Below are 130,623 nucleotides of genomic sequence, written 5' to 3'. Positions count from 1 at the left end.
TCTACACACCTACTAATTTAAAGGGGGCTGATATAAAACCATACAAATGAAAATAGAATTTACCCAACCAAAAAAAAAAAAAAAAAAAAAAAAAAAAAAAAAAAAAAAAGGAATATGCATCCAATATATATCTTAAAGATCATATGATGTAGTTGAATACAAAATTTTTTGAAAACATGAGGTACCACAAAGAGGGCCGATTCAAGCACACCATCCTTGACTTTACGGACATGGGACACCTTCCCAATCTTAGCCTTCCTTGTAAACATCTCAATCAGTCTAACAAGTTCACATAAATACATCAATGATTTCAACCTAGATACTTGACAATAGGCATTTACCTTGCACAAACTGTTCTTTATTACACCGGAGCTTTTCCCTTAACCTCACAAGCTTCTCATTTCGAAGCACTCTCCAATTTATTTGATCATCGGCCTTTCCCTGACGTATATGTAAAGCATCAGTACAAATAAACTAGTATAATGCCTCAATTTGGAAATCAATTGTACAAATAAAGTAGGATAAATTACACTTTCATACCTCAGGTTTTGGGTCTATTTCAATTCCTTACAACATCTTCAAAACATTTCACTTTCATACCTTAAGTACTATTTTTTTTCAAAATAATACCTCCGTTACATTTTCCATCCATTGATCTGTTAAATGCTGACGTGGCTACCACATATATACCACGTGGTTGGCAAATGTCTGCCACGTGGCAAATAAAATAATTTTTTAATTTCTTTTAAAAAACCTAAATTTTCTCAAAAAAAGAAAAAAAATGAAACCCATTATCCCTCCCCCCCCCCCCAGTGACCCATATCCCTATCCCTAACCCAAAACCCAAAAAACCTGCTGCAGCAGCAAGAAAAAGAAGAAGAGAAAAAAAAATATAAATAAAAACTTGCAGTAGCAGCAGGAAGAGGAAGAAGAAGAGGGACGAAGAAGAAGAAGGGAAAAAAAAACCCCAAACCCAGTTCGTCACCCCCCTGGGACCCACTTCCCTCCCCCTCCCCCCCCCCCCCGACGCTACGCGACCTCCCCCGCCCTCCTCAGGTCAGGATCTCGTGATTTTCAGTATGTGTGGGTTTTGAAAATACTTTGAGTTTGAGATGATTTTTGGACTGGCTTTGTGGTAGATCCACCTAATCTTGGGTGGAATTTTTGTGGGTGATGGGGGATTTTTGGGAGGGGTGATGGGGGATGGGAGAAAGGGGGGACGAACTAGGGCTTTTTTTTTTTTTTTTTTTTTTTTTCTCTCCCTCTTCTTCTTCTTCTTCTTCTTCTTTTTCTTCTTCTTGTTGTTGCAAGTTTTTGGGTTCTAGGTTAGGGTCGTTTTTTTTTGGGGGAAGGGGGGGCGGGGTAAGGCACTGGTTTCAATTTTGTTTTTTTTTTTTTTCAATTTTTTTTTCTTTTTTTGAGAAAATTCAGGTTTTTAAAAAATTAAAAATATATTTTATTTGCCACATGGCAGACATTTGGCAGCCACATGGCATAAAATAGTACTTAAGGTATAAAAGTGAAATGTTTTAAAGATGTTGTAAGGAATTGAAATAGACCCCAAACCTGATGTATGAAAGTGTAATTTAGCCAATAAAGAAGTATAATGGATCAATACAAACTGTCTTTATTAAAAACTGGAGCTTTTCCCTTAACATCTCAATTAGAACAAGATAAGACATATTCATGCACATACCTAAGAAGCAAAGTGGATCATCCCACTGATTTTTTTTATCATAATGTCTATTTCAAATATATGGGTGTACACATTGAAATTTCGGTAAAATAAATATTGACCAATAATAAAATTTCAACGTTCACATATCACATAAATTTTACACGTATCATGTAACTCAACAAAAAATCGAACAAAATCAGAAAAGTCATCAAATAAGGCATGTGTCAACACCTGGCAAAAATAATTTATTTCATCTGAATATTATATTCAAAATTAGGCCTTGAAAATTTCTATAAATAAAACCCAATTTCATTCATTTCACTACACCAATTCACATCTCACCAAAACCTTGAAGCTTTGAAACCCTAAAGCTCTCAAGCAAATCCCAAATGATCAAGAAAGCCCTCTTCGTTCTTCGTCAGATCCTCCTTCAAGATCAAGTCCCGACGGCCCTTGAAGAACTTCCACCAATTCAAGATCAAGCTCCGACGGCCCTTGAAGAAAGTGTTCATCGTTCATCATCCGTTCATCCTAAGATCAAGGCCCAACGACCCCTTGGATCAACAACATCAACAAATCCACACATCAGTTCTTCAAGATCAAGCCCAAAACCCCTTTGAAGATCCGTTCATCACTGTTCTTCAAGATCAAGCCTAAAAGCCCTTGAAGATCTGTTCATCCTCAACCCTCAAGATCAAGCCCCGAAGGCCCTTGAAGAAACTTCCCTCGACCTTCAAGATCAAGCCTTGAAGGCTCTTGAAAAAACTTCCAACCGTTCAGCCAAGATCAAGCTTTGACGGCCCTTGGATTAACAAAACATCCACAAATCTACATCTTACGGAGATCGAATCAGAGGATCAAACTATAAAGAGATTGTAACCCTAAAATCATTAATACAAATATTATTTTGTACATGTGTTCTTGTCTCGTTTCATTACAGGAAAATTCGTGTTTATAAATTTGGCACGCCTAGTGGGACTATCTCTACCTCTCATCTCTATCTTCAAATTCTCAAAAAGCACAAATGGCATCAAGAAAGGATCAAGCTGTTCCCGCAACCAAAGCAAAGAACAAGAACATCCTCGCCCTAAGTGGTTACACTTCGGGCATCACAACTAGAAGCAAGGCAAGAGCTCTCTCTGCCGCGGTTTCCGCCCCTGCATTAACTCTGCTGAAGGAACAAGAACACCTGAGGTGCAAGCTTGTGATCACCCTGGCTTCGCTAAGGGTGCCAAAAGAGGAAAGCCCAAGGAAATACTCATAGTCCTTACTTTCTGATGTCGACCCGAGCAGCAACTCAGCCGTGCAAGTCATGACCACAGGAATGACTTCAATCGAGGAGTAGCTGGCTCAAATGAATGAAATGATCACAAAACTCACACAGATTATGGAGGAGAAAGACTTGGAAATCGCCGCACTCGCCAACCAACTAAGGGCACATCACGACGAGAAAGTTGACTTAAAGGTTAATCCACTAAAGAAAAAAGCCGACGGAGAAGAGGAGCCTCTGGTGGAGAACGTCGAAGAGAAGTGGGAGCCAGACTAAGCAGCGGCGCTGATGGGATCTCTATCTATCCAGCAGTTGCAGGAGATGATCGTAAGCACAATCAAGACGCATTACGAAGGACACATGACTCCGTACTGTACTCAAAGCCCTACTCCAAGAAGATTGATTCTTTGAAGATGCCAAGGGGTTATCAGTCGCCAAAATTCATGCAGTTTGATGGAAAGGGAAACCCAAAGTAACATGTGGTCCATTTCAATGAAACTTGCAACACTAACCTGGAGCCCGAGTCTATCGATAATTGGGATCAACTAGAGAGAGAATTTCTTAACTGCTTCTACAGCACTCGCCGCACTGTAAGCATGCTGGAGCTGACCAATATAAAACAATGGAAGGATGAACCTGTCGTTAACTACATCAATAGATGGCGTTCATTAAGTCTGGATTTCAAAGATCGACTTTCTGAAACCTCCGCCATTGAGATGTGCATTCAAGGCATGCAGTGGGGGTTACATTACATCCTCCAAGGCATAAAACCGAGAACATTTGAGGAGTTGGCAACTCATTCCCTCGACATGAAGCTGAGTATTGCCAATCACAGTAAGAAGGAGTCGATCACCGACTTCAAGAAGGATAAGGTGTTCGCCCCAAATGTAGACAAGACTAGGAAGAAGCCCGCCAAGGAAGCTTTTATCGCCAACACTACGCCCATTAAGACCTCCTTCGCGCCCATCAAGATCTTCTCTAAGAACAAAGCAAAGGAAATAAAGAAAGGTAAGCCTTCTCGTACCCAAGACAGGTACAAAAACACCTTGAAGGAACTGGAGCAGAAGACGTACCATTTTCTTGACTCTGACATGGCTGCAATGTTAGACGACTTGCTGGAAAAGAAGGTGATCAAGCTACCTGAATGCAAGCGTCCTAAAGAGATGAATCGCGTAAACAATCCTAAATACTGCAAGTACCATCATATTGTGAGCTATCCTGTTGGCAAGTGCTTCATCCTCAAAGAACTCATCATGAAGCTATCATAACAAGGGCCAATCGAGCTCGACCTTGAAGACACGGCCCAGCGCATACTATTACGATTGTGTTTGGATCGTTCGATCCTGTGTCTTTCCAAGTGACACCTGACCATTCCCGTCAACGCTCAAGCTGCATGGCACCTTCAGCCCAACCATCACTGGGGGTAAGCGACCAAGATGCATATACTGATGATGAAGAAGGATGGACATGGGTGACCTACAAAAAGACCAGGACGCCAAAACCACGAGTCATACAGCCAAAAGTGTAACAAAGAGGTAATCACCACCGCCATAACAATAGGAAGCCTAAAAGAAACATAAGGACTGATAAGCCAACATATGCTGGGGAACCTATGGAGAAAGTGCCATGCATTCCCGTCTCCTTGCACTAGTATTTCCCGAAAGACTTTTTCCAACAGTGCACTACCGTCGTCTGTCATATGGTTGAAGTAGAGATGGAAGAGCCCTTAAAAAGCAAAGCTATCGCCACTAAGAGAGAAAAACCCATTACGCCCGAATAAGGTCCGCCAACACACTTTAGCATCGAGGAAGCGCTATGATTGCCAAAGAAGATACGAAGAGCACTAGCAGCGGTCTTGGCAAGTCCTGACGACCACGAAGTACAAGAAAGCAACGACGAAGGCTTGAAGCTTTGGCCACATGAATGTGCCATATGTTGTGTCGCCCATGAGGCAATCAGCTTTACTGACGAAGACTTACTGTCGGGATCAAAGCCTCACAATCATCATCTCTTCGTCTCGAGGTACGTAAGGGAGCACAAAGTCAACCGCATGCTTATAGATGATGGGTCGACCATAAAGATCATGCCAAAGTCAACAATGACCACAATCGGCATCAAGATGGATGAACTGTCCCTAAGCCATCTGCTAATCCAAGGTTTTAACCAAAGAGGACAAAAGGCAATGGGCATGATTCGAGTGGAAATGACCATTGATAAACTCAAATTAAGCACGATATTCCACGTGATTGATGCAAGAAATTCCTACAGCTTGCTCCTAGAAAGGCCTTGGAACCACGGGAATGGAGTAGTGTCATCCACCCTCCACCAATGCTTAAAATTTTACCGGGAACGAGTAAAGGTGATCCAAGGTGATACCAAGCCATTCACCGAAGCCGAATCACACTTTGCAGACCCTAAGTTCTACATAGACGAAGACATGGTGCCCAAAGCTCTTCCAGAAGAGATCAAATCCACGGGCAAAGCAGTACCTAAAAAGCAGGAGTGGCAAGCCATGCCCAAGAAGCAAGAAGGGCAAGCCGTACTTTCTTCAAGCAAAAACAATGACGATCCTGCTAAACCTGCAACAACCAAAGAGAGTAGGACGCCTTCAAAAGGACCGAACACACCCATATTCCGATACATCCCAATGTTAAGAAGAAAGAATGGTCAATCGCCGTTCGAAAATGGAGCAAGAAAAATCGATACACAGTGGCACAAGGATAATGTGAAGTTGCTTAAGACGAATGCAGTTTTGCCTCTAACACCGCTAGACGACGCTAAAGTTGCAAAACTACCACAAGGCTTCATAAAAGCTCTACCAAAGGTGGTGGAATCAAGCTTTCTTCCAACCAAGAGGACCGAGGAAGGTTTTGATCCAAACGCCTACAAACTCATGTCGAAGGCTGGGTACGACTTTGCTTCCTCTTCGAATCCTGGAAAGAAGGTTTTAAACATCGTCAACGACAAAGAACGTAACCTCACCAAGACTCAAAAGAAGTTGAAGGAGAATGGTTACGGAGTTGACAACAACAAAGCTGGACTTGGCTTCATACCAAATGCACTCGTGATGATTTCAAACAAAGCGAAAAACGCTAGCGCTCAATATGCTAGTGTAAGCATTGAACAAGATCAATAAGAGCCTAAACCCGCCCCTCAAACGTCAGCCTTCGATAGGATGAGTCGTTCAAGAACCAGAATTTTAGTGCTTAATTGCATTAGTGGTCTAGACCGAACCTCCGTATTCAAGAGGCTTAATGCGCCAACATCTCAAAGCTCTGTTTTTTAAAGATTGTCAAAACCTAAGAAACAAAGCAACACGGCTAGCTCTCTTCCACGATGGTCAGCTTCGGAAAGACTTGAAGATAATAAGAAGCCTTCTAGAAAGAAGGAGACAATGCCAAAAGAAGAAAAGCTCGACAGGCTAGCAAAAAAAACGACGTTCGAAGCTTGATTCCTTCAAGGATGAAGCACTAGGCAATCTTGGAGGTTGACACAAATAGACCACTGAAAGTAAGAAGGCGTACCATCATCCATATCGGACAAATTTCATGCCAACAAGCTCGAGAAGACAACACTGAAAATGAGGTCTAAGATGTTTTCCACATCATGATCCAAGAAGGCAAAGAAGACGAAATCCCCGAGAAAGATGTCACTGCTGCACCACCACAGCTCGAAGATGGGGGGCAAGCCATGGTTGATAATCTCAAGGAACCCAACTTAGGCACAAACGAGGAACCAAAGCCTATATTCGTAAGTGCATTATTAAGTGCGAACGAGATAGAGGAGTATTATCAGCTGCTATTAGACTACAAATACGTCTTTGCTTGGACCCTACAAAGAAATGCCCGGCCTTGACCCTATCATCATTGTGCATCATCTTACAGTCAAGCCTGGAACGCGACCGATAAAGCAACTCAAAGACGCCATCGATTTGAGCTCATCCCACAAATCAAGGTCGAGATTAACAAGCTAATCGAAGCAGGCTTTATTTGAGAGGTGCAATACCCTAAGTGGATCTCCAACATCATCATTGTCTTTAAGAAATCTGGACCTCAACAACGCTTACCCGAAGGACGACTTCCTTTTGCCAATCATTGAAATCATGATGGACGCAACCACTAGCCATGAGGCATTGTCATTCATAGACAACTCTTCTAGATATAATCAAATTCGCATGGCCCTCGAAGACGAGGAACTAACAGCCTTTCGCACTCTAAAAGGTATCTACTGTTACAAGGTGATGTTTTTTGGTATGAAGAATGCTGGAGCTACATATCAATGCACAATGCAGAAAATCTTCAATGACATGCTACATAAAAACGTAGAATGTTACATAGATGATGTGGTGGTCAAGACAGAGACAAGATAAGATCACTTGAAGGATTTACGAATAGTGTTCGAAAGGCTATGAACATACAACCTCAAGATGAACCCGTTAAAGTGTGCATTTGGCGTCACCTCTGGAAAGTTCCTCAGCTTCATTGTCAAGCACCGTGGTATTAAAGTGGACCAATCAAAGATCAAGGCCATTCAAAGCATGCTTGAGCCAAGAAACCTGCATGAGCTGAAAAGTCTACAATGATGGCTAGTTGTAACATTCCACCCCCATTTTTATTTAAAAGTGGGTTTTTAATTCTTAGTTGGTGTGCTCAAGGGGGCCTACCTTCTGTTTTTGTGTCCCCTATTCCCGTCACTCTTCCATCTCTCTCCCTGTCCTTCTTCCCTATCCCGTATACCTCACCTTTTCTCTTTCTTTCAACTCTCTACACTTTCTCCCGTATCTCTCGAAATCCTCTCACCCTGCGACCCATAACCGTGTTCATCCATCACCACACCACCCTCCCTAGTGTCAACAGTGTCGTCATCATCATCATCATCATCCTGCCGTCTCTCTCTCTCTGGTCGCATGCGAAGAACGGCGAAACCCAGGAGCATTCCGGCGATATTTTTTTATTGTTCCGGTTAGGTAAGCCTTGGTTTTCTCTCTAATCCTTTTAGAAGAGGTGTGGATGAGTTTTAATGAGTTTTATTTCGTCATTTCCAAGGTTTTTTTTAGCAAGATCAAATTGGGAGAAAACTCACCCAACTCTGTGCGAGCCCGTGAGTGTCGAGGAGCTTTCCGTCTATCTTAGGTCATTCCACGGCGAACCAAAGGTATGAAAACACTCCTCTTGTCTAGTACTTCATTTTGGTACCTAGATCGGAGCCTAAGGTGTACGTTTGCAGTCGGCCGAAGCTGTAGAAGCTCCGGTGTTCTTCTCTGTTTGTTTCCATCAGCATGCAGGCCCTTCAGGCCGTTCAGGACACCCACGGGCTTTGGGCCCGTAAACCAAACCCAACCCATTCTTTTTCTTTTAATTAATTTTTGTTATTTATTTTAATGACCCAAAGGGCCTTGGGCTGTTTTTATTTAGAAATGGCTTAAAGCCCAGCCCTGTGTGTGAGGCCTTTGGGCTGTGCAGTGCGTGAGTGTGTATGTGGACTGTGTGCATGCATGCTTGTGCCGTGCATGCGTGTGTGTGTCGTGCATATGTGTAGCGTGTGTATGTGTGTGTCTGTGTGAATGTGTGAATGTGTGTGTGTGTTGGTTTGGGCTTAAGCTCAAACCACCCATTTTCACCCTAACCCTTTTTAACCAAAAACCCAAAATCTCTCCTAGGCCAATTTTGATGTTCCGAATCCGTTTTTGGCGTCCATTTCCTAGAATTCTACCGTTTGGGCATAGTTTGATAAATTGTACATTTTTATGCTTAGGTGAACTTGCTAGTGGGGATTTCCTTAATCCTTTTCCACACAACTTTGCTGCTACGGAGTATCTGTGAGTGGACCCCTTCTAAAATTACATGATTTCATAGTTTAATTGCATAAATGAAAAGCATGCCTTACGAGTTTATGGATTGATTTTATGTTAAGCATGTTTATTGAAATGTTGATTATCGTCTCGTTATTTTGTGAGGAATTAATTGTTGGCCTATATTGAGCTATAGTTTGATATATTGTATTTTCTATGAAAACCATGAACTAGTAGACTATCTGATGGATGACGATAGGATGCTAGAACATGTTTTAGAAACCCCTCTTTATAGTATAGATGATGGATGACTTTATACTATGAAGTGGTTATTTATGATAGGCGTAACTATTTGTGCATACTTAGTGGACACTATGCCGCCTAGGGCAAGGATTTGGTGTTGGTACTTAGGCCGGGAGAAATAATCCCTAGCTACGGGTTGAGGGACACGGACCAGGCATTGGGCCGGGAGTTGGTAATCTCTGGCTACGGGCGCAGAGACCACGGTGCTGGCATAGGGCCGGGAGTTATATTTATTCAGTGATCTTACTAGCAGCACACCGCGCTTACGAGACGATCTATGAGACGATTGACATTTTGATTTCTGCGATGTTTTTCCGCGATATGTCTTTTGAGATGTTTTTCCACGATGATTTTCAGTAAACCTATCACTTATTATGCTAGTAGTTTTCTTTATATAAACTATGGGGGTTAGTATCTTGATAACTGTTTTATTATTATTATTATATATATGAACCTGGTCCACTCACCTTTGTTTTGCGCCTCCATTCAGGTCTTAGAATCGAGACACACAATCCCGATGTCAATGCACTTCAACATCGGCATCTTCGAGCCGTCTCGGTGTAGGACCCATTCCTTTATTCATTCAATTTTATATTATTTCTTTTAGTGTTCTAATTAGCTGTCGAACACGTTCCTAAGTTGTTAATTCATTGTATTTCAATTCATAACTCTTATTTATTTCTCATTCTTAGCTTTTGTATCAATTAATGGCTTTCGTCACCTTTGGGTGTCAGCTAGCATGTGTCTATCCTGGTATTCGAGCAATATCAGAGTTGGGGCGTGTCACTAGCCTTCATCAGATGCTTCATCTCCAACCTCGCAGGGCGTTGTCAACCGTTTAATCGACTTATGAAGAAAGATGTTCAGTTCGTATGGGACGAAGCATGCCACAATGCTTTTGAAAGCATAAAAAAGTATTTATCAAGTCCACCTGTCCTGGGGGCGCATGTGCCCAGGAAATCGCTCATGTTGTACATCGCCACTGATGAAGGTTCTGTTGGAGCACTCTTGGCACAAGAAAATGAATCTCATAAAGAAGTAGCGTTTTACTACCTCAGTCGAACTTTCATCGGCGCTGAGTTGAACTACTCCCCAATAGAAAAAATGTGCCTTGCCTTGGTGTTCGCCATTCAGAAACTTAGACATTACATGCATGCTTATACTATCCACTTGGTTACTAAAGCTGACCTAGTCAAATACGCCATGTCCAAACCAGTTTTGACAGGGTGACTCGCTAAATGGGCATTGCTTCTTAATCAGTATGAGATCATTTACGTCCTAGCTAAAGCTGTTAAAGGACAAACGCTAGTAGACTTCCTTGCCGATCACCTAATCCCAACTGATTGGAAAATCTCAGACGGCTTGCTTGACGAGAAGGTGTTCTACATCGACATCTTCTCGACATGGACGATGTTCTTCGACGGATCCGCACGAGCAGACTGAGCGGGGGCAGGAGTAGTATTCATGTTGCCACAAAGGCAAATACAACCTTACTCCTTCCAACTAAGTGAGATATGCTCCAACAACGTCGTTGAGTACCAAGCATTGATCATCGGGCTCCAAATAGCGATCAACATGGAAATCACAGCTCTTGAGGTATATCACGACTCCAAGCTCATAATCAATTAACTCTTGACGGAATATGAGGTGAAGAAAGAAGATCTCATCCTATACTTCTGGCTGGCAACTCAACAGCTACAAAAGTTCGAGGCCGTGACACTAGAACATGTGCCAAGAAAGGAAAATCAAATGGTAGATGTTCTCGCCAATCTAGCCTCGAGTATGACACTAAGAAAAGATGAAGCTACAGACGGGCCAGTTTTCCAAAGATGGGTGATCCCGCTTGTTACTGAAATGCTACTAGATGATAAAAATTTCATCTTAGTACTTCCAGTCGACGCTGAAGAGTAGAGACATCCGCTGATCGACTACTTGGAGTATGGAAAGCTTCCAGATGATCCTAGACACTGCTCTGAAATACATCGACGAGCACCTGGCTTCCTTTACTACAAAGGAACACTCTATTGACGCTCTTTTGAAGGAGTGCTCCTGAGATGCCTAGGTGAGGAAGAAGCACACTTAGGTGTGTACGGGGCACATCAGTTTGGGTCAAAGCTACATTTCCAGCTCAAAAGAATGGGTTACTACTAGCCAAGCATGGTGAAAGATTGCCTGGAACACGCCAAAAGGTGCCAATTCCACGCTAACTTCATACATCAACCGCCTGAACCATTACACCCTACAGCTACTTCATGGCCGTTCGACGCCTGGGGATTGGACGTCATAGGATCAATTATGCCAAAGTCATCTGCAGGAAAAGCTTACATCCTAGCTACAACAGATTACTTCTCTAAGTGGGTTGAAGTCGTCCCTAAGGGAAGTCAAGAAGGAAACTGTCTTTTGTTTCATCAAGGAGCATATCATCCACCAATATGGTATGCCTTACTACATTATCACTGACAACGAAAAACAGTTCTCCAACCGACTAGTGGATGAGCTCTGTGAGAAATACAAGTTCAAGCAGCACAAGTCTTCCATGTATCATGCTCCCGCCAACGGTCTCACGAAAACATTCAACAAGACACTGTGCAACCTCCTGAAGAAGGTAATCAGCCGAACAAAGAAAGGATGGCATGAAAGAATAAGTGAAGCACTTTGGGCATATAGGACTACACATAGGACTCCCACCCAAGCTACGGCTTATTCTCTTGTATATGGCATAGAAGCTGTTCTGCCGCTCGAAAGTCAAATCCCCTCACTAAGGATGGATATACAAGAAGGCTTGACTGAAGAGGAAAATGCAAAGCTAAAACTTCAAAAGTTGGAAGCATTTCGACGAAAGAAGGCTCGAACCTCAACAACACTTGGAATGCTACAAAGCACGGCTATCCAAGGCATTCAATAAGAAGGTTTGCCTAAGGTCTTTCTAAACTGGAGATCTTGTCCTTGCATTGCGTAGGCCTATCATCACAACTCACAAGACAAAAAGCAAGTTCACATCAAAGTGGGATGACTTTACGTAATACAAGAAGTCTACACCAACGACGCCTACTTAATTACGGTGGAAGACGGATTGAAGATTGATCCCATCAATGGCAGATTCTTGAAGCGCTACTACCCCTAAAACAAACGCACCATGCTCCTCGCCCGCAAGAGCATAAACTGCGTACGACACCAAAAAAAAAAACACTTTGATGAACAAAGAGCAAATTCAAGAATGCGAATACTTTATTTCATTAAAGGAAAAAGTCGGCCCCGAAGCCTGATTACAAAAAAAAAAAAAAAAAAAAGGCAGAAGACGCTACTTGAAAACTATGTCCTTAAAACTACGGAGGCAATCTTCAAGCAAGCCTTCCAAAGTCTTGAAAGTCTCTACCTCGATGGGAGACAAGATGGGCAACTCCATAGCCTTGCCTTTCTCTTGTTCTAGGAGTGAAATCTCCTCTTGGCACTAAGAAAATGTAGTTCCCTGCTCCGCAAGAACACTTTCAAGTTGTGATACTTCGATTCCTAACTGTTCTCGTTCTCGTACCAGCGCATCTAGAAGCACCTGGATAGAAGCTAAAGAAGTCTCCGTGACTGGATAATCTCCTGAAGCAGCTTACTGAGAAGACCGGACTCGGGCCAGTGACAAGTCTATTGTTGCGAGTTGATGAGCTCTAACATCTAGACTCAACTTCTTCGAGGAAATAACACACAAGGAAGAATACTCAGTCGAGGCGGCCATAAGTTCGACAATCTTGATCTTCAAGGACGAAGAATTAATGTTAAAGTTGTCAATTACAGAAACAAGCTTCGACAAATCCTCCTTAAGCAACACAAGGTCTTCCAACTGGCACTTTGAAATCCTCCCCTCAATATGGCTCTTGATATCCATTGCCGCACGAAGGTTGATGCGATGGATAAGCAGCTCAGTACCATTAAGGTCTGGCCTTCTTAGAAAGATCTCAGAGCTAGCTGGCAAAGGTGTTGAACGCATGATGGGCTCTTGCATACCTCCACCTACACATGGCAAACTTGGGAAATTTGGCGGATTTAAAACAAGCTCTGCATCAGGCGAATCCCTGGTCTCCTTGTCTTTAGATAGGTTACCTCCAAACAGACAGCATCTCCGTATAGGAATAAATGCCCGTGGTTGCCAAATCAAAAGAACAAGAAGGCCCAACCTAAAGAAGACAAAGAAAGATGTTAGAAACAAAGGTTAAAACAATAAAAGCATAAGAAATCAGGAGAGAGAAGGAAATACATACTGATGCGCTACGAATGTGACACACAAATTAAACCCTATTTGTGACAATTGTAGTAATGATGTAAGTAGGAATCGTTCTAATCGGGGATTAACTAGGGGTGCTAAACACTTTAAACTGACTCAAATAAATAAAAATAACCTTTAAAACACTTAACTCACTTAAAAAAAACTCAAAACAAGTTCACAAGACTCAAAATAAGCTAAAAACACTCAAAACTGCCTAAAAACACAATCTGGGCAGTTTTGAGCCTAAACACAAACTTGGACAAAAATTGGTTCTAACTTGACTCAAAACTCTTAAAAACACAATCTAAAACATAATTAAACCAATTAGACACTCTAAGACAATTGGGGATTTGGTTTTGGACGAAAATCAAACAAACAAAGCAATAATGTAAACTAGGCAGATTTGGACGAATTTGAAGGTGTTTGTGACTCTAAATACTTAAAAACACAAAATAAGACAGATTATAATGACTAAGACTTAACAAAATATGGGGGGATTGTGTTTGGACAAAATTAAATTAAATGGGCAGATTTTAAATAAAACAGATTGTAAGACAAATTTGTGATGAATCAATAGATGATGGAATAGCTAAGGGGTTCTTCTCCACATATGAAATATATGCAACGTAAATCAATTTCCAGTTATCAATTCAATAAGTTATGAACCTCGACACTCCAAGTTAATTAGGTCCGCTTCAATTAACCTTCAGATTTCCCTAGAATCATTGAATTGGATGAATATGCATCGCAAACAAATTATTCCTAACAAGTTCTCTATATGAACAACATGATAAAGACACAAGTTAGAATCATTACGTTCTTTGGAAATCATAAGCATCGACAAGGCATTTGTAACTATGAAAAGCATGATACTCTTGCCAGGAATCTACTTAACATGATCGTGACTAGCGACCTTCACTACTTGTGAATATAAATTCATAACGATTAGGTGAAACAAACTCATATCCTAGCACCAAATTCAAGCATGCAAATTAAGCGTGCACTCTCAATCAACATACAAGAATAAGTTCTAAATCAAACGGTTAAGCAAATTGTATTCACGACTTATGCAACGATAACTGGAAGTAATCAACTTATTTCACATATATAATCATGGTTTCGAATACACCCTTAGCCAAAACGAATTTAGCCAATCATACTCAAAGCAAAACAAAGATTACATGAATTAGACATTGAAATATAAGATAGAATACACCTAAAATTGTTCAACAACTCAGAATGAAGAGCCAAACAATTGCGTGAAACTGTCTCATTTCCCTTGCTTGCAGCAGATTGGATGGGATGATTTCTGGGCTATTTTGATGATGTAGAATGGATTTTAGGGGGTGTAGAGGCACGGCAAGGGGTGTAGGTTGAGTGTGGATGAGTGTTTGATGGTTGGAAGGTGGTGGAGAACTCGGCAAAGGTGGTGGAAGAAGGTGGAGCGGCTGGTTGTATTTCTGGGCTGCAGAATGGTGTTTTGGGATGAATGGATGTGTGTGGGAGTGAATGGACAAATTTCTGTGGTGAATGATACCCTAGGGTTCGGCCAAAGGCTGATTATATGTGTTTTGGGAAGTTAATAACACACCTAATTAAGTTATGATTCAGATTTCCTAGTCTAAATAGAAAAGGTAAGTGAATAAAGTCCAAATAAAATCAGAAAAGGGGGATGCACAAATTTAAACAAGTAAGGAATGTCCTTGCCTTGCAAGGAATCAAAAATTAAACCCCTTGCACAGCAAGGAAAGGGAATTTAAGGTAAGGTACGAAATTGGTGCAAAAGAAGGAAGGAAAAGTCAATTCCTTGCAAGAAATCAGAAATTAGGACTTTAGGGAAAGTTTTAGAACTAGGAAGTGAATTAAACTAGGAAATAAGAAATTGAAATCTGGAAACACAAAGGGAGGTGCGGCATAAAGTTTAGGGAAAGGTAAGGCACAAAAAAAGAGGTATTAGAATAAGGGAAAGGTCCTAACACATATGGAAAATAGGGAAGTTTACACAAAGAAAGGGAAACAACCTTCTTTGCACGGCAAGGAAGGGAAAGTTTGCAAAGAACCTTTGTTTGTTGTCCAAGGGTGCTCGGGAGCCATCTTAAGTGCTAAAACTTAGAGCGTTCTTGATTTAGGAAAGGTCAACCAAAATAGGAAACTTTGGCTTAACTTTCCTACTTCAAGTAGGAATCCTCGTCCAACTAGGAATCCTTATGTGAGTGGGAAACCTCCTTCAATTTGGAAACCTTCTCGTAATTGGAATCCTCGTCGTAGTAGGAATCCTTGTCGTAGTAGGAATCCTTGCGACATCAACTCTTCAATTTCGTCCATTCCTTTTGCTCCAAGCATAAGCTATCCAATTTGTGCCCAAAAGTGCTCCAAAAGGCTCCAAAATGCATCCTTTCGCCAAATACGTCTTATGAACCTAAAAACACACAAAAGAAGCTTAAAGAACTAAAATAACTAAGAACTAATAACATCAATGCACGAAAAAAAGCAAACTAAGTCGCATAAATATGCTCCTATCACATACATCTTTCTCAAATGACACATGGCCATCGAATTGAGGAGGCCTAAATACTTCTTTCTTCGTATGATGAAAATTGACATCATTGTTGACCTGAGCACCTTCAAATGGTCGCTTGTTTAAAACCTATTGACGCTGTTAAAAAACAAGTCCATCTTCGTGCAAATCAACTTCATCTCCCGCCTCTTCAAAAGCATCCGGATGATGAGAAGACAAGTACGGGCATTGAGAGGCTAAAACCACAGGTCTATCTTGCAAAAGAGTTGCACTCACGCAATCAAAAGGTACCAATTACGTAGGAACCACAGAACAACCCTCTCTCGATGCATCATTGTGTGAGTGAGAAGAATTGGTACCATTTGCCTTCCCCAGGTTCTCATAATGTACCCTTGACCACCAAATTACATAAGCACGGGTCACTGGATTACTCTTGAACTCGTCCTTGGCCGGCAAGGTCATAGAAGCATTTGTACATGCACAGGTACAAGACTCTCAATGTATATACATAGCTTGCAAGGATTTCGACTGGGCTTTTTCCTTAAGCTTGTCTGGCACATTTTGGACAAAACCAAATTGTCTGCTAAAACTGTGGGGACTATACTGCTAAACGATGCATCGGTCTTCTTACCGCAAAGAAACACACCCCAAGCAAAAACTTATAACATATGACAAGACTGAGAAGCGAAGATGCGAATCATCCATGATGCCTTGCCGCACCTAGCCAACTCTCGCCAGGCGGTCCATCCTCAAGCCTTCACAACTTCTAAACAGCGTTTGCACCTGTTAATCGTCGAGGCTCTTAGCATAAAACACGCCAAAATACTTCGTCATCAAAGGCCCTAACTTGACTAAAGTTGGGGAAGAAGGCCCTGACTTGTCTGAAGTTGAAGAAGAAAAATGAGTGCCAAAGTACTCACCCAACCAACCATACACATAGTGGTAGGGAAGTACCGCAGCATAATCTTCAGTGCTTGTCGAGTTTGAAACAACACTCAAGCCGTTATAAATGTTGGCTAAGGCCAGAATAGCAAGCCTAAAAAATTCGCCTGCATCCATCTTGCTAGCAACTTTGAAGACTCCGGGACGGACGAAGTTGACGTTGTCTTTAGGGAAAACAAACTTACAAATCCAACAAGCTAAGAAAATAGCTAGGTAAGATTCTTCCAAGTACTCTGACGCCAAACCAAGATCCTCAAATGCCTTCAACTCGGCAGGGGTACGGCGCCCAACTGGACCAATGACACCTGACGGATCTGAGTCTCCCTTAGGCCTGGTTGTCTTATTACGACCACTTTTCTTTAAAGGTCTCTTATACTTTATGGCATACCAATATCAAAACCGAATCCATGAAGAAATCTTCATGCCTGATTTACCTGAGGCCTTTTGGGAAAGCTTATTGTATGCTCAAAACAAATACCAGCAACTCACAGGCATTCCTTAACTGTTGCGATAAGAAAACTCCTCCACACTAGAGACGACATTTTCATAAAATTTTCCTTGGATCAAGCCTCTTATCTTATAGAGATCCCTAAGTGAAATCGACATCTCCCCTTGAACCGTGTGAAGTGTGTTGGTCGCTGAACACCAATTCTCAAAGAATGCATGAAGGAGGAAAGGATGTCGATCATAACTAAACAAAGATATGTATACAACATAATAAAGGCCCATGTTGGTAAACACATCTTTGGAGCGACTCAAGACATCTTCAAGCCATTCCCAATAAAACTCAACGAAAACAGCTCCTCCAATAGTCGACAGGGTGCTACTCCAAGCCACAACTCCACTATGGATACGATCACCAAGAAACTCAAACGAAGCCGGATGATTGTCATGAACATGGTGGGAAGGGTTTAAGATAAGAATCCTCGATATGCGCACCTTCTTCTTTGTATTTGGTCGAACAAAGTCTACCACCTCTCAAGATACTTCAGAAGACCATGACTTAATATGCATGGAGTTGTCTTTTGTGGGAAGTGCAGGTGCCTTAGGACCAGTCAGTGGCGCGTAAAGCTTCAATGTCGTTCCCCTATCTTGCGAATTGCCTTCCTTCGCAAGAATGGTGATGACGTTACTCTTAAAACACTTGAAAAATACCATGACCGTAACAAAACAAAATCAGCCACAAAATTTGAGCAGCACGGCAAATAGGGCAGCTACAGAATGGTCATTCAAGGCACGCTACAGTGGCAAAGAAAACCAAAATGCCACTCAATCACACTACACAACCCCGTAGCGATTACGCAAGCAGTTTCTTGCACCGCACGGCGACATCACCACCAAAGAAAAACTGTGACAAAAAGGCATTACACAGCGAAGTCCCACTGCAGTATTTTGCACATCACTACACGGCAGTGCACCACCGAAGGAAAACTGTGATCAAAAGGCACTACATAACGAAACCCCGTTGCAGTCTCTTACACAAGCACTAGGCAGCAAAAAGCACAGATACACCCACGTCCTGCTACCACGTCTCTGAAAGCTTCATGAGGACCCCGACATCATGCTCTCCCTTCTCAAAATTAAAGATTTCTAACATTACAACAAAGAAATCCATCAATGGGGAACAAATATTATATATAAATAGCCACATTATATTATATTATATTATATATATATATGGACACGGTGATGGGACAATCACGTTACAAACAGATATATATATATGGCCCAAAAGATCAAAGTTGTCCCCTGCTTGCAAAGAATAAGCCTTATAGAATAAAGGACGCATGAAAGAATTTGCTAGGCGACTGCCTTCTCTTCTTCCTGTTCGCAGCAATGGCTTTCTCTCATCTGCAAGCAACTCACTCGTGACGACTCGTGCCTCGTCTTCACTACAATCAAACTCCCACAAATAGCATGGAGAACTGTAGAGGTTGAAGAGATGGATAGCAACTCACCCTTGCGGTTCAAACCTGCACTTGTAGCCACTCTTTTTGTCCAGCACTGAGTTCAGCAAGCGGCAGACGCGGAGAACACAGTGCAGTGAGGGAGCAGTACAATGCAATTGGGATGCGAGACAACAAGTAGGTGAAGTGACTATGCGGTGCCCTATACATGTGTGTACATGTATGAATATATAATGGTCTCAACAGTTGCAAATGCAACTAGTCTGCATGTAGTGCGGTGACTGTGCAATCCTGCATATGCATAATGATCTCCCAAGTGTCACTGACCCGCATAAGCAAAAGAAGGACGGTGACTATGCAAACAATGATCTGCATGCAGAGAAAAATGTAGTGCATCGACTGTGCAAGTAAAAAATAGTCTACATGCGGTGCAGCGAGAAAGCCCATCGAGGAACCCAGTAGTGTCAATCTACCATACTCATCATCGAAACATACATACACACACACACACACACAAAAATAAGATGCACGCTACTACCACCAAGTCAAAAGAAAGGGTCGTGGCGACAAAATCATTGAAAGTTAGAAACAAAAATAGGGATGATGGTGCATCAGACACCATCTTAAAATATAAATAAAATAAAAAAAGAGAGAGAAAGGTTATGGGATAGTGCACGGCATCATTTTAAAAATATAATAATAATAAGGAAAGTAACACATCTTAGTAAGATATATGCTTTATTTTTATTTAGCACAATACACTGAATGAAATAAAGCTCATCCATAGAAATTACAAATATGTAAAAAAAAATAAAAATTAAAAAAAATTAAAAAAATAAAAAGGAAAGGAAGGGAAGCCTTCACAAAGGTTGCTCACGTGCCGCCATAGTACTTGGCAAAACTCCAGGAAAAAGAAGCACCAGAGGTTGATTATTCGGAGCCTCAATACTTGATCAAGCTATAGATGACGAAGGCAAAAAGTGCCTCAACAGTACAACCACAAACTTCTGATGGTCACTTTGAATCCGACCTTCGAAGTCCTGCAGCTGATCAAGCTTCCTCTTCATCCTCATTGAATAATTATTTGCAAGTATGTGCCAATCTTTATTCTCGCGCTTGAGCTGTCTAATCTCTTGTTTAAGATTTGCCACATCGGCCGTCAATGATTCAACTTGGCGAGTTCGAGCAAGTAAACGTTGGCCCATATTAGACACAGAGCCCGCGCACTGAACACTGAAAACCAAGGAGCCTTGGACAACAAACTCATCAGACTGTCTTGAAAGCAGCCTATTATCTCTAGGAGTAAGGAGGTTCCTAGCTACTACCGTAGCCGTTGTTGCATCCTTCATCATGGAGTCTTCAACTGTAAGAGGGTTATTCGAAGATAAGAAGGATGGGCGCCATATATTACCCTGATGCAGCGTGCCTGTATCGTTCCCGAGACTCAAATCTAAGCAGATGTTAGACCGGTACGCCATTTTCAAAAAAAATAAAAAAAATGGTAAAAGAAAAGGGTTGGATGAAGTAAAATCTCATAAATACACCAGAGACAATTTTCACGAGTGGGCAATCTTCAAAGTGTGCATGTTGGATGTGATCAATACCTCTATAAAAGGAGAGGCAACACAGCCACCAATTCAAAAATCGAAGAGACACCATTCTTCGAATTTCAAAAGCCAGATTTTCCTGCATAAAATCAGTCAACACTTTTCAGACGCAACCTCAGCTTGTCAGATAACACGTGCAACTTTGTTAAAGAACTCTGACAAAGTTGAAAACGCGTGAAGTTCACTATTCCAACTACCACACTTTTGTCAACAAGCGTGGGTGACAAGGCCGCACCCGCACCACTACCTACTATTGGAAAATCCCTATATATTTCGACCTTCATCCTCTATGGCAAGACACACTTCCAAAACGCCTGACTCTTCTTCCTTGCCAAGAATGCATCTGCAACCAAACCTCTCAACATGCTCAGTTTCTTCCCCCCTGAAAACACCTCTACAACCAGGTCACACCAGAGCAAAATTATCTCATATCATCAGGGTTGAAAGCAAGAGTATCTCATAGCATGTCTTTTCCCTGTCCTTTTCTTTGTTCTTGTTCTTCCCTACAGGACAAGGAGAAAGAGAGCAATCAGTCGGCACTTGGAATCAAGCTTCCTGTTAGGAACCGAATGCCTGGAACCCCTTCCCTGATTGTTTACCTAGCATCGCTCTCAAGTACTCATCTTCAACTACTGATGTACTTCCAAAAAAGATACCAGATGCTTGGAGAACAAATAAGGCAAGCAAAAAATGATACATCGAAGCATGTGGAGACAAGCGCAACAAATACATGTACTGATTCATCCGCTACTTCTTCAAAAGCAAAAGTATCTCATATTATCAGGGTCGAAAACGTAGGTATCTCATATCATGCTTTTTCCCTGTCTTTCCCTTTGCCCTTGCTCTTGCCTGTAAGATAAGGAGAAAGAAAGCGATCAGTTGGAACCTGAAATCAAACTTCTAATCTGGAACTGATTGCTCGGAACCTTTGCATGGTTGCTTACCTAGCATTGCTCTCGAGTGCTCGTCTTCAGCTGTTGGTGGGTCTCTAATTTCCTCAGCGAATACTCCAAGGACAGTTGATATGAAGTTGGCACTTTACACTAAAGCTGCCAAGCATGGATGAGTCGCTAAGAAATGATGCTCTGAATGACCATTTAAATGCAAAAGGTTACGCACCGCTTCTGCTATACAAAAGAAACAAGCAGAGAAGAATGCAGCATAATGAGCTGTAACAAATCATTATAGCACGATGTCCTTCTCTGCAGAACCGCATAATCCAAACGGATGAGTCTAAGTCAAATCCAGGCTCGACATCATTGCTTTAATTGAAGAGCTCGAGAAGCCTAGATGGCCCTTGAAGAAATCACAAGTCCGATTCAAAATCAAGTGTCCACCACCCTTGAATCAAATTCAGCTCCACATAAAAGGAGTAAATTCAGACATTTGGTACAAGTCTAGCAGAAGAAACCCTCAGCCCATTTCAAGAATAAGCCTGTGCAAAGTCAACAATTGGAGGAAACCAGAAAATCCTCTAATCCAGTTCAAGATCAAAGTTGTGGAAAGTCAACAAGCGCAACAAAATACGTGCCAATTCATCCATTACCAAAGCCAAAGATCATCTACCACGTGAAGCTCCTTGTGGTCCAATTCTATTCAAGATCAGGCCTCGATGGCCCTTGAAGAAATTTTAAACAAAATTCAAGAACAAGCCTCAACGGCACTTGAAGAAAACTTTCAGCCCAATTCAAGATCAAGCCTCAGCGGCCCTTGAAGAAATTTCCAGTCTATTTCAGGATCAAGCCTTAAAGGCCCTTGGATCGACATCTACATTAAGGAACTTCCAAACGCATCTCCTACACGTGACAAGCACATGCATACGACGCGCCTTGAAGTGGGGGCATTTGTAAACATCGAAATTTCGGTGAAATAAATGTTGACCAATAATTAAAATTTCAACGTTCACGTATCACATAAATTTTACACGTATCATGTAACTTAACAAAAAATTGAACAAAATCAGAAAAGTCATCAAATAGGACATATGTCAACACTTGACATAAATGATTTATTTCATTTGAATATTATATTCAAAATTAGGCCTTGAAAATTTCTATAAACAGAAGTCAATTTCATTCATTTCACTACACCAATTCACATCACACCAAAATCTTGAAGCTTTGAAACTCTAGAGCTCTCAAGCAAATGTCGAAGGATCAAGAAAGCCCTCTTCGTTCTTCGTCAAGTCCTCCTACAAGATCCAACCCTGATGGCCTTTGAAGAAAGTGTTCATCGTTCATCATCCGTTCATCCTAAAATCAAGCCCTAACGGCCCTTTGGATCAACAACATCAACAAATCCACACATCCATTCTTCAAGATCAAGCCCAAAAGCCCTTGAAGATCTATTCATCCTCAACCCTCAAGGTCAAGCCCTGAAGGCCTTTGAAGAAACTTCCATCAACTTTCAAGATCAAGCCCCGAAGGCCCTTGAAGAAACTTCCCTCAACCTTCAAGATCAAGCCCCGAAGGCTCTTGAAGAAACTTCCAACCGTTCATCCAAGATCAAGCCTTGACGGCCCTTGGGTCAACAAAACATCCACAAATCTACATCTTACGGAGATCGAATCAGAGGATCAAACTATAAAGAGATTGTAACCCCAAATCATTAATACAAAATATTATTTTGTACACGTGTTCTTGTCTCGTTTCATCGTAGGAAAATTCGTGTTTACAATGGGTTACCAAGATTTATTCAAGCTTAAGTTATTTAATGAAATTGAGGGAACATCTTTAATTTACTAACCATATGATGGCCCTGCACTACTTAAGTAGAGAAAATGGAAGCTGCGATCAAACCAACAAAACAACTACAATAGTATTAGAACAAATACAATAAAAAATTAAAATACAAGAGGAAAGTTCCAAAATTTGAGTGAGAATATAGAGATTCAAATTCAAAACCCTAACCCTAAAATCAATCCAAATATATGCATTATGCATACCAATTTCTAAGCCATAAAGTGAGAAAGGCTAGCAAATGCAAACCACCCTGCAACCCAATCGTCATCCACCATCATTCATAAGAGAGAACAAGCATAGCGGTAGTTTTTGAACAAGAAAAATATTACGGCGACAAATTGTTATCAAGGGCTCATTAATAAAGGAATATCCAAAAAAACAGATACAAATGAAATCAAACGTACCCGATCAAAAAACAAAAGGAATATTCATCCAAATGTAAACTCTTCCTATTGGCTAGCGAAGCGATGAGATTCGACGGAGTGATGGACAGGCGGATCAACAAAATGAGCGGCAAATGTGAGAAAGAGAGTGAAACCAAGGCCGAATTTATAAGGTTTTCAACGAAATTGGGGAAAATTGCTACAAAAACAAAGCTTTTGATGGCAGTTTTGAAGAGGTTCTGGTGCGCAGAGTCCCATCTCCACTGAGTTGGCTCGGAGGAGGATAAAGGGTTCTTTTGGCATCTGCAGAGGGATGAATCGGGAAACGTGAAGCAGGTTTGACAGGAAGTATGAACAGGGGTGGTAGTGGGGACTTGAGATTGGAGTAGATTGGAAACCACCGTGAGAGAGAGAGAAAAAGAGAGATGACAGAAATTAACAAACTGAAAACGGGGAAGGGAAGATAAAGTGGAAGAGATGGGCACGGAGAAGGCAGACAGCACGCAAAGTGGATTTGTCAAATTTCAAAGATTGTTTAAAATTTTGCAAAATTTGGTGTCCTGCCTTCTCTAATTTTTTAATTTTTTTTAATTATGAATGATTGTACCACATGTTATGCATGTGGTAGATAATAAAAAGGCGTTGTGGATATTAACCATATTAACCATGAGCATCACGTGTGGTGGCTTAGTATATTTACAACATGCAACTTTCGGATGATCATTAATTACTATTTTACCATGGACTAAAATTTGTCTTTGATAAAAAATTGTTATTCACCACATGCTCATTATACCCATGATAAATTTGTATTTTTTACAACGGACTCTTAATGGCCGTGATAAAATTGTCGTCGTAGATGAGTTACTCTATATTGATTTAATTTTTTCCCAGAGTTATATTGCGCAATATATATGTTATTTTGGTTAACTTTTGTTTGAACGTAGAGAGATTGGATGGCGGCACTAGAGGAATAGTGAGTATGCTTTGTAACCATTCTTTTCATTGTCCCTGCATTTCAATATGGACTTTTTTATCAAGTGAGTTAGTTTTCCTGTCTGGGAAATTTCGGTGAATCCCAGGGTTCACGTAACATGTGAAGTGGAAGGTGAACATGTTTTGTTTTTTTTTTTTCTTAGGAGGTTATTTTTGCATCCAGTGCAAGAAAGCAATATTCCCATGTATTATTTACTTGATGAGCTATGGCGATGTCTTAATTAAGTTTCATCCAGCACAAACAGAATATTATAGAGAATTTTTTCTCCAAAAAAAGATATATAGACAGAAGGCCATGCTGTTAGGCATTGGAAAACATTGCTATATGCTTCATTTGGACAGGCAGGCAGCAGATGTGGGATTATGTTGGTGATGCTTATGCTCACCGCCTAAACCAAGCGAAGGTTGATGGCGAAGTAATAACTGGTATGGATACTCGTCGTATTTGACTGGAAGGGGGTTGCGATGCATGTAAATGAAGTGACGATTCTTGGAATTGGCGGAGCCCGCAAAGTTGAAATTGTGTACTTTAGCTAGCTCTATGCATCTTTTTCGTTTTATTCGCATGACTGATCTTTAGATGTTGTGCTGCTACATATTGTTAACGAGTATAACCGACTTCTTGCAAGTCAGCTTGAGACTCAAAGACAAGTTGGCCGTCAACGAACCCCACCCTTCTGCCTTCTGTGTGCTCTTACTTTTCCTTTTACCCTAATGTATGGTCATTCAGTAGACTACAAAATTTGTTTTGATGTATGTATACTATGTTAGTACTATGAACCTCAACTTATGGAGGCCAAAAGTACGATGGAAAGTTCAGTTTCCAAAGCAGTAGAGAAAGCTCTAAATTCCAAGATGCGGGTTTTTTCAAGAGAAACTGGAGAAATGTCTGGTGGAAAATATGGTGTTGCAGATGTGAGTTTCTGTCGTAATGTACTCCTCTTCACGTTATATTTACTTTGGATTTTGGCATAGGAATGTTGTATTCATGCGATTTTATTTTATTTTATTTTTTGTGTGTGTTTCTTTCTTAGATCAACCGTAATCTCATCAAAGACGAAACCTGGCACCGAAAGTTGAAGCAAATTGAGGAGAGGTACGTACGTACTTCCTCTTCATAGTTGAATGATCAATTCTTCCCGTTTGAATGTTAACAGTTTTCGCTAGGACCATGAAGGTAATAATAAGGGGTTCAGAATCTGAAATGTGAAATATAGAGAGGCACTAGAATTTGTACCTGCACGTTGCTGCGAGATTGAAAACTATATGAAAGATTATGCAATTTCAATCTTCATAAACAATGTTTGAGTCAAAAACTGAGTTACCAATGCCAATGCAAATTATACACAACCTCATCATGAATGAAACAAATTTATATATCAAAAGAGAAACCTATTTCGTCTATTAAAAATCTTATGAAGTTCTTTGGATATGAAAAAACACAAATTGCTTCCTATCCAAAAACATTAATGGGAAATGTTGTTTACTGCAACACTAAAAGTTGTCCTTTGCTATGTTGGTCATTAAGGAAGCATCCCAGGCAAGGGAAAAAAAATTGAAATAAATTTATAGATAGTAGAATTATATCATGAACAAAATAAGGATAAAGTGGGTTTACCTAGTGTTTCTGCATGCAGAAAGAAGTCTGATTTTGTAAGAAAATGGAGATGACCTTCTCTGGCAATTCTATAGGATGCGATCAAACTTTTGTGCGTTTTCAACTTGCCTTGCAACCAAGTTTCTACAAAAAACAGATCGAATTCAAGAAAATAATTAGACCAAGGCATAAGAGATTATAAGAAAAAGTATAGAAAATATAAACTACATATACCACTTATTATACTACTTTGTATTCCGAAAACACCTAAAAATATATCAACTTCTAGTGAATAGTTTGTTTCCAATTAATTCCACTTTAGTTTCTTTCAAACCCTTCAACTTATCCTTGACTTTTTTTCCTTAATAGCATCATAATTAAGAGTTAGCTTCCATCAAATCCTTCAACCAATCCCACCCATACCTGTCTAACCCTTCATAATCCCAATTTTACTCTCTTAAGCCCTCTAACCTAACCTTGACTTTGTTTTTACAGCTCTTTCATTAAAAAGATTATTTTCTCTACAAAATCATAATAGTTTATGTCTTACATCACATTTTAAACTCTTGATAACATTAATTTCCATCTCAAATCAGAATGAACCTCCAACGTTAGAAATATGATGAGTAAAAAAATGTTTAGTAAAAGAATTTGCCAATTCTAATTAAGAACTGTTAATCAAACTATAAAAGCAACATATGAGTTTTTCCAACTTCAAACATAGAACCAACATCGATAATCCAATTGGAAATGGAATAGACCAAACAGACCATGAAGATTACACAATCACAAGATGATATATTTGAAGGAGAAGGGTTCATTACATAGTGCGATGACAGCCGATCAGCAGCAGAAACTGAGAAGAGTGAAGAACTTGGCTTCAAATTTTCTCCACAATAATTGAAAAAATAAATAAACTTAACATGCAGGAATGATGCTGTTATTTTCTCCAGACAAAAAAAAATCATCCCTTAAAATATTAAAAATAATGTATGTGCATTTCATTCATATTTCTATTCACATCGTAAACGTAAACCTCAATACACAACTCATGGAACAACTTTTCTTACTAAACCCTAGAACACATTTTAAAATTTTTAAAATAGTTCTCATTTTTTGTTTTCTTTGCTAAATTCATTCATGCGTTTCTTAAATTTAAATTCAGTTTATAAATTTTCACATCAATATTTAGAAAGTAATTTTTTATGTAATCATTTAAAATATGTTGTATAAAACATACTTATTGCTTCCACTTAAGAATACTGATAACACAAAATGAATTAAACTGGGAGGTTAAAGTAAGGTCTCTTACCAAATAACTGAAGCCAATTGACACAGAAGCATATCAACGTTGAATCGTCACAGGTACACCATTAGCAACGTTTCTTTACTGATTCAAACATAAACATGAAATCAATTAAAAGCATTAAAAATGAAATAACATTTCAATTCTTTGCTGATTCATTCATGCGTTTCTTAAATTTAATTCAGTTTATAAATTTTCACATCAATCTTTAGAAAGTAATTTTTTATGTATTATTTAAAATATGCCGTATAAAACATACTTATTGCTTCCACTTAAGAAAACTGATTACACAAAATGAATTAAACCTCGAAGTAGTTCTCCTAATGAATTTTCAAAATAACGATACAGTACAGAAGAGAAGATTGACAAAAGGAAAGTACAAAACTGTATGTATGCTGAACTGGTTCCTAAATTAATGCTTAGTTTTATGTTGCATGTAGACTTCTCCTATTGTTCTTCGTACATTGGGATATACATATGTACATAATAATTATACACACACACAAACACACACACACACACACATATGTATATATTTATAGCAGGGAAGATGATGGAAGAGGATTCTTTTATCGATCATTGACATTCTACTGATTCCGTAGAATTAAAACGTCGGAAATGAATCCGAGTAAGGAAATATAGGAGTGGCGAATCCAAGATCAGCGGCCTTGGAGAGTTAGTTCGAGCGCATATTCGGATATCCAAAAATGGGACCTGCAGGGGGTGTTTGTGAAAAAACACAGGGAAGAAGAAATCAAAACTAAAACCAGAAAATCCAGAACAATCAAAACAAAAACCCTCAAGAAAAACCCACACAAAAATGAAGAAAGTCAGAGAACCCAGAGCAAGATTAGAATTTGGAAGAAACCTCATTTGAGAAAAGCCCACAAAGATGAAGAAAAGTAGCATCAAGATTGAAAGTAGAGCAATAAGAACAAAACCCATATGAGAAATAGCCACAAAGATGAAGAAAAAAATAATCTTGGGGTTTGGGATATACCTAATGAAGCAGTCATGGAAGAAAAGGTGCATCAATTGGGCAGAGACATTCTTTTGGTGGGAGTAAATATACGCCATCATCGACCCTCACAATGGTCTCAGTTTCTAGGCAAGTCTCACGGTAGAAATCGTATTCAAGATCCAATTGACCTCCATCATTCATCTCCTCCATGATGAAATCTTGGTCGCCATCGGAAGAAGCCAGAGAAACCAGATTGACCAGCGGTTCTTAGGCGAAGGAGGAGGCAGAGAGAAGCAAGGAAACACGAAGGATTGACGCAGGGAGAAAAGCACAGAAACAGAGAGGAAGAGAAAGGGAAAAGTGACAGAAGAAAATGGAAGAGCCTTCGAGCACGTTCCCACAAAACTGTTACTCATTTGACAACAAAGCAATAGGGCAAAGTTCAGATGACAAAAAAGAAGCAGGGGTGAAAATGGAAGAACACTATTAATGAACAGTGTTTTTTGTGTGAGTTTTAGTATATATAAATATTTAGGCTGAACCCTGAAATGTGACATATAGAGTAGCATTTAGTATGTGCCAAAACCACAACTCTATTCTTTCTTCTCACTTCCCCCCCTCCCGTTGCACTCAACCAAAATCAAATACGACATCAGGTGCCAGTGCTAGATCAATTTAAGATAATGGCACAAAGGACTTATGTACTTATTAGTCGCACTGTATTCTTTCCTATCTGAATATTTCATCATTTAAACAGCTTGATTAATATAGTTGTAGGTGACAAAGCTGACAAAGTAGCCATTGTCTATGGAACTTGAGGCTATGAAGTTTGAGCGCGTAACACATTCGAGCGGTAGATTAACTCAGTGAATTTTGAGCCTATTCAAGGCTTTGTAATGTTTGAGCAAACTTTGCTAATACCCCTTCCACGTAATTGCATACTTAACTGAACTCGGATGGATTTCACAAAAACATGTAAAATGAATGAAATATGAGTTTTAAGAGATTAAGGAACCACTTTTCAATTACAAGAAATAAAGCAAAACTTAAATTTTGTTTCAGGACAAAAACTTCTCACCCACCACACAACAAAAGAAAAAAGAAAAAAAAGTAGGATGGATTATTTCGAACCATTCAACATTCATATCGTATAGGAAAATGGTTCTGACACATTCGTTTTTTTTCTTTCTATATACTTATGTTTATTTATTCTTTTTAGTTTATTTTTCAATCGAAATTGAAATGCTAGAAATAAAGAAGCGAAGAAATCATTTCGACCTAACATGGCTATACACCAAAAAGCAAAACCCCACCACTCCACCTACTACACTTTGACCGAAGACAACATTGTGGAGATGAGAAAAGCAGACAAGTCAATAATGGAAGACAAACACATCATATTCAACAAGAGCATCCCCACTGGTTGCATTAAACGTGACAGTCTTCGCCTGAACATACCCGCGAGCCAGCCGGAAAACCCCACTTCCGCCGATTACCGGCATCTCTCTCACAGCTTCAAGCACGGAGTTTCGACCCAGCACACTGAGACTGCTCCCATTATAATTCCCTTCATAAAATACGAAGTTCATGGCCATCAACAAAGCATCTTCACTCTGTGAGGCTGACCCGTATAACCCCTGTGCTCTACCCACAAGTTTGGAGCTCCTTGTGGGGCCTACGGTTAGCGGGTCATCGAACATGGCTATAGAGCCGAATAGGGTTGGGGATTTTTTGGAGATGGGTGTTTGGGCAACCCAGACGGCAGCAGGGTTTGGACCGCTGACTATGTCATGGAAGTAGAAATGGAGGTGGCTTAGCTTCTCTTGGTTTTTGAGCCCTAGGGTTGTAGAGAAAAGAACAGTGAAGGAAAATATGAGTAGGGTAGATGTAAGAACTGGGAGGGTTTGGGAAGTTTTGGCCATGGCTAGAAATGAATTTGGAATTGCAGGTTTCGAATATGTTGTGTTTCTGACTTTATGGTTTATATACCATTACAATCGAGCATAATTTGTTTAGTGTGAGATTTGAATACAGGGTAGTGCAAGGAAACTAAATTTGGAAAATAAATTTACAAACTAAATGATATGTCACTAATAAAAATAAGCACGTTTATCAACATTTAAATAATAAATTAATCATCAATTTTTATGTTTTTTAATTTTCAATATTGAATTTACGAATTTATTCTCTGGCATTACTCTCGAATATATTGTCGAAGGAAGAGGACGTGTAAATTGAACGAAAGCAGGTGTGGTGGCATTGTCATGATGACATTGTGCGTGCGACAGCCGAAGAATTATTATGAATGGAATCTTATGGTATTATTTGGAATAATGAAATAAATTAATATACCAAACAATTTTTTTTATCATTAATATTTTCATTTGAAAATAATTTATTTTCACGTTTTTCAGATCCACATAATGGGGTTGCTTTTTTGAAAATTCTTCATGTAATCGGTCACTATGAAGTATATGTTCTAGTTTGATTAATTGTATATTTCTTTTTTAATTATAATTTGATTAAAATCTCCAATATTACTAATGACGGGGAAAATATAACATACTCAATTTTAATCAAATTTCAACGACATTCCATAATACTTTCACTTTCGTCCCCATTCTATTATAAATTAGAGTAAACCAACATCTAATTAAATAAACTTTTTGGAAAGTGATTGCCACACATCCATTTTATAATCTTACGTACACCTCTTGACCGTTGATTCCGTTTGATTTATTCAATCTGATGGTCATAAATAAAGAGATGTGTGAGAAACTAAAATGGTATGTAAAAATCACTTCTTGAACTCTTTAATTAATTAACGTGATATTTATATATTATTTACAACTTATCTGATACAAAAACTTTGTTTCCCTAACACTTTCCTATAATTTTGTAATCTTCATCACATGATTGAACCCTAAACCCTGTTGGTAACCTCTTTTTGTGACAAGGCACAAAAATCTGAGTCTCATCTGGGTTAGGGTCATCAATAGGTCATCCCCTCAGGGGTCAAGTTTAGGGAACCCACTATGATACCATGTTAACATTTCAAACCATTTATTTTGGTATGTCAGACAACAAGCAAATAAGGGATATGATATATTGAGACTTAATACACGTCAACTTAATATTGGTTTAATAAAGTGAATTAATATAATTAATTCTTAGAGTTGGTTACAAACTCTCTAAAACGAATGGCAACTGTCTCCACAACAGGAAAAGCAGTTGCATCGTATACAATGCTGCAATTCCAATTTCATCATCAGTCCATGATCTCAATAATAAATCTAAAACATTGGCTTATACATCTCAACATGTTGATGAATTGGAACCCTAGACAGTTTCACATCCACTAACAATAGTGACGGAAGCAGCATCCACATCTTTCCATGACCCTCCACCTATGTTGAGAAAATTCGCAAGAAACAAGAAATCTACCATACCTAGTGATTATATGTGTTATATGCAAGAAGTTGAATATGACATAGGTGGCCATGATGATCCTGTAACTTAAAAACAAGCAATTAAGAGTTCACAAAGTGCTCCTTGGGAAGCTGCAATGGTAGAAGAGTTGGATTCAATGGCAAAGAATGATGTTTGGTCCTTGGTTGAAGGTTCTCCTTAAACGAATTGGCTACAAATGGGTGTTTAAAAAAAAAAAACGTGATGCACAAGGACGAGTTAAAAGGTTTAAGGCCAGACTTGTGGCTAAAGGTTTTACACAAAGGGAAGATGTTGATTATACTGAAACTTTTTCACCTGTGTCTACCAAGGATTCATTTCAAGTTATCATGGCCCTCACAGCTCATTTTGACTTAGAGTTGCACCAAATGGATGTCAAAACTACATTTCTCAATGGCAATCTTAATGAAGACATCAACATGAAGCAATCACTAGGATTTGTTGAAAGGGGGAAGGAGAACCAGGTATCTAAACTCAACAAGTCTATTTATGGACTAAAACAAGCTTCTATGCAATGGTATAAAAGGTTTAATCAAGTTGTGCAATCATTTGGATTTGTGGAAAACAAGATTGATAACTGCATTTACATGAAACAGCATAAGTCCTATTTCATATTTATGGTTCTTTATGATGATGACATACTCTTGGCAAGTTCAAATATTCAATTGTTAAATTAGACTAAGGAAATGTTGCCCAACCATTTTGATATGAAAGATTTGGGTGAAGCCTACTATGTTTTAGGCATTGAGATTGTGAGGAGTAGGATGGGGTTGTCTCAAAAGAATTACATTGGTCGAGTTCTCAAAAGGTCTAACATGGAGAATTGCAGTAGTGGTGATGTTCCCATTGTCAAAGATGACAAGTTTTCTATATCACAAAATCTAATGACTGTCACTGATCATGGCATCCAAGCTATGAAGGACAAGTCATATGCCTCCTTAGTTGGTAAGGTGATGTATGCACAAGTTTGCACTAGGAATGATTTGGCATTTGCACTGAGTGTGTTGGGTACATTTCAATCAAATCCTAGTATAGCTTATTGGAATGCAAGTAAAAAGGTATTAAGGTACTTGAAGAAGACACAAGTTTATGTTTTGGGTTTTCATCGAGTTGAGAATTTGGAAGTAATATGTTATAGTGATGTTGATTTAGTTGGTTGCATAGATGATAGAATGTCAACCAATAAGTATATATTCATATTAGCTGGTGGTGTAGTTTTATGGAGAAGTAGAAAACAAACCACTATAGCAGTTTCAACAATGGAGTCAGAATACATAGGTTGTTTTGAAGCAATGAGACAACCTATATGGTTACGAAATCTGATTTAAGACATGAAGATAATGAGAAGTGTTGAAAGCCCAATTAAGATTTTATGTGACAATACTTCAGTGATGTTCTTTGCCAAAAATAATAGAAGATCAGAAACCTCAAGACTCATGTAAATTAAGTATTTGAAGCTCCAAGATGAAACCAGAAAAGGGAGAGTTAATGGAGTGTATTGGTACTTAGCACATGATTGCGGATCCATTGACAAAAGCCTTACATGTAACAGCATTTCAAATGCTTTTGCCAAATATGGGTATGCATGCAATCACGGATAATGTTTGAATGTGAGAGTAAGATAATTTTTCACCATCTTATGTATATGTTTTGATTAGAAATTGTGCTTATTAAGTTTGCAAGATGATTTACATGACAATGTAATTCACTAGTAAAAGCTCAAGTCCAGTCAAGTTTGCTTTTATGTTTTGTAATTTTGTGCAAAAATATGGAATAAAGAATGACATCTGCAACGTCATTAGGTCAAGCAATGTGGGAGTCATACAAGTATATGATTTGACTCTCATCTAAAGTTTTTTTAAGTTCAATTCTACTTGGGTTTGATTAGTTTGTAATGTTAGAACACTAATACTATATAACTTTGTATTAAGTTGTCTGAAGTTCAACTAATAAATCATTGAATTCAATTGGAAGGTCATTATGTTCACCATGATTCAGTAATCACTATTTACTTGTTAGATATAATATTGGTTGATAGTTTGATTACACTCATGTGGGAGAATGTAAGAGCTTTTTTTTTTTTTTTTTTTTTTTTTTTTTTTATATCTGAGTTGATCAAACCATTTATTTTGGTATGTTAGATAAAAAGTAAATAAGTGATTATAATATATTTAGACTTAATACATGTTAATTTAATATTGGTTTAATAAAGTGAATTAATATAATTAATTCTTAGAATTAGAGTAGGTTACAAACTCTTTAAAATTGATGGCAACTGTCTCCATGATAGGAAGAGCATTTGCATCGTATAATTGGCTTGATCCCTTTGAGAGCAAAGAATGTTAAAGGATTTCAGAAAAGGGAAGATCAAACACTCAACCTTATTGTAATGTCTTCCACTGCAAGTAAGTCCTTTTCTTTAATTAGGGTTTATAGGAATATGCAAATGTAGATTGAATGATTGATTGTTGTCTAGCAAATACCATATAACTTAATTATATTGAATAAAATAACAAGAATAAACGGCAAAAGTAATGGCAGTAGATTGGAAATAAAATATAAAGAAATAAAGGATACAACAAAACCAAAGAGAGATTGGGGAGGAGAAAGAAAATATGCAATTGTGTAGTAGTACTTATACAGTAAAATCTCTTTAAAGTAATACTCTATAAAAGAATAACCTCCTTAAAGTCAAGGACGAAGCCAGAAATTTGTAAGAATGGGGGCATCTTCAAACAAGAAGGTAAAATTAAAAAACTCAAAAATTTACTGCACAAAACACTTATATATTAATCCACAAAGTTTTTCATACAACATCTTACAATATTCCTCGACGCGTTTTCATGTTTTGAAAGCGGTGTGCATGACAACATCATTACCAATACCATCAAATATCTCTTTATAAAAATAATCATGTTATCATTCATCCATTAATCTTCCGTTCAATTTCTCAATCGATTCATAAATTTTATAGCCGAAAATGCTTTTTCAACGGTAGCAATAGCAACTGGAAGAGTTCGTGCTAATGTCACAAGTATGTAAACTACCGGATACACCTTGTCTTTTTTCCACTGGACCATTTTTTTTATAGTTTAATTAGAACTGACGTTAGAATTGAAATGCAATCTATTTTTTTCATTTGTAGTTTAATTAGGGCTTGGGAATTGGAATGCAAAAGTACACACACACACACAATTGAGTGGGGGCGGATGACCCCTAGGTCCTATACAGCTTCGTCCTTGCTTAAAGTCATAAAAAACTTCAGTCTCAACTTGGGATCAATTATTTATAGGAATAAACTCCAAATTGTAATAACTTATAATTTATTTGTTTGGTTCCATCTTAAGAAAACACACCTCCACATATAGTAATAATTATTATTTTTTAAACAAGAAAAATATATTAAAGGGAAAACCCATAGTACAACAGTTCCCAACAAAATATACAATACCATAAATAAAAGTTTAACATGAACTAAAATAATTCTCCAAAATTGTTTGGAACAATGCTTTAGTTTTTAGAATTGATTTTACGTTTTTAATCTTACGCACGTGTGCAAGAAATAAAATACTTAACTCTCAAGAAATACTATTTATGAAATACAACATTCATTATGGATAAATAAATCCATAAACATGATTTTTAACTACACCTCTATTATTAAGTAATAACCTCCTAACAATTATAAAATGGTTTTGGTCACAACTTTATAACTTATATAGGTTTTATTATATTTTGGTGATTTTCTGAATCTCTTTTTTTTTTTTTTTTTTTTCTGTCGATTAATCTCTTCTTTTTTTTCTTTTTCTTTTTTTTCATAAATCCATTTTCCATATTGTTGAAAACATGGATCACAATCTAATATATTATTAACAAGTTTTTCCTCATTCCGTTCAATTCACGAAGGTTGCTCAAAGGTTGGGTGGGGGTGGGAGGGGGGTTGGGTGTGGGGTAAGTGGTGTCGGAGATCTGCTCTACATTTTGGCAATTGTTGAGTTTTATTACAAAAGGATTTTGTGTTATTAATAGTGAAAATATTTATTTATAAATAGTTATATATTCTGCAGGGCCAACCTTTGGGCAGAGCAAACGCGGCGCCCTCACAGAACCCCAAATCTTGACGGGCACTAAAATTAGTTTATAAGCATATGTATATGGCAGTAGCAGTGGGAAAGAACAAACCAGGAGGACAGCCTGAGGAAGACGAAGAAGAAAAACTGCTTTTTAACCGTTGACTAAACTCTAGTATTTGACAAGGCTTGAGTTTCCAGGAGTGAAAAAGTAAAGATGAAATTTAGAAGGGAATTCAGTAGAGCGGTTGTCAAGGTCGACAGTTCAGTACTTCACTGGTGATGAAGGAGATCTACAGTAATTTGGTGGAAAAAAATAGTTATTGGGCCCTTTAAAAAATTTAAAAAAATAGTTAATGGGTTATGATATCTAGGAAAGAATAGGGTATCTGTGAGTTAAAAAGTGCCACGCGTGGCGAACGAGTGCAGCAATTTCTATAGGGTAGTGCTAACTTTTTCTCTCTTTTTTTTTCTTTTTTTTTTTTTTTAAACAAGTAAAGATCGTACTAGTTGGACTACAATCCATCAGAACCAATATTTCCAAAGAAGAACAAGAATAAAAATCATCACCAGAAAGAAAGCAAAGAGTACTAGTTGATCTTAATACATGAACAGTATCAAGAAAACCAACAAGAGAGTTGTTCTGATGCAACCCATGATAAAATCATTTAAAAATATATATAAGGTAGTGCTATTTACATACCAATTTTTATTTCTCACACAATTTTTTAATTTTCAGTTATTGAATCAAATGAATTAAGATGATCAATTACTAAAAATTAATAAGGGTGTGTGAGTGGAAAAAATCAGTGTGTAAATAACACTTTCTTGTCTATAGCTTGGTCAGTTTTGGCTCACTTCGGTTTCAATTTTTAGAAGCTATGTTCTAGAAAACTTGTAAACCGTCAGGTGTGCTCAGTGGTGAAGCCAGAAATCATCAGGGGGAGGTGCAAAACTTAAAAAGGTAAAATATCTTAAAATGTAGACAACCAAATCGGAGTAGACAATGTTAACGTTGTTCATAATTTATCAATACAAACCAAGGTTTTAAAACATGCTAGACACTAGCCGAGCGGCGGGCTAGAACCTAGTCTAGGCTTAAGCGGATTTACGTAAATTTATTATATATCATATAAATTAGTACATATTGCACTTAATAAATGTACTACATTCTATAAATACACATTGAACGATACTTATGTTATTTAAAAAAAAAAAAAAAAAGGATAACAATATGTTTACACGTTATTTGGGAGGTTTTTTTTATTAACTAACAATATTATTTATCTTAAGGGGGAATTAGCTAAACTTCTTATTGGGCTAGCCATAATAAAATGGTTCAGATTCGCTTTTGACGATAATCGAATCTAACACCTGCTATTTGGGAGTTTTAGGTAAATATCTTTATATGGAATACAATTGAGAAAGAGGAAGATGGTGGAATAGAGAAAATGATGAGGAAATTAAAATGTTAAAAAAAAAAAAAAGATAATACAAACAAAAAGTCAGTACAATAGAAGATGGTGGAGTTAAAACCGAAATGTGGCGGGCCCAAACTAAAAAGGAAAAGAGGGGATACGAGTGATGACTGGTCCCCATTTAAATAATTTATTTTTTCTTTAACTCAATAACAGAAGGACGTCGTCATACTAAAGGAAGGATTTTTTTAATTTTCAAGCAGGACCAAAACGCCTTTGTTTTCTGGCCTGGTTTTTCTAAAAAGAATTACAACCCTACGTGCAGCAGCAGGGAAAATCCAGAAACATACAACATTTCATCATTTCCGGGGGGACCAGAGGGGCGAAACCATCACTCCAATACTAGATTTTCGGCGAAGGGAGGGGCGGACGTCCCTCCTTGCGCCTCTGTAGCTTCGCCCTTGGGTGTGCTATAACCTGAATTTCAACATATTAGTTTTAAAACCGTCCCAATTTGTCCGGCATGGGCAGGTTGGACGGGTTGAACGATTTGTTTGAAAAAAAAAATACCAAACATTAACTGTGTAGTTGTTAAGAGTTCAATCATGGGGACCATTTTTTCATATGTATGAATAAAAAACAAATGATCTTTCTTGTGTAGACTTATACAACGGCGTTATTATTGGCCTTGCCCCGAGCCTTAAAATATATGGACCGGCCATGATATTTTGTTAAGTTTTTTATGTGAGATTGCCCAAGTTGAAATGGAACACTAAGTGACATTGGCAAGTGTTGAGTTTTATTAGAAACGGTTTTGTGTTATTAATAGTGAAATCATTTATTTGTAAATAATAATATATTATGTTAAGTTTTCGATGTGAGATTACATTCTTCGACAGTAAATTAGTAACGAATATATGATATATGCATGTTATAGTATTACTTCAAATGATCATAATGTTTGAAAACGAACACATTAAACAAGCTAGGTTACTAATTTTGGGAAACCTTACTCTCTATATAGTGAAGAAAAGTATTAGAGGGTTTAGGATCAATGGTTTTGTTTTGGGAAACCTTACTATATATAGTGAAGAAAATAGATTTATTTATTTATTTTGAACAAACAATATTATCCACACTGAGGGGGAGGGGATAGGTTGAGCCTCATAATAAGCTAGCAATAATATGGTTTAAATTCGCATTTGGCAAGAATCGAATCTAAAACCTCTCCCTTACAAGTGAAAATGAATACCATTAGACCGTAATACTAAGTGACAGTGAAGAAGATAGATTTAAATAATGGCAAAAATTAGCATAATTAGTCGTAGTCTTAATTGAAATTTTATTTTAAAAGATTTTAAACAGTGATCAATTGATTTTGTGGATTTGGACAGATTAATTTCAGTGTATTCTAGGCCTTAGCAAATCTAGACTCTCTTTAAGATTATGAGGAAATTCACTCAAATCCCACATCGAATCTATATCATTACTCCATCAAACTCCATTAAGGAAATTTAAAATCTTAATCTAATTGACCCATTTAATGCCACTTAGTACTACGGTCTAATGGTATTTCTCTTCACTTGTAAGTAAGAGGTCTTAGGCTCGATTCTCGTCAAAGACGAATTTGAACCACGTTATTACTAGCTCATTGTAAGGTTAAGCTTATCCCATCCTCCTTAGTGTAGATAATATATATTGTTTGTAAAAAAAAAAAATACGGCAATTGATATAGCACTATTTTGGACGTAATTAATTTATAATGATAATTTGTTGTCATATACCTAAGTGAAATAGGATTATTGCTATCAGATTGTCACACTATTAAGTGGTGTTATCAATTTATTAAAATTATAAATAAGTGTATGTATACATTTATTAAAGTTATAATATGTGTATATATAAAATTATGAATGTTATAATATGTAAATAATAACATTGTGTATTAGTGTGATTGTTACACCCAAAAATCTTCCACCAAAACAACCATAAGAGTCTTTGACGAAGTATCCAATTCGTTCTTCTTATCAAGGTTTGGTAGGAGGAGGCTTCAATGCATAAAATTAGATGATAAAGAAACAAGCACAAGGTGTTGAAAGAATTAAACCTAGCCTTCACACACTTACAAAGAAGAAATTGTAGTGATTGCCATATTGTTGAGGCCATGAAGGGCAGATGGTTGCCGTTTTGCTGAAAGCACAATGAAGTGAAAGGAAGATTTGGCTGCTATCTAAAGACGACTAAGACCAATAGTCTTGTTGAAATATGCCGTTTTGTTGAAAGCACAATGAAGTGAAAGGAAGATTTCGCTGCTATCTAAAGACGACTAAAACCAATAGTCTTGTGGAAGGGTAATGCTAGGAAGATCAAATTTTTAAATCAAATTTTGTAAATCAAATGATGTGGATATTGATGATTAGATTATTACTTAAGTTGATGGTCATTATATATTGTCTAAGTTGTCCTCATTTCAAGTCTTCCACAAGGTCTTGACTAAAGAGAAAGAAGTGTCTTTAACATGCTCTGCCAAAGGAGCTACATATCTTCGTATGGTTCATGCCACATTGCTTATATGCATATAGTATATTTACGAGGAGACCAACTTATATGAAACAAGTTCATTGTGTATTTGGTATTTGCTTCTTAGGATTTTCTTGTAGATTAAGGTTTTGGATTCCTTCCTCTTAGGATTAGGTTTAGGGTTAGTTTCTTTATAAATCTAATGTTTTGTAACTCATTTATCTACAAGTCTAGCGAGATATAGTCTCCTTGGGTATGTAGCCTTCTTGGCAATTCTATTCTGTTTCTTTGTTTTAAGTTAGTTAAGTAATATATTCGTTATTTGGTAGTCCATTTGTTCACCTGTTATGTATCCTAATTTTCAACTTATATAGGGTCAAAGGACTAAGGTTGGTTTTTAATCTTACAGTAGGAATTAGTAAGTTCAAATTATCCAAGAATTAAGATCTAGTTTCCCAATTATAAATTTATAATCTTCTGCATGTTACTTAAAATGCTCATAATGTTGGGAAACCTAAACATTGAACAAGGTTACTTTTGAAATATGCCCAAGCTACATGCATCATGCATATACAAGTACTTAAGTAACAAAATGAAATGACAATAATCAATTTTACAACAAATGATAGCGATGTGATAGTTAGATTATCGATCTTCTTTTACATAGGACTCAAATGCGAATGATTTACTGGATGAAAAGGAAAAGTATATTCTGTTTCGTTTTAAGAAGTAACGATATTTATGGTAAACAATAACAAAGAGTTACAATCGTCAAGAAGAAACCTGAATAAAACCAGGACACAATCATAGCATGTCATATTGCGGATAATTAATTGAGCCACAAGACTGATCAAGATTCATATGTATAGGCCACAGAAAAGCTAAGAAAGCAAATAACACGCACACCGGTTAATAATGGAAGACATAAACATTATACTCCACAACAGCATCTCCAGTTTTGATGTCAAACTGGTGAGTGCTAGCATGAGCATAGCCCCGAGCAAATCGGAAAAGCCCGCTTCCGCCTACCATCGGCGTCTCCCTCACGGCTGAGGACACGGTGTTGCGCCCCAACGCACTAAGAGTGCTACCATTATATACTTCCCTTCAACAAAAACAAAATTCAAGGCCATCAAAAGCCCCAACTCACTTTGTGAAGCTGAAGCATAAATACCTTGGGCTTTTCCGACTAGCTTAGAGCTCGATTCAGGGCCGATAGTCAATGGATCGTCCGTCATGAACACAGTGCCAAAGCCAGTCATGGAAGTGTTTGTCATGGGTGCGTCAGCCACTTTAACTGCCGTGGGGGTCGGCCACTGACTATGTCATGGAAGTAGAAGTGAATATGGCTTAATTTCTCTCTCTTTAAACCATGTTTTGATGAAGATAACGGTCTTATAAAACGGTGAGTTTCTGATGCGACAAGGGTTGAGAGGACGAAGAAGGAAATGGTTATGAGAATGGTGCAGGTAAAACTGAGGGTGAGTTTCTGATGCGACAAGGGTTGAGAGGACGAAGAAGGAAATGGTTATGAGAATGGTACAGGTAAAACTGAGGTTTTGGAGGGTCTTGATCATTGTAGAGAACCGAGGATTATGTAGAGCGTTTTGAAGGAGAGAAAGTATATACAAAAGAGTTTTAAGACCAGGAATTTAGTTTTGGGCAACCTTAATTTATAGTGACGAAAATGGATTTAATAAATAATTGTAAAACTTGGCATAACAAGTTGTGACGCTAAAATTTCGTTGTGTAAAATCATGAAACCGTCGTGAATAAATTTTAGCAACGATCATGCGACCCTTGTGATCGCTTCGCAATAAAACTGTGTCGTAAAAGTCTTCCCAGCTTATTGCGACACATTACTAGGGATGCATAGTTCCAAACGACAACCAACTTGAAAGCATATACAAAACAAAAATTGAAAATAAGAAAAATCTTTCCATGTAAATATATTAAAAAACAATGGATTCAACAATTAAAAAAATCTATCAAAAAATTACAATAATAATTGTCTTTCAGATTTGAGAGGAACCCTAGAAATCACTTTGAATAAGAAAAGAGAGAAGATGGAGATGGTTGCAGTAGCTTACAAGATTCCGATTGTGCTCCAGAATCTCTGATTGAGCTCAAGAATCTTGGATTTGTGCATTGATGATTTAATGTTTCTATTAAAGGAAAAGTCTGAGTTGGATGATATTAAAAGTTAGGGTTTTTATCACAAATGATCCTTGAAATTGACCCTCACCATCAAGATGGTCCTTGAAATTGAAAATCAATCAATGTAATCCTTGAAAATAGGTGTCACAAATCAATGTAATCCTTCCGTCACAATTCTATTAAAAATTTCATTAAGTGCTGATGTGGCACATAAATGGGCCCCACTAGATTTACGGGATTTTATCACAAATGGTCCCTAAAATTGACCCACACCATCAAGATGGTCCCTAAAATTGAAAATCGATGAATGTAGTCCTTGAAAATAGGTGTCGCAAATCAATATGATCATTCCACTACAATTCTGTAAGAAAAATTTGTTATGTGCTAATGTAGGTTTATAATTAATTAAAACAGTTGTCATATACCTTTTTATAAAATGAAATTTTTTCTTTTATAGTAGGGCCTACTCCGAAGAGAGATCCCTTCCATAAATTCTCAAAGGCACAAGGCTTAACCAAGACCTAAGAGGGGGTTTGGAAATAGTTTTCAACCAAAAATATGTGCACCTCGGTTATAACGTCATTATCACAAGGTAGACCTCGCCATTCTTTGAGTCACCAAGCCACCAGGGAAGCGCCGAACAAGCTCTCCAAGATTAAGGTTGTGAGGATGTTGATCACCTTAATGTTAATGGTGATGACTCAGAAGCCATTGCCAATTGGCCAAGCCGTCACCAAAGATGATCTCAATCCAGGTTCAATTCGGTGAAGTTGAAGTGTGTAATGATAGGTGTGTTGAGATTTTTTTTTTTTTTTAGAGAATAGATTTTTTTTTTTTAGAGAATAGACAGTGAGGAGGTAGAGGAATGTGGACTGGGATTGGAGGTGATTGCATGACTGGATTTTTGGGTTGACAACTTTTTATTAACTATTAAATTATTAAACCTATTTGTAATATTTTTTTTTTTTTAAATTTAGTTAGATTTATATGACCCATTTGTGTGTTACACCAATACATAACAGAATTTTTGATAAAATTGTGATAGAAAAACTACATTGATCTAGGACACTTACTTGTGGGACTACATTATCGATTTTCAATTTCATGAACCATTTTGATGTCATGAATCAATTTTAGGGACCATTTTGATGTCCAAGTTAATTTCAAGGACCATTTGTGAAGGAAAAAAAAAGAAGACTTATGAGACCCATTTATGTACCACATCAGTACTTAACAAAAATTTTCACAGAATTGTGACAGAATGACCACATTGATTTGCGACACCTATTTTCAGAGACTACATTGATTGATTTTCAATCCTTATATATCATAGTTAGCTATCAATTGCTTACATAGCAAGTCATTAGTAACTAACCCTAACTAACTCGGCTAACAACTTGTCAAACAAACTTAACCTATCTTTGACAAGTGGCACAACCATATCCATTCGGTTACTATCCTCAACAATATTAATTTTTTATGACAAAATCAAATAATCAATGAAGAAAAATGTGAAGGAGTTGTTTTTCATTATTTTTATTTTCTAGGATAATCAACTCTTAGATATAGATAGCCCAAATCATTAGAAAGAACTGCATTAATCATTCTAATTTAATCCCAAATCATTAGAAAAGCTGCATTAATTATTCTAATTTGTCTGCAGTATATAGATAGCCTTCATTGTTTTCGCAACATACTAAATTTAGGCTTTTAGCTTCTGCTTCTTCTTATAATGCAAGTATGCAACTATTTTATTTACTTTTACTAAATAATGTTTTGCAGTAAAGTGTGACCTTTTTTTACTAGAGATTGGGTACCAGACCCATCAGTTCCAAGATACACTAATGAAAGCTGCCATGCGATGGAATCTCATCAGAATTGTATGAAGAACGGTTGTCCGAATCCGAGTACTTTTAATGGAGGTGGAATCCAAGAAACTGTGAGCTACCCAAGTTCAATCCGCAGAGTTTTCTTGGTATAATGAGGAACAAATCATGGGCCTTCATTGGTGATTCGGTGTAACCATGTACAGTCATTGCTTTGCATTATCTCTCAGGTACACTCGAAAGCAATCAAATTTACAACTAACTAGCTTATGTTTACTTAATCTATATGATTGAGATTTACTGAACTTTGTTAGTATTGTTTTACATTTCTAATTAACCACAATAATGTCTATGACGATTTGGTCTAGTCGCACTAAGTTTTCACTTTGTTGGCCTCCGCCTTAAGCTCAAATCTCATTGACGACTGTTGCAATAAAGAGACTTTTAAAAAAATCATTTCACTTTTATGGTGACCACTGCATTTTAATTGGTGGTACAGTCAAACCATTTTTTTGGCAATTCCTGGGACGATGTTAAAGATGTTGGAAAATTTAATATTATTATTATATTAAATTAAATAATTGAATTGAAATTAGAAGTGATGCCTTTTGGTGGAAATATGTGTCTATCCTAACGAAGAATTGCAACTTTTGACTCTTTATAAATGAGCTCATGTTTTTCAAAGAGGTATCTCAAAATCTATAAATAGGGAAGCCCCCAATAAACATAAAGATAAGTTTTCGTCATACATACATATAGTGCATTAAATATTAAAGAGTCTCCTTGAGTTCATATGAGAGAGTTTTCAACACAATCGTGGTCTATCTTGGGAGACATGCACTGATCAACCATAAGCACCGTAGTAGGGTGTAAATTGTCTTAAGGACAAAGTGTCAAACACTTGCCTCGACCGTATTTTCTAGGTTTTTTTAACCCATTATATCATATTCATTTAATATTGGTTACTCATGTGCATGCATTACTCTGGTATATAAGTGCATGAATTATTTCTTGATTTTTCTTGTGATCTAATATAGCAATTAGACCCTAATTATTCCAACAAAAGAAGATAGGGAAATGCCTAGAAATAGGATATTTTATTTTAATCTTGGGACAGAAATATGACAAACTGGCCATGCACAGGCTACGTACACCATGCACAGAACCAAAATTACTAAAATACCAACATATAAATACTAAAAATCATTAGCCCATTGCATCACTTTTCTTATTTGGAAGAGAGGGATGTGGAGAGAGCTCTAGGCTTCGAGGTTGAGCTCATAATTCAAAGAGAATGAAGTGCAAAGAGAGGTGAGAATAGTGAGTTGGGTTTTGAGTTGACCTTATACTTCTGTTTTCGAACAAAGGGATACAAAAGAGAGGTGAGAGGAGTGAGCTGGGTTTTGTGCCATATTTTTTATTTTGGCTGGAAAGTTCCATTTTTTCTGGCTACTGAAGCTTCGGCAGGCATGGTAAGGTAGAGTGTTTAGTTCCAAGTTTCTACATCAATGATTTATGGAATACATGGATTGTTTGTAAGATGAATTAATACTTAAGAAGTTAAATTAGGGTTTGTGTTTCATGTTGGGGCCTATGGGTTGTGGAATAAACTTTACTTTTTGACGTGCAACAAAACTACGATTGAACAATTTCTGGTTCAAGTGTCCAATTGCAGAAATTTGTGAATTTTTTTTCATAATGTGCGTGTCATGTGCATGGCTACAACTTAATATGAGAAGCGGGAACGTTTATTAGTTATAATGCATGTATGTTGGGCCCAATAATTTAGCGAGTATGACCACAACTTAATTGGCCTCGGCGCATGTCCATGAAATAACGACAACGAGGATCATGTTTTTCACGTGCATGGTTAAGTGGTGGCTGATATACGTAACAAGAATTTTCAAACTGCCACTGTAACCCTTATATACGTAGCAATTATGTTTTAATTGTATCCACTATACCAATATATTGTTTTTAAAGTTTCTTATTAATGTGAAAAGCAGCTCGTTGCTCGATCTCCAGTTCTGTGCATATCATGTATGCATAACTGTACTTATGATGTGCATGTACAGTACATATGATGTGCATATGGTATGCATATAGTGTAGATGGTGGTGATGTCACAGGTGATGACGTCACTTTTCTAATTTCGAAGATAGAGCTGTGAACTCTGGGTTTTTGGATTGGCTTAAATCTATGAACGTATAATGTTCATGTCATGTGCATGTCACTGGAAATAGATGATTTTTAATGGGATTTCCAAAATCTACTTTCAGGTTAAAGATTTGTGAAGTACAAATCTCTAAGGGATTTCTGGAATCTAAGCCCCCACATATCACCCAATGTCGTTAATTGCATGATGCATGTCCACAACAAAATCGACGTCGTTGCATGCATTGATACAGATAAAAAATTTGTGATTTTCTTTGAACTTAGAGGGAGAAAGTGTCATTGGCGGAGAGAGATAGAGAGATTGCAGTAGAAAAAAATGGTGTCTTTAGTTTTTCATAAAGGATTTTCTTCGACATCTGAATTTTTTTTGGACAGCAGATTGGTTTTGATCCAGATAGGTTTTGAATGGGATTTTGAATTTGGGGAAGAAGATGATGATTTGAGAAAGAAATCCCTAATCTACAACTGCAAGCACATAAATTTGTTCATTTTCCAAAAGGGCCAATCAGTAAACACAAACAATCTCCAAATAAATCAAATCTTCCAACTGGATTTTCAAATTTGGGGAAGAAGAAGATGATGATTTGGGGAAGAAATCCCCAATCTGCAACTGCAAGCACAAAAATGTGTTCATTTTCCAAAAGGGCCAATCAACAAGCACAAACAATCTCCAAATCAATCAAATCTTCCAACTAAGTTTTTTTATTATTTTTCACTAATCTAAGAACATCCAATAAAATATAAATATCAATTTTAAAGAGAGAGAGGGAGGGAGAGAAAGAGAGTAGAGAGAGAAAAATCAGAAAATGGGAGGAAATAACCGATTTATATACGAGGGCAATTTGGTCAAGGTGTAGGAAAACTCCTATTTATGTCCGATTGTTGTGCATGGCATGTCCATATTCAAAAAATCATATTTTTGTCTCAAGATTAAGAAAATGTCCTATTTTTGCGTATTTCCCAAGAAAATATAACTATTATATGTAATTTTGATTTGTTTGCAGGGTTTTGCAATTTTGAATCTACTAATGCTAGTTATATGCCAAAAAAGCCCCTTCATTTTCTTCACAATCAAATCCCAAAAAAAATCAGAAAATAAGGACAAACTGGTAAAAGAACAAAAACTCATATCCCAAGGGGTAGTTTGATAAAAGCAGTTATCGAGTTGAGTTGAGACGTAATCTGAAACACAGTCCCACTCTTTCACAACTGCCCGTGCCAGTTTGAATCAAAATCCACTCCTCCCTCTTAACCTTTGGCCAGCGTAAAAACTCATTCGTTTTCTTCCTCCATTAGTTCTTCAATCATCTCACGTATTCAAATTTTTTTTTTGTTTCTGTTTTTTTTTTTTTTTTTTTTTTTTTTTTTTTTTTTTTTTTTTTGAGATTGTTTTAGCCCACTAGATTCTTCTATTGCTACTCAATTCCGAGATTTGATCATGCTTTTTTGAATCGCAACATAAAGAGGTGATGAGGCTTTCAACCCATTTACAAAGGATCCCAATGCCATTGGGTGTTTGAGTGGTATTTTCATTTCTATTGTCTCTGTCTTTTTTATCATATATTCTTTTGTGTGATCATTTAGGAATATTTTGTATGTTGTCACCGGATTCAGCATAACAAGGTTTGTCACACTCAAAATTGCAAGTTAGTAGTCATATGTAAACAAATAAACTCCATGTTTGTCCCTTTGCAAAGCAATATTGCATAAGTTTGGATTTATTTCCAACTCAATTTTTCATAAACGGTTGTTACTCATAAATGCCCTTGAATTCATCTACCAGACTACCACACAGGAATGAATTCATAAAGAGAACAAAGGCTTTAAATTTCTAAATCCATACCGTTGGTTTCTTAAGTTATTTATTTTGGATTTTTATTTTTATATTTCTCTCTCTTTCCCACTCCTTCATTGTTTGGCTTTGATGTTGGCATAATCAATCATAATGCTACTCTCTATGTTTTTTTTTTATTTATTTTTTTATTTTTTATTGTTGTTCAATGCAGATTTTGGTTGGAATGCAAAGCGAGCATGCATGGACAATCATCGATAGGTTTTGATTATGATTTAATTCTTTATTGCTTTTGGCTAATTTTGTGTTTTAAACAAGGGGCTTTTCGATCTAGGTCCAAAAATAAAGGTAGTTTTTTAACTAAGTCCAGTTATCCAATTACATATTTTTATACTAATTTTGCCCTTTTAGATAAAAATATTTAAATTCTTTAATTTTTGTATCATTTATTCAGTTTTTAATTTTGAATATTTAAATACTAACTAAAATATTATCTAGTAACCACCTAATGATGTTTACCTACAAAACCGATATAATTTAGTAACTACCTATTGTATAGGAAGAAAAATACTTTATACCAACAAAACAGATGTAATCTACCTACAAAACAAAAATAAACTACCTATTGTATAGGAAGAAAAATGCTTTATACCTACAAAATAGATATAATCTACCAACAAAATAAAAATAAACTACCTATTGTATAGGAAGAAAAATGCTGAACCTCCATGGCAAAACATTAGAATAGAAATATGATATAATATACCTCCATTAAAGGAACAAATACTAAACAAAAAAAAAAGGAACAAATACTAAGTTTCAATTGCTATAACTAATCCTACAATTAAGGGATAAGTTAAACCACAAATAATCATATAATTAAGAAATTTTGAATATTTACTACAATTTATAAGTCTAAGGGATAAATATGGTACAAATTATAAATAAGCTTACGTGGAATATCAATTATTGGACCTATTTCAATGCAGTGGACTAATTGTACTAATGGCTCACAAAATTGGATCTATATCAAATTATCCCTTTAAACAATTTAGCTAATTCTGTTTAGAGATATTATTTCTCTCTATTTTTTATAACTAATTGTTTACATGTATTATTTCTCTATGTTTTATGTACTTTTGATATTCATACTGTTCTCAAACACAACATCAGAAAAGAAATGAGTAGTTTTGCGAGGAGAAGATGGAATTGAAAGAATTGCAATGGGTAATTCCTACAGATATATCTCAAATTTTCCTCCCAATATTTCTTGAAATTTTCGATTATTGGACAAAAAGAAACAGGCCAGTCATGGTTAGTCAATAGCGATTTTCCTTTTGGGATCGAATTGGGAAGGTGATTTTGATGTTTAACTTTTCATTCAGATTTTGATAAGCCTTTTCTCTTTCTAAGTTGCTGATTGTTTTCTATCTTTCTCTCACAGCCCAATGAAAATCCTCAAAATGTTGGTACTTCTTCACGATTCCTAGACAAGCATCAAACGTAACCAATTTCACTTCAGCAGGATCAGCTACAAAGGTAGAGTTCTCTTCCACAAAGGTCAGCATTCCCGGGAACTTGACACCAAGGCACCTATGTGGCAAGATCCATCATACTTCCCCGGTAGCCCACGTCCCTCTTTTTTTACAAGGCCATTCAAATCGAGGGCTCAATACATTAGCTTTCAGCCTGACAACATGATACTGCCATCTGAAACTATGAATAATTCCCTTTCCAAAGAGTTTCCAACCCTATAAATCCCATAGCTACATTACCATCACGAGTAATGGAATGAAGAATACCTACTGGTGAGTGATACTTTCTTCATGTGTACCCAACCACCAGCTTCGAAGCCAAAAGTGACTTGCTTAATATTCCTTAATTTTCCTTAATTTGATATATATATATATATATATATATATATATATATAGTACCTACTTTATTTTCCTTAATTTTCTTGCTAATTCTTTGGTTTAATTTTCATTTCTTGATAACTTTTCACTTTTGGTTCGCAAGACGTGACATCCTCAAAGTCTCAGTGATATTATCAATCATGCTTTTATTTAAAGACTTTGTAGAATATCTTATTTTTTGTTCAGTTGTTTTTCAATGATGAAAATAGGATGTCATACATGTTTGGTAGTCATTTCACAACTTCATTGATGTTCACTGAACTATTCTTCTGTACATGCTTCATGTTTTCTTAAGAACATAAGTATGAAAAGTAGACGAGATGTCTGTTGTAACTGTAATTGCTACTCATCTTTATTGTAGTATGTTTTTTTGCTACCTTTGATTCCTGTTACTCGATTTCTCTCCCAAAACATGTAATTATGTAATGTTGTAATACAACAACATATTTATTCTATTACTGTTTTCACTAATATGGTTATGCAACTTATGCTTTTTCCTTTGCATATATACGAAGAATGATTGAGGCGTTGAGGGATCACATGAGGCTTTGGAAGTATTACTTCAATATATTCCTAGGAAAAGATAGTGAATCTCATTTCATTTGGGCATAAATTTATCTTTTTAGACTGTTTAATGACTAAAGTTGTTCATTGTAGCTTGAATTTGTTACAATTAAAATCAAGTTCATTAACAAAGATAAATTCAGTATATACTTATACAAGCTTTGTATTACAAAGAAATATTCAACGAGATAACTCCAAACAAATATGAGAAAATTCGATAACTTTTATTATCATTCACCTTCTTTCATTTAGGAAGACATGTTATCACAAAGCATTCGTACATATGGGATAGAAGTAAGTTGTACTGTGTGGTAGTGTAACAAAGAGATGACACATATGTGTATTCTTACTCTTCAACTTAATGTGGTAGATTAATTGTTTAATATGTTCTCTTACACTATATTTAATTCGTTATTGTATTTCTTCATTTATTATTTACTAACATCTTTGAACATGCTTTCTAGGCATATGTGCAAGGATTCCTTCTTTTAACACACATTTATACGCGACTTAATTATATTGTATTTCTTTTTATTTGCAATTGTATGCTGCATTTTGTTTTTATGACATGGTAAATAAAACATCTAATCTATATCATTACTGCATCAAACTCCATTAAGCAAATTTAAAATTTTAATCCAATTGAACCATTTAATGTGGCAGCAGATATAGCACTATTTTGGACGTAATTAATTTGTTAGGATTATTTATTATCATATTGACCTAAGTGAAATAAGACTATTGCCATCAGATTGTCACACTATCAAGTTTTGTTATAAATTTATTAAACTTACAATATGTAAATAATTACACCGTGTATTAGCATGATTGTCATACCCGAAAATCTTCTGCCAAAACAACCATAAGAGTCTTTGACGAAGTATCCATTTCGTTCTTCTTTTCAAGGTTTGGTAGGAGGCTTCAATGCATAAAATTATATGATAAACAAGCACAAGGTGTTGAAAGAATAAAACCTAGCTAGCCTCCACACACTTACAAAGGATGAAGAAATTGTAGTGGTTGCCATATTGTTGAGGCCATGAATGATCAGATGGTTGCCGTTTTGTTGAAAGCACAATGAAGCGAAAGGAAGATTTGGATGCTATCTAAAGACGACTAAAACCAATAGTCTTGTGAAAATATCAATTAGCAAATTCCATGCCACAAAAGACGACTAAAACCAATAGTCTTGTGAAAATATCAATTAGCAAATTCCATGCCACAAAAGAAAGGGTGTAATTGGTAGAGTGTGGTGCAAAGACGACCAAAAAGTGCCAACGTCTATTGGAATAATGCAATTCTGTGACTGAAAGAAAGCAATATAAAAGGGGAAAAGCATGGTCCATGATGGTCTATATATTGTCCAATTCGTCCTCATTTCAAGTCTTCCACAAGGTCTTGACCAAAGAGAAAAGAAGTGTCTTTAACACAATCTGCCAGAAAAGCTACATATCTTTGGAGGGTTCATGCCACATTGCCACTTAAATATATACATTATATTTACGGGGAGACCAACGTATATAGAACAAGTTCATTGTGTATTTGGTAATTGCTTCTTAGGATTTTCTTGTAGATTAAGGATTTGGATTCCTTCCTCTTAGGATTAGGGCAATGGTTAGTTCTTTATAAAACAAATGTTTTGTAACTTGTTTATCTACAATTCTAGCGAGATATAGTCTCTTTGAGTAATGTAGCTTTCTTGGCAATTCTATAATGTTTCTTTGTTTTAAGTTAATTAAGTAATATATTCATTATTTTGGTAGTCCGTTTGTTCGTCTGTTTTGCATATCCTAATTTTCAATTGATATAGGGTCAAAAGACTAAAGTTAAGTTTTAATCTTACACAAGGAATTAGTAAGTTCAAATTATCCAAGGATTAAGATCTACGTGCATCATGCATAATGTTGGAAAACCTAAACATTGAACAAGGTTACTTTTGAGATATGCCCAAGCTACACGCATCATGCATATACAAGTACTTAGCAACAAATGTGACAGTAATCAATGGTATTACAAATTATAGCAATGTGATAGCTAGATTATTGAATCTTCTTTTACATAAGACTCAAATGTGAAAGAATCAAGAATCAGCAGGGGATTGGATCTCATAGAAGCAAAGTATCAGCAGGGGATTGGAAAATTAATTGAGCCACAAGACTGATCAAGATTCATATATATAAGCCACAGAAAAGCTAGGAAAGCAAATAACACGCACACCAGTTAATAATGGAAGACATAAACATTATATTCCACAACAGCATCTCCAGTTTTGATGTTAAACTGGTGAGTGCTAGCATGAGCATAGCCCCGAGCAAATCGGAAAAGCCCGCTTCCACCTACTATCGGCATCTCCCTCACGGCTGAGAACACCGCATTGCGCCCCAACACACTGAGAGTGCTACCATTATACTTCCCTTCAACAAAAACAAAATTCAAGGCCATCAAAAACCCCACCTCACTTTGTGAAGCTACAGCATAAATACCTTGGGCTTTTCCGACTAGCTTAGAGCTCGATTTAGGGCCAATGGTCAATGGATCGTCCATCATGACCACGGTGCCAAAGCCAGTCATGGAAGTGTTTGTAGTCGGTGCCTCAGCCACTTTAACTGCCGTGGGGGTTCGGCCACTCACTATGTCATGAAAGTAGAAGTGAAGATGGCTTAGCTTCTCTTTCTTTAGACCATGTTTTGATAGAGATAACGGTCTTGAGAAACGGTGAGTCTCTGAAGTGACAAGGGTTGAGAGGAAGAAGAAGGAAATGGCTATGAGAATGGTGTAGTTAGAACCGAGGGTTTGGAGGGTCTTGGCCATTTTAGAGAATAGAGGATGGTATAGAGCTTTTTGAAGGAGAGAAGTATAAAAGGGTTTTAAGACTAGTAGTTTTGTTTTGTGGGAACATTAATATATAGTGAAGAAAATGGATTTAAATAATTGTAAAAGTTGGCATAACAAGTTGTGATAGATGAGAAAAGTAACGAAAGAAACTTGTTATATGCGACGTTAAAATTTCGTCGTATAAAACCATGAAAGCATCATGAATGCATTTTAGCAAAGGTCATACAACGCTTCTGATCGCATCTCAACAAAACCGTGGCGTAAGCTTATTGCGATGCATAGTTAGTGAAGCATATTTCCAAACAACAACCAACTTGAAAGCATACGAAAACCAAAACTGAAAATGAGAAAAATCAATCCAAGTAAACACCGTGCACTAATAACATATCAATCATGTTGTATAACCCATTATCTCTAATTTTGAGTTTAAAGAATCTTAGAAAGCGATGGAGAAATTAATAACATATAACCATATTGTATAACCCGTGAATAATAACTCTGTGTACTAGCATGATTGTCACACACAAAACTCTTCCGCTAAAAAACAACCGTAAGAGTCTTCGACAAAGAAGTCCAATTTGCTCGTCTTTTCAAGGTTTGGTAGGAGGCCTTAATACATTAAATTAGATGATAAAGAAACAAGCAAAAGGAGGTGTTGAAAAAAAAAATGAAGAAAAAACCTAGCCTACACACACTTACAAAAAAAAATGAAGAAATTCTAGTGCCTTGTGGCCGACCGACTAAAGATACTGAAGCCATGGTGGTCAGATGGTGGAATGAAGTGAAAGGAAGATTTGGCTGCTATCTAAAGAAGACTAAAACCAATAGTTTTCTGGAAATGTGCAATTCCATTGCCAGAAAAGAAAGGGCATAAATATTAAAATATTGGGCAGAGTGCGGTGCAAAGACGATCAAAAAGTGCCAAAGTCTATTGGAATAATGCAATTTTGTGACTTAAAGGAAACAATAAAGGGGCATGGGATAGTCCCTGATATGGTCCTTATTGTCGTCGTTTCAAATCTTCCACAAGAGTCTTGACCAAAGAGAAAGTAAGTCTTTAACAAAATCTGCAAAAAGGAGTAGTATGTTGTATGGTTTGATCCCACCATTGTATCTTCTTGAGGTAAAATTATGGTGCGCAGCTTTTCATTTAGGCTTAGTCAACGGTATCAAATGTGAAACCACTATTGGGTGGTACAGTGGTTAGAGACGAATTCTAGACCTGTCTTTCACATAGCAAATCCTGAGTTCGATTCCTGACACTGGTGAATCACACGATGATGATCAGGAAAGACTGAAATGTCTTTGTGAGTTTCACAACCCTGAATGGTGGACTGCTATGACAAGCCACCAGCGGGTCACTTTTTAAAAAAGAATGGTATCAAATGTGTTAAAAAAAAAAAAAAAAAAACCCAAGATAATACATATAAGTAAAATATAGCCATAGTTTTCATTTACACAAAAATTGTCTTTGAAAGAAAATGAAATCAAGTAAACGACACCACAAGATTCAGCTGCCGTTTCAAAATATTTTAGTTTGAATCAATGCTTCTCATGTTTTGATCTCTCTTCAACTGTATTTTTTGGCAAGCTATTGCCCTAACTTTCCAGAGAACTATCAACATCCAAAACCAGTAACACGTCAACGTAATAATACTTGTATCTCAAACAATAAAACAAAAAAAAAAAACACGAGTCCAAGGCAGGTAAGAAAGGGTTTAGCTAATGAAGATATTATCTCTTCCGAAAACCAATAACCTGTAAACCATGTCAAACCAAGTACTATTGTTCAGTTAATACCTCTTGTTCATATCTTATTGTTCCACACTTAAACTAGGTTGCCCATTGTGTGGCTTAGCCAAACTCGCCCTCCCCTTATTGTAAAAATATATCATTCTGCTAAAAAAATATACAATTATTGGGTGGGGTAAAACTTTTCTATAATAATACGTATTCAGATTGTAAGAATATCAAAGCTAGTGATCCAAGGGAAGAGGAGACAATGGGTAAGATCATGCCACATGTTAATGGATAAAAAGGGTTGTTATATAAAGGTTGTTTGAATTGTAGGTTGTCAGAAGTATGGTTTGTTGAAATAAGGAGGTTACACATTGTATTAGCTTAACAACTAAGCTTTGTAATAAGGTAGTATATAAGACACTTTGTAACTGTTACTCGGTAATCAAGAAAGACCAATTCACAAAGATCTCGAGCTCTCTTTCTTTCTCTCTCTAAAATCTTCTTCTGCATTTCTTCTGCATTCTTTGCAGTTCTTACATGGCATCTTCGCCAAGATATAATTTGGCACTTCCGCATTCCTCTTAAATTCTTCTCTCTTCTCAATCATCTAGTTTGTACAACTTCTGAGATACAATTGGGCAAATCCCATCATCCTATTCATAAGAAAATTGGAATTTTTGGTCACGCAAATCAACTGTTTGATTAAGAGCATTAGTGAAGAAATTTCTTGTTCTCTGCAAAAATGGTTACAGCGGCACAACTATAGATTGTTCAATCGCCAATCACTAGCCTCATTCCAACAGTATCAACATACGTTATAGTGAAATTGGACGACACCAACTACCTCATATGGAGTTTTCAAATTAAATTGCTTCTTGAAGGATATGGAATTCTGGAATTCGTGGATGGTACCAAGAAATGTCCAACAAGATTCTTCAATGATTCAACTATTGAAGGGGTAAAAACAGATGCCTACCAAGTTTGAAAAATGCATGATCGTTCATTACTGCAACTCTGTCATCCATAGCAGTGTCTTGCCTCATTGGTAGAACAGTTCTAATGAAATGTGGATGAATCTCAAGGAAAGATTCTCTTCCGTGACAAAAGCCAGTATCTTTCAATTGAAGACTAAGCTTCAAAACATCAAGAAAGGTTTTGTTTGTTTATAAGTACTTGCAAAAGATTAAAGATGCAAGATATCATCTTGCAACAGTTAGGGTTGTCTTTGAAGATGAAGATATCATCATTCTTGCTCTTAAGGGACTCACTACATAATACAACACTTTTCTATTTGTTATCAGAGGAAGGGAAAATGGTATCTCCATCAAAGATTTTCGATCTCAGTTGCTTGTTGAAGAAGCAATTATCAACCAATCTCTAATCAAATTTGTCTTTTGGAACAGTAATGATCGCAATTAATCAGACTTCAAAAGAAAAAGATTTGGTTCTTAATTTTAACTTTATAGATTCAAGTGACTATGGTTCATCTTTTAGGGGTGGATCAAATCAACACAACAGCTCAAACAGTCAAAGCTACTATTCTGGGAATCACCATAGCTATAACAATGAGAATTACAATAGTGGTTACAGTGGAGGATACAAAGGCAATAACTACAGGGGCAGAGGTAAAAGCAAATTCAATTACAATTTTGGGTCAGTGTTTCATACACCAAGTAATAATCTTGGAATTCTTGGGGCTCCAAAACCATATCAATCCACTTGTCTTGCTCATCCTTCAAAAATCCCAACATGTCAGATTTGTAGTAAAAAAAAAAAAAAGGTCATATTGTAGCTGATTGTTTTCAAAGGCATACAGATTCTTCAAACAGCTCATCATCACCTGTTCAATGCCAAATTTGCTAGAAATTTAAGCATACAACTATTTAATGCTATCACAGAGGGAATTTTGCATACCAAGGAAGGTCTTCTGCACCTTCACTTAGTGCAATGCATGTTAATCATCATCTTTCAGCTCCACCAGATCAATTTTGGATTGCTGACACTGGAGCAACCTCTCACATAACGTATGAGATTGCCAATCTTGAGTTGCCTACTCGGTATCAAGGCACAGACACCATAATGACTATTAGTGGTGCAGGTTTTTCCATTAAACATATTGGTTCTTCAAAGTTGCATGCTTCAAATCATACTCTTGAGTTAACAAATGTTTTTCATGTAGCAAAGTTGTCATAACATTTACTCTCCATTTATCAACTCTGCAAAGACAATAGAAGCAAGTTATATGAGATGAATTTTCTTCTTAGGTTCAGGATAAGATCACAAGTAGGGATGGCTATTACCCTGTTCCATTTTCCATACCACAGCAGCTGTTATTTGCATCATCTGACAACTATGCATCCTAGCTTGCAAAGCCAGTACATATAACCTAGTAGCATAAGAGGCTAGGACACCCATCAAATGCAATCACTTATGTTATATTGCACAATGACCATATACCTGCATCACAAGACTTTACTACAAACATTTGTACACCTTGTTTAGAAGGAAAATTTACAAAACTTCCTTTCTTGTATTCTCCAAATAAGTCTGTACAACCTCTAGAATTCATTGATAGTGATATGTACAAGCATTTGTACACCTTGTTGAAGATTTTAGGTACTATGTAAGTTTCATTTATGAATGTACTTGGTTTACATGGATATTTCTATTACATAATAATGTCGAAGTGTTTTCAACATTTGTTTAGTTCAATGCATATCTGAGTACTCAATTTTCTGCACAAATGAAGGTTTGTCAAAGTGATTGTGATGGTGAATATCTGAACAACAGTTTTAAAACCTATCTTTTGAATCATGGTATTATACATCAAATTTCTTATCCATATACACCAGAACATAATGGTCTTGCAAAAAGGAAACATATGCACATTATTGAGATTGCAATCACCTTATTACAAACTGCGCATCTTCCTTCCAAATTCTGGTTTTATGTTTGTGCCACTGCAACCTACTTAATAAATAGGATGCCCTGTGCTACTCTAAAAATGAAATCTCCATATCTACTATTATATGGTCAAATTTCTAATATCAATCACCTAAAAGTGTTTGAAAGTGCCTAGTTTCCATTACTTAAGCCATATAACATAGATAAGCTTCAACCAATAACAAACATTTGTGTTTTTCTAGGGTATGCAAATCACTACCAGGATTTTATTTGTTTTAATCCTAAGACAAACAAGACCTATGTATCTAGACATGTTTATTTTGATGAAACACAGTTTCCTTATCACACTATAACTTTTAAAACCCAAAAATCAAACACTCTGCATACACTAGTACAATCACAAATCATTGCATTGCCAAGCATTCCTTTACAAACATAAGCATTGTCACCCTTATATCATGATTATTTATCATTGTCATTATTCTCTCACACTGAGGATTCCAATTCATCTAGTGCCTCAGAATCTTTGTCTGCATCATCATCTAGTGCCATAGATTCTTTGCAAATAGATGCAACTAAAGCCTCAGATTCAATTCAACACCCTATTAATGACATGGTTCTTCCTTACTTTCCAAGCCTCACCACTGCAATTGATTCCTCTACACAGTCACCTATCCATGTGGATCCTAATTTCCAACATGAACAACTCACTGTTATTCTTCCTATATCAAAGAATTTGCATCAGATGCAAACAAGATCCAAAAATGGGATTATCAAGAGAAAAGCTATGTCTACAATTGTTGATTCAACATCAACAATTTTGCAACCAAAAACATTTAAGGTAGCCAACAAGATCACATAATGGAAATTTGCAATACAAGAAGAAACACATGTTTTGCACTCTCAATAGACTTGGTCTCTTGTCCCTTGCCACCAATAAAGAATCTAGTGGGTTGTAAATGGGTTTACAAAATTAAAAAGAATGCAGATGGTTCCATAGCTAGATATAAAGTCAGGTTAGTGGCAAAAGGTTATAGCCAAAAGAAAAGAATTAACTATGGTGTCCAGTTGTCAAACCAACAACCATTAGACTAGTTTTTGCATTATTAGCTCAATACAACTGATCTCTTAGATAGTTAGATGTCAAAAATGAATTTCTGCATGGTGTTCTTCAAGAAGAAGTCTATATGGAGCAACCTCCAGGCTTTGTGAGTAACAAATATCCATCTAACTTTGTATGCAAGTTACAAAAATATCTCTATAGGTTAAAGCAGGCCCCTAAAGCATGGAATGACATATTTACAAGCTTCTTACCTGGTTTGGGGTTTCAGAGTTCACAAGCTGATCCATCTTTTTTTTGTCAATCACTCATCACTTGGTACTGTGGTGTTGTTATTACATGTAGATGATGTGATTTTAACAGGCATCAATCCACAACTCATTTTAGCAGTTATTAAAGACCTCACAATAGAGTTCGATATGAAAGAATTGGGCCAATTGAACTACTTTTTGGGATTACAAATCAGCCATAAACAGGGAGGGCTCTTTGTCTCAGGCCAAGTATATCTCAGAGTTAATTGATAAAGTGGATTTGCAGGAGTGCAAACCTTGTCTTACACCATGCTTGCTATATCATAGGTTATTGAAAGATGATGGAAAACCTTATCATAGCCCTAAGCAATATAGAAGCATTGTAGGTGCACTACAATATCTTACCTTCACAAGGCCTGACAAAGCCTTTGCTGTCAATCAAGCATGTTAATTCATGCATAATCCGATGTAATCACATGTTGTAGCTGTCAAGAGAATTCTCAGGTACCTCAAAGGTACTTCAGATTATGGTATACACTTTAAACCAAGACCTATTCATCTTCAAGCTTATAGTGATGCTGATTGGGCTAGTGATCCCAATGACAGAAGGTCTACTTCTGGTTTTGTGGTGTTCTTAGGTTCCAATCCTATATTTTGGGCCTCTAAGAAGCAACATACAGTGTCTCGTTCATCAACTAAAGCTGAATATCATGCATTGGCAATTGTAATAGCTGAACTTGCCTGGATTAAGGCAACTTTTTGTGATATACACCTTCCACTTCTCATGTCTCCAATGTTTTATTATGATAACATCTTAGCTATAGTCTGACTACAAATCCAATGTTTATTCTAAGTCAAAACATATTGAAATTGATTATCATTTCGTCCGAGGGAGGGTAACAAGAGGTGACCTTCACATTCAACATGCGTCTTCTGCTGAACAGTTTGCAGATATTCTAACTAAAAGTTTGTCTTCTTCATTGCTCCATCACACACTGCAGCAATTTCATGCTCAGTTCCATGAGGCATGAGCTTAGGGGGGATGTAAGAATATCAAAGCTAGGGATCCAAGTGATGAGGAAACAATGGTTAAGATCATGCCACATGTTAATGGATAAAGAGGGTTGTTATATAAAGGTTGTTGGAATTGTAGGTTGTTAGAAGTATTGTTTGTTGAAATAAGGAGGTTACACATTGTATTAGCTTAACAAGTAAGCTTTGTAATAAGGTAGTATACAAGACACTTTGTAACTTTTACTTGGTAATCAAGACACCAATTCACAAAGCTCTCGAGCTCTCTCTCTCTCTCTCTCTCTCTCTCTCTCTAAAATCTTCTTCTACAATTCTTCTGCATTCTTTGCAGTTCTTACACAGATGTTATCTAACTGACTGATAGAATTAAGAATTGTCCCACATTACAAAATGGGACCTAAACACAAAAGATAAAAGAACAAAAAAAATTAAATAAAGGAAGCTTATAATTAGGGTGGGGTAGGGCAACCTCAACTAAAATATTCGAACAAGAATTTGATCCAACAACAAAAAAACAAGAATTTGATTAGGATTGTTTATAGAAAGCTATAAGGACTTACGAACATAAATGCTTTTAGAGAAGCAATTCCAAACCAACCTTTATACTCCAATAATTGTGTTTAAACAAGAAGATTCCCGAGAAAAATATTCATCTATGTTGGTAATAAGTATAGACATAACTATTGGCCTCTACAAGTGTAGGGTAATGAGTCAGTAGCCTCATTGTGTTGGAAATTGCGCAATCGTTCAGTCAGAAGCCTTTCAACTTCTTCTTGAATTTGCCTTTGCTAGGGCAGTGGAACTTTCGGCTGCCCCCGGTCGTGACCTATTGGTTTAGGCTGTTCTTCCCTATGCTCAACTCGTCTATGTCATGGCTGTGGTGTATGTGGCACATTCCTGGCAAGCACTTGAGTAGGATTGAGTGATTGTTTCTCTCCATCTCCCTTGCTGTCTACTCCGATGTGAGGTGGAGAATGCTCCTCGTGAGCTAGTTATGAATGAACACTTAGCCTGAAAGATTGTCCATGTTAATAATCTGGGTATGGCCTCTACCGTGAACATATGTTTATCCGTGGGCTTGATCAGGAATGCACGCTCATCCCTACACTAAGACGAGAGTATACGCTATCCCAAGAACCCAGGCAGGAACGTAAAGTGGCAGAACGCTTGGATCGTGGCTAGTTGAGGGGCTGCTTGTCGGGACATTGCTAAAGAGATTCGTTATCTACCCTTGTCCTGCTTTAGGACACCTTGTCTGGGGCACGCTGCAAAAGCTGATTCACCAAGGTCATCTGTTGTGCAAGGGCGCTTGTTAACTCTATGACTTGTTGGGACAAGTGTTGTTTGCCATGAGGGATAGAAGGGCTTGGATGGTAGGGTTCTCCATAGGTGGTAGAAGTGTAATGGACTTCGAGTGTAAAATTTGAGCCGAGATAGGTCAAATCTATAGAAACTCGAGGTGAAAATGCCCCCGGTTCAATTATCGACCCAAAAACTGAAGTTAGGGCGGTTAAACCGATCTTGGACTGGTCGGGACTACCAAGTGAACCAAGGGAGAGGGTTGGGTCGAGCCATGTGTGGGGCGTGTGAGCGCGATGCGACATTGGGAGTGCGTTGGATCTAGACCGATGAGATGGTCAACATAGCTCAGGCCTGCAATACATCTTGGGCAGCGGTTTGTGCCTGCTTGTGCTGGGCTTGGCTCAGCTGCTCTACAGCGTGGGCTACAGATTGGGCCGCCTTCTGGGCTACTTGCGCAGCTGCTGCCAGAGCCTGTGCCTAGGCTTGGTTCTGGGTTTGGGCTGTTGTATTGGCAGCACATAAGGCTATGGTTTGTTGCCATGGAGCTTACCCACTCCCCACTGCCACGATGGCCCCCATGGCTGCCATGGTGGTGGTGCTCCGTGGTGGCAAAGTTGCTTATCTTGCCATTGTGTTGAGCCTCGTGGATCGTCGTGGTGGGGCTACGTATCGTCCTCCATCATTTGATCCGAATGTTTTAATGTAGGAAGTTCGGTTCGTCGTGGTTTCCGAATTTCCCGTCATTGTATTTTTCCTTTACCTCAATTCAAGGAATTAAAAAATTCTAGGAATAAGAAAGTATGAAAAGTTTACGAACAAACGAAAAATAAGAAATTTGAATGCGAGAGTCTTCTTTGACCGCGTGAATCAAACTCTCAATGAAAGCACCAATTTGTGGATGCAAATTTCCGCCTTCTTCTCACTTTGATGGAAATGCACCTGCAAAATAATAACACCTAAGATCAAGGCCAAGAGCCTCACGCGCCCACGATGAATGGAGGGGCTTTGGCCAAAGAATCTCCGATGCCAAAGTTAGAATTTTTGAGAGAAAATGTTTAGAGAATTAAGGAGAGAATGAACTTAGGTTTTTAGAGAAATGCGGGGCTATTTATACGGGTGTGGCCGGCCCTATTTGGAGAATCAGGGACCGGCCGCTAATGGTGGAATTTTGGCTCTAATTGCAAGATATTATATCAAATAATATCTTGCAATTAATTTGGTAATTAATCCCAATTTGAAAAGAATAATTGGGAGTTACCCTGTGGGTAAGGATTTGATGAGGAGTGATGAGAGGGTTTTGAATAAATACCATTTTGATCCCCTTTGACCTCCCGTTATTGTCTGTTGCATGCACGTAGGAATTCCGATGTGCCTCGAAGATAATTTTGTCTTTTTATACCCAAAAGTCCACGTGTCATCTCCATAATTTTCTTGATTATTTTTTGCTCCACAAACATGCCCCAGCGGAGACATATCATCCACAGAATTTTGTTGAAGTGCAGCGATCACCATCTGTGCATCCCCGGCAAATTCCACATAAGCAGCCTCCAAGTTGCGCGCAAACAGCACGTACGGCAGCCCGAGCAGCCATCATCTCTGCTAAAAGTGGCGAAGAAATATTGAGATTTGATTTTAAAGGATTTTAAACAGTAATCGATGAATTTTGTGGATTTGGACAAAATAATATCATAGTGTATTGTAGGGCCTTAGCAAATCTTAGGCTCTTTCTGAGATTATAAGGAAATTCACTCACATTCTACGTCGAATCTATATCATTGCTACATCAAACTCCATTAAGGAAATTTAAAATTATAATATAATTGACCCATTTAATGTGGCAGCTGACAAAGCACTATTTTGGACGTAATTAATTTGTTAAGATTATTTGTTGTCATATTGACCTAAGTGAAATAAGACTATTGCCATCAGATTGTCACACTATCAAGTATTATTATTAATTAATTAAACTTATAATATGTGTATATATAATATGTAAATAATTACACCGTGTATTAGCGTGATTGTCACACCCTAAAATCTTTTGCCAAAACAACCATAAGAGTCTTTGACGAAGTATCCAATTCGTTCTTCTTTTCAAGGTTTGGTAGGAGGCTTCAATGCATAAAATTATATGATAAACAAGCACATGGTGTTGAAAAAATAAAACCTAGCCTCCACACACTTACAAAGGATGAAGAAATTGTGGTAGTTGCCATATTGTTGAGGCCATGAATGATCAGATGGTTGCCGTTTTGTTGAAAGCACAATGAAGTGAAAGGAAGATTTGGATGCTCTCTAAAGACGACTAAAACCAATAGTCTTGTGGAAATATCAAATATGCAAATTCCATGCAATTCTGTGACTGAAAGAAAACAATATAAAAGGGGAAAAGCATGGTCCGTGATGGTCTATATATTGTCCAATTCGTCATCATTTCAAGTCTTCCACAAGGTCTTAACCAAAGAGAAAAGAAGTGTCTTTAACACGGTCTGCCAGAAAAGCTACATATCTTTGGAGGGTTCATGCCACATTGCCACTTAAATATATACATTATATTTACGGGGAGACCAACTTGTATACAACAAGTTCATTGTGTATTTGGTATTTGCTTCTTAGGATTTTCTTGTAGATTAAGGATTTGGATTCCTTCCTCTTAGGATTAGGGTAATGGTTAGTTCTTTATAAAACTAATGTCTTGTAACTCGTTTATCTACAAGTCTAGCGAGATATAGTCTCTTGAGTAATGTAGCTTTCTTGGCAATTCTATAATGTTTCTTTATTTTAAGTTAAGTAATATATTCATTATTTTGGTAAGTCCGTGTGTTCGTCTGTTTTGCATATCCTAATTTTCAATTGATATAGGGTCAAAAGACTAAAGTTAAATTTTAATCTTACACAAGGAATTAGTAAGTTCAAATTATCCAAGGATTAAGATCTACTCTCCCAATTATAAATTTATAATCTTTTGCATGTTACATAAAAAGCTCATAATGTTGGAAAAGCTAAACATTGAACAAGGGTACTTTTGAGATATGCCCAAGCTACACGCATCATGCATATACAAGTACTTAGCAACAAATGTGACAGTAATCAATGGTATTACAAATTATAGCAATGTGATAGCTAGATTATCGAATCTTCTTTTACATAGGACTCAAATGTGAAAGAATCAAGAATCCGCAGGGGATTGGATCTCATAGAAGCCAAGAATCAGCAGGGGATTGAAAAATTAATTGAGCCACAAGTCAGATCAAGATTCATATGTATAAGCCACAGAAAAGCTAGGAAGCAAATAACACGCACACCAGTTAATAATGGAAGACATAAACATTATATTCCACAACGGCATCTCCAGTTTTGATGTCAAACTGGTGAGTGCTAGCATGAGCATAGCCTCGAGCAAATTGGAAAAGCCCGCTTCCACCTACTATTGGCATCTCTCTAATGGCTGACAACACGGCATTGCGCCCCAACACACTGAGAGTGCTACCATTATACTTCCCTTCAACAAAAACAAAATTCAAGGCCATCAAAAACCCCACCTCACTTTGTGAAGCTACAGCATAAATATCTTGGGCTTTTCCAACTAGCTTGGAGCTCGATTCAGAGCCAATAGTCAATGGATCGTCCATCATGACCACGGTGCCAAAGCCAGTCATGGATGTCTTTGTAGTGGGTGCCTCAGCCACTTTAACTGCCGTGGGGGTTCGGCCACTCACTATATCATGAAAGTAGAAGTGAAGATGGCTTAGTTTCTCTTTCTTTACCATGTTTTGATGAAGATAACGGTCTTGAGAAACGGTGAGTCTCTGAAGTGACAAGGGTTGAGAGGAAGAAGAAGGAAATGGTTATGAGAATGGTGTAGTTAGAACTGAGGTTTCGGAGGGTATTGGCCATGTTAGAGAATAGAGGATGGTATAGAGCTTTTTCAAGGAGAGAAAAGTATAAAAGGGTTTTAAGACCAGTAGTTTTGTTTTGTGGGAACCTTAATATATAGTGAAGAAAATGGATTCATATAATTGTAGAAGTTGGCATAACAAGTTGTGACAGATGAGAAAAGTCACGAAAAAAACTTGTTATATGCGACGCTAAAATTCCGTCGTATAAAATTATGAAAGCATCATGAATGCATTTTAGCAAAGAAGTCCAATTTGTTCTTTAAATTAGACGATAAAGAAACAAGCAAAAGGGGGTGTTGAAAACTTTTCAAGGTTGGCAGGATGCCTTAATACATTAAATTAGATGATAAAGAAACAAGCAAAAGGAGGTGTTGAAAAAAACAAAAAAAATTAAATAAACCCAGCCCACACACACTTACAAAAAAATGAAGAAATTCTAGTGCCTCGGGGCCGACCGACTAAAGATATTGAAGCTATGGTGGTCAGATGGTGCTATGTAGAAAGCGGAATGAAGTGAAAGGAAGATTTCACTGCCATCCCAAGAAGACTAAAAGCAATACTTTTCTGGAAATATGCAATTCCATGCCAAAAGAGAAAGAGCATAAATATTAAAATAATGGGTTGAGTGTGGTGCAAAGACGATCAAAAAGTGCCAAAGTCTATTGGGATAATGCAATTTTGTGACTTAAAAGGGGCATGGATTGTCCCTGATATGGTCCTTATTGTCGTCGTTTCAAATCTTCCGCGAGTCTTGACCAAAGAAAAAATAAGTCTCTAACACGGTCTGCAAAAAGGAGCAGTATGCTGTATGGTTTCATCCCACCATTGTATCTTCTTGAGATAAAATTATGGTGGGGGAGCTTTTCATTTAGGCTCAGTCAACGGTATCAAATGTGAAACCACTACCGGGTGGTACAGTAATTAGAGATGAATTATACGATGATGGTCAAGAAAGACTGAAATTCCTTTGTGAGTTTTACAACCCCCCGAATGGTGGACTGCCGTGATAAGCCATTGCGGGTCACTTTTTTAAAAAATGGTATTAAATGTGGAAAAAAAAAGGGCGGGGGGGACACTTTGGATACAATACCTAGTTATCAATATTCTTTGATTGAAACATTATCTATTTTTAGTTTTTGATCAAAGTCCCTAACATTAATGTAATAATGTAAGTTACTATAGTTTTTAAATAAAAAATTGAAATTTATATTTGTTTATATTAATGAGATTTTAAATAAAACCCATAATTTGTAGGATTAAAAATAATAAAATATAAAGTATACTCTCTATTATATTGTGTGTGTGTGTGTGTGTAGGTACATTCATCAAAATTAACAACAACAAAAAAATTTATTGTACCAAAACAAAACCTGGTACATTCTTCAAAACTGCAGGAAAAAAAAAAGATATTAGACTTAATAACATTAATAAATTTCTTCGATTAAACTTAACATGGATACATTCTCAAAATCTACGAAAAAGAATGTACCCATATAAGTTTAAAAATGGATTAAAAAAATTTGAATGTGTTGCAGTCCTATTAGATTAGGAATGTGATTGTGTAAATCCTAGTATATCTAGGAATATCTCTTATATTCCTATTAGGAGTTGATTACCTATTAAGAGTTGTTATCATAAAAGTGTAGGGAATTAAGCTTCTCTACTACTATAAATAAAGGTACAATGGGATGGAATAGAACACACCTCACAATTACACATCTCTCTTTCTCTCTCTATGCCGCACCTTCCCTCTCTCTGGCCTCCATAATTGTTCAGTAAATTATGCCTATAATTCGTTATTAGCACGCTCTTGACGCTGCACTAAAGAGAGTTTATTCTTCAATTAAGGGAGTATTACGTTTTAATCATTCTTTGTATGATTAATTTATTATTTTATTGAATTGATCTACATGCTATCAATTCAATTTAATCTTTATGTGTTGAACGTGATACAATGCATTGGAGATGCAATTCCGGCTTTCTGAGAAGGATCTTCTACAAATTCAAAGACTTTTGTAGTTTTCTGCCAATCAGGTACACTTAAAATACAATAAGATATTTTAAACGACCATGAAGCATGAAAACATTCCCAATGATGCATGAACCCCCTACATTTATATTTACCTTCCGATATATATATATATATATATTTGTTTCATGCATCACGCAATTATATTTGCTATATGGAATATGTGAGTCAAAGTATATTCATAAATTAGAAGCAAATCTAGGGTTCATAAAACCCTAACAATTTCAAAAAAAAAATGGGGGGAAAATTGGACACCACGGCACCACCACCGTCGACAAAGTCACTGGCCTGAAGCCCAGCTGACCCTCACAACAACCAGGCCTCAGCCTGGGGTCAATCTCGACTAGGCCTGAAGCCTCGAGCCCACCAAACCATTCTGGTCCGACTGCCAACAAGCCTTTGTGCTTGCTGGGCCTTATTGTTGCCCCGACCCGCAGCCATTTCACCAACCCAATTGGTTGGGTCCCTTCCCACGACCAGTGCCTTAGTTAGCCAGCCCAAAGGGTTGAGCTTAGACCTCACGTGCACAAACCCGCAGGCCAGCACTTCGATGGGCCTGACCCGTGCCCCATCTTCGGTCCAAACCAAAAACCCAGTTGCGGCTGAGGTTTCTCTCGCATTCATAAGCCTCTAGGCCTGCCCCTGTGCTATGGTCTCAGCCCAATCTTGCCAGCAGCTTGCTGCTAGGCTCATGTCATCCGGCCCGTGGCTTGAAGCCACTCCATAGGCTACTATTGCAGCCATACCTGTGCCCTTTGCTCACGGCACCAAGCCCAATTTTTAGGCTATGGTATTTTCGACACAACACTATTATTTTAGCAATATTTTGCTTTTACGATCGATCACGTTTGGTCCCAATCTATTGAATTTATTAAAAGTGGCCTGCAGTCCATTAATCTGATAACGAATCCAAAATTATTGACATGAAGATCACTTTTGGACATTAACGATTCAATAATTTATTTTTGTACTTTGAACCGTTGACTCACTTTCGTTGTCCCGAAGCGCTCACACTTGAGTTCCTGAAGCAACTCAAATCCACTACACTTAAATCAGCATTTTGCATTCTGTGTTCTTGCAGGAACCTCTCTTTTATGAGCTAAACGTTCATAAACTAAATTGAACCTGTAGTTTCAAATTTAGTGCCTTTGAAACCTGAAATTTTCATAAAACAATACACCCATGAAAACCTGACGTTTTTCATGAAAACCATGTCTTAGAACTCGAATGTTCTAACTTTGATGTTTATAGATGATTCATTCCCATAACACCAATAACAATCTTGTACCCTCCAAATTCAATGGATTGTCGAACCGTCACAAGTTTGATTTCCCTTATTTGGACGTTTCTAATAGAAACTACTTTATGTGGGGTACAAGACATCGCCTGAAGCACACCATGATTACGTCCATGAATAAGTACAATTATGAAGTTTATAGATCCAATCGAATTTTGACTAGAGAATACTTTTCTCGTCCTTCCATGTTTCTAACTCACTTCTGAAGCAACAATGTAGAAAGCGAAAGTTTACCAAATTCCCGGATCTGATTACTACCACAATAGACTCGGTTCAACTGGGGTTTAGTGATTGGCTCGACCTAGTTCGGTCATAGCCTACCGAACGGTGGTGCCCTGCTTCAGCAAAGGTGCACCAAACGATGCTGCTCTGCTTCGTCAGAGACTTACCGAACAGACCCTTCCAACTTCAGCTGAAGCCTATAAAATCCAATTCGGGGTCTGTCTCTCTCACGATCCAATTTCGAGTTTGTTTTTACAACGTATGGTAGAATCAGGGTATGCCAAGGTGTGGCATCATGCCCGAAGCATGATCCTTGGCACCTAAGACCTAAAAACTTCAAAAATGAGGGAAAATATTTCCGAACCTTAACCCTACAGAATCTACTTTCGTCTCGATGGAATATATCATTGGTTATGCACGTGTTCGTGCCCCTACCAATGTCGTTAAGGAGTACCATTCTCGTAGCCAATCTATGAGACTAATTTTGCTCCACCAAACATCGTTGGAAGAGCAGAATATTGACATGGATAGTTTTGTTGGCCGAATCCCCTTAGTAAACCATTTACTTCGTGAACATTTTTCTATGTTCTTAGATTCATGTTGGTGTTTGTTTTACTTGGATAATCTTATTGATATTGTCCTCGAATATGAGTTAATTGAATAATGTTTCTTGTATACATGTGACCTATTCAATTAAACACGTGATTAGATAGGAATGTGGGGAAGTTAGTTGTATGGATGAATGCGATAATACGCACACTAACTTTACACCTAAATCACATCTCTAACAATGACTTCAGGTCTATCCAACCTGATTAAGAGTATTGGCACGCTCCTCGTTGTATGAATGGTATCGAATTACCATTTAAGGGACCTTAAATTCTCCATGTTGTTGAGTTTTTAAGGATATTCGAGAGAACAATGATCATAAATGAAACCACCAAAGAAAATAAAGTGGAATATCTTTGCACCACCTCTAAAAATATGCATGTAGCTTTGATTTAGGGCCAATGGGTTGTCTTCCAACTACCACATGTGGCTGGCCTGAAGCCTGGTGATTGAGCAGTTTACTTGCTTTGGCACTTAGGTCGAACAATGATGCTACGATGCATCTCCTTACCCGAAGTAAGGATCTTGTGCCTTCAAGCACACTTTGCCAAAACCCGCTCGTTTGGAAAATTGATTTTCTAAATCATTCCTAGCAAAGATACAAAATGATTCTCTTTTCACAGTGGATTCAAGGGAATATATGTGGACTAATCTAACCAAAATGCGGACTATATAAATACTTATGGTTTTGGTTGATGAATCAACAAACTGGTCACATGTTTGTCCACACACATTGCTACTAAACCTCCAGGCCGATTAAGGGTTCACCACCCTACTTATCCCATAAAGTTCGGGAGACTGGATAATGCTGAAGAGTTTATATTGACGGTTTTCGATAAAGTATTGCATGTATTTTGGGTTTATAATTGAACATCGAATTCCCATGATCACCCCAAATAGCCTCACCTAGCGATCATAAAGCGCAATTTAAATGATCCCCCGAATTTTGGTAAACGTACCAAGTTTTTGGTTTCTGCCTAGGGCTATGCAATCTTGTACGCAGTTATGTTGGTCTACCTTGAGTCTCATTGCCACCCAACCATTTCGACATTACAGTTGGTTACTGGGTACGAACCTGACATTTTTCGTATTTACTCATTTGGGTGTGCATTCCATGTGCCAAGTTGTGTCGCCACAACGTACCAACATGGGTCCTCAAACAAGGATGGGAATATTTGTCGATTATGATTCTCTTTCACACTAGCTCTCTTCGAGCCCTTGTACACAATCTCTTTACTGCTCATTTGCAGGTTGTCACTTTAATGAGACAGTCTTCCTGCTGTTAAGGGGAGATAAGAGCGTCAATGTTCCTATAGAACGACGTGAAGTTGCGTGGACATTGCCCATTATGTCTCATCTCGATCCCCATACCGCACAAGTGTGATAAGCAAGTGTGATGAATTCTAGCTTTTAGAATGTTGCTCCAAACGCATTTGTAATACCCAGAAAAATTTTAAATATATGATTATGTGGAAAAAAAAATTATCAGAAAGTGAAATGCCCTTATTTGGTTAACATAATTTTACAAGGATGTATTATATCCTTATATATTTTATCGTATTTCTTGACACATCTAGATAGAGGACGATTCCACAAGCGCATAGGTGAAAGTCGCTTGCGAGTCCGGATTATAATGGTATAGTTACGGACATTTGAAGTTTTACTAAACTATAGTTGTGTAATTTAATTAAACTCCTACTAGGTGGGAGTGAAAACCAATCAAGGGCTTGGATTGGGCCCAATCAGTTAAAGGGGTTATGGGACCAATCAGATTAGGAGAAGGAAGGAGGAACCAATCAGGGAAGAAGGAAATGAGGGAAAGGAGAGAAGAAGAAGGAAGGGGAAGAACCGGGTCACTTTTCGACCCCACCTTCGACCCGTTTTCTCTATATTTTTCGATGGTTTTTCATCGAATTTCCCACGAATTGGGCCAAGCTACCACTCCCAATCATCATCTAGCCCTTCTCTCTATTGTTTCCAACCCAAATTTGATGAAAATTGGCTTGGAATTTGTGAAAATTGCACCAGTGGATGAGGCGGCCCATGCCTTGGATCCATCATTTTTGAAACGTTTTCATTCAATCACCACCACGTATAGCATCCTCTTGAGCCCAGGAACAAAGACCAAGCCTTGGTTAGGGTGGCAGAGCACTGGAGGTGGCGGATTGAGGCCACCCAAATTTTAGGGTTACGGCGGTTCGTGGCCAAATTCAGGTATTTCCAGGCCGAATTGGGCTTCACCCCAGGTATGAAAGTTGTTCCCCTTGACTTGCTCTACATTTCTATGAAATTTGGTAATTTTTTTAAATAGTTGAAATTTTCTGCCAAGCTGGGCGGCTGACCATCACGCCCGGTGGCGCGTGCGATGGCGCATGGCCAATGAGCCAATGCCGTCTTTTAAAGCAAATTTCGATATTCTGAAACCATATTTGATATGCATTTGGTGTGATTCACTTGTTTGAACCTAGTTAATGATTGTTAGTCACTTGAATGATTTTCGGAAATGAGTTAGAAATTGAATTTGTGAACTACGAATGGCTTGATCCCTTCGTATGGTATGTAGGAGTCTAACGAGAAGGCTAGATGTAGCCATAATAAAATAACTAAGATAAATTTTTATTGAAAATTATCTAAGAAAAGGAATTTGGTGATTATCTTCCGAAATAATTTTTAGGCCTATCTTAGTAATTAGCTTCCGAATTATAAATTTCGGGACGTTACAGCATTCCTCTGATTTAGCTAAAGTGACAAGATCATATACCAGTTGCAAACATGCTTGCAAGGATAGACGTACTTAACAGGCGTCAAGTCAACATCCCTGGACGGTGTGCCATCCCTGTTAGACGGTCCAGTACACCGGCGGATAGCTAATCAATCTGTCTTGGCCTGGAGCACAACAGATCACTAGGTTCGTAGGATTCACTTCCCTAGAAGAGGAAGACACAGAACAACAATGAATCTATACTCAATCGCTGTCTCAAATCATTTCCATTTCATAAGATTAATCCGGATTACTCCTGAGACTTGAAGTTCTTGGTCCAGTATACTAGTTTAGATGAGCTAAATGGAATTGAAATGAGATTACCATCGATGATGTTTTCACTTATATGGTAGCTACCGACATAAATGAAAAGCGACGATATCGAATCTTGTTCCGTTGATTAAGTGACAACGTAGAACTGATTGGACAATTGAAATTACAATCCAGGTCAAATTGCTTACTAGGAGTGTTTTGGAACTGGCGTTCCTACACTGGCTAAGGTAACCCTATTGTGTTACAAGTGGGAAAGGAAACGTTATGAGATGAATGAAATAGTGTGATATGATACACACCTTACGGCGCAAGGTTTCTCTCAAAACCACCTGTGATTAATAGCAGCATTATGAAATGTGGTTAGTGTTTCTCCATAGGGATATTGATACGGAGATTTACATGTAAATTCCCGAAGAATTAAATAGACTGGTTCAAATAGTTCCAAAACCACGGAACACCCTCTTAACTTGTTTGAGGCATTCACGTACAATCCGACGAATGTGGTATACCTGTCTAAGTGATTATTTGATCAGTTAGGGATAAATTATGCCCTTGCGTGTTAAACTATGAAGTCTTATTCCGAATTGCTAGAGTTACAGTTTATGTCGTTGACACGAATCTCACTAAGACTCTAGAAAAGCTTGAGAAAACTGCCTCACACTTGAAGATGGAATTTAAGATGAAAGATCTTAGGAAAACTCGTTTATGCCTTGTCTTGATGTTCAAGCGTTGTTCTAACGGTACCAATCGAACTATACCCCGAATGTGTTACCTTTAAGTATACATATGATCGTCCATACATTATATGCAAATAAAATAAGACCCTTGAAGAGGTTATGGAATCCGAAATTCCATATCTAAAGTTCAACTTTGCGGTTCGTTGTATTTAGCTCATTGTAGTAGACATGACATCTCATTCACTATTGATTTATTGGTAAAGATGCAGCACCGCGCCTACACGGAACCACTGAATTGGTATTAAAGATGTACCCTGAAGGTACTACAAATTTGGGCAAATCAAATCCCAACATATTTCGGGTGGATCCAACCCCCTTATCCTCGGAATGATGCTTGCCTTGTTTGTTATGCTGACGTTGGTTACTTATCAAACCTACACAAGGCAAAATCCCCAAATGGTTATGTCTTTACCGTTAGGGATATCGTAATGTCTTAGAGGTCCACGATGTGACCTTAGTTGCGAAATATTTGAATCGTTCCAAGACTCACCTTACTTCACTACGCCATAAGTGAGACATGGTTTGGAGCTCTTGTTGAACATCTCGAAGTACTTGCTGTTTTTCATTCATCGTTGAGTTCTAACGACGATCCATGAAGATTACGCCGCATGTATCAATGCGACCAAGCCATGATACATCAACGAAGTCAATGCCAAGACATATTGCGTCTACATCTACATTAGCAAAGCATCAGGAGATTGAAGTCATGCAAGCCGATCCTAGGCAACCTTGCCGACCTTTACACAACGTCACTGCCAAAGTCAACCTTCCAGAAGCTTGACCAAGGAATTGGTATGCCTAATTATCATATGAAATTTTTGTAGTTCGCATTTGGAAGTTATGTCAAACTCAGGGGGAGTATCCAGAAGTATACTCACTTGATTTTAATGTACTCTTTTTCCATACGATTAGGAGCATTTTTCCCATTGGGTTTTTGCTACCTAACTAGGTTTTAATGAGGCACCCATCCTGGGCTGATCATACCCTTGTGAGCTCTCTACTTGCATCCAAAAGATGTATAGTTTTGACTTAATGCAACTTCTCACTTTTCTCCTAAGTCTATGGGTTTTTCTCCCACCTTGGGTTTTACCATAGCAAGGTTTTGTGAGTTTTTTTTTTTATGCATTCGTCCGTTGATCTGAGACTCGCATTCACTCATTGTGCCAACGACTTCATCAACTGTACTTGCTTCATCACTGAAGACCTAATGCGCCATTTACTTGAGTATTTACACACTCAAGGAGGAGTGTTACAGTCCTATTAGATTAGGAATGTGAATATATAAATCCTAGTATATCTAGGAATATCTCTTATATTCCTATTAGGAGTTGATTACCTATTAAGAGTTGTAATCCTAAAAGGGTAATGAATTAACCTTCCCAACTACTATAAATAAAGGCACAATGGGGTGGAATATAACACACCTCACAATTACACATCTCTCTCTTTCTTTCTCTATGCCACACCTTCCCTCTCTCTCTGGCCTCCATAATTGTTCAGTAAATTATGCCTATAACATAATGGATTTTATTTTGGAAAATATTAAAAAATAGTACATTTTACATATAACAAATTGGTACATTTAAGAATGGATACATTTAAGATTAAAAAAATTGAAAATTATATGAATGGGTACATTTAAGATTAAAAAATTGAGAATCTTTTTATAAAAAACTAATGGGTACAAACTTATTCTAATTTTTTTATTTTTTTATTTTAGAAATGTTTGAATTGAAATTAATTAGGAGTAGAGGTTTAAGTATTAAAACCCTGAATCATACTAATTTTTATTTTAAAAAAATTATGTAATAAACATGTAAATTCATTATCACATTAATGCTAGGGACTTCAATCAAAATTTGAACTCTAATAAGGTCTCAGTCAATGAACAATAATAACTAGGGACTGGATACTAATTTTTCCACACAAAAAAAATAAAAAAAAAAAAAAAAAAAAAAAAAAACCCAAGATAATACATATAAGTAAAATATAGCCATAGTTTTCATTTACACAAAAATTGTCTTTGAAAGAAAATGAAATTAGGTAAACGACACCACAGAATTCAGCTACCGTTTCAAAATATTTTAGTTTGAATCAATGCTCCTCATGTTTTGATCTCTCTTCAACTCAGCCCCTTTATGCAAGGGGTTCCCCATTTTTTGAAAAAAAATGGGGATTAAGTGTGAGGTCCACTCCACATTGAATTTCAACGATCCGAACCGTCTATTTTGTAAGTCTCGATTCATAGATCATCCTTAAAAAAATTCAATTCAATCTGAAACTATGTGCCTATTTAATAATCAAGATCAAATTTCATTGTTTCTTGTATAACAAAGTATTCGTTCATTTCTTTGAACCCAATTAGATATCTTAAATATTTCTAATTTGGCTAATATTTTGCAAGAATGATCTATGAGGTACCACTTCAAAAATAGATGGTACGGATCGTTAAAGTTCGATGTGGTGTGGACCCCACAACTAATCCCAATTTTATAAAAAAATGAGGATCCCTTCCCTTAAAGGCTTCCATCTTCAACTGTATTTTTTGGCATGCTACTACCCTAACTTTGCAGAACTATCAACATCCAAAACCGGTAACGTGTCAACGTAATAATACTTGTATCTCAAACAAAAAAACAAAACAAAAAAATACGAGTCCAAGGCAGGGTAAGAGAGGCTTTAGCTAATGGAGATATTATCTCTTTCGAAAACCAGTAACACTTAAACCATGTCAAACCAAGTACTATTGTCTAGTTAATACTTCTTGTTCATATGTTATCGATCCACACTTAAACCCGACCTCTGATAACTACTCCACCAGGAGACACCAAAATAAAATACAAAAGCAAGAAAGAAACTCAATCCAATATTCCTCTAGCACAGGTATTCTTATTTTGGTAAAATAAACCAATAAGAATGTATAGAAACCAATAACAATAGAATTAAAGACATACAATAAATTATGAGCAAATTGTGTGCAGATGTGGAGAGTAAAATAAGTATAAAAAATTGGAAAGGGATCCTCTCTGGATCCCTTCCACCTAATCCTCCTCATCAAACGTTCCGGACCTTTGAAATTTGATCCAATGGCTAAAGTTATTATAACTTTTAAAGTTAGCCCCTATTTGTAGCAGTGGATCAAATTTCAAGGGCCTGGATTGTTTGATGAGGAGGATTAGGTGGAAAGGATCCGGAGAGGATTCCTTTCCCAAAAAATTGACTTAAATTTTTTAAATCCTAATCTGACTCATCACCTTAAAAAAAGAATATTCGCTTACATGAAAAACTAATCAAATACTTTAATTTAAAAATATGCAATTATTGTCACTTAATACTAAAGTATGGTGGTATTCTTTTCACTTGGAAATTAGAGGTTTTAGGTTCGAATCTCGTGGATGGCGAATTCGATACCAAATTAGATTGCCCATTGTGTGGCTTAGCCGAACTATTCCTCCCGTTAGTGTAAAAATATACCATTCTACTAAAAAAAATACAATTATTGGGTTTTTACTAAAACAGCCATAAGAATTAGGGTAAAACTTTTCTATAATAATACGTATTCAGATTGTAAGAATATCAAAGTTAGTGATCCAAGTGAAGAGAAAACGATGGTTAAGATCATGCCACATGCCAATGGATAAAAAGGGTTGTTATGTAAAGGTTGTTGGAATTGTAGGTTGTTAGAAGTATGGTTTGTTGAAATAAGGAGGTTGCACATTGTATTAGATTAACAAGTAAGCTTTGTAATAAGGTAGTATATAAGACACTTTGTAACTGTTACTTGGTAATCAAGAAAGACCAATTCACAAAGCTCTCGAGCTCTCTCTCTCTCTCTTTAAAATCTTTTTCTGCATTTCTTCTGCATTCTTTGCAGTTCTTACACAGTATCATCGCTAAGATACGATCTGGCGCTTCCGCATTCCTATTGAATTTTTCTCTCTTCTCAATCTTCTAGTTTGTACAACTTCTGAGATACAATTGGGCAAATCCTATCATCCAATTCACAAGAAAATTGGAGTTCTTGGTCACGCAGATCAATTATTTGATTAAAAGCATCAATGAAGAAATTTCTTGTTCTCTGCAAAAATGGTTACAGCAGCACAGCTACAGATTGTTTAATCGCCAAACACTAGCCTCATTCCAACAGTATCAACAACTGTTACAATGAAATTGGATGACACCAACTACCTCACATGGAGTTTTTAGATCAAATTGCTTCTTGAATGACATGGAATTCTAGAATTTGTGGATGGTACCAAGAAATGTCCAATAAGATTCGTTAATGATTCAACTGTTGAAGAGGTAGAAACAGAGGCTTACCAAGTTTGGAAAATACATGATCGTGCAATCATGCAACTCATTACTGTAACTCTGTCATCCACAGCAGTTTCTTGCATTATTGGCAGCACTAGTTCTAATGAAATGTGGATGAATCTCAAGGAAAGATTCTCTTTTGTGACAAAAGCCAGTATCTTTCAATTGAAGACTCAGCTTCAAAACATCAAGAAAGGTTCTGATTCGGTTTCTGAGTACTTGCAAAGGATTAAAGATACAAGAGATCATCTTGCAGCAGCTGGGGTTATCTTTGAAGATGATGATATCATCATTCTTGCTCTCAAGGGACTTTGGAACAACAATCAACCAATCTTTGGAGTCAAACTTGTCCTTTGGAACAACAATGATGGCAACTAATCAAACTTCAAAAGAAAAAGCTTTAGTTCTTGATTCTAACTCTTTAGATTCAAGTAACTATGGTTCATCTTCTGGGGGTGGATCAAATCAACACAACAGCTCAAACAGTCAAAGCTACTATTCTGGGAATCAACATAGCTATAACAGTAGGAATTACAATGGTGGTTACAGTAGAGGATACAGAGGCAATAACTACAGGGGGAGAGGCAGAAGAAAATTCAATTACAATTCTAGGTCAAGGTTTCATACACTAAACAATAATCCTGTAATTCTTGGGGCTCCAAAACCATATCAATCCACTTGTCAAAGGCATACAGATTCTTTGAGCAGCTCATCATCACCTGTTTAATGCCAGATTTGCTGGAAATTTGAGCATACAACTATTCAATGCTATCATAGAGGGTTTGCATACCAAGGAAGGCCTTATGCACCTTCACTCAATGCAATGAATGTTAATCATCACCCTTCAACTCCACCAGATCAATTTTGGATTGTTGACACTGGAGCAATCTCTCACATAACATCTGAGCTTGCCAATCTTGAGTTACCTACTTAGTATCAAGGCACAAACACCATAACCACTGCTAGTGGTGCAGGTGTGACCATTACAAATATTGGTTCTTCAAAGTTGCATGCTTCAAATCATACTCTTGAGTTAAAAAATGTTCTTTGTGTACTAAAGATGTCACAACATTTACTCTCTATTAATCAACTCTGCAAAGACAATAGATGCAGGTTTACATGTGATGAATTTTCTTTTTAGGTTCAAGAAAAGATCACATGGACAATGCTACTTAAAGGATTGTGTAGTGATGACTATTACCATATTCCATTTTCCATACCACAGAAGTTGTTATATGCATCATCATCTCATAACCATGCATGCTATCTTGCAAAGCCAGTACTTACAACCTTGTCACATAAGAGGCTAGGACACCCATCAAATGCAATCACTTCTGTTATATTGCACAATAACCAAGTACCTGCATTTCAAGACTTTACTAGAAACATTTGTACACCTTGTTTAGAAGGAAAATTTACAAAACTTCATTTCTTGTATTCTCCAAATAAGTCTGTACAACCTCTAGAAGTAATTCATAATGATGTGTAAGGACCTTCTCCCATGTTACCTGTTGAAGGTTTTAGGTACTATGTAAGTTTCATAGATGAATGTACTCAGTTTACATGGATATTTTCATTACATGATAAAGCCAAAGTGTTTTCAACATTTGTTCAATTTAATGCATATCTGAGTACTCAATTTTCCACACAAAGGAAAGTTTTTCAAAGTGATGGTGGTGGTGAATATCTGAGCAACAGTTTTAAAACTTATCTTTTGAATTAGGTATTATACATCAAATTTCTTGTCCATATACACTAGAACAGAATGGTCTTGCAGAAAGGAACACATGCATATTATTGAGACTGCTATCACCTTATTAGAAACTACACTTCTTCCTTCCAAATTCTGGTTTATGCTTGTGCTACTGCAACCTACTTAATAAATAGGATGCCCTATGCTACTCTAAAAATGAAATCTCCATATCTGCTATTATATGGTCAAATTCTTGATATCAATCACCTAAAAGTGTTTGGATGTGCCTGTTTTCCATTACTTGAGCCACATAACACAAATAAGCTTTAATCAAAAACCAAAATTTGTTTTTTTTTTTTCTGGGGTATGCAGGTCACTACAAAGGTTTTATTTGTTTTAATCTTTAGACAAACAGAACCTATGTATCTAGACATGTTCATTTTGATGAAACACAATTTCCTTATCACACTATAACTTCTAAAACACAAAAATCAAACATTCTTCATACACCAGTACAATCATAGATCATTGCATTACCAAGCATTCCTTTACAAACACAAGCATTGTCACCCTCATATCATGATCATTCATCATTGTCATTATCCTTTCACTCTGAGGATAGCAATTCATCTAGTGCCTCAAAATCTTTGTTTGCATTAGCATCTAGTGCCATAGATTCTTTGCAAATTGATGCATCCAGAGCCTCAGATTCAATTAAACATCCTATTAATGACATGGTTCTTCCTTACTCTCTAAGCCTCACCACAACAATTGATTCCTCTACGCAGTCACCTGTCCTTGTCGATCCTGATTTCCAACATGAACAACTCATTGTTGTTCATCCCATATCAATGAATTTGCATCCAATGCAAACAAGATCAAAAAATGGGATTATCAAGAGAAAAGCTATGTCTACAATTGTTGATTCAACATCAACAATTTTGGAACCAAAAACATTTAAGGCAGCCAACAAAATCACAAAATGGAAATCTGCAATGCAAGAAGAAATAGATGCTTTACACTCTCAACAGACTTGGTATCTTGTTCCTTTGCCACCAACAAGGAATCTAGTGTGTTGTAAAGGGGTAAAGGGGTTTACAAAATCAAAAAGAACGCAAATTGTTCCATAGCTAGATATAAAGTCAGGTTAGTGGCAAAAGGTTATAGCCAAGAGGAAGGAATTGACTATGGTAAAACCTTTAGTTTAGTTGTCAAACCAACAACCATTAGACTAGTTCTTGTATTGGCAGCTCAATACAACTGGTCTCTTAGACAGTTAGATGTCAAAAATGCATTTCTGCATTGATGTTCTTCAAGAAGAAGTTTATATGGAGCAACCTCTAAGCTTTGTGAGTGACAAATATTCATCTAACTTTGTATGCAAGTTACAAAAATCTCTCTATGGGTTAAAGCAGGCCTCCAGAGCATGGAATGACAGATTTACAAGCTTCTTACCTAGTTTGGGGTTTCAGAGTTCACAAGCTGATCCATCTTTTTTTGTCAAGCACTCATCACTTGGTACTATGGTGTTGTTATTATATGTAGATGATGTGATTTTAATACGCAACAGTCCACAACTCATTTCAGCAGTTATTAAAAACCTCACTGCAGAGTTTGATAAGAAAGACTTGGGTCAATTGAACTACTTTTTGGGATTACAAATCAGCTATACACATGAATGGCTCTTTGTGCCTTAGGCCAAGTTTATCTCAGAGTTAATTGATAAAGTGGATTTGCAGGAGTGCAAGCCTTGTCCTACACCATGCTTGCCATATCACAAGTTATTGAAAGATGATGGAAAACCTTATCACAGCCCAGAGCAATATAGAAGCATTGTAGGTGCACTACAATATCTTACCTTCATAAGGCTTGACATAGCCTTTGATGTCAATCAAGCATGTCAAGTCAAATCATAATAACCCAGTGAAATTAAGATGATAAAAGATTTACAGGTTAATTGGGAAATGATGCATATTGGCTATTGATATGTCTGTTGTGTGTGCTTTATAATGTGTTTAAGATATTTGTTCCATACGGTGTATGCTTGAGGCTTTAGGATGAATTTTAAGAGAATGGAGAATGTAAGTTCATCTTTCATGTTGATCCGTTTGGAGTTCCCATTCTGAGCCTTCCAAATTGATCATCGTTGGAAACATAGTGTTTTGTTGATTTAGACGTAGGGGAATTCTGTCCTGCTTTGGTCACACTATTTAGTGAGTATTGTATGCTTTATTTTTTAACTTGATCACAAAAAAATTTAAACAGTATACTTCTACATGATATCTGGTTGGAAACAGAATCATCAGGAAGAGGATCTATATGCGTGTGAAGCATGTGCAGCCATCAAGGTGCACTGAAAAATTCCGCATGAGGAAGATTAAGAATGGCCAGCTAAAGGCCGAGGCTAAAGCAAAAGGTGAGGTCATTAGCACCAAGAGGCAGCCAAAGGGACCCAAGCCTGGTTTTAGGGTGGAATGTGCCGTCATAGAAACTGTTACTCCCATTCCTTATAAGTGTTAAATGCAATTATTATGTCGACACTGTTGACTGATTAAGAAACAAGCTTCTGGAACGTAAATCTTTCATTTTATCAATCAGGCATAACAGAAAGCAAACCTTTCGGAAATCAGGACCTGCCAGATACATAGCCAAGCAGACATTCTCATAAAATGGCAGCAACTGCAAGCTGCAGGTGGTTATTCGCTACAACTTCAGTTTGTCCTGAACCCACACATAACTATGATACAACATAACACAGATCAGCTACCACTTCACAGCTAGAGCCACGAACGTGTGATACAAGATGTATATAAATTCAGCAGCAAAGGTTATACAATTGAAAAAACAGGTTGGGACTAGATACAGTAGTTTTTAACCCTACGGGATTATGGAATCTCCGAAGTCCCAAGGGATTGAATCTAGTTAATAAGGAATGGATCGCACAATGTTCAATAAAATGCATGAGAAATGCACCATATGAGCATTACAGAGGCACGTGAGGGGGGCTTGCAAATCCCTACATGGGAAGAGTCATTTACACATCTCTTTTACACGCCTTTGTAATGCTCATATGATGCATTTCTAATCCCTCCTATTAATTAATATTTCGTAATTCATCCCTCACTAAATTGGCATCAGTCCCTTGGGACCTGAAAATCACTCATCCCAAAACATACAAGGTTTCATAGTTAGTATCCACAGTTCATACAGGTATCCGCATCACGGTTACTCAATCACAGGTCATGTGCATCATCAAGCTACAGGAAAACACCAGTCCATCTTCTACCATCACAACATGTCTGTCCAACTTACATGCAGCATCATCTATGGTAAAGACCCAGTTACGGCCATAACAGCAACTAAAACTCCTTTAACCGACAACCAGGTCAAACATAGAAAACCTAATTATTTCACACTGATCGATCAGAAACAAATAGTCAAGCCATATTTCTTACCAACATATATCAACTATCGAGAAAATCAGCTTGAGCTACTGGGCCTGCAACCAGCTTACTGCAAAAAAAATTGTACTTCTAAAACCAGCATCACAACCACGATCGTCCATCTACAAACCAGAAACAGCATAACAGCATCGACGGCTGTGAATCAACATCCTGGCCTCAATCACTTTTTTCAGGAACAACTATAAAACCCAAGAAATAGTTCGTGAAGACTCAGTCTTCCTATAAACTGAACTAGACAACTATCGAGGCATTTCCCTTCCACCTTTTGTTTTTGCGCCCTATTCAGGACCTAGTGATAAGGAATACAACCTGAGCATCAAGGCATTTCCCTTCCAGCGATCTTGTTCTCTCCTTTCTACGTATGACCTTTTTATGTATAATTGTAACTTAATGTCTTTCATTTCACTAGCACTCTTGTTTAGTAGTATGCTCTGAACATATTCGTGCATCCTTCCTTTCGGATTGTTGACAGATGGATATTCTCCCTATATTAACTAGCGTTTTATTATTATTATTTCTTTAGTGATCGTATATTCTTTGTGATTGTTGTTTTTTGCACGACTTCTTGATATTACATGTTTCCGTACGTTCTTGTATATCCATATAATTATGGCTCTCGAGTGTCGGCCAGCAAGTGCCATTCAGGTGGCATTTGGATATTTGGGTTAGGGTGTGTCAAGTTTAGGCAGGCTAGGCGAACGCCTAAGTGCACTTTCTTAATTTTCAAACACCTAAGAATTAATCGGGAAGGTGACATGCTACCTAGCGTCTAGGCGGGGATTTTAAGGGCTGGTTTGGTATTGCTATGCTTTGAAAAAAAACTGTTGTGAGAATAAGCGGTCGTGCTATGAGAATAAGCAACTGTGAAATAAAGCAGCAAAGTGTTTGGTAAACTTTTTTGTAAAAGCACTTTTGGAAAAAAAAAAGCAGTATGATAGTGTTTGGTAAACTTTTTTGTAAAACAGCTGTGACTATGTGAAATGACCAAAAAGGCTATAATACTAGGTGTGCTATTAATTTAATTTTCTTAACAAATAAAAGTGAATTACTAAATATATTTTATTTTTAGAAGAAAAATATTTATAAACTTTATCTTAAATATTAATTAGTATGACAAACTACTTTAATAGAAATATTTTAGAGTGAATAGCTAGGATTCATTAGTACAATATTGTTAATGTACTTGAAAGTAGTCTAATTAGATGCATTCATCAAACTTGTTGCTATTCTATTTCTTAATGCCTCTATCTCATGTGATCCTTCAATTTGATAATTTTGATATTCATCATCATCATCATCACTACTATCGCTTTCTTCGCAAAAGTCCATGGGGTCATCAAAATGACGATCACGTTCAGAATACCTCCGTATGTAGTTATGAAGAGCCATTGTAGCAATGACAATCTTCACTTGCTTATTGAACGGGTAATTAGGCATATCCCTTAAAATTGCCCATCTTTTCTTCCATACCCCAAAAGTTCGTTCAATGATGCTCCTAAGAGAAGAATGTCTGTGGTTGAATACCTCTTTGTGACCCGTTGGTTCGGCACCCCTACGAAAGTCCGGGAGATGATATCTTTCACCTTTATATGGTCCCAAATAACCTCTCATTTGTGGGTACCCCGCATCTACCAAGTAATATTTTCCTGACAATTGAAAATTTGTTTTGTATTGTAATAATTATACAAAGCAAGTATGTAAAATGTTATAATAAAAGTATGAAGACTACCATTTGGAGGCTTAGAAAAGTTTAAATTTGGATTTCGTAGCACGGATAGAAAAACCCTTGTATCATGTGCAGTGCCTTCCCATCCGACACAAGCAAATGTGAATTGCATGTCAAAATTACATGCAGCCATAACATTTTGAGTCGGTATTCCTTTCCTACCAATGTATGGAACTTGATCCGGAGGTGGTATTGAAGCCTCAACATGCACTCCATCTATGGCACCAATACAATCCTTAAAATAATAATATAGAAGAAAACCGTCAACCTACACTTATAGTTTGCAAATAAGTTAGAAGACGAGTCAAACTTTACCTTAAAATAAGGCATGTATCTTGTATCTCTCCTTATTTCTTGGGGAATACCACAAAACTCCGAATCCATTGGTTTGATAATATCTATTGTCATCTTACATACGATATCCAACATAACACCAAAATATCTACTAACAGTCTCACCAGAATGTTGAAATCTCTCTTGAGCTAATCTATTTTTCACACCATGTCCCAACATATGCAAGAACATTCCTAATATTTCAATTGCATTCATTTTCCTTGAACCTTTCAATCCATAATTAGTTTGCAAGTCATTGGATAATCTATAAAAGACATCTTTGTTCATCCTAAACATTCTATAGCATCGCACATCATTTCCTTGTAGTACTTCCATCAACCAAATAATACCTGTATAGGAAGAATTCATACATGGAGTTTTGTGGACATATTTTAAATAATATGTTTCAACAGCTCTCGCTACAGCGCATATAATTAGACCATCATCCAACTCCTCAACATCATCATCAGAGGTGTTCATATTGAATATACCTGTAACCTAACACATAGTTCATCATTCCACAAGTCATAATCCAACAATCACTAAGAAGTCATAATCCGACATTCAAGAACAAGTCAATCCAACGTTTAACAAGAAATCATAATCCAACATTCAATAAACACAAAATACAAGCAACATTCAACACATAGTCTTAATGCAAAGTACAAACTACACAAAGTCCTAATTCATAGTTATAGCTTCTTATTGTTCTTTGTTGAACATATATTTCAACCAAGTCAGCTAGACTTCAGGATCTTGTATCGTGGTAAACACATCTCGCTTCTCTGCAAAACAAAATAAACATGTAGCAAACAACCATAACTCGCTAGGTGGCTCACAACCAGGCAATTATGCAACAACCGCTAACACTTCCGGAATACTACTACCTATATGCAACGACCTCATCAATGAGTTTGCAGAACTCTTAGTTTCATAAGCTTCAACAAGACGGTCAATTTGACCACAAAGTTTTGCAGCACCTCCAATTTTTTTCCCTTTCTTATCAACCTTTTTCTTTTGCAATTCTCCTTGGTTAGCTGCTCTTTTTTTTCCCTTCCTACTTGCTTGCCTTAGATCCTGCATAGTCTCAGTTTCTTCCTCATCATATGAATCAATTTGTCCTACAGATTCCTCTCTTGACTCTGGTGGTAGTACTCCAGATGAAGGTGCCCAGGCATGTTCACCGGTAGCAATTGTACTCAAGAACATCCTATTTAACTTGTCCTCCATCTCAGGACTAATGCCTTTTTTCGCAATTTTTCATATTCTTTGTTTATCTACAAGTAAGAAAGAATATGGTTAATACATATTGCATGATATCATAATACATATTAAAAGATAAATACACAAACCTGAATTTTATTGTTCCACCACTCCTCAGAGGCATCAACGGTACCCTTGCTTGAATTCCACCCTAGGCCAGTTTCTTTACCAACTAGCTCTTTCCACAACTTCCACTCATTTTTAAGTGCATCCCACTTATTTTTTAGTTGCTTTTTTTCATAATCATGCCCTGTCTCTGCCTTGAAGTTAGCTCTAATATTTGCATATCCTTCTTTGTCAAAGTGAGTGCCCGGACGATGTCCGGCCTCAACCTCCTTGATGCAAACATCACAAAATATTGATATATTGTGCGCATTCCATGTAGCTACAGGATTTGACGAAGATGCCCCCTTCTTTGCCATCGATACCAACTACTGATTTGTATATATACATACATATATATATATATATATATATATTAAAACACGAACAAATGATATTGTAATATAACCAAGAAATAACCAATAAATGATCCACATACAACTACAAATAGATTACATCACAGATTGGGTTCACAGTTTGTATATATACATACATATAAATACACATATATATATATCAAGAAATAACCAATAAATGATTACATCACAGTTTGGGTACACAGTTTGTAATACAAAAGATTACAGTTTGTAATACATATGCATACATATACATACAAAAGATTACATCATAGTTTGGGTTCACAGTTTGTATATATACATACATATACATACATACATATATATATATATATATCAAGAAATAACCAATAAATGATTCTCCCATGAGCCTTAATGATAGGAACGGAATTAACATAGGGAAAAAAGGCTTCTTCTCAGGGTGTTGTGTCTCCCGAACTCCTAGTGGCAATAAGACTTGAGTGCGGATTTAAGTTTCGTGAAGACAAAGATGCGGCTTCTTAGGTTGGAATCTTAGCTTGTGCCAAAATGTACCATTGGTTTCATCTATCTCTTGATCATTGCCTATGGTAGTATGCGTGCACGTACACTCACTGTGTACATAGCAGTCACTGAAGCCCATGATCGTCGACAATATCACAGTTTGGGTTCACAGTTTGTAATACAAGAGATTACAGTTTGTAATACATATACATACAAAAGATTACATCACAGTTTTGATTCACAGTTTGTATATATACATACATATAAATACATATACATACATAACCAATAAATGATTACATCACAGTTTGGGTTCTATAAATTTATGGTGTGGGCCAACTCAAAGGGAAACAGATAATCTACGGTTACACAATACAACGATAAGTGTGCTGAAAAGGAAAATACAGAACAGAAGAAACTTTACTTATCAACAAGACGACAACCAAAGACGTTTGGGCTTTATATTATATATAAATCACAATTGATGTTTGGGCTTTATATTACAATTGATCTCACAATCATGCGCAAATCACAATTGATGTTTGGGCTTTATATTTTATATACAATCAATGCCGTTTCATAAGGCGTTTATAACCAGTCAATTATTGGACATAAAAACAATGCTACGTAACACAATTGTTGTTTCTCAAGCAGCTTAAAGACATTTTCCTGAAATAGAAACCAATAGTAGTTTGCAGAACATACTATTCGCTCGTTAGAAAAAGATCAATTTTGGCAAAAACCAATCAAACACAGACAGAAGTAGCATTACCCATGTATGTCCCCTTCACAGGTTTTCTAAATAATGAAGAAAGAATTTGATCTCATTTCTAAGAAAACCCTTTTTGTTAAATCAAATGTCTTGAAGCACACAGATATACTCATCATAAACAGAAACACGGGTTTGACAAACTAACTGTGAAATTAAGGCAAACTATGACAGTGAAATCACGAATCCAATTTTCATTTTCCCCAATGATTGAGAGCATGTAGCCAGCAAAGTTGAGCGAATTATAAATATAACCAAAAGAGAATAACAAAAGTGACATGAACCGTAAAATTCACCAAAAATAGCTCGTGCAACCAAAACACGTGAAAATTTCCAGATCCAAAGTAGACACCTGAAACTAAGTTGTATCAAAATTTCATTGATTTTCGAGTTCGGGAAGTGTAAGAAAATTTAAAACTAAAACAGGTATGCAGCTGTTTTCCTGTAAAAACAATTTCAGCAGCACCAAATTACATACATACATACATATATATACATACATATATAAATGATCCCTTACTGCAGTTGTGTTTAAATGCTTTAGCTATAACTCGGGACTCCTTTGGTCGAGGAAGTAAAATTTTTATTACAACCAGAGATCGACACCTACTGGAGCAAGTTGAAGTTAATATAATATATATGGCTCGAAAAATGAACGAAGAAGAAGCTCTTGAGCTCTTTAGTTGGCATGCCTTTCGAAATCCCTGTCCTAATGAAGAATACAGTGAACTAACAAGAAGTGTTCTATATAATACAAGAGAATAACAACTGCATATAATACTTGGTTCCATATAATACAAGAGAATGAGAGGGAAATCTGTAAGTACTTGGTTCCATATAATACAAGAAGTGTTCTATACTTGAAGTTTTGATGCACTAAAGTGATGAGGATGAGAGGGAAATCTATAAGTATTTGGTTCCATATAATACAATAGAATAACAACTGCAGATGTTTGTATGTAATTAATTATTGAACATATGCACTAACCTATTCCTTATTCACTATTTTTTATTAGGGAACAGAAGAAATTGAAGAATGTGTATTGCATATGCTTATAAATCTAATTGACAGGCATGAGGCGCAGTTTATCAGAAGAATTATTGGTGAGATCAAGCAACTCGATACCACATTAAAATGTAGCTGTCTACCAAGTAGGAATAGATTCTCGGGTGAACGAGATTAACAGCTTAAGGGATCATATGATGTTCAAATGGTCGGAATTTGGGGCATGGGTGGAATGGGGAAAACATCAGTTGCAAAAGCCATCTATAACAAGTTCTACCATAGCTTTAAGTACAAAAGTTTCCTTGCAAATGTTAGGGAAACTGCAAAGGAATTGAATGGCATGACGAATTTGCAAGAAACATTGGAAACAATTAGAAACATTGGAAATTACAGACACTGCAGTAGATCAGGTTCTATCCAAGTTTTTTTTTATCTTAAATAGCAAAAGTAAGACACTGCAGTAGATTAAGGGATAGCTAAGCAGGTCAAAGCATATGGTTCTGTTTAGGCATACATGCATTGCATTGCATTGTCTGAAAAGAAACCGAATGAAAACCACACAGACCATAATAGACACACACACACACAGACCATAATAGACACATTTGGCAAAAGTGTAATCCTCACTATAATACATACAGACCATAACACACACAGACCATGATCTGTTACACAACTACCAAACCAAGTTTGCAGGAGAATTCAGAAACTCTCCATAACCAAATTTCATGTAATGGTTGACTGAAGAATTCAGAAGAAAAAACCAAAAAAAAAAAAAAACAAATAGCATAAATGAAGAATTCAGAAAAAAAAATATAAAACACAATAGCAGGGGAGAGAGATAAGATACGAACCTGGAGGTTGGAGTTTCAGAAGAGACTGCGAGAGCTTGAAGAAGACAATGAAACGGCGTCGTAGAGGGGTGAGCTGAATCGCAAGAAACACATGACAAATCAGAAGCACAGTTCACAGATTAGAAGTAGAGCAAAGCTTTATAGGAAATTATCCCTTACATAAACCCAAACCCAAATCAGAAGCAGACCTTCTTTAAAAAAACGAATACATAAGTAATCAAACTTCTCTCTCAATTTTTTTTGTTTCCTCCACAAACCCTAATTTTTTCCCCAATTAATTTTTTCCACAAACCATATCACCTTCCCCAATTAATTCTTCCCCACCCTCCATCCCCAATTGTTTTTCCCGACACCCATACCCTCATCCCTTTGCTCTTCCCACCCCTCTTTCCCTAATCTCCCCATCCCCAATTTGAAAAATCCAAACAAATAAATAACAAATTTTTACAAGAGAAGCTTACCAAAGGAACCTGGAGAAACCTGGAGAACGAAAGAACGAGAGAACGAGAGAGATCACTAGTTTTTGGAACGAGAGAACGAGCGAACAAGAAAGTGGTTTTCTCCTGGTTTGGGTTATGTGCGAGAGCTCTGAAGGTGAGAGCGTAGGTGAAGGGAAAGAAGGGCAATTTTGGGTTATTCAATATTTCATTAAATGTACACTGTTCACCCGTGTGTTTTGAAAATAAGCTGTTTTTGGAAGCTGCTATTTGCAGCTTCTTGTCAGCTTCAGGTTTTGGGCTTTTTTTCACCCCAAACTTTGAAACAAAGCTGCTTTTCAAAGTTTACCAAACATCAAAAATTCTCATAGCTTTTTTTCATAGTAGCTTTTTTTTTAATCACCTCAATCCCAAACTGCACCTAAGAACAGTGAGGAAAATTTGTTGGTTGCTACGATAATTGTACTGCTGTATTATTTTACAGAATAAGCACAATACAGTTATCATTTACATATGGTAGGCACAATAAGCTAGAGAGATAAATCAACGTAACACAAGTCATTAGAACAGGCAAATATTGCCTTCCCAAGCGTGCAAACACTTGTATCGAAAGTAAACGATAGTGTTTCAACAAACACCATGACAGCTTAAGTTATCAAAAATCAAAGAGAAAAAATCAAGGTAAGTAGTTAAAGTGGTTCGACCAAAACCATCAACACAACTCAAATCGTGGTTTTGTTAACTCTGGGATTACCACACACCTTAGCCAACTGGGATTTGAAAGGAGAAGTTAAAACCTAAACACTAATTCCTTGAGGCACAAGTTGCTTCTGTACTCTCTGAAATGGAGGTGTATTGGTTTTTATTCCTGAGCTCCTTCAATTAATTTAAAGCAATGTTTCAGAGCGATGTAGCTGATTTTCCTGAGCGATCACTCAACCAGTTCATTCCATGACCCCAACCCTACCGGAATACATTTAGTTGACCCTAGGGACTTTAGTGTTTGAATTTTGTAATTACAGGTTTTTACAAGAGTTTGATCAAACTCTTATGTGTAACTCTAGGTTCCCTTGAACAGATTTAAACAGGTGGACATGGCAAGCCATCTTGAGACAGGCTAGGACCAACACAAGTGAGGGAGGTGGCCTTGGGGCCCAACAGTGCTGCAGCCACATGAGCTGCTTGATTTGCTTCACGGCACCCTGTCAAATAAGGTTTCTTTGACTGGAAAGAAAAAAGACGAACAATACATCTCGGCAAGCAGTCACAGGCACAAAACTGAAAAAAAGGCGAAATTCTATATTCTGGGCCAAGTTTCTCTGGTGTCTAGGGCTTTCTGGCAGAACCATGCTACTTGGGCGCTGGATATACAAGTACAAAAATGGCACAGGTGACTTGGGATTGTCGGTCGAAAATACTTGGAATACACAGTTGTATATACTAGGCCGAAGTTCTTCAGGAGCATAACGAGAATATGATAGCGTATTAAGCTCAATCTCATTTTTCATCAACTCCAGACGTTGTGTGCCTTCAAAGCGACACTCTTCTTCTCCTTCATAACTGACAACCTTGTGTTAGACTAAAGTATCCAGTTCAAATGAAACAAAATAATCATTATTTATAACGCCATTTCACAATATTCTGCATTGATCAAAATTACTACGTAGTAGATAAACTTCTCGTTCACCTGACCATGATGAACTGGCTACACGGGTACGAATTTCAGGAATTCCGGGTGATGAAGACCACTCAATTGGCCACACAAATGCTGCATCATCATGGCTTCCAAATACACCGGCCCCAGCAATACCCCTGGCTCTTGTTGGTGAAATTGCCTGCTCCCGGTACAAGCTTGCATTTTCCAACCGCTATATGCTTGGCTGCGATGACATCTCCGAGATAGATCACGAAATCCCCAATTTACTTTTCATTCCTCAGATTCTATAACGACACAGCAACGGGATGCTGGCAGATCCACAGGCTAGGTTTAGTAGCAATATCAAAGTCTTAGCGCTTGATGTGAAACATAAAAAAGAGAACATAAATTTGGTTCAAAGAAAAGGAAAATAACAGACCATTGATGATATGTATCTTCACGTTCCAAAACCTAGGCCGAGATTAAGCTGAGTTTTTAACATTAGCACTGTGTTCCTTGACACCCTAATAACAATAGAGAGCACAAACTCCCACACCCACAAGTGTCGGAATTTTGATCTTTTTCGGCGCATAACTGCATATGCGTGTTGTTTGTATGATTACGTGCCTCGTGTGTTTCTCGTTTGGGACAACGTCGATGTTATGTTGGAGCGCAGACCATTGTGCCTACTGCATACTATACCACACGAACTTAGTGGAATATGGAACTTGCGAGAATCCGTTTGCGCCTGAAACATGATTATGCATGTTTTGCCTGTATATGGTTTCAGAGAACAGTTAGTCGATCAGTGCAAGTGTGTCTTGATTCCTCAGGCGAACTGATCAAACTCAGGATACGATGAATCTCTGTATATACAACTTCGTGGTTGTATTTCAAGTTGCTCGGTTGTACATAAAACTTCGTGTCTGACCCCTTTCGGGGTGGTACATTATTTTTCCCCCAATAGATGCAGTTTACTGTACAACTGACACTTTCTGAATCAGTGCTGGTTTTTCCTACAACTTCGGTGCTTTTACTTGACACAATTACTGACCCACTGAATCATAAAAATAGAAAAAACGGAAAGAATCGAAGTTAAACGAGCTTGAACATACTGACCGTACTACATTTGAGTTGGATTATTTAACACCAATCTCGGTATGAACCAAACATGAGATTAATTAACAACTGAATAAGCTGGGATTATACCTTCTATATGTAGGCATATTTAACATGAGAGACCTAAATAGAACCAACCGAACCCAAGCCAAACCAATCCAAGTCAATCCCTACAATTACTCCAAGCCAAGCCAAGCCAACCTATGCAACAAACTTGCCCTTTTAGGGTTTGTTGGTATTTTTGCTAGTCTTTTGGTGTTTTTAACCAAATTGTCAAAAAAGTACTGCCCTAACCCCAATTTGCAATTTAATATTGAGTAGCATGGTATATTAAATGACTAGACAGTTGTCTTAAGAACTGATCTATCACTTCTGAACAATTGTAATAGGGAGAACTCAGAACCTCCAGTTATAAAAATACAAAAACAAACAGATTAATGAAATCAAACCTAGAGGCAGTAGATCCTCCATCACAGTTTGCAGAAGTGGTGTCGTTTCTTGTCAAACAGTCTAGCTTCAGCGTTGGACACAACTTTGTTCCCCTTAATAAGATGCAGAAATGGCAGTTGTTCTCTAAAATTTCGTTCTTTTAGCTGGGCCTTGATCAATGATGGGATCTATCTGAGGGTTTTGTGTCTCTCCAGCTTGTTGGGTTTCAGTGCCTTTCTCGGCTTCTGCAGTTGGAGCAGGAACATAGCCTTCTGGAAATGGTGGAGGTAGTGGGGCTGGTGGTAGCTGCATAAACAGTATGAAAATAAGGACCTACTCCTAGTAATACAGTTATGATGAGTTGATAATTACAAGCTTCACAGGAATCGGGATACCCTCCAGGACGTTAGCTAATATCCATACCCAGAAGTGCAATGCAATAATTCACTTCAGTATAGGAGCACGGGAGAAGATGTGTTTCAGTTCTATTACCTTGCGCTGTAAGGATTGAAGAATAAGATCAACTCGCTTTACTTCCTTGAAGTCAATTGTCTCTTTGGTAACCTTTGATTCGAAGGCTGCAGCCTCATTTTCTGAATCGACTGCATCACAAAATTTAAATGAATTAGAAACCATGAACATTAAACTCATGCTGGCACTAGAAAAACCACCACTTAATACTGAAATATGGCAAGCAGCGATGAGCCTTCTCATATTTTAAGTATACACTATACTGAAGGTTTTAGCATTTCATACATGATACACCTACCATCCTTTTACATGCATGATACTACAAGTCACCATTTTTAAACAGGAATGATTTCAAGAATTCAACCAAGATATTTTTGTGATCAAGAGCAGTATGATCCATGCATAGTACCACACATGTCAACCAAATCCAAGCTAATCCAACGATTCTTGGATTGGATCGGCCAAGTTGTTACAGAGCTTTGATTGGGCATTGGCCTTTTAATCTTTCAACTCCAAAAGGTTGGTTTGATTGGAATTGCTTCAAATCTGACCTGAACCGACCCATGTACACCCGTAGTGTCCAAGTTTGTCATGCTCATCAAAGAAAATATCTCATTAAACAAAAGAAAAGTGATGCTATAACACACAGCGCTTCAGAATAATTGACATCTAAAATACTGATTCATAGATCTTGTCAGAATGGTTGAACAGCAAGATGTGGTTGCTTGATTTAGCATGCCATCAAACCCTATTCCAACCCCTTTTTTTAAAACCAGACAAATAAAGCTTTGACTTTGAGTTTGAATATTTCTGTCTTGCATGACATCTTCACATTTGCTACCGTGATGAGTGGGAAACAGAAAAGTGTAGTGATTGGATCGTTATTGAACTTGCCTACCCCAATTAGTCCCAAATCCCTACAGCCACATTAAAACAAATGTAAACTAATCAACCATCTTTATATGTAAACTGCGGAAAACATATGAGTTTGGGAAACATCATGGTTCTGCAAAGCATTAGAGTTTTCATCTTTCAAGTTTTGATGTAATGTAAATATCAACATAATTGATATGAGTAAAGCATTCCTATATAACTTTTATGGAGCACCAACAAAAATAACTATTACCGAAACAAGAAGGAAACCGTTGAGAGACCTTCCCACTAGCTGACTTATTAACATCTGTTTAAGATCATACTTATATAATCAAGATATCAGACAAAGTACAAGGAAATCAATATACCATATCCAATCTTCTCCAGCTTTGAGGCATCAGTCGTAAAAGCCTTAGAAATATAATGGAGAGCACGTCCCTGCAACATGAGTAGACAAACAATCAGAACAGAATAAAGATTCCCTATTAATTCCAACACTTAGGAACACATCATACGACTGTATCACTGTCCGATCAAAATAAGATTAAGCATAAATTTGAAATTACTTGAAGCTACTAGTTCTTTTATAATTATAATGTGGCAAACTGCATTCAGATATGTCCTAATCCATTCAAACAACCCCAAAGAAAAAACTTACAATTCGAGCTGCGAAAACATTGCAAAGTTGTGGTGCTTGGTAAATTGTACCGTCCAAGACATAATAAGTCAGCATCAGTGTAACTTTCTCCGGACCATCCCTCTTTTGCTTGCGGAAAACAAAAAGGTGCGGCTCCATAACTTCACTCAGCCAGTATTCAGTGCCCATCATTTTCCTATAAAACGGACACATAACCATCATTAACTATGCCAATTCCCCAAGTCCTAACCATTTGGGGTCAATCAAAAGAACCATATGAACAATCTGCATTCCGGTCTAGAACAATGATGCCCACAAAACCAAAAGAAAATTAAGTAGTTCCGTATAATATCTGTATCTAATCAAATTGATCCGACGATTAACCACAAATCAATCAGGTTTCATTAGTCCATACCAACAAAAAACAAAAAGCAACTGGGTTCTACTTATAAAATTAAAAACCACTTATTTTTAATGATTATTCCAAGCATACCAATACCATTAATTCATATTTCTTCAAACTCTCTCTTAATAAAAAAAAAAATTCATATAAAATTCAGAAACCCTAGCTAAGTACATTCAGTACAAAAAAGAAAAAATTGAAGAACATTTCCAAAAATTGGGGATGGGGTTTTACTTACACGAGTTGATCCCGGTCGAGGGGGTGAATGGAGCGTTGATGAAGCTGTTCATTGTTACAAGTCCAGTCGTAGAACGGAGAGATAGCGAAGTAATCAAGGACCAGTCTTGATACGAGTTCAGCCATAGCTGGTCCTTGAAACATATATCAGTCATGTCCGTACCCGGTGGCTGTGCTACCACGGGCGGCGGACCGCCCTCCATGTTCAGCGGCGCAACCGGTGGTGTCGCCATGAATTATCTTCCTTGTCTGTACAATGCTCTGCCTCCTCTTAGGGCAACGGACGGGCTGGCTGGGAAAAATAATGACTTACCTCACTGGTTAATAAAATGGATTATTTTGTAACCAAATAAAATATATACTGGTACAATAATTAAGACAACCGGGCTTGTCACCAAGGAGAGAGAAACAAAATGGTCTCTGAGACACCTACTATAAATTCAAGATAACAAAGACACACGTTCTTTTTTCAGAAGAATCTGTTCTGGAATGTAGAGTTGAAGCAGATACTTCTACGGTTAAATGTACAGATTGATAGAAACACTGGTTTTGACAGATAGAATATGACTTCAGGAACTTACTGTCCCACCTGTACAGAAGATGTGCAATAATGCATGAATTGTGAGCTTGAAATGATACTCTGTAGGAATCCATCTCTGCAAGTGAAATAACAAAAATTTCTTGATTCTTCATGTGATGTCGTGAGTTGTTGCTTGTTACTTACTAACATGTTCATCCTGATTTCACTTCATTTGTGATATATCATATATCCAGGCTTCAGTATCTGCATCTGGTCATTTGTTTATTAAGATGTCGCAGCTCATAGTAAGAAATTAACCTCTAAATTACCTAGAATCATTTCATGTCACCCGAAGTCAAATGAAATCGCAAGAAGAACATGTCGTCTTGGGGATGGGATTCTAGTGCAGATTTATAGATATAAGGTAATGCCTACAGAATTGACAAGGAGAGCTAAAAAGGTTTGCAGAACTAGGTAAAAACATACCAGGCAATGTAGCAAGTTTAGAACTTGGACAGTTGGATCAGTTTTGGAGGGGTTTTTTTTTTTTTTTTTTTTTAATGAGAAGCGACCTAAAGGAATGAATCTATCAAATATACTGCTGAAAAGTGAAAACCAGTAGAATCCATTTTTGTTTACCATATACGATAAGGAATCCAAATATCGCTTTTCTTTACAGTTTGGTGCATAGTATTAGAAGTTAGTCCCTTGTGTCAGACACTGTCAGATATGGAATTTGAGTGCTTGCTATGGAAATGGAAGCCAATGATCTCCTACTTTCCTCAGTAAGCTAGAAATTATTGTCATTGAGATTATACGTGCTTGTTTCTGTTACAAAGTTATTTCGAAATTTTCTATCAAGAACATTTATTCTAAGTTCTTACCAAATGTATTGGAATGGCTCTTGGAAAGTTTATCTTTGCAAGAAGAAAACAAGTCAGAGGCAAACTTAGAAAATCAATAATAGTCTTGGTGCAGTTTCTCATTCTTGATTGTGTAAAGGGTACTTATAAAAAATGAAAACAAGTTCAGAAGTAATGATGTTAGATCAGGTTAGCTTTATTGGATGACCAAATGGCAGGCGATGTAACAGTTGAAAGTTCTAGGATGGGTGCTAGTTTAACCTAGAGAGGGGTGAATAGGTTCCAGTTTAAAAATCCTATTCAATTTTCAATTTAATTTTCAGTTCTCGAATTAAATCCACATTCACATCACATATCAAACTATCATACTCATATGCAGTTAAAACGCTAAATAAAATGTACACACAAGATATAGGATTTAACAACGCAAAACCCACTACTGGGAAAATCCTCGGGGCTCCCAAGCCAGGACAAACACTAAGAGAAATGAGTACAGAAAGACTTACAAAACTAATCAACTAGACACACATACAAGTAGGCAGTTTTGTCTCCACGCTTTGCTACTCAATCTCTCTTCAACCTTCGAGCGGAAGTGGCACAACACTAATGCGGCCGTCAATCACCTTCTCTTCGAACTTTGCAAGATACTAACGCAATTATGCAGAATGAATGAAATGAAATGATTTTGAAAATCAACCAATTATGAAAATCACAAGGTACATTTTCATAACTGATTTCTAACTAAAGCACGATAAAAACAACATGAAAAGTATTATTTTCTCTTAAAAATACATGTTGTCAAAAGCCAAAGCAATAGTACTGAAACCAATTTGTTAAAGTGAGTGCCCGGACGATGTCCGGCCTCAAACTCCTTGATGCATACATCACAAACTATAGATATATTGTGGGCATTCCATGTAGCTGAAGGATTTGACGAAGATGCCCCCTTCTTTGCCATCGATACCAACTAGTGATTTGTATATATACATACATACATACATACATACATATATATATATATATATATTAAAACAAGAACAAATGATATTGTAATATAACCAAGAAATAACTAATCAAACTTCTAATTTCTTTATTATTACCACTGTAGACACAGATGGAATACATAATCGTAGTAAACGATACAGGCAACAGTGCAAAACTTGACAATATAAGCAGACAAAAGAATCCATCGTTAATAAGCAGGAATGAGCATACACAATACATGAAAGCATACACAGGAATGAGCATACACAGTACACATGGAGCCACCTCATTCTTGGCTATAACACCACTAATCAAAGAAATCTGTGCACTCTTCCTAATTCAACACCTCCTGCTAGATAAAGGATGACTCACAAGAACACCTCCTGCTTGTATGATTTGTAAATGACAGCTCCTACTAATAAAAACATGAATCACAAGACACTTGTCCAATATATGCAAACTAATGACACCAACACCAACACCTTTGCTCGCTTCATCAACCAAAATACGAGTTTTTTTAAGGAAAATATTTATTTTCACTTGTGGGTGGTTTTCTTTTTTCGTTAGCATTTCCATTATTTCATTATCGAACATGGGTTCTGCTTGTCGTACATATGTTAATGCTCTGCTTTAATTATTGGTTTGTTAGTGACTAGTCTTTGTAAACTGGGTGTAAACTGTAAGTAACCAGAAAATCTGGGCTCAGTAATTATGTTCCTAAGTGTTTGCGGAGGTGTTCATTGCAAAACTGATGTCTAAGATTAATAGCTACCCCGTTTACCGCATTATTACTTGAATAGTACACATTCTTTGCCGTGGTTGATTCTTTCGTTGTCTACTTTAGCTGCAATGCTGTTTAGTTTCGGTTTTTCCTGTTCATCATTCCATGTTGATGTTTGCAAGAAAGTTCGGGGAGAATATGGCTTTTGTTTATAAACTGGGTACTAGAAAGCACAACAAAAACACAAATAACTCTTTAATCCAAATCAAGATTCAGGGAACAAACTTGCATTATCACTTCTCACGCTTAACATGCATCAAGATTCAGTCAAGGAAAATGAATAGAGAAGTAATCAATTTTTCTTACTTCTCTCTCAATTTTTCTTGTTTCCTCCACAAAACCTAATATTTTCCCCAATTGTTTCCTCCATCCCCAATTTTTTTCCCCAACACCCATACACTCAACCCTTCGCTCTTCCCACCCCTTTTTCAGTCACTCTCCCCATCCCCAAATTTAAAAATCCAAACAAATAAATTACGAAATTTTAGACAAGAGAAGCTTACCAAAGGAAGGAGGGAAGGCGACGGCTAGAGGAGGGAAGGCGACGGCGGTGTCTGCAGCGGCAGGCAACAGAGGATGAGGGCGTGCGAGAGAGAGTCTGAAAGTGTTTTGCGAGAGGGCGTGCGAGAGACAGTCTGAAAGTGTCTTGAATGTACAGCTAGCGAACGTTTGCTGCCAACATATTTGTATATTCAGCATGGAGCACGTTGGAGAGTGGGTGATGGTGCTGCACATCAATCGGTACAATTATTAACACAAGTACAAGCAAAAAAATAAATAAATAAATAAAATTAACCTATCCTAATTTGAGTGCCCTATAGAGAGAGAGAGTAAATTGACTCGTATTTTGCAAGACTCACTAGAATGGCTTCTAGTCCTTCTCATCTTTTGAGTATTTGTTGCCCCAATAGAATGATTTCTTCATGCAATTCCTCGATTGGTTTCTTCGTGCAATTCCTCAAGGACAAGTTGCTTATCGAGCATCATCTTTGAGTGTTTGATCTCTGTATATTCATTCAAGTACAAATTTGTCATTCATGCGCCTCCTTTTCGGGAGAATTTTGTTACTTTATTCTTCTCACTTTGGACTTCTCTTTTCTCTTCATGCTTGTGTTCTTCAAATATCAACACACTTTGCGGTCAATACATCACAATAATACTAAGAACAAGATCAAACAATTAGAGATGCCTCTTAACAAAACCATTGCGTGCCGATCACTAAGTATCACAAAATCATTGAGTGAAATGAAAATATTTGAACTAAACTGATTAATTCGAATTAAGAACTCAAGTATCCTGGTACGTATAAAATATGCAAGCTTGCGGAAACTACAGTATTGAGGATCGCATGTGTGGCTGCTGTGTTAATTCATTTCTTCTACTAAAGTGCTATTTTCTATATATTTTCCAAGCCATGACTATAAGCTATGATAACAAAGCTTAAAATTGGTGAAATCATAAAAAGAGAGAATACAAATCTTCATGTTTGGGGTTAAGTCCTGCCCCCCAATTCTCAATTCAATTGGTTAATCAGTCAAAAATTCATTAGTTTAGACATGGATAGTGCAACCATTCCAATAGAAATACTTAGAAAAACTTGAAATATCTACTTAAACCATTTTAAACCACGAAGGTACTGTAGAAATTCATATTCATCTTGCAGTGCGCCATAACCTTATGCTTCAACAAAAATGTTAGTTTGCACTATAAATCACATGATTGTGGAAAGATAGAAGAATAGAAAAACTTCACTATTTAGGGTTTTGGTCCGTGCCCCCATTGTGACTTAGGTGGAAACCATGCCTTCTCGATACGGAATTTTGTACGAATTCCCACAGACGGCGCCAACTGTTGAAGTGAAATTTCCTACAAGAAGAAATACCTCCACGAATTTGTTGACTGCAATCATCGCGTTCGCGGAATCCTTCGCTAGAGGTGTCCCTGAATAGTCTTCCTCTGTAGCTTGCCCGAGTGGGGTACCTGCAAGAGATACTCCGACGCTGAAGTCAGTCGATTGATTTTCTGTTCTCTGCATTTTCTCGGGTTCTGATTACCTACTTTGTTCTTTGTCTCCTTTCCTTATTTATAGGATTGCATGCTTGAGGATCGAGTACCATGACCAGTCCTCCTCTCCCACTTCTCTTCCGTAGTAGGGTAGTTACCTAGGCATGTTCCTCTTGCGTCTGTAGGGGTAGTTATCTAGACACGTTTCCCTTATATTTCTTGTGGGCTTTCCTCACAGTTTAAATTGCACAACACCTTCTCCTTGGATGATTGGTATTGGCCCATGAGTCGAAACCGGATTTTATCCTCCCACAAAAAGGTCAAAAGAAGAAAGTCTTTATTTATAAATTGGTAGCAACCAATTCCTCTGAGAGAAAAGATGGAAGTGATCATTATTTCTCCAAATGATGGAGCCTGAAATAAGTTAGCAAATTGTGTCTTTGTGTTGCAAAGAGGCACCGAACTAGCTATATCTGATCCATCTTTTTACACGTATCATTTCACTTTTCAACTTGTTTGATTCAATTCTGCCATTTACACCAAAATACCTAAACAATGACATCAAATTTTGAAGTAAAAAATCTAATAACATTACTGTCACATCCTGCCCAGAGACGGATCACTTCCCGGGCCCACTCCACCATCGTAGTACAATATTGTCTGCTTTGGGCTTTCCATTCCCTCACGATTTTGTTTTTGGGGACTCACGAGCAACTTCCCAGTGGATCACCCATCATGAAATTGCTCTAACCCCCTTCTCGCTTAACTTCGGAGTTCCTACGGAACCCGAAGCCAGTAAGGTCCCAAAATGCCTCATGCTAGGTAGGGATGAGAATATACATATAAGGATCACTCCCCTGAGCGATGTGGGATGTCACAATCCACCCCCCTTAGGGCCCCGACGTTCTCGTCGGCACACCACAGCCAAGGTTAGGCTCTGATACCAATTTGTCACATTCCGCCCCGGGCCGGGATGCGACAATTACTATGTTTTCAGTTTGATTCAATGACACAATCTATTAACTTCCTTTTCAACTACTTTTATTTGAACATATTCCACTTTGTTTAGAATCAACCAGTACTTTTTCTTACGTCACCAATCAGTTAAAGCTTACTATATCCAATATGTATTTACGTTGTTTCTCTCATGCTCTATCACAATATATTATTCATGCATAAATATTTACACAATTTCTAATCTTAGAACATTACATTTCAAATAAATGTTGGCTCAAATATCATTTGACATATGTTCTCAGCTTTTTGATACTTTTTAGATAATGGGCTTCAATATATTCTCAAATGGTGTCTTATAAATTTACTTATTCTCACGTTTTCCTTTGCTTTTCACTTTTCACTCTTCTTTCTCGCACATCTCATCTTTTGATTGAGAATTTTTATGTTTTTTTTTTTCACCATTTTTGTTATTTCTGCAACTATTCTATTTTCTTATTTTTTTTACGATTTTTATCTGATGTATATATTTGTACATAATCAAATGATAGTTTTCTGTTTTTGTTTTGAAGAGAGAAAACGATAGAAAGATACGACTCCTATAAGATTTCGGTTTTTTGTGAGCTTTCAAGGTTTTTCTTAGCTTCAATTTTTCTTTTTCAATCTGTCTATAATGTTTCCATTAACCATTTCATCAATTTTGCCTCACAGAAAAATTACAGTTGTCAATCTGAATCCTGCCAACATGAAATTTTTGTTTATGAATCTCTATAATGTTTGCATTGACCATTTCATCGTTTTCGGCTCATAGGAAATTTACAATTGTCAATTTGGATGCTACCAACGACGGATAACCGTATCCTTTACTCTATTTTTTTTTTCTGTTTTGTTCTTTATAATTTGCAGTGTTGCATCACATTCCAACGTAGAATGTTCAGCCTCTAATAAATTTAGTTCTAAATGTTTTCTGAACATGAATCATCTTATAAAACTCGCTGATGTACTCATCTAATTTAGAAGTTTTCAATCTTTTTAATGGATAGTTTGGTATTTGGTGATTTCAAATATGTGATTTTGTCCAAGTCTTTCTAATCCTCGATTTCTATTGACGTTTAGGGTTTAATGGAGATTCTCGAATGAGGTTGGTTAAGACCAAAAAAATGGTAGTGTCATATTTTTCTTTTTCTATTCCTATACTTTTATACAGAGTTTTGTTTGAATACCATTATTTTTCACAAGCCGTTATGCGCCATAAAAAACTTGATCATTTTTTTATATATATTCACATGTTACGTAACTCATGGAAAGAATTAAGAATTGTCCCACATTACAAAAATGGGAGCTAAACACAAAAAAGTGAAAGAATAAAAACGTTAACATTATGTTTGGATGAAAAAACTCAAGATTATTAAGAAATTTTAAAATGATGAAAACTGAAATGACAGAATTTTATTTTTTAGAATTTATGACTTGTTATTTTTAAACTCTCAATCATAGAAATTGGAAAACGACACTTATTTACATGAAATTTAAACTTTGAGAATTGAAGGTCCCAAATTCCAAGTTTTTTTTTTTTCCACGTGAAAATTATAATTTCCTTTATCAAAAGATCCCATTTATAAATTCTAACTTTTATTCAAATTCCAAATTTATTTCTTTCATTTAAAAGAAGCGGACGGGGCAACCTCAAGTAGCCCATCATACTTTGTGCCATCAAGCAAACATATCTTAAAGAACGATAAAAATCTCATCACTCTTGACACAGTAAGCCCAGCCCACATCTCAAGATCAAATCCGACATACCAAAACCCTACCCGCCTCACCAAACCTACTATAAATTCAAGATAACAGAGCCACACTCATCTAGAGAAACCACCACCCAAACCCTAGAGACGCAGAAGCCTCTGAAAAATGCCGGCTGGACACGGTCTCCGTTCCCGGACTCGCGATCTGTTCTCGAGGGCCTTCAGGAAGAAGGGGTACATCCCACTCTCCACCTACCTGAAGACCTACAGGATCGGCGACCATGTCGACGTCAAGGTTAACGGCGCCGTCCACAAGGGTATGCCCCACAAGTTCTACCACGGCCGTACCGGTCGCGTCTGGAACGTTACCAAGCGCGCCATCGGTGTCGAGATCAACAAGCAGGTTAATTTCATTTTTGTTTTCTTGTATTGTTTTGGATTTTGGGTTGCCTGGAAGGTGTTTGATATATGCTTGTGTGAAAATCTATGCTTGGATTCGTGGGTTCTTGTTGAAATTTCGTTTCTTTTAGATTGATTTGGACTTCGCTGACTTAAATGGCATGTCACGAAGGTAATTATTATTGTGTTGTTGCTGGTGTATTTTGCCGTTAATGGAAATGGTTGATTAGATTTAAACGTTGCTATAGATTTTTAGGGTTTCATATAATGTTAGCTTATGGATGCTAATTCAACTGTTGATGTGATTTATGCTCTTGATGTGTATTTATAATGTCACCTTTCGGTAACGAAAGTGTTTTAGGTTAATTGGTATATGATACAGTTAATTGGGATATGATACATTTTGGCCATTGATATAAGCCTGTTGTGTGTGACCTATAACGTGTTTAATGTATTTGTTCCATATGGTGTATGCTCGAGGCTATAGGATGAATGTTAAGAGAGTGGAGAATGTAAGTTAATCTTTCGTGTTGATCCGTTTGAATTCCGGTTCTGAGTATTACAGATTGATTATCGTTGGTTGGAAGCGTAGTGTTTTGTTGTTTTATATGTAGGGGAATTCTGTCTTGCTTTGGTTTCACTGTTTAGTGAGTGTTGAATACTTTATTTTTTAACTTGATGACCAAAAAATTTCAACGGTATGCTTCTACATGATATCAGGTTGGAAACAGAATCATCAGGAAGAGGATCCACGTGCGTGTGGAGCATGTGCAGCCATCAAGGTGCACTGAAGAATTCCGTTTGAGGAAGATTAAGAATGACCAGCTGAAGGCCGAGGCTAAAGCAAAGGGTGAGGTCATTAGCACCAAGAGGCAGCCAAAGGGACCAAAGCCTGGTTTCAGGGTGGAAGGTGCCGTCATGGAAACTGTTACTCCCATTCCTTATGATGTCGTCAACGATCTTAAAGGAGGGTACTAGGTTTAATTTCTGTTTGCTTTGGTCAATTCTGATGGACTGGCTTAGCTTAATCAAATGTTTCCGTGGTTTCTTTTTACAAATTTTTGGTCGACTTTCATGTGCTGCAGTAGAGACTGCTTGGATTTATGTCTTATGATATATGTTATGTTTTCAAGTACAATTTTGTGCGAATGTGGAAATTATCTTCGGAGTTACCTACAATCTATAGGGTTGTTCTTCTTAAAGCTTTTCCTGATTATTCCATCCTCTGCTTTTCAATAACTTGGTCTGCAGGTTCAACCTTGCTGTTTTTTATAGAACTGAACTAGCACAATTTTGCTAGAATCTAAGATTCAATTTGGTTAGATCGAACAAGCTCCGTTTCTATATGCCTGTATTTCGAATCGCTTGCAGTCTTATACGCAAATTTGTAAAGGTGAATTGACAGTACATGAAATAATGAGGTAAAAGGATTTTTAGCCAAGTGGTCTTTTGAGATTGGTATAACTGGTCATTTTTGTGCTGCCAATGAAATGGTCCTTGAGTTCGTTCACTGTAATCATTTTGGCCCTTCTCGAAAAATTTGTCAAAATCCTAAATTCTCCCTCTCTTCCTCTTCTGAACTCCTGAAGCATGGCTGGAGCGGAGAAAAGTGGTCGAGAGAATTCGAATTCGGAAACCATGCATTTTTTATCTGATTTTTTGAAAACCATTTTCGAACTGGATTTGAGAAACAATTTCCGATTGGGACAATAACTTTATATACGTATATGCAAGGGCATTACTGCCTTTAGTCTTGCTTCATGCTTTCTTAATTCTTCCCCTCCCCGTTACTGTCTTAATTGCTTGTATATTCTTTACTGGTTTAAGTGGTCATGGCTCTAAGAAACACTGTCGCCGTCAGTTTCATCATGATGATGGTTTTCTTTGGTGCTTGTTCCACTACTGTTTATACAGATGGTGGCGATTTAGAAGGGTCGACTTCAAGTGACGTGATTAATTACAACGAGTGGGCTTTATCAAAAGAATTTCATGTTGGCGACGAATTCATTTTTAATTACACACAGGAAGAAGATTTTGTGATGTTAGTCACTCAAGAAGTTTATGACAATTGCATTCCATCACTTGCCTTGTCCCATTACGGTGCCTTGGCTTTACGCATTTACCGCCCCTTACTTTTAACATACCAGGCACATACTATGCTATTTGCGGTGAACCTGACCACTGTCAAGCTTGCCAAAAGATTGGAAGCAAGATCAATGCCCCCGAAATAGGAAACTCAGTCGCGAGTCCAAGCCCCTCTCCTTCTCCATCCTCGACATCAGGCTCTTCCAAAGCAATGTAACCGAGCTAAAATCACAAGACCGCTCGAGTACTTGATCTTTTGATGCTTGGCTTGGATGTTGCCACCTTTCCTATGTTCGGAGTTTGGCTTTTGCTTGCCCTTATTTTTTTAAACGAAACACTCCCGTTACTGTTCACTTTTAACGAAAATGACCTTGTTACTCTAAAATATCACTCATGGTAATGTTCACTTACAACACCTTTTTGTCATTTTGATTAAAACTCAAGTTTTCAAATCATTTTTATTAGATTTCCTTTAAATGAATCCATATTGTAGACTGAAAAAAGTTCACAAGTCGTTTAAATGTGTTTTTTTATTTTATTTTATTCGGATTGATTATAAATGAACTTGTGCGATGTTGCATTAGTTCTAGCTTAACCTCCTTGCCTCTCAGAAAAATCAATCGTACGAAGTTCTAAGATGAGACACAGAGAACAACAAAGTTCAAATGAATGAAACATTTATCTTAGCCAAATAAATTCGACCCGAATAATTGCATGCAGGAATGCTCCAAAGAGCCATCTGATGTGGGAGTTTCTGCACTTGCTACTGTCAGGATCATCAAGCACAAAGTTCGGTAAATAACATTGCCGTTATTAGCCGGAAGATTTCCGTTCGGCTTAATGTTTATGTTGCTCACTAAACGGGCGAGTTGGGGCAGCTCAGACATAAGAACGCAAATTCGTAAAGCTTTCAGTTGACCTCTCTAAGCTACTCAACTCGCCCCATTTATATCTCTCAACTTCTTTAACATTTTCCGCTTCCCATTTCATAGACAAAGTTCACTTTTAGGCGTAGACATAAAAAATAATGCCTATACCCTATGATGTAGGTTGGATCCTCACCGATTTATCTCCCCACTAACAACTAACTATTTATCCCGTTAATGCTATCACTTGTTTGTCAAGAAAAAAAAGGTTGCTTGAGTTTGTCCAACCCAGAACAACACACATTTGTTTCAACAGAACTACAAGCACACATTTCAACTAAGGGTGGGCAAATGGATCCTGGACTGGAATGGACTCCCCTGGTCACCGACTAGTTCGTCGGTGTCACATGGGTGAGTTTCTTATGAAGCAGGCCACTCTCCCTCTCCCTGACTCGTCTTCTCCTCTCTCCCTAACTCGTCTTTTCTGGGCTTTTTTTTAATGGTTCTCATTTTGTGTTGGATGGATTTTTTTTTACAGTTCTAATTTTATAGTCTTCTCTCTCCCTAACGACTAAGGAAGACTCGTCTTCTCCTCTCTACCTAACTCGTCTTTTCAGGGATTTTTTTAATGGTTCTAATTTTGTGTTGGATGGGTTTTTTTTTAGAGTTCTAATTTTATAGTCTTCTCCTCTCTCCCTACCGACTACGGAAGACTGCTTGAATGGTCCGAGCAACATCTGGGTTGTTGCGCAGGAAACAGGAAAACGATTGCTTGACGACTGAGGAAGACAACTTGAACGACATCGTCCCCTTCTGTGTTGACAAGAAAAAAAGATGTAATAGGAACCGTGGACCCACCCCGAACCGTCCCGTTAGGTCCAGTTCTAAAACTCTAAAGCTCTCTACCCGGTCCAGCCCGCCCCATTACATTTTTAAAAAGGTAGGGTTTAGTTCCTCCAAATTTGGGCCCGGCTCAGCCATGCCCGTGCCCATCCCTAATTTCAACCGTATGGGAAGACAATAAAAGAAGGCAAAGCAAGCATATCATGGGCCAAGAAAACAAAGGAACGGGACAGAGAAGGTGCAAGTGAGCAGTGGAGGAAATAAGAGAAGATAAAAACTGATATAATGTAGATTACACACCTGTTCCGAGTCCGGTTCAAGATGTAAGAAAATTAGAACTTCATATCGAAAACGTTTAGACAAGGACAACACAAGAATACATGTCTTCAGCATGAAAATAAAACAGAGTCAACAACGTAAGCGAAAAAAAGGGACTCAGATGTTTATTGTGAAGGGCATAACAGGTAAAGATTCTCAACAACCTACAACATGTGTAACACAAGAAAAGCAAAAGGATATGATAATTTGACGAAGGATCATTATATATACGAAGAAAAAGTGATCTTCACCAGATCACCCCATCGTTAATTGTTAAATGCAATTATTGGCACGTAAATTTTTCATTTTATCAATCAGGCATACCAGAATGCAAAGTAAATCTTTCGGTAATCAGGACATACGAGATAGATTGCCAAGCAGCCATTCTTGGTTCCCCAACTGGTCATAGCGCCAATCAACCATTATCAGTGCCCCAACTGGTCATAGCCTACAGATCATAAAATGGCAGCAACTGCAAGCTGCAGGTGGTTATTCGCTAGAACTTCAGTTTGTCCCGAACCCACACATGACTATGATACAACATAACACAGATCAGCTACCATTTCACAGCTAGAGCCAAGAAAGTGTGATACAAGATCTATATAAATTCAGCAGCAAAGGTTATACAATTGAAAACAGGTTGGGACTAGATACAGCAGTCTTAAACCCTATAGGATTATGGAATTTCCATAGTCCCAAGGGATTGAGGTCAAGTTAATAAGGAAGGGATCACACAATGTTCAGCAAAATGGATTGGAAATACACCATATGAGCAATACAAAGGCACGTGAGAGGGGTTTCCAAATCCCTACAAGGAAAGAGTCATTTACAAATCTCTTTTACACGCCCTTGTAATGCTAATATGGTGCATTTCTAATCCCTCCTATTATCTAATATTTTGTAATTCATCACTTACTAACTTGACATCAATCCCTTGGGAACTGAAAATCACTCATCCAAAACATAGCATAAAGAAATTAACCATAAACCTGTTTACCGTGTCTCATTAATGTGACTGCAAAGTTAAGCCCAACATACAAGGTTCCCTAGTTAGTATCCACACTTCAGACTGGGTATCCTCATCACGGTTACTCAATCACAGGTCCAACTCATGTGCATCATCAGGCTACAGGGAAACACCATTTCAACTTCTACCATCACAGCAACTACAAACCAGGTTTGTAAGGAACATGTCTGTCCAGCTCACATGCAGCATTAGCTACAGGTAAACACCCAGTTACGGCCATAACAGCAACTAAAACCTCTTTAACCGACTATCAGGTCAAGCATAGAAATCCTAATTATATAACACTATCAGAAACAAATAGCCAAGCCATATTTCTTACCAACATATATCACATATGGAGAAAATCAGCTTAACCTACTGGCCCTGCAACCAGCTCACTGCAAAAACAATCATACTTCTAAAACCAGCATCACGACCCCGACATCCATCTACAGACTAGAAACAGCATCAATGGCTGCGAATCAACATCCTCTTATCCTGGCCTAAATCACTCTTTTCACAAACAACTATAAAACCCAAGAAATAGTTCCTGAAGTCTTCCTATAAACTGAACTAGACAACTTAAGACCAGACTCATATATCAGTAATAATGCTACAAAGAGGATAAAAGTGAATAGTAAACCGCACAAGAACAAAAATGAAAGGAAAGACACTACGAAACTTACAACAGACTATCCCCTGTAAATAAAACCGAACTACAAACTACAAGCCCACAAGTAGCCAGATTATCCCAGCTAAATAAAGAAAATTCACAAGGTGCAGCATTTATATATTAGAGTACTAAAGAAAACCTGTCCTATCGAAACTAGCACTTAAAAAATCCAATAGAAACAAGCATGATGATCAAGGATCCTCGACATTAGCAGAGCTGCAACAAGTACACAACACGGGGTGCTTCCATGATATTTTCTATACAACACTATCAATCCTGTAAAATATGGTCAAAAGTTACCATATCAATACTCTTCTCCCATGCAAGTGAAAGTAATAATTTCAGAAGCAATCAAAACTATAGACATCAACTCACATTAACATCTGAATTTCGAGGGGATGGGCTTTGAGAATCAGCAGGACGATGGCGTAGTGAAGCACTTTGAGAGGTTGGGGATTGTCCATCACGACTACATCTATCAGGGCTGGCACTGCGGCTCCTACGAGGACTAGGGCTATGCCGAGCAGGGGAGGCACTGCAATGCAGATTAGTATACGTTAAAGATAATCAAAAGGAAGAAATAGCATACAACTATAAATTCAACATAAAAAGGATATCAGCTTGGATTAAAACCTATCAATAGAACGACTTCGATGTGGACTCCGATACGGACTTAGACTCCGCCTTTCATCATCATAGCGCCCCCTTCCCCTGCCCCTGTAGTAATCAGGACTGGCACTGCGGCTCCTGCTTCGTCGGCGATAGTCTCTATCCCTCCCATGGTATCTGTCACGGTCATACCTGTCCCAACTCCTACTGCGACTTCTCCTCCTGTAGCCACGGTCTCTGTAGTCATCTCGGTACCTGGCAGATTTTAAATAGTAAGTTTCAGGCATTCATTTGAATATCATCAAAAGTTTGTAAAGAAAACTGGAATAATTATCAAAATCTTGGCATGATGTAGCAAATTGAGTTCAGGATCCTTCAAATCATATGACAGAAAACTGTCCATCAAAAAGAAAGACCAAGAGGAGAACCAACCTTCTCCGAGGACTGCGACTTCTTGACCTGTGCCTCGATTTTGGTAGAGCTTCAGAAATCCTTCCTTTATGACTGAAATAAAGGCAAAAGCAAAAAGAAAGTTAATGGAAGCCACAAAAAACAAAATTAGATTTTCAATATTCAATCCCATTATCAATGCAGCTGAAATACCAAGTTAATAACACACTACGCAAATTTGCCCCCTTCAGTCTTGGCTCAAAGGCATTTCAGGCATAAAACCAAAGCTATGGTTTTGTGAGATCCTTGCATGATTCCCCAACGAAACAAGCATTGGTTACACAACCAAAACCCCTTCTAACCAAAACAAGGGTTTTCAGTTTAGTATTCAGTGTTGTACAATAAAAAGAGATTGACCTGCTGCATATAGAATTGATACCATATACCATAGTATAGAATTGAAAAAAGATACTGCAATCTGTTGACAAGCACTGATACCAAAACAGACAGGTAAAATAACATCAACAGAATCGCATTAGTATCAATACACTTCCAGGTATAGAATACACCAATTGAACAAAACAACAATAGATCAACCTCAATAAGGATTTAATATTTAAGAGTAACATATGCAGTAGTTAAGAATAATTTTCAAAAAAATAGTATTAAAAGCATATGGGAAGACCTACTACAAGTTCATAGTTCCCTCGAGGTAAATAAAGTACCAAAAAAAATAATTCAGCCATCAAGAATTCACAATAAGAAACATCGATAACTGACAAACTTACATCCTCTCTGCATTTGGCCCATATTTTGCAAACTGAACAGTTATCTCGCGGCCATCAACAACTCTTCCTGCATAAGTATTTGGAATTGTCAAGACACTTGATGAGCAGTGACAATTAAAAAAGGTAGCAAAAACACATAAATATTGACAGCAGTAGTAATGACAATAATCAGAAAATTTGCAAACCATCAAGCCTTTCAACTGCTTTCTGAGCCTCATCTGCATATTTGTATCGCACAAAAGCAAAGCCCCTCGACTCCCCAGTCCTAAACCACAGGAGGGACATAAACATCCAAAATTCAGAAACAATTTTTGTTAACCATATACAACAACAAAATAAAGGGGGAAAGGACATAAATTCAAATGTGCACTTCCTACAATTAACTAGTCCTCCACTTCAAGAGAAGCTAATTGCTCCCCCGAACACTGTAAACAGGTGATCATAAGCGTCGAATTCCCATATCTTCTCAGCACTCATAAAAATAAGAAAAACAATTAATGTTTAGATACAATCACAAACAAAACCTTCATAACTTATCGTAACACCGATTTTCTCACATGATTTTCCTAACATAGATATCGTTTTCAAACAAATCAAAGATACTTAATTTCTCAGGAACCAAACAGAATTAATGGAGCATTAAAAAAAAAAAAAAAAAAAAAGAAACTTCCTTATCGAAACGAACCTTCGGTCTCTGGGGACAAAGACGTCAACAACCTTGCCGTACTTATCGAAAAGTGGAAACAGATCATCAGCACTCGTACCTGTTCATAACATCAAATCAATCAATCAACAAATTACCAGCACTAAATCCTGCCAAAAACAAATTAAAGAGAGAGAGAGAGAGCGAACGAGCTTACGGAAGGTGATGTTGAGGACGAGGAGAGAGTAGGTGTCGGTGATGTCCGGAGGGCCAGACCTACCGAAGTGAGACATGGTTCTTGCACACAGAGAGAGAGAGAGAGATTGGGAAATTGGGAATTTGGAATTAGGGTTAGGGTTTGTGGATGGTAAAATTTGGAGGGTAGAAAGATCGAACCTTCGTGAAGTATCCTTGAGATTCTGCACTCGAGGGGAGCCCGGACGCCTATTTGGGGGGCGCGTTGGCGATTGGATCATCCAATTTGGGGATTTTGGCCCGTTTGGAAAAGTACTTCAGAAATTTTAAAAATTGCTCCTTTTAAAGGGATAATTTTGCCCCTATTTTAATAGTTTTTATCATCGTACCATTTTAATGTGTAAAAGAATAAATAGATAATACGCTTCGTTTTTTAATATAAAAGAATAAATAACAAATTTCTTTTCAAAATTTGATTAAAGGGCTTTGGCTCCATTTTTATTTTTTAAATTACATGTCATTAGTTTAAAAGCGTAGGAATTCAATGGATTGGGGAAATTAAATTTTCTAGATTGTGGGTAATTAATTTCAAGGTGAAGATGCGTTTAAACTAATGACGTGTACTTTAAAGAATATGTGGCAATTGATCAAAGCCTCTTAATTAAATCTTAAAAAGAAACCAAATGTTTTGATCTAAAAAACATTGAAAAAAATGTAAGGATTCTAATTTCTATTAAAAAAGGTCTATTGACTTTTTACGAAAAAATAAAGATATTCATAAAAAATAACTTTAACAATACATTAAAGACGTGTGTATACGAATTTAACATAATCGTAAAAGCAAAAACTCCAATATTTTAATTTCGATCATATTTTTCTTTTGAGGTAAAAACAATCACAAAGTAATCTCGAATTTGTTGTTAATGTTTATATCTCTTAACTTGAGCGTTTATATTTTCCTTCTTATCATTTTAAAGCCATAACTAGATTATTGAACCCCAAAAAATTCTAAAGGTAGCAATAATCTTTGTTGGCACTTAATTTTTAATCTTGTCAAAATAAACTCAACCTAAATCTTTTTATTTTATTTTTCATAAAACTCAAATCTCTTTGCTTCTATTATCCTCCGATCAAAACCATAAAGTAAAAGGAAAAAAAAAAAAAAAAACCTTCAACACTAAGGAAAGAAGCGAAACGTACGTCAGTTAATCATGTTGTGCTAGGATAGCACCAAAATTTTTTGGAACCAACTCAAGCTAGCCCACAGGAAATTTATCAAATGAAAATGCAAGAACAAAATATAAAAGACACAAAGATTTTAACGAGGTTCCTCCACAGTCAGTGTAACTGGAGTACGTCCTCGGAGCAGTAGGAGCTCACCCAATAATCCACTATCAAGCAAATGAGAGTTTACAAAGTGTTGGCAATCTCACAGCCCAATTAACCCAATACACCCAAAAGCTCTCACACACCAAAGAAACAAATAGAGGAAGAAATATAATGAATAATTTCTTCTCTATACATATAGCTCAAAGCTATTACAACAACAACTACTTTGGTAGATGATTACTAACCGAATGAAGCAGCAGCTTCTCTTCTCTCTTTGCAGCTCCTCTTTTTCTCAGCAGAGCATTGAGCTTTTTCTTCTTCTCTATATTCAGCTGCAAAGGCAAACCCCTTCCTTTCTTAAACCAACACCCACGGGTGTTGAAGAGAACAAAAATTCTTTTCCCTTTTTTCCTCCCCAAAACAAGGAAAGGTGTTGTCCACCTTCTTTCTTTATAATTTTTTATAGCCGTTTGGATTTTTGTCTAGCCGAAAGCATTTGCAAGTTGGCCACTATCCAACAAATCACCCCTATAAAACCCCACTTTTACCGCTGTCCATCATTCATCGTCAGACCTCTTGCGTCTTTGCTGTAATCTTCATAAAGTTCCCAAACCGTTCAAAACTTCTCCACACCATCTTCTTCTTCTTTCCAAACCGTAGCCATGTCTATCAGCATCACAGACTACGAGTTGGGCTACGACACGCACAGCATCTACAGAGTAGATTTCTTCGACGACTACATCGACACCCTAGTCACGCACACTCCATCCAAGGTCAAGTACTGGATCAACAAAACCCGATACCTACACCGTTACCGCCTTCACAAACTCATCGTTGGACTCGATGTTGAGTGGCGTCCCAGTTTCACTCGCGGTGTGAACAACCCGGTCGCAACCCTACAATTGTGTGTTGGGCACCGCTGCCTCATATTTCAGTTGCTTCATACCCCGGGAATCCCCAGGTGTCTTTTCAACTTTCTGGCGGATCCAGACTTTACCTTCGTCGGGGTTGGGATCAAGGACGATGTTCGAAAGCTTTGCCTTGAGCATGGCCTTGCGGTAGCAAAGTATGTCGATCTTAGGGAATTGGAGGCGAGAAGGTATGGCTTGAGTGTGCAGCGGAGAATAGGGCTAAAGGACATGGCAGCAGATGTTCTAGGGCAGGATTTTCAAAAGCCAAAGACTATTACAATGAGTCACTGGGATAAGCCGTCCCTTTCACTTGAGCAAATCAAGTATGCTTGCATCGATGCTTTTGTTTCTTTCGAAATTGGGAGGGCTTTGGGCGCAGCGAATTAAGGCTGTTGGATTATGTTCAAGGTTTTTTTTCCTTTTTTTTTCTTGTTATGGATGAACAATTACCAATAAGCTTAATGCATATGTTATGCGTGTTTAATTTAAATTTGTATGTCCTTTTGAATTTTTTCATCCCTCTCAAATATTATGCTGACCCTATTATTCTATGTGGCAAGTTCGGGAACTTTTGTGTTATTTCCAAATCTAAGGTCTCACCTATGTTTCTGAATTTGGTATATAAGTAATATATGCATGTTAGGAGCTAATGAAATTAATTGGTGATCCACAAATTGAGTAGTGTCTGTGAACTAAATTTGTACACGTCAATCTCTCTGCTGTATTTAGTAGTGTTCTAAAAATCGGCCTAGGCGGCTAGGTGCTCGGCGAGGGAGCCCCGACCCTATTTGGGCCAAAATGTTCAGGTAAGGCGGGAAGGATTTAGGTGGTCGCCTAGGCATCTCTAGGCGGTGATCGATGCGACTGCATTCTCGCTGCAAATATCCCCTTGCATCAGCACGATTCACCACCCACAACCCAAATCTTCAAACATGCGCTCTTGCACCCAACATCAATCGATGAACCCCAAGTAGATTGAGAATATGTAGGGATGAACAATACACATAATCCGTCCGTTGGGTCTGTTGGGTTTTACTGCAGAGCAGAGAGAGAAAGGGATCTCTTGAAGAGGAGAGAGAGGAAGTCGAATTGGGTTTTACTGCAGAGAGAGAAAGGGATCTCTTAAAGAGAAGAGAGAGAGAAAGTCGAAAGAAAAATGGAGGAAAAGAAAGGCATAAATGCTTTACAGCCCAGAGCTACTAAACAAATGAATCCAAAAATTATACATATTCATATTTTATAATATATTATAAATTTATGTAAATCTGTCTAGGCCTCCTATGTGCCTGCTTAGGCCCTGCCTAGCTACCTAGGCGCTAAGCTCTAGCCCGGTGCCCAACTAATGCCTAGCATTTTTTAGAACCTTGATATTTAAAAGTAGCTTTTCTATATATACTGCTATAATTCATTCAGGCTTTCAGTATTCTGCATTTTGTACATTCCTGAAAGTGAATGGCCTTTGTATGCTTGGCCTAAAGTATTCGAGGAGTGAGCTAAATTTCACAATGGGTTATCAATAATGTGGTTCAAATTTGCCTTTGACGAGAATCGAATCTGAGGCCTCTCACTTACAAATGAAGAGGAATACCACTAGACCGTAGTAGTAAGTGGCAACTAATGAGGTTTATTAAAACATAAAAGAGGATGACAAAGGGTAAATTGATAAAGAAAATAGTGTAGAAGGTAAAATTAAATTTTGTATAGAGTATATAGGGCATTATGGAAAAATCAAGCCAATAACTAAAGGAAATTTTTACAGCCATCCTAGAAATGTCATTTTAATCTTCGTTTTTAAGAAAACACGAGGCAAAATATACACAGAGAAGTGCATGATAGCATTTTAGAAGTGACGTTAACAACTATCTCTTTTTATTAGAGAAGGACTATGTAAAAAAAAAAAAATATATATATATATTAATTTCGGCAATTGCTTCTCTTTAAATATGTGTAGATTATTCTACCGTTAATAGAAGTTAGGCTTTATTTTCTCTTTTAGCCTCAATATACCAAAAGAAAGTCATTGTGTTTCTTAAAGCACTTCTCCCCGCAATCCGATAATGTGATATTGCTTGGATACTAGCTCTTGGCATCTCTTTTGTGCGTAAGCTTGTGGCAGGTTTCCATTGTTAAAAGCAACCGCAAAATTATCAAACAGTTGAATAAATGCAAATAAGTTTCATATCTCACAAAATATAAACTGGATTTTTAATTTATAAGACATAATAAAATAAAATTGTGAAGCAGAAAGAGTGTTCCACAAAGACCCTAGTACTTAACCTAATTAAAGAATAAAGATACATGGATAGGCTTAACCACGATCGAAGGTTTCATTCGTGCTTTCTTAGCTAAATTAACAAAATACTGCATATAGCTAGTTGTTACATATTAATGTTAATATTTGAGATAAAACTTTTGTATGAAAACTTTGAATCAACATGTGCAAGAAAATAATGTTTTTTAAATCATTAACCCAAACAAAAACACCAACGACGACAAAGGATAAGCCAACAAACCTGAGAAGACAAGAATACGGAAGAAGAAATGGAAGAACGAAAATTTAGACATCTATAGCACTATATATGCCTTTGTTAGGTACCACAATATCTGTATTTCACTTTGTGGGATGGTAGATTACAAATGTCCGTGGACAAGGAATATATAGGGAGGGTGGGGATTTTTATTCAACGAATTGAGATTATAATGTTTCCTTATACTAAAGACTAGCATTATTCAAATAATCTATTTAATTTGTCTCAAGTATTTATTGATTTAATTCATAAAATTACTTGCGTACATGCATGTGAACTGAACTTGGACTAATAGTAGTGGTAAAGTTTCTCTTTGTATTTATTATGGGTTTCTGCCTTTCATGAATGTAAAGCTATTTTGACCCCCCCCAAAAAATGCCTTACAACTAAAATTGCAAAGTCCAAACATTTCTTGGTTCATATTGATTAAGAATACAGGCTATCTTGTTTTGATATTTTATGGAGGACAAAACCGAATGGTCAATTTAATTATGCGTTCATAACGTTGGTCTAGGAAAAATCATGGGGAATCAAGAAGTTTGAGTGGAATGCAATTAACCAACATGGAGTCTATTTTAATTCATAAATGTTTTCAATCTCTAACCCAAGTTATACGTAAGGCCTCAATGAAAGCAAGAATTTCTGCAGAAACTGAACTTACAAATTTTGTGTTTGATGTAAAAGCACCAAGTGTCCCACCCTCCGATGAGCGAAAAATCTCCCCAAATCCAGCATATACGTTGGCACAAGACTCATCGATATTAACCTTGAGCCACCAAACCATTGACAACCTCCAAATGACTGGAATAGAGGATAGAACCACAATAGAAAGAGGTGAGATACCCAATATTAAGAAAATAGGGAACTCTAAAGAAGAGGAACAACCACTCGAAAACCACGAGAGTCATGAAATCAAGCCGCTAGCTAGCACTTTGCATAATCAAGGGAAGCAGGCTTGCCCTCGAACTGAATTTGATATGAAGAAACCAAATGCCCCATATAAAACTACAATCTGCTATATAATCAACAGTTTTCGAGTAGAACCAGCAAAAAGTAGCAATAAAAATTTTCGAAAAAACCTATAACACTGATTGGACCACTAGAAAGGGACGACAGAAAAGCTCCAACAACCAAAACCAAAGACCTGCAGTCCAAGAACATTCCAAAAAATGTGTGAGAGACTCAACAACTGAATTACAAAATGAGCAACGAGAAACCATCGAAATTCTCATATGTTGTAGCATCGTATCAGTGAGGAGACAACCATGTAAGACTTTCCAAATAGTTAGGCTTTACCTTGTTCAAATTCGATGAGACCAAATAACTCTCCCCCCAACCACTTGGCTATCAAAGTTGAGCAAGAGAGAATAAATCTCTTTAGCTTTGAGAATTCCAGAGAGAGCCAGACTAACATAAAGAGTCTAAAATGCTTACAATGTAAGAGGATTAGTTGTAATTCAAGCAGCAACTTTAGGAAAATTAGCAGTGAAATCCGACATTAATTCCCAATCAAAACCGCATATAAAGTCTCTTACTAGACTCTAACCATATGAGCAAGAGCATTACGGATGTCATATAGAAAATCAAGGACATGCCCAACCAATTATCTGGCCAAAAAGAAACTTGAAAACCATCACCCACAATCCAAGTAGACGTGAAAAGATAATAGAGATAACTTTTTTAAAACCCAGCCACAATGATGATATTTAAAAGTGAAAAGAGAAATCAAGCATCTATGCAAGAAGCAAGCACACATGAAAATACCACTAGAGAGGAAGAATCCACCATATCCCAACAACGCTTTAAAATCAATGAACGATATAGAACCACCAAATCTTTTAACCCTGAGCCACCAAGGCGTTTTAGGTGACAACAAACATGTCAAGAAATTAGAAGAGTACCATGAGAGTCTGGATCACTTGACCAGAAAAAATTCATTATCCAACATTAGACTTGATTGAAAAGAAGACGGGGCCAAGCGACACTTGAAAACTATATATTAGAATGCTTTGGATGAAAGACGTGATAAATTGTAACCGACCCACTTAAGAACGCATGAGACCCTTCCAAGTTAAGAGTTTACATTTTACTTTATCTACAATGTCCTCAAAGTAACTCCGCTTAGGCCAACCTTGAAAGATGGAAACACCCAAATATTTGAATGGGAAAGAACCCACTCCAATACCAAGAAGATTTCTGATAGATCTCTGCCTTGGTTGAACATATTTTACCAAAGAAAACCAAAGATTTTGATTTGTTGATTACCTGACCTGAGTAAAACTCATATTCCGTAATAAATCTCATAATGCGTCTCAGATCAGCGCGGGTACCACACAAAAATATCACAATAGCATCAGTAAATAAGACATGAGAAGGGGCACATAGACCCCGTTAGGCAGCCATGGAAACCAACTCACCAGATGAAATTAGCATCGACAAAATAGTAGAGAAGACAAAGGATCACCTTGTTGAACACCTCTTTAACAAGAGAAAAGACTAGAAACTTAGCCATTAACTAATAAAGATAGATAAGCATATCGTAGAAGTTCCTCCACCCAATTATCGAATACATGGGAGAAACGAAAAGCTTTTAAAACGCGTAACAAAAAAGACCAGTCTAAAGTGTCAAAAGCCTTTTGAATATCAAATTTGATTGTACCTCATGCACATCGTTTATCAAGGACATTCGTGCACTCAGAAGTGAGAATAGTGTCATCTAAGATGGTTCGATCTTTAAGAAAAACATGTTGTTGAGGGGATACAATCCTGGAAGCAATCAGGCCCAACTTGTCGGTAAGAATGCAAGTGATGATTTTGAAGACAATTGGCCAGAGTTGTAGAACGGAATTACTGTGGAATTGAAATGAACAGGAGTTTCCTGTCAATGAAATTTTTTTAAATAGCCACAACTATATTTGGACCAATTGTATTCCAACATATACAACATATAAATAGCCATTGAAGTCATCAGGACCGGGAGAACTAGAAGAATCCAAACTTTGATCTGTCGTATACGCCTAATCTAGAATAACGCACTCGAAGCAAAGACACATTCTCTTCGGCACTTACCAAATTAGGAATTACTCTTTTAAATAGCCTAGTATCTACTGTATCATTGTCCATATACAGTGGATACCTCCAAGGACCTCCGAGACCACCCAATTTTGGGCATCTGGTTGAGGAGAATAGTGAAATGGCGGACCGGCGGTTGTAGGTTCTCCAAATGATTATCGAAGGAGAATACTATTCATTTTTTTAAAAAGACTTGGCCAAAACAACGTCATTTTGAGTCAAACCATTTAAAATAAAATTATTAAAAGCAAGTCTTATTAAGCAACGTGAAGGAGATCAAGAGAGTATATTCTCCACCCAATCCCATTTTGCATTCACTTTCTCGAATTGGGTAATTCTCAATTATAATTCCATTTTTCTTCTAACACCACCCAACTGATCACTAGGCCACACCAGCTGCTTCACACCTCCACCTATCCAAATTAATCATGGAGGATGTTAAAATTGATGTGTATGGGATAAAAAATTTAAATTCATAATGAATTATAGTTATTGTTAATTTGTTGTAATTTTTTTATATTGTTTGGATCATATGTAAGTTAACTTATCTATTTTTTTAGCTTCATCAATTGACATGGTTTTTGTTTTGATTAATTGATGTGTTGAAATTAGAAGTATGAAATGATATTACAAGTGAAAATCATCATCGATTAGTGATAGTTCAACTCCAATTTTGGATAGTTTAAAATCATCATCGATATGTTTTTTCTTATATTAACAATGAAACTATCATGATACGTTTTCAGAGAATGAGATCTCATCATGGATAAAAATTTAGTCTTTGTAGCTTGTAGTGTTGTTTGTACAAAGCTTATGAATTAAAAGTTTGTAGTCTATTGTTTAATTTCTCAGTATTATTATTGTCTTTGAGCTTTTATATTAGGACCACTTTGTGTTAAAATATTAGATCCCCCACTACTTCTATGCATTCTTCATGTCACATATAAACACATTTCATCACCATGGCTACATTAGTTTTGCTAGTGTGATAGGGCTCTTTGATCGTTCAGCAGTGAAATATGAAGAAATTGTAAATTTTAATAATAATTTTGAGAAATTAAGCCTACAGTTACCAAGAAAAGAAATTTGGGAAATTTTGGCAGAGATTTTGATTTCTTGGTTTTTGTGCAGGTGGAATATTTGTGGTTTTAGATGTTTCAGCCCATAGGAGCTCCTGCCACGTCAATGATAGAGAATATAGTGTAAAAGGTATATTGAAATCATACAACTGTGTGTTGACCACCAATTTTGAAGAAAGACTATGGTAAAAAGAAAATCTTATTGTAATTTTGGCCACTTGCCTCTCTTTTACAATATGTAGATTATTCCATCGTTAAACGAAGCTGGACTTTTATTTTATATTATAGCCTGAGTATACCATAAGAGAGTACATCAGGACCAAAAGAAGTACCACAGCAGCGGAGACATCAACAATTATAGATGCAGTAACAAGCGTAGTCAGTGCCTGCAGGGTTCGCAATGCATGTATGTCCTTGGTCATGGTGTTTGTTAAAGCACTTCTCCCCGCAATCCAATAACGTGCATTTGCTTTTATACAGTAGCTCTTGGCATCTCTTTTGTGCATAAGCTTGTCGCAGGTTTCCATGTTTAAAGGTAACTGCAAAATTATAAGACATTTGAATAAGCGCAAATAAGTTTTGTTTTTCACAAATATAAACCAAATTTTAATTTAATTTATAGAGTGTGATAAAATATAAAATGGTTTTTGTGTGTGTTATTTAGCTCTAGCTCCTAACTTAATTGAAGAAAAAGGAAAAGGGGGTAAGAGATGGGTTATAGAGTACGAAGATTACATTCAAGTTTCTTTAACTATTTACAGTCATGCATCTCAAATACACTGGTTAAACTAGCTAGTATTGTTGAAAGCGTCATATTAAACTGACTTCCAAAATAATTTTGGGATTTAACATTTGTTGTATCGACAAATCACCATAGCCAGTCTTTAACATGTTAATGTAAATACTTGAGATAAAGTTGTAGGAAACACTTTGAACCAACATATGCAAGAAAAATAATGATTTTGAAATTATCATAAACCCAAAAGAAAAACAAACAAAACGCCAAAACAACTACAAAGGATAAGCCAAACATACCTGAGAAAATAAGAACAAGGAGAATGAAATGGACGAATGAAAATTTAGACATCTCTAGCACTTGTGTTTATTAGCTAATAAAGTATTTGTATTTCACTTTGTGGGATGGTAAATTACAAGGGTCTATGGACAATATATAGGGAGGGAGGGGATTATTATTGAACGAGTATTTTGAGATTATAATATTTCCTTGTACTAAAATCCTAGCTACATTCAAATAATCTATTTAATTTGTTAAAAGATCTTATTGATTTAATTCATAAAATTACTTGCGTACATGCATGTGAACCAAATTTGTAAAAGTATTAGTGATAAACTTCCCCTTTGTATTTGATTCAGGGTTTCTGCCCTTCATGAATATAAAAGGCTACTTTGACCAAAAAAGCTTACATTGCAAATTCCAAATATTTCTTGGTTTCATATTGATTGAGAATTGAAGCTATCTTATTTTGGTATTTTAGAGGCCAATAACTACGTAGTAAATTCAGTTATGCATTCAACAAGTGGCCCTCTGCCATAGTGGTGAAGATGAGTGTTGGTCTTTGCATCACGGGGTGAATGTTGGAGAGTTGACTTTTTGTAATTAGTTTAGTTACCTATTTGAGTCCTTGTAATCAGATTGTAATTAGGTTATTTGATGTTTCTTTCCTTGTAAAACACTCTTGTACATTATATATCTTCCTCCTTGGTGAGAAGAATAATATCAGAAAATTAAGCCCCAAAGATAAACTCTAATTAGCATGGTATTAGAGCAGAGATCCCAGGATTTCTGCTCTGCCCGCTCCCTCAAGCAAACTCAGCCCTCCCATGGAGAACCTACCACCACTCCACGGTGAAAACAATCTCATCCTAACCGATCCTACCTTTATACTAAACACTACAACCCTAAACATTACTACCTTAACCGACGCTACCATGAATCCTCCTCCTGTTCCGAGTTCTTCCGACATGCCTCCGGAGTCCTCAGGTAACTGTGGTTATGCTTTTAATATGAATAATGGTGATACTTAGTCCAATTGGATAATTGACTCCGGTGCCACAGACCATATGACCTATGGCATCACTGATTTAGCTTGTGATACTGTTCCACTTCGATGAAATATTACTAATGCTAATGGTGTCACCTCACGGGTAACTAGCACTAGCACTATACACCTCACGCCTACACTTTCTTTGCCGCATACACCACTTGTACCTTCACTAAAGCATAAATTGATGTCTCCTAGCCAAGCTACTGAGTAATTGAACTTTTGTGTACTATTGTATCCGAAGTTTTGTATTATTCAGGATATTCTCACGAAGGAGATAATTGGTCATGGTACTAAGAGGGGGGATCTTTATTTTGTGGACAATGTCAGTACAGGATGGGTCAATCTCGCCCAAGGAGCCATTAATCACAAGCGGCGTCAGATATGGTTATGGCATCACCGTTTGAGTCATCCGTCTTTCAGTTATTAACAGTATATGTTTCCGGATTTATTTGTTGGTTGTTCGATTTTAGACTTTAAATGTGACACTCGCGTACTTGCCAAGAGTCACCATGTTTCTTATCTGTTGAATTCTAATAAAAGTGTTATTCCTTTTGATCTTGTTCATTCAGATGTTTGGGGACCATCTCCGATTACTACTTCATCTGGTATTAGGTGGTTTGTAACTGTCATAGATGATTGCACACGGATGACATGGTTATACCTTCCTAAGCATAAAAGTGATGTGTTTCTGGCGTTTAAGACATTCCACACCAAGGTTCAGACACAGTATTCTACTACAATCCAGATTTTGCGTTTTGATAATGGCGGTGAATATGTTAATAATGATTTTACACATTATTTAACTAATCACGGAATCCTCCACGAGACTACTTGTCCTCATACTCCTCAACAGAATGGGGTGGTTGAGCGCAAAAATCCCTATCTATTAGAAATAGCTCAATCGCTATTGATTGGGGCGAATGTTCCCCACTCCTCTTGGGATGTTGCTCTTCAGACTGCTACTTACCTTCTCAACTGCATGCCATCCGAAGTTTGTTGGTACTTTTGTCTTAGAATCTCCAATGTTGCAACTTCATTCTTAGTAAAGATTTTGGTAGCAAGGGAGGTGGTTTGTTTGATCCTAGCGAAGCAACTTGATTGTATCATATTGGAGTGTGATGTGAAATCTAGTTTGAGATCTTTGTCTAGCCTCGTATTGTACATGTTTGACGTAGTGCAAATGTCACGGCATATGGATTATAGCTAAGTTGGCCCTAGTCCATGAGTCAGATTTGTTTGGTTTGATGATGCTCCAGATATTATTTGAGATGTTATCTTTAAAGATTGTACTATATAACTATCAATAAAATCGCTACTATTTCACCTCACAAAAACAATGCGAGTGAAACCAAACATTTCCTATGGTTCATGCTACGAGCAACATTATCAATTGTCCATGTTTGACATCTCATGTGATCCCAAGTTTTAAGGATTTGGTAATTGGTTAAATATACCAACAAAGTGAATTAATGGATCAAGCCAAATCAAAACACATTTGTCGTTTACGCTGACCACAAAGTTAAAAAATAAAAAATGTGAGTGAAACCAAACATTTCGTAAGCGGTACCGCGTGCGCCACATGAGTATGAATCACTATATAATTATCAATTATGAATCCACTTGATCACCATATAATTTGAAAAAACTAAAACATCATCACATACATTTTGGCCAATAGCTAAAATTATTCATTGTAAACAAAATCGATCGGCAACTTAATTTCTTTTGTATCGCTCAAATGAAACACTGACAATCGAAGAAGCAAAAACAATCATAATCAGTTCCAACAACATTGGCAATGCATTGGGATCCTAGATCATGGTGTTTATACCAACACTTCGCCTTGCAATCTGGTAATGTGCACTTTCATACAACTTTTCTTCACATCTTTTTTGTGCATTATAAGCTTGAGGCACATTTCCACAATGCAAAGCAACTGCAAAATTATTAAAATTAAACAGATTAATACATGCACTTTGAAATTTGAATCAAATATACAAAAGGAAAAAAAATGGAAAAAAAACTGAAACAATGCGATAGGACAAACCAAGCAAACCCGAGAAAACAAGAACGAGGAAGAAACAGAAGAAGGAAAACTTAGATATCTAGAGTCCTCGATACTGTGTGTTTACTAAGATCTATTACTTTGTCGAATGTTGGAGCAGCAAGTCCATGGACAAGGAGAATATAGGGAGGGTGGGGATTATTATTAAACAAGTGTTTTGAGATTATAATATTTCCTTATGCCAAAATCCTAGCAGTAAGTTTTTCGATGTGTAATTACTACATCCAACTTAAATTTTAAATTTTAACTGTCTATTTTACCCTATTGCATAATTACTGTTAAATACAAGATGAAATTAATAAAAAAAATCAAATTTATCAATAGACCCACATACTATAATTAAACCCTACATTACCTTTGTTTATTCTATGTTCATTCCGACTAAAACCCTAATAGCTTTGATAGAGAAAAACAAGTTTTCCTATTGATGGATGGTGATTTTGAAGTTTTTTATCCTCCTACTAAGGTATGACTTGATTTATGGATATTTCGTTTGTTTGCTTCTTTTTTGGATTAAATTTCATGCTTTATATATATATTGTATTTATTTTTCTCTACCATCTGTATGTGCCCCAAAACACGAATGCAAGGACTTTTGATTAGTACTGCAAGGACTTAATTATTGGTGCAAATAAAGATTGCTCAACCTTAACCACGAACTAGCGGGTGGCATGCCTTGCACCTTTTTAATTCGAAATAGTTCCAATTTGTTTATTTGTTTATTAATTAACATGGCAGCAAAACACCCAGCCCTATGTCACTTCAAATGTGACATCCCACATCGCCCAGGGGAGTGATCCTTAAATGTATATTCCCATCCCTACCTAGCACTAGGCCTTTTGGGAGCTCACTGGCTTCGGGTTCCGTAGGAACTCCGAAGTTAAGCGAGAAGGAGGCTAGAGCAATCCCAGGATGGGTGACCCACTGGGAAGTTGCTCGTGAGTTCCCAAAAATAAAACCGTGAGGGAATGGTAAGCCCAAAGCGGACAATATCGTGCTACGATGGTGGAGCGGGCCCGAGAAGTGATCCGCCCGGGCCGGGATGTGACAATTTGGTATCAGAGCCTAACTCTGGCCGCGTGTGTGTCGATGAGGACGTCGAGCCCCTAAGGGGGGTGGATTGTGACATCCCACATCGCCCAGGGGAGTGATCCTTAAATGTATATTCCCATCCCTACCTAGCACGAGGCCTTTTGGGAGCTCACTGGCTTCGGGTTCCGTAGGAACTCCGAAGTTAAGCGAGAAGGAGGCTAGAGCAATCCCAGGATGGGTGACCCACTGGGAAGTTGCTCTTGAGTTCCCAAAAACAAAACCGTGAGGGAATGGTAAGCCCAAAGCGGACAATATCGTGCTACGGTGGTAGAGCGGGCCCGGGAAGTGATCCTCCCGGGCCGGGATGTGACATCAAAGTTTCTTAAAAAGTACATTAAAATTCTCGATTTAAAAAGGATTGAACTGAAGCTTTCCTATACTTCTCTTGGCAAATTCAAGTCTATGGAATGATCTCTTGGATCCCAAGTCTATGGATGGGTTGTGGTAGCAGAAAGAAAAAAAGTAACTACGGAAATGCTAGTCCTATATGGCATATGCAATATGGGAAAGAGTAAGTGTGGATGTCGAAAGATGTTAGATGAGTTCAAATAAAATTTCCCTTTCACATTTTGTGTTGGAAAACGTTGGTCATTTACTATGTATATGAAGTTGGTGAATCAAAGAAATAATTATCAAATTAATAATCAAATGAAGAAAGGAATGGTTCCAAAAGTGCCAACGTCCCAATCCTTTTGAAATCATAAGTAATAATGCCAACGTTATTGGCTAGAATTTTAATTCAATTAATAAATGAAGGGAAATTTTATTTGAACCGATCTAACATTTTTCTACATTCAACTTACTCTCTTCACCCATATTGTTTTGTTAAAGAATTAATATCACTTTAAACCTAAATTTATTACCTAAACTACCCTCTCAAACCCAATTCAAAATGTAAAATTATCTTTACACCCATTCCCTTTATAATTGCATATGTTGCATAGGACTAGTTGGAATGAACACAGTATAAACAAAGGCAATGCTACGGTTTAATTATAGTATGTGGGTCTGTTGATAAATTTGATTTTTATTATTAATTTCATCTTGTACTTAACAGTAATTATGCAATAGGGTAAAATAGACAATTAAAATTTAAAATTTAAGTTGGGTGTAGAAAGTGGTTTGAGGGGTTTAAATAAAATACAATAATCTTGTGATGCTCCAAATTATAGTAAGGTTGCAATGACTGGCTTTGGTGTTTTTGGTCCTCAGAGACAGGTCATGTGTTGATTTGCTCCAGAGTCCTTGACAATTACTAATTTACTACCAAGTAATGCAAGGGGAAAAAAAAGGCTACTAAAAAATCTATTGATGTTATAAATGATTGTGTAAATCCTACATTAGATTTGATTCTAGTTATCATTTCCTATTATGACTGGATTCCTTGGGGTTGAAGGATTTCTTCTCTCCCTTATTACTATAAATAAAGGCACTACGTAGGAGGGATAACACACATATTCCCCTATACGATTCTACAAACACATCTCTCTCCACTATCTTTCCTTGCCGCCAGCGCCTTCCCCCTTGTTAGATAAAATAGGCTACAACACGTTATCAGCATGATCCTATTGATGCACTTAGGAACCCGACATGGAAGCTTTATGCATCAAACTAGTTCATCCATATCAACACACAATCAGGTTCTTCCAAAACAACAGTTTTTGTCTCGATATTTTTGCAGCCCTGATAGCATGAACATTCATCATAATGCATGACACAACTTTACGTTTTTTGAATTTTAGATTCTACATAAATTGTGTATGTATTATATCCATAGTTGTTGAATTATGTGAATTTTATATTGCCATGAATTGTATCAAACTATATGTGTTGAATTGAATTGAAAAAAGAAAAAGAAAAAATGAAATCGAAAAACGCTAGGGTTCTTCGAACCCATGACCTCGAGCCGCTCGCCCAGGCTTGCAGCCTGTGTCGCTGAGCCGTGCCGAGCCATGAGACCCCAAGCCGGAGCTGAGGGCTCCAGGTTTGAAAAACAAGAAGCCTCAACGCCTTCCATGGTGTTTCCACCGTTGCAGGTTGGCTTGCAGCCAATCCTTGCCCATGAGTCAACGTTTTTGACGACCAACAATTCGTCATTGACAATGAATAACCAGGATTCCAGCGAATCTCATTTGAAATTTTCAAAATTTTCCGATCCAAATTTCTAGGGCTTTGTTGGAACATTGAGATTTCTCTATCTCCGTTCATATTCGTGGTCCCCATTGACCCATGAACTTGCCTCGAACATTATTGTCCCAAAACACAGCCACCTGAAGCGGCGGTGCCGATCTTTTTCCCCGGCGAGCGCACCCAGCTACAGCTGGGGTATCTTTGGTCCTAACTCAAGCCCAGTTGGGCTTTGTTTCTCGGCCTATTTCTTTTCCTTCTTTGGACTCGCTTGCAGCAGTCCAAACTATTAGTTCGGCCCGAATGTTGAAAAAGAAAAAAAAAAGATTTTCTTAACTGGGCTCGCCTGAAGTGGCCTAGCCCAAAATGTGACACTAGCCTAGGTGTTATGGTGTCCCCAATACACTGGATTTGTATCCTTTCATCGGCTATCGCTTAGATCCGGCCCTTTTTTTTTTTTTCTCTCTCGCCTTGGACCTGCAGCCTACCCGAGACAATTCCAGCCCAATTTGGGTATGGACCTCATGGCAAGATTTGCTTAGCCCACTCAACGGCTTTGGCCCATATTTTTGGGCCTGGGCTTCATTGTTTTTTTTTTTAAGACAATTTGAGTTTTATATTTTTTCACCCACACTTTAAATTTGGCCCAAAGTCCAAATAATTAATTCAATTATAATTATAGACATGAAGTTCTATTTGCATATGTTCTTGTTGCATATTTCTATATATATATATATTTGCGTTTGTCTGCAGGAACATATGAACCTCAAGTTCATAATTATTTTGAAACCTGAAGTTTCTAGAAATATGCCTTGTTTGAAAATCTGAAGTTTTCCTTAAAACATCACCCATGAAAACCCGAAGTTTTTCATGTGAATTTTAACCAATACATGTCTATTAGAACCTGAATGTTCTACCCCTATGTGAATGGATTGATATTTTTCTCCATTACATTGACCACATATTGTCCATCTATTTTATGATAGTAACTTGTCGAATTTGAACAAACTCGACTTCACCACTTTGGAGGTCTCTAGAAAGAACTGCCTCACGTGGGTCCAAGATGTGAAACTCCACCTCACTGCAAAGAATTTGCGTCCTTCCATGAAGATGAGACAAGCAATTCGGTTAGTGAAGTTGAGAAAGCCACTGCCATGATCTTCATTCGAAGACATATTCATGACGCCGTGCAAATCGAGTACCTTGCTAAGGAGGATCCACGAGCATTATGGGTCGCTTTGGCTAATCGCTTTGATCGCCAAAAGGACATCTTCTTACCTGAAGCAAGACATGACTGGCAGCATTTGTGCTTCCAAGACTTTAAGTCTGTGAATGAATGTAATTATAAAGTTTGTCGAATCTGATCACTTTTCAAGTTTTACAATGAAACTTTGACTGAAGATGATCTCCTAGAGAAGTCCTATTCAACCTTCTCTGCTACAAATATCAATATAGAGCTCAGAAGTTCACTAAGTTTTCGGATTTGATCTCTGTTTTACTTCTCGTTGAAAAACATAATTAGCTATAGATGAAAAATCATCAAGCTCGACCTACTGGGGCGACTACTGTGCCTGAAGCACACTATAGCATGAACCAACACCCAAAACTCCAAAAGAGGCATGGTAGGGGAGGCTAGAAGCCACCCTGTCAAGGTCAACAGGGTCAAGGCCCATCTAAGGGAGGAAACAGAGTCCAAAAGTGTCCAAACCTCACTCCCAAGGCCCCAAACTTCAAGAATAAGGGTAAAGCACCTGAAACCATGGATGCGGACATGCGTTATCACTGTGGTTCAAAGGACCATTGGTCCCGTGTTTGCCATGCTTCCCAGAAGGTTGGAGCTGAATATCATTCTCGTCGGAAGAAATTTGAATCAAACTTTATGCAAGTGGACTGAACGAAAAACTTTTAAAACGTGTGACAAAAAAGACTAGTCTAAAGTCTCAAAAGCCTTTTGAATGTCAAATTTGATTGTA

At 37.2% G+C, this 130,623-nt stretch overlaps 8 protein-coding genes, 1 non-coding gene and 2 pseudogenes across 16 annotated transcripts; 4 read left to right on the top strand and 7 right to left on the bottom strand.

The window, feature by feature from the left end:
- Positions 1–22,237: 22,237 nt before the first annotated feature.
- Positions 22,238–30,243, bottom strand: LOC108866117 (dirigent protein 22-like). Of its 6 annotated transcripts, XM_048576611.1 has the most exons (6): positions 28,295–30,243; positions 27,301–28,008; positions 26,813–26,844; positions 26,010–26,132; positions 23,017–23,057; positions 22,238–22,817 (listed from the first exon to the last, which is right to left on the bottom strand). In XM_048576611.1, exon 1 carries the CDS (start codon positions 30,175–30,177, stop codon positions 29,629–29,631), a length of 549 nt encoding a protein of 182 aa, XP_048432568.1. In that variant the 5' UTR covers positions 30,178–30,243; the 3' UTR covers positions 22,238–22,817; positions 23,017–23,057; positions 26,010–26,132; positions 26,813–26,844; positions 27,301–28,008; positions 28,295–29,628. The 6 variants fall into 6 exon arrangements, with proteins under 6 accessions (XP_048432568.1, XP_048432567.1, XP_048432565.1 ...); XM_048576610.1 differs by having other exon boundaries at positions 22,238–23,057; XM_048576608.1 differs by lacking the exons at positions 22,238–22,817; positions 23,017–23,057 and having other exon boundaries at positions 25,655–26,132.
- A 10,272-nt stretch (positions 30,244–40,515) lies between these two features.
- LOC103941240 (dirigent protein 19-like) lies at positions 40,516–41,189 on the bottom strand. Its single transcript, XM_048576316.1, is given in 2 exon segments — positions 40,516–40,829; positions 40,832–41,189. Coding segments are annotated over 2 exon segments (366 nt in total). The 5' UTR covers positions 41,009–41,189; the 3' UTR covers positions 40,516–40,640.
- A 10,982-nt stretch (positions 41,190–52,171) lies between these two features.
- LOC103941239 (dirigent protein 22-like) lies at positions 52,172–53,016 on the bottom strand. Its single transcript, XM_009351433.3, has one exon. The coding sequence runs from the start codon at positions 52,968–52,970 to the stop codon at positions 52,380–52,382; it is 591 nt and encodes a 196-aa protein (XP_009349708.1). The 5' UTR covers positions 52,971–53,016; the 3' UTR covers positions 52,172–52,379.
- An 11,575-nt stretch (positions 53,017–64,591) lies between these two features.
- LOC103934228 lies at positions 64,592–65,180 on the bottom strand (annotated as a pseudogene).
- Positions 65,181–85,627: 20,447 nt separating this feature from the next.
- On the bottom strand, positions 85,628–86,500 carry LOC108866116 (L10-interacting MYB domain-containing protein-like). Its single transcript, XM_018644238.2, has 2 exons — positions 85,993–86,500; positions 85,628–85,917 (listed from the first exon to the last, which is right to left on the bottom strand). Exons 1-2 carry the CDS (start codon positions 86,323–86,325, stop codon positions 85,855–85,857), a joined length of 396 nt encoding a protein of 131 aa, XP_018499754.2. The 5' UTR covers positions 86,326–86,500; the 3' UTR covers positions 85,628–85,854.
- Positions 86,501–92,964: 6,464 nt separating this feature from the next.
- On the bottom strand, positions 92,965–99,360 carry LOC103934229 (annotated as a pseudogene).
- A 1,886-nt stretch (positions 99,361–101,246) lies between these two features.
- On the top strand, positions 101,247–101,349 carry LOC125473622. The gene has a single exon (XR_007255459.1). It is a non-coding gene; the product is annotated as a small nucleolar RNA Z103 (small nucleolar RNA).
- Positions 101,350–103,698: 2,349 nt separating this feature from the next.
- On the top strand, positions 103,699–105,144 carry LOC103956826 (60S ribosomal protein L21-1). Its single transcript, XM_048576312.1, has 2 exons — positions 103,699–103,969; positions 104,686–105,144. The coding sequence occupies exons 1-2, from the start codon at positions 103,733–103,735 to the stop codon at positions 104,941–104,943; spliced, it is 495 nt and encodes a 164-aa protein (XP_048432269.1). The 5' UTR covers positions 103,699–103,732; the 3' UTR covers positions 104,944–105,144.
- Positions 105,145–105,797: 653 nt separating this feature from the next.
- On the top strand, positions 105,798–106,196 carry LOC125473597 (mavicyanin-like). The gene has a single exon (XM_048576670.1). The coding sequence runs from the start codon at positions 105,798–105,800 to the stop codon at positions 106,194–106,196; it is 399 nt and encodes a 132-aa protein (XP_048432627.1).
- A 2,079-nt stretch (positions 106,197–108,275) lies between these two features.
- On the bottom strand, positions 108,276–112,716 carry LOC125473556 (serine/arginine-rich splicing factor SC35-like). Of its 3 annotated transcripts, XM_048576545.1 has the most exons (11): positions 112,583–112,716; positions 112,404–112,489; positions 112,229–112,307; positions 111,729–111,808; positions 111,544–111,610; positions 110,798–110,869; positions 110,390–110,620; positions 110,132–110,291; positions 109,424–110,032; positions 109,075–109,296; positions 108,276–108,675 (listed from the first exon to the last, which is right to left on the bottom strand). In XM_048576545.1, exons 1-9 carry the CDS (start codon positions 112,660–112,662, stop codon positions 110,027–110,029), a joined length of 861 nt encoding a protein of 286 aa, XP_048432502.1. In that variant the 5' UTR covers positions 112,663–112,716; the 3' UTR covers positions 108,276–108,675; positions 109,075–109,296; positions 109,424–110,026. The 3 variants fall into 3 exon arrangements, with proteins under 3 accessions (XP_048432502.1, XP_048432500.1, XP_048432501.1); XM_048576543.1 differs by having other exon boundaries at positions 112,404–112,687; XM_048576544.1 differs by having other exon boundaries at positions 108,276–108,607; positions 112,404–112,687.
- A 1,540-nt stretch (positions 112,717–114,256) lies between these two features.
- LOC125473561 (Werner Syndrome-like exonuclease) lies at positions 114,257–115,129 on the top strand. The gene has a single exon (XM_048576556.1). The coding sequence runs from the start codon at positions 114,373–114,375 to the stop codon at positions 115,006–115,008; it is 636 nt and encodes a 211-aa protein (XP_048432513.1). The 5' UTR covers positions 114,257–114,372; the 3' UTR covers positions 115,009–115,129.
- Positions 115,130–130,623: the final 15,494 nt, after the last annotated feature.

The sequence above is a fragment of a genome, unplaced genomic scaffold (assembly GCF_019419815.1).
Source record: "Pyrus x bretschneideri cultivar Hongxiangsu unplaced genomic scaffold, Pyrus_bretschneideri_v1 Contig9, whole genome shotgun sequence".
Lineage (NCBI taxonomy): Eukaryota > Viridiplantae > Streptophyta > Magnoliopsida > Rosales > Rosaceae > Pyrus > Pyrus x bretschneideri.
This window is presented reverse-complemented; position numbering and strand designations above follow the sequence as displayed.

What these genes read in the sequence shown, in the direction of transcription:
- LOC125473597 (XM_048576670.1), top strand. Translation starts at nt 105,798, where the DNA reads ATGGCTCTAAGAAACACTGTCGCCGTCAGTTTCATCATGATGATGGTT.
- LOC125473556 (XM_048576543.1), bottom strand. Translation starts at nt 112,662, where the DNA reads ATGATCCAATCGCCAACGCGCCCCCCAAATAGGCGTCCGGGCTCCCCT. An exon ending in AGCAGTTGAAAGGCTTGATG is followed by an intron (nt 111,611 to 111,728) that starts GTTTGCAAATTT and finishes ATACTTATGCAG; the next exon opens with GAAGAGTTGTTGATGGCCGC. An exon ending in AGTCGCAGTCCTCGGAGAAG is followed by an intron (nt 110,621 to 110,797) that starts GTTGGTTCTCCT and finishes AAAATCTGCCAG; the next exon opens with GTACCGAGATGACTACAGAG.
- LOC125473561 (XM_048576556.1), top strand. Translation starts at nt 114,373, where the DNA reads ATGTCTATCAGCATCACAGACTACGAGTTGGGCTACGACACGCACAGC.
- LOC108866117 (XM_048576610.1), bottom strand. Translation starts at nt 30,177, where the DNA reads ATGGCCAAAACTTCCCAAACCCTCCCAGTTCTTACATCTACCCTACTC.
- LOC103956826 (XM_048576312.1), top strand. Translation starts at nt 103,733, where the DNA reads ATGCCGGCTGGACACGGTCTCCGTTCCCGGACTCGCGATCTGTTCTCG. An exon ending in GTGTCGAGATCAACAAGCAG is followed by an intron (nt 103,970 to 104,685) that starts GTTAATTTCATT and finishes ACATGATATCAG; the next exon opens with GTTGGAAACAGAATCATCAG.
- LOC108866116 (XM_018644238.2), bottom strand. Translation starts at nt 86,325, where the DNA reads ATGGCAAAGAAGGGGGCATCTTCGTCAAATCCTGTAGCTACATGGAAT. An exon ending in GGTGGAACAATAAAATTCAG is followed by an intron (nt 85,918 to 85,992) that starts GTTTGTGTATTT and finishes TCTTACTTGTAG; the next exon opens with ATAAACAAAGAATATGAAAA.
- LOC103941239 (XM_009351433.3), bottom strand. Translation starts at nt 52,970, where the DNA reads ATGGCCAAGACCCTCCAAACCCTCGGTTCTAACTACACCATTCTCATA.